Genomic DNA, 138,510 nt, shown 5'->3' with positions numbered 1-138,510 from the left:
TCGCTTTGCACAGTGCAGCGCCTCTAATTGATTAAGTGTGTGTATTTGTGCAGGTAGAGCGCCCACCATCTCCGGTATCTCAGCTGCCTCCGGTGCCCCCCCGACTGGACCTCCTGCAGCAGAGACCCTGCAGCTCCCACAGCACACAGGCTCAGGGAGCCACAGCGAAGGTAAGCGTGCATGAGGGCGCACTTCAGAGTTCAAACGAAGCTTCAGAGTTGAACAAATCGGCGGGTACCTTCCTGAAGGTTTAAACTTCCACCTTGATGGTTGATGGTTCCCCCAGATGGCAGCCACACACAGGGACAAGCCTCTACCTCTGCCTCCAGCCCTGAGAGAGCTTCCCCCTCCTCCCCCTCCGGAGCGCCCCTCCCTGGTTGGCCAGGACTCCAGACTCCAGAGGAGACCCCTGCCCTCCACCCCCGACCAGCCCGCCTGGGCTTCCAACTACATGGTCCCACGCCCGGTAACCAAGGCCGTGTCAGCACTGTCCTCCAGTCCTCAGAGCAATGGAACCAGTGGAGAGGGAAGCAAACCCCAGGCAGCTACTAACGCCGTCTACTGCCTGGCTGCAAGGTACGGAGCTCTGCTATTGGCTTCTCATCTTAATGCTTAAGGAAATACTTTAATAATGCTTTGAGGAAATAAAGTGTGTAACGTTCAGTGTTTTCTGTTTCCGGTCAGATCCCTACCAGCTGCCGCAGGGTCGAGCGGGGAGAGGCCATCGTCTGACTGTGAGGAGAATGAGTACATGAGTCCCACCTCTCTGCCAGCCTCTGGTGCCCCCTGGGTCATAACAGGCTCCTTGGTGCCCCCACCACCGCCCCAGGCGAACCACCACAATGACATCGGGTAAGCAGGTGGCAATGCAAGGACTCCCATTGTCCTCAGTGAACATAGGACTAAATTAAGATGCCCAAGCTCTCATTAGAATTTGAGATGGCCTGAGTCTGAGGTTAGAGGCCAAAATGTTCACCAGAAGGTCTGTCAGCATCTGCATTAAACACACAGGCAACCACGGCAGGGAACTTATTAAAAGGACTAAACAAGATTAGAGAAGGATCACAGTATGTGCAGTGGAGCAAACGGAAAAACAGTGATGTGCTTTGATGAGTGTGTGATGCCATTTTGGGCTACTGTCCAGCCTGTGGCAGCCCCAGCACTGTCCTGGATTCAGCGCTGACATGAAAGGAAAATCAATCAAAGTATTAGAGCTACTTCTTTCAGCGTTGTCTGTTCCACAGCTGCTTACTTCAAGGAGAGCTCCACAGATTCAGCTTTGCATTCCTGAACGATTGTCATGCTCAGAACCTGAGCCTGCATTACCCACGCTGCAGCTCAGACACTTCACTTGGTCAGAGATTCGGGCGCGTTATGCCAGCAGCAGCTAATGTGATCTCATACGAAACCCACACATTGTTTTTCCTTTTCAAACTTGTGGTCTTCAGCCCCAACAGATGTTTACTCAAGCGAGGTGATTCAATCAAGCATAGCTTAGCTTAGCACACAGCAGCAGGACTCTGCAAGACCTGTCAACAGACTTTGATGTGTTAAATCATCAGAGTTCCCCTTTCATGTGCCTGTCAAACACCCTGAAAAAATGATGTAGGTGGTTTCAGTGAGGCCTTTTCATGCTGTATATCCAAAATGTCCTTGTTATAAAATACAGTGAAAATGCAAAAAGTACCAAAGGCCTGCCATGTCCTGAAAGGTTCAGGTTCACTGGGAGCTCCTTTTGAGGGGTTCACTGAGCACTGATAACTGGACACTGTTGTCCAAACAGTAATTCGGCACCAACTGTTGCAGGAATGTATCTGGAGCAGTTGTTCTCATGTCCATCAGGGGGCTCCAGAACCTCAGTTTTGTTTCCCTGTGGACATCCCATTCCTAAACCCACAGAGTCATTGAATACAGGACCATAAAGGAACATTGAACCATTGGAACCATTAATATCCACTGTCATTAGTGATATTTTTAAGGCAGAGTCTGAAACATGCAGATTGAAAAGGTTTCATCATCAGAAGATGTTACTTTGTATTTTATTATACTGCATACATATATGTGTGTGTGTTCAGACATGTTCATCAGTTTCCAATTAAAAATTATTTACTTTTGGGAACTTGCTCTGGACACAATGAATGACAAACATTACTCCAAATCTTTGACTCTTTTGTTGTCCCAGCAGCGAGGTGGCTGACAGTGACTCTGAGGACCCCCAAGTCTATGAGTCCATGTGTAACATCCAGGCCCAGGCTGGTTCCTCTGAGGCAGCTCAGGCCTCTGACCCGGGTAACATTCACACCTAATTATCACTTTACTGGGGGAAGTAAAGGGGAATGTTTTCCCCCGATACAAAGACTTAAATACATACCAAATTCACAATACTGCGAAAGTTTCTTGAAGAAGCACATTAATATTTGTGGACATCAAAGCGTCGTTCAGGTGTTGTACCTTGACTACAGGTAGTCACCACTCTGATGTTTGTTTTCCAGACTACCCTCAACATTCAGCCGTCGCTTCCCAGGACAAGAAGGAGGAGACCAGTGAGGAGGATATTTACGAGTATGACTGTCCCAGACCGGTCGCCCCTCCCGCCCCCACCAGAAGAACCCTATCAGATATGAGCGGTCCCTCCGCCGCCTTCAGCACCCTCAGCATAGACGGTGCAGTAGAAGCCAGTATGTATGTCTACTGATGGTTGTGTGTCTGCTGTCTTAAATCATGGTTGCTCTCAGGCTGATAAAACAAGCATAAAACATGTACAGGCCCACAGCACATACGTGTAAAGTCCTCCACTCAAAGTCCACTTACTTGTTTTTTCTGGAGCTTTCGACTCTATGACAGTCGTACCTCATCTGGATGAGAAGTCCTGAAGGTGTCTTCAGTTCACATGTCAAAGATGAGACCAAAGGAGCTTCTGTCCACCATCTGTGTTGCTCACAAACATTCCAGTAAAACCATGTGAAGGTCTAACCAGGGACAGTGCACTGTATTTACAATGTTAGAATTATTTGGCATTAACTGTCACTCCTCTGTATTTAGCACATTTCCCACTCTCACTGACTGTTGTCATCTCACCTGTGTGTCCAGGTTTGTTTGCAGCAGGTGTCGATCCTGAACGTCCCCCTAAACCTCTCCCACGGCGAGCCAACTCCGACCGGCGGCCTCGGCCCGTAAACCGCGAATTTTCTGCTCCATTGCCAGACCTCCCTGGTCCCTCCTCCTCCTCCTCCGCCTCCCCTCCACCTCCTCCTGCAGGCCCAGGAAGCCTGGCCCTAAACGGGGAGATTGAATGCCTGATGTCCCAAGGCTACTCTATCCAGGACATCCAGAAAGCCCTGATGATCGCCCAGAACAACCTGGAGACGGCCAAGAACATCCTGCGCGAGTTTGTCTCCATCCCCTCCACGGCACACATCGCCACATAGTCACTCCAGGCACGCCCATCCTCTCTGTCTGTCTCTGTCTCCACTCTGTGCCATTACCATGGATAGCATTTACCAAGCACTTTCCTGCAGGGCCACAAGTACTTGCCAAAAGGTTTAACTCTGAGGAGCAATGCTGCGTTCACGTCATATCGGAAGACGCAGACGAGCCAGGTGACAACTATCATCATCTGCAGGTTCCAGTCATTGAAATGTCATCCCCAGTCATTTGTAAGAAACTGCAGAAGGTATGACTTGCTTTTCTAAGTGGAGTTTTAGTGTGAAACGATGTTTTGTTGGACTGCTGTTACACCAATGCAAAGTGGCCTCAAAACCTCTTGTTTACTCGCCTCTTGAAGATTGAGGTTTTCGGCCCAGAAGGTGCACGGGGTTCCTAATAATTGGCGCATCCATTGGCTGGTCAGTTCATGCTCCAGTTCATTTAGAGGAGCAGCTCAGTGGAAACAGATAAGTCCCATATGACCTGAACGCAGCATGCACGGAGAGAGGAAGCCTTTAAATGTGAGCTCTCTGTAGCCAAGCTTTGACCGTGTTGTACTCTGCTGAGGTCCACTTGTGCTGTGGAAGTGTTTCCCCTCAGTCTGAGCACCTTTTCTCTCATTAAGCTAAGTGTTGAAGCAACAGTGACTTTGATCAGTAGAGGGACCCTGCAGATCCTTGTTTTCGACTCAGTGTCCCGCTGCTGGCAGCCGTTAAGTTTGGTGCTTTTCGGGCTTCTTGGCAAATTGTGGCGTACGAATACGTAGCGACACGAGTTCGGTCGGAAACTTAGTGATTAACTCTGTGGTGTGTGTGCTCATGCTGATGAATGTGAATGTTCAGTCGCAGTATTGCAGGGCTTCATGTCGTACGCGTCACTGTGGCTCGCTCTGTTTTGATGGTATTTGACAAGTTGACTCCATATTTCCTCTCAGCTCCCGGCTCAGTGATGGGTCTATAAGGAAATAACAAGTTTAATGTGTAAGTACTCTCATGAGTTGCCGTGCTGTGTGTAGTACTAACAATGGCTGAAGTTTATTTTGTCATTTAATTCCATGATTGCCTGCCACCGTTCAGGTGGTCTGACGCCGAGGGCAGGCTTATTTACTCAAAGCTTCTCTATACTCTTGTAGTTCCTTACTAAAAAGCAAACAGACTTTAACACGTGCTGTTGGGCTTCTGCCCACATGATGAAATGATTAAGCCCGGCGTCACATTTGTACCCAGAACAGCTTCAGGAGGGTCTGAGAGATCAGACTTGCTTTACATTGAGCTGTAAAGCAACAAACTGAAGGTTGTCATGTGGACTCAGGTACTCTGTCATGAGCCAGGTGTGAATGTAATGAATGAGCAGATGCTAAAGGACACACAAACGTGATGATAGACTGTTGGCAGCGTTGAGTACGAACACAAAATCTCGACTCAGTCCTCCAAGGATTGGATGTTCCTCCTTTTTTCACCTGTATTACATTTACATACAACCACTTTAAATATTTAATATTGCAGTTGTTTTTCAGAGCCTCCTGAGGCCCAATCTCTTCCTCCTATTTCAAGCTCTGAAGAAACCTAATGTGGTTTCAGTAATGCGTCAGTCACACTACATATCACATGCAACTTGAACATTTCAGTCACTCAGCAGTTCATAAATTTTTTTGTGGGATGAATGTTGAAAATACTAATTCACCAGCTGGTACGCAACCATCTGAGCAACGTATGAGATATGAGACCTGAAATGATTCATCAATTAGTTGATCGGCAGAAAAACATTCTGCAGCTCTTCAACTATCAGCTCACTGTGGCTCCATCTTGTTCCATTACTCCTGCAATACGCTACTAATTCTATTAATCCGCTGTCCAAAAATGACGCGACTGATCGTTGATGAACGACAGCAGTCAGCACTAATCTCACTGACAAGCACATTGCATTTCCTGTGACCACTTCATAATAAGTTAATTTATGTTTCACCATTTAAATGCCTTTAATGTGAAGCTGCAGCCGCAGGAAATTCTGTGTTAGCAGTAACCGTATACATCATTTATTCTGGGATCATCGCCACAAACACCCAGTTAGATTTAGCATTTCTTCGTCATTCATATGGCTGAAATATACCGTCGCTGTAATATCTGACACTATATGATGATTGCCTTGAACTTTGGTGCAGAGATCCATGTTTCCACAGGTTGAATTACACTAACTTTGATGATCCCCTGACTTTTAATCCAGCGTTTTAAAATTTCAGTGTATACAAGATTTTATGGCTAAATACCCTGAAAAGGAATCACTTTCCCATCAGCCTCAGCTGTACTTTGCGTTCAGTGCGAATTAGCCAATTTTAGCATGCTAACATGCCCGACTAAAATGGTAACATGGTAAATACACCGTCTTCATTATGATCATGTTAGCATGCTGACGTTAGCATTTAGCTCAAAGCACCACTGTGTCTAAATACAGCCTCACAGAGCTGCTAGCATGGCTGCAGACGCGTCGTCTTCTTTAGTGTCTTAGTCTTTTGACTGTCTGGTGAGTTCTTGACATCAACAAGCTTCCCATAAATAATTCTATGAAATCAATGACTGAAATGTCAAGAGTATAAGTAGACGGCGATCAGCTGGACATCGTTCATGTCCACTCTCCAACAAAACACTCAAATTAACATAAAACTGAACTTAAACTAAATAGTCGTGGGTTTCACTCAGGTTTGCAGATTTTTCCAGTGGACCAATAACGAGCTGCTGTCACTCCCTATCTTTCATGGTATCTCACCCCGACAGTGGCATTTTGATGTCATATCGACATGAGGGCCTGTACATTAACCCAACCACGAGATCAAGGGCTCATTTAGAGCAAAGATGAAAAGATGTCTGGCTCATCAAAGCTGGGTGTCTGATCTGAGTCCAGGTCTACATCAGTGCAGAATACAAATACATTGTTAGAGAAGCTGCACCTCTTTAAGATGACTGTTCCTTATTAATGCACACATTTAGGAGCAGCGCCAGAACAAGACAGGACCGAGTGTCTCATTTCCACTTTCACATGATAAATATGTCTCAAGCCTCCTCTTTAACAAAGATAGCAACTTCTCCTTTTCCAAAACAGATGCTCAACCGTCACTTTTAACCTCTGCAGCAACATGTAAATGTGCCTTCTGTCCATCACAGCCTGCACATACCAGCAGACGAACCAAACCAAAACAGTTCCTCCACGTTTGCTGCGTCAACAAAATGCAAAACTGCACAGTTCCTGTTTTTAATTGGTGCCCTTTTCTGGCAGAGTTAGCCTCAGATATTCACTTTCAGTAACATACATCAAGAGTTTGGAGCTGGTTTTCCACATGAGGTCATCTGAGTCGCACACTGTGTCGCAGGAGACGTCAAAAACTGATCATTAGAGTTCAATAAATACTGGATTTTTCTTTTAGGCCAAAAATATTTTGAGATTTAATAAAACAATTGTTATGGACAGTTTTCATAAGGTCCCATGAGTTTGGTTGATAAAGATTGAGACTAGGATATGTACAAAACTGGACGCTTAACAATGAGAAAAATAAACTCACCAGTGCTCCCTGGTGGACAAACTGTGTAATGACACAGTTTGTAAACATGATTGTTAAGAGTTGTACACTGCATTCACCAAGAGAAAAAAAAAATCAGGCTTTATCTTAAAAGTATTAGTTTTCTTGCAGTTCAGACACACTATTTACTAATTATAATATACTACAATTTCACGATAACAAGTTAGTCTCCATTGTTTTAATTTAGTGACTGCAAATTTTATGTGCAGGCATGTTTGAGCATTTCTGTACGACAGTTTGTTGCTACTTACTAGCTGATGTAAACGTTGATAAGAGGGGTGGGCGGATCGATCCCCAAAGCATCAATACGACCGATATGAAATCTGGTTTTGAGTATTGATGCAAAAAGAAAAGAATCCATGTTAGACCACATCCTGGACTCATGAACTCTCCTCTTCCTGCTGCAGTTTTTGCATCTCTGCTGTTACGTGCATGCGTGAATTCACATGATGAATATTTGTGATGTACCATTACAAACATGCATGTGATGGAGGCATTAACAGAGAATAGCCAAATGAAATGCTTCAAGATTGAACTGTATTCATACATCATGACGTACTGAGGTAACGCCCACCCCTTATTGATACTGGCTTTGATTAAAAAAAAAAGGTTTTAATTTGATAGATTTTTCTTTTAAACACATGTTTGAACCGTGTCCACATGCCTGTAGAATCTGTCTCCATCCTCTTGAAAGTGGAAAACCGAAGTAGTGCCCAATGTGATTAAAGCAGTAAGGACTCGTACTGTACACTGATGTCAACGATGAGGAAGATTGATCAGATTGATTACGTCCCTGCTGACAGGACTGAGGTTTGGTGAATCTGCGGCGGTTCCATTGAAATCTTGCAGCTTTAATGACCCTGAACCAAACGTGTTTTAAAGCGTCGCGTTGCCCTTTCGCCTCGTGTCGTCAGCCGTCGGCTTTGTGCTCGCTCGCTCGCTCTCGGTGTTTGAACGCTCTAACTGGGATTAACTCTCAACCACGAAAAGTGCCGCTGCGCGAGGATCCGCTCGAGGCTGACCATCATGTCGAATCACTGCCAGAGGCTCCGCTGTTTCCCTCAGAGTCGCTCAGCTGGCGTGTTGGTTCAGACCCACTGTGGCGTCATTACTAGCCTTCTCAACAAGAACTTGCCTACTAAAAAGTTGTCATTGCTTTGTTGTTGCTTGTGTAAATATGATTTTATTTATTGTCTTTTTAATATCCTCAGCATTCGTTTTGTTGCCATGTTTTCATGCCTAAGCCATTAAGATTTTTAATTAAACAGTATTTTCTTTAACATCTGATCTGTGTGGTTTGTCCATAATGGCCATGAGATGTTAAACGTTGCAGAATTTCACTGTTGACAAGTTATCTTACTCTTCTCAGAATGAAAACAATACTTTTCATTTAGTCAACGGTTTGTCTGCAAGTCTAAAGCTACCTACGCATTTTAGTATTAGCACTGCAGGTCCCAGGTTAGCCGAATTTCAAAATCCCTGCTCGTAACTGCATTTTGAGGTTTTTGACAGGTATTAAAAAGTGTAAAGGTACAGTATAACCATACATATTTAAGTGAATTCAGCAAGCGTAATTCTGGTCACAGGTGCTCTCCAGTTTTCAGTCTAAATAAGTAAACACAGGAACACAAACAATTATTAGCCGCCATGCTAACGAGACGCTCCAGTCACGCTACAGTTCAGAAGCACAACAATGGACAAAACACTCCTCTAAACTCACTTAAATGACCTCACAAATGCTTTTGAATGTTTTTACATACAATTGTTTTTTTTTTTTGCATCCTTAAATATGACACTGACCTGATAAAAGGGCTAAAGGCGCAGACACTGTGACGGTAGGAAGCTGCTGCGGTGACTCCGCGACAAGAAAGTCAACAAGAGCGCGAACAAGAGAGTTCCGGTCCGCTGCACGACTTCCTGCTGCCACCTACCGGCGCCGATGGGCATTACATCAAAATATCAAGCCCACAGAGGCTGAAAGTCTCAAGAGTTTTAATAATAGTTTCTCAGCAAGAGCTGGAATGGATGTAATTATGATCTCTTGAGGTAGGTAGGCATTAACACAGCACACACACACACCATGGCTTTTGTGTGTGTGTCACATTAGCTTCAATTAATAAAGTTAGTAGTGGTTGGTTGCTTGTAATGCAAACTGTTACGTTTCCAACAGAGAAAACGGCTTTCCAAAATGTGAGTGCAGGGGATGGACGAGTGCTTTGACTCATTTCAGCTTTTTCTGTCAATATAACACAAACTGAGGAACTTTTTGCTTCAGTTGACTACATTTACAACCAATACTGATTAGACATCAACATAAAATGTGGTGAAATTTCCCTTTAAATGAATCTTGAGATTTCTGGAGTCTCTTTCCAGGAACTGCCTCGGTTACTCTTGATAATCCACAGATCGGCTTTTTTTGTAGGAAAAAGTTTTATAGCATCATAAGAGAAAATGCCCTTTGATAAGTTGAAGCCAAATCTAGTTAAAAGTAAAAGTTTATCTGTGACAGGCAGCAAAGCATTTGAGCAGAGCGAATGCAAAGAGAGAAGAAACACACTGTCACCACCTCAGCTGCAGAGGATTTTGTCAAACTGCTCTCCTTTATCTCAGGGATAAACATGTTGTCGTCGCCTGCAGTCGTACGCTTCACAGTAAATAACGAGGGGGAAGCTGATTGGTTTTGCAGTGAGCAGGGCGGCCGTGAGGTGCCTCAATTCACTGCAGATGTGAGCTGTTTTCTGTCCTTCGTCCTTCCAGACTCCAGCGAGAAATCTGAGCTACTGTTGGAGTGGTTTCCAGGCCGTGCTGACAGCGGTTTGGAGGCTCCGCTCCTTCCTGTCTCCTCACTGTGGGACTGTGCAGCGCTGACACAAAGCACACTGAACTCTGCTGCTCTGGTTCACGTTGAGCCCTAAAGCCCAGCAGTGATCACATTCCAACACTGAGCGCTCCTTCAAATCTCTGCAAAAATAACAGCACAAAAACACGCTTTCTCTTTAAATGAAACTTTTTATTTGGCATTGTTTTCTTGCAAAAAATATATAAAAAAAAACAACAAAACAAACCAAAAACGCAAGCATCAAAGAATCACATGTACAGTACTTAATTTACACACATTTAGAAAAAAGAACATCATTAAAGTTCGGTTTCAAGCTTGTTTTCCCACTGGTGAAAAGTCCAGAACAATAAACAGAAACTCGTGTTTAAATTCGTACTGAACTGAAGAGACGAGGTGCAGATTTACGCGTCATATCAGAAACGCTTGCTGTTATGGCTTTGTGCAATTTTTCCGACCCATAGTGACAGCGTCCCATCGCACACGAGGACTTCTGTTGCCTGAGGACGTCCCGCACCTGAACTTTAACACCTCGACTCAGTGGAAAAGAAGAAATCAGAGAACATAGCACGACTTCGTTAATGCTGCAAGTCATCTGGGCAAAAAGGAGCAACAAAAAGTCTTTCACAAGAACCTACACAGTGAGCGATCAGAACGTCATATTCACAACAAGGCCCCTAAAGGAGCGAACCAGCGCTGCTGCACGTTTCCACTGATTCACCACAAACCTGACACACGGACCAGCTGCTAGCTCCGGTTTTTACATCCAAATATTCATTTTCCTGAAAAATGAAACCCAGAAGCTCATTTAAAAGCACTTGTTTTCGCTCTGAAGGTGTTTGAAGAATCTTCAAGACTCTTTTAAAAAACATTGTTAATCTTTTCGTCCAAGATTATTTTGGTGAAAATACATTTCGTTTTTGTCGCGGCCTCATGCCTCGTCTGCACGTACGAGTGTTTTTCAAAACTTTTTCTGTGAATTTTGGTCTTTTGTCCACACAAACACAGTTTAAGGTCACTGAAAACAGAGCTCAGTCTGTTCCGGTGTTGACTGAGGGAAAACTGACTTTTTGATGGTGGGCGAAGCTAAACTAGCGTCCAGTTGCAGGAAATATTTTGGATTTTATTTCCTTAATTGTTTTCTGTCTATTTTTTCATACAAAATAGAAGATTTGTCAATTTTAGGCTGCATCAGGATTCTGGGAACACCTTCAAGCAAGTGCCGGTAAACAGCTCTCTGGGTTTGTTCAAAGATCATCGCGGATTCTCCCGATGCTTTGCTCCGTCATGTGACTGGAGTGATAATACTCGACAGACTGGAGAGCTGAAACTAGACGTTTAATGTGGTCCAACCTTCCAGGGTCACTGAATTGAAAAAAAAAAACTCAATGTGAAACTTGCTGCAGCTGAAGTTGCTCCATGCAGAGCAGACTTGGATCAACCCTGGAAGGATCATCTAACTTTGAACAGAAAGCTAAAAGTGAACTGAACAGCAGCACAAACTTACAGCTGCCTGGATGTTGAAAAATCAATCTAAAAACCTCCAGCCTGCTTCGCTCAGCAGTCCCGTATGTGTGATCTGTAGCAAACATGCTAAACATGCACCAGCACTGGAGCATCTCTGCAGGCCAAACTAGCTCTCGGTGGAAACAAAGAAAACACACAGAGCAAACCCAAGAAACTAAACAAATTCAGTGTATGATGCATTCTCAAAACAGGCACAGCAGATCGCTAAACTCTGACCTTTTCCCCGTCAGTAACAGTCCAAGGCCTCCACTAGCAGGTCTGTACACTACACGTATTTACAAAGAGCACAAGAGCCGGACAGCAGTTTGCAGAAGGAGGCTGCCAGTGTGTGTGACTGACACCTGACATCATATCCTGTCCTGAAACTCACCTGGACCCATGAACACGGATCAACATGCACATGACCCAGACGCTACCGTGAAATGAACATCTGCGTGCCAAAATATCTTTAATAACAAAATATATATAATATATACACTTTCATAAAAAAACACACTGAACAACACGGTTTGAGGAAAAAAGTACAAAACCAGCGGAGGAAGTGAAAAGCAAACATTCACTCAAACGAAAATACACATCTGTACATAACATGAGCGTGTGTGTGTGTGTGTGTGTGTGTGTGTGTGTGTGTGTGTGAATACGCTGAATACTGCCGAGAACAAAGCATGATGGGGAATGTCTGAACTGTGAGGTGGTGTTACTCTGCAGGCCTCAGATCAGCCTACACACTGACTGCCGGCTCCACGCCTCCCGCCTCCTGCTGCACGCCGCATCTGGACCGTCGGCGCCGTTTTACTGCAGGGACAGTGAAGGAGGACGTCAGCGTGAACAGCAGCTTCACGTCTACACACTCAGAAAACACAGCTTGTGATTTTAGTTTGTAGTTTTGGCTTCATTTCTATGAGAAATACAAACACTGCAGGCACCACTTTCATTGGTTTAGATAATCTGGCTGAACTGTTCGACTGTTTACGACTTGTCCAATCGTCTGTCTTCTTGTGTTTTATTGACTCTTTACAGCCAAGTTCCCACATCTCAACAAGTACTTAACAGACAGAGACGAAAACAGAGCTGTACTAGAGGCTGACATGCTGAGCTAACTGGCACCTTGAGGCGAACAAATTTACAAAAATGTCCAACTATTCATTAGCTTGAAGCTCAACGTGGGCAATTTAAAATTTTCCACTTTGGCGCCCCCAGTGGTAGAAGAGGAGAAGTCACTAAAGATGCTAAAAGCTCATCACATTTCTGCACAAACTGACTTAAGTTCAGTGCAAAAAGTCGCTGAAAAACATTCTCACATGAATCCTGCTAACTGCTAACTGTTAGCCTCTGATAGCAGCCGTTCAGCCGTATTTCACAGCCAGCAAACTGCATTAAAGAGGAAAACATGAGGAGTCAAAAACACGTTTGAACGCAGCTCCTCGTGTCATCACGTTTTATTTCCTGTTCGCAGCTGATAACCGACAGGAAGCTGCTGAAGCATCTCTGCTGCGAGCTCGAACCAACACCGAAGGCCCTTTTCTCTCCACGTCCGTTCACATCAGTTACCTGCTCATTTGGGCCCTTTTTGTCTCCGTTGACGGCCTTCAGGAGGACGGCGCCCTCGTTGGTCGTGTTGGTCTTCATCTCCACGACGATGTCATCTTTGGTGGTCTTCTCTTTGGTGCTGCGGACGGAAACGAGAGCTGACTCGTGTGGAATTAAGATTTATGGGATCTACTGACAGGAGATGGCAGACATGTAGGAGGGCTGCAATGTGCAACCTCACCACTAGATGCCACTAAATCCTGCGCACACGGCTGCTTTAATTAAGCCCAGATTTAAGCTTTTCTTAAATTAGTTTCTGCATCAACACACTGCGAGAAAAAGCAATATGTTCAAACATTACTTCATTATTTCAAAGTCTGGGATTCAGCTAAGAACTTCATTAAAGATAAGACTTCAATATTCTACAATTATGTCCAACAAATCTAGTGAAAAGACAAAATCTACCACGTTTGCGTCCGTCTATGTTTTCTTTCCCCATTCAAATCTTTACAAACAGAAATACAAATACATGCTTTTATTTTTGAAAAAGATCAGTAACGTCCTGAATCAGCTGAGTGGCTTCAGCAAACACCACTCAGGAGTTAACAGGGTGCTGGGGACTATTTTCAGCTGCGGATTAACACACATCTGGTGTTCTCGTGGTGTTTGTTGAACATCTGCAGACTTTGTCTCGCGGTCTGTGGACCTCGGCGTCCTCACCATCAGGTTCAGGACAGACAGTACTCACATCTCCTGCTTCCCTGAGCGTCCACACGGGATCTTCCCCTTCTTATGCAGGAAGTAGAGGACGCTGCCGAGGACGGCCAGCAGCAGCAGACACAGTATGATGACCACGATGATCACGCCGCTCCCCTCCGCTACACAACACAGAGGGCGACCAATCACACGTTAGCGTCAGAAATGAGCAGAGAAGCCTTTAAAGAAGGATAAAGATGCTCCAAACTGTTTTATTTCCACTGTTTTCTTTCCTTAAGTGGCTTATTTAAGTCTTTGTGCATAATAAATAATTAGCTAAGCGTGAAATTACGTCTGTTATGTTTTAGTCTCATTAAAGCTGCACGACGGCAGAGAAATGTCATTTATTTTGTGCAGCATCTGTGACTTTAATAACTGACTTTATTCAGAAGGAAAAGAGTCAGCTTTTCTTTTTCCTCTTCTTGAAAAACACATGACGGTCTGCAGGTTCAGTTTGAAACAACATCAGCACGAAACACAAGAAAAACCGAACGTTCACTCGGCTCTGATGTGCTTTTGTGGCTCAAATCTCCAACTTTATTTGATATTTAAATGCATCATATCAAACAGTCAGAGAGTCGGTTTGTTTTATCGGCTCAGTGTTTCCACCGGCAGCCTGTGTGTCAGTGATGATGATGATGATGATGATGATGATGCAGCTCTAAAGGAGGCTCCTGAACCTCCATCTCACTGTCCAGCTCCTGACGTGAACCAGCTTGTTCAAAGCAGCAGATAAAGATGGAACAAAGAGCCTGTTTGAATTTTTCTGTCACACAAAGCAGCAAAGTTTCTCCTCTAAAAGCAGAAAATCGCTGAAGTTAATTAGTGACGAGCTTTCGAGAGCCTGTGGACGTTCTTTGATAGAATAAATCAACTTCAGCTCAGCCGGGACTTCTTTTACGTTTGATTTTGATCTTTCTAATTAGAAGGAGTCACGACAGGATGAAAAGACGGAGAACAGAAGAAATCAGATCTGACAACAGCTCCGTGATTTCTACCCTGAAATTTAGCTTGTTTAAACGTTCCCCCCGCTGAACTGTGGCTCATAACTGAGCTCGTTATCAGCGTTAGTCTGAATAATTACTGTAACACAGGCACAAAAGAGAGAGAGCGACGTGTGTGCACCATCCACTCATACAGCATCAACAACAGCCTGAAACTGAAGCAGCTAAATGGAACTCAGCCTTCATTCGTTTCTTTATTCTGAACTTTTTCCTAAACTGTGTCGTGTGAAAAAGGCCTCGATGTGACCAAACCTGGTGTTTCTTCTACGGATTCATTTAATTAAATTATCATTTAATTATCCGAACATGATATTTGGACAAAACACTGTGATCTCCAGATCTCCAGACTTCATACGAGAATATTTATCACATCTGTGCAACTGATCTTGTGCATAATTCAATATTTTCACTGTGCAGAGACACTGTGTTCCATTATTCATAGTGTGCTCATGTGCACGGCCTCTTCAGCTGATTCTATTTTGTATGTTTTTGCTGCGTATTTATTCTCTTTTCAGCCTCTCTGTTTTAATCATGCTGCTGGAACAAGTGGGATCAGGTCAGTCTTCTTGTCTGGTCTGAACCTGCTCGAGACGACAGCACACCTGACTCTGATTCGCCGTCTGTTACCTGACTGTTGAATTTCAGGTCGGTGCTGCTGCTCCCACAGCAGACTCACAGTCCGGGCCAAAATCATCCTAAACCTTGTGTGGGTGAATCTGTTTTCTGGGTTTTATTTTTCCAGATCGGCCGTGTGAATATGCTGAATCCACAGACAGACCAAGACGGCGTCGCTCGTTTTACAGCGTCATAAAACAGCGATGGAGCTCATTCTCGTAGCAGATCTTCCACTTCCTGTCGAGCGTGCGTAGGAAGCTCCTGCTCTCAGGAAAGTGTTGAAACCGGCCTGCAATGACCTCAGCAAACGCAGACGAGCGCGCTCTCCTCCAGACACCTCTGACAGACTTTATTTGAGCTGTTTTAATGGACGTGCTGCTCTCTGAAATGCTCTTTATTTGCCTGTTTTTTCCCCACAGGCCAGTGAAGATTTTAATGGCGTGAAGCGACGGCTCAGATAATAATGCCTCTCTTCACGCTGATGTAAAAATCCACCATAAAACACGAGCCTGTCTGGAAAAGTCAGTAAACGCGAGACGCTGTTTTCTGATTTATTTGTTTAAAAATCCTGATGCACAAATAAGGTTTTTAGCTCTGCAGAGCCTTTTTCTGTTATCACTGCTGGTGTGCTTGAATTTGCTGGTGTTATGATTTTTCTCTCTGGATCAAACAGAATATTTAAAACGCCCGCAGGCCGTCCGAAGATCTGCCGGCAAACCAAAGACAGTCCTGGTGCAGAGTCCTGGTGTGAAAGCCATGAATAATGCATGCAGTCCTCCAAGCCTTCACTGTCACACTGAGCTCAGACAGAAGAGAGTGTAGAAGAAGAAACTGAAGGACGGTAATCTTACCGGGAGAGAAGGGAGCAGCTGAAGTGATGCTGGGAACTGCGAACAAGCAGAACAACACTCAGAGCGGGACATTCACACACACTTCTCAGATTTAATGTGGCTGCATCTGGTTTAGCTATCACACACATGTTCCGGGGGAGGAGGGAAGCTGAAGGAACAATCACACTTTGGTTAATGGCTGCGCTGCAGAGTGTGATGAGGGGTCAAAGGTCATGAGGCAGAGAGGGCTAAAAAGGCTGGAACGGCTGCATTAGAGTGATGGCTTTTGGTCATTTAGGTGTGAGCGTCCAGGCTGCTGAAGACGTTACGGTCCACGGCTCTGTCACCATGAAACTCACTTAAATCATTTTTTACTTAGTTTTCTGAAACGTTATGTTTAAATATGCATTCAGTTGCACACGTCCAGAACAGAAATCTGACCTAAAATAAACACCTAAATGTGTATTTGGACATTTTCTTTCCATTTTATCTACTGTGCAACTTCATTATCCGTATTTTACCATGTGCAATTCTAAAAAAACTGTTTTCCATTAGCGAAATCATTTTTTTTAGACTCCTTTTGTATAAATGTACATGCCTATAGTTGATTTTGTATTTATTTTCTTCTACATCTCCTTTTCAGTCCTGCTTGCTGTCTGTAACACCCTCATTGTCCCCCCACTAAAAACTGAATGGACCCTGGTCTGGATCCACTCACACAGCGAGACTCTTACTGGCTTTGATGCTGAAGACCTTGACCTCGGTGCCCATGTCGTTGGAGGCGTTGCACAGAGCACTGATGTCCGAGGTGACTTTGACGGACACCACGCTGCGGGTCATGTTATCGTCGGCCTTGTTCACCACCTCGTGCCAGTTCTGTGGAGGCAAACAGCTCGATGATGAGGAACCATCTTCGTCAGTGAGTTTTTCAACTGTTAGCAAAACGAAGCTCGCTGGACGAAGAGTACTCCTGAAGTACTGCTGATCCTTCAACATCCTCCAGTACTGCGGCGGCACCTGACCTTCACTCCGTCACCTGAAGCCTGTTTCCTGGCTGAAAGTTCAATTTTAACACTTCAGGTGTTTCAGATTTTCACAAAATGACGCATTTTATTTGACTGCAAAGATATAAATGTACTGCAAGTGTGTTTTGAATGCATCCTGGCTTTCACAGGTACTTCAGTACACTTCAAGTATACTCAAGTATTACTCAGTACTCTACGTGAAGGCGACAAAATCATCATAATTTTATGAGAGTTTGATCACTCTGATATAAACATAAAGAAATATCTGTGCCAGCGCCGCACTGGCAGGACTTGAGTTCACAGTTCTGCTCGTCATCCTCACATGTCGGCTGTCAGCATCACGACAAACCAAACCAGCATAAACACGATGAAGAGCGTCTGATAACGAACACAGTGACGAGTCGCTGTCACTGCTCACCTGGCTGCCGATGACGCTCCAGGTGATGCTGGGCAGCGGATGACCCTGAGCCTCACAGCTCAGGTTCACCATCTTGCCTGCTGCCTCCTCCAGCTGCACCTCCTGCTCCACTCCCTCCAGCTGTGGACCACCTGCAGAAACGCGCGCGCACACACACACACACACACACACACACACACACACACACACACAATTTCAGTATATTGTTCCATATCAGGTCAAACTCTGCTGCTCTGAGTTCCTCTTTTACACAGAAATACTGCGTAAAAACCTTCATCCATGATTAACTTCAGCCACTTCTACTTTTCCTTTGACGGTAAGCTGCTGTCAGTTGAACTCAACGCTTCCTGCACAGATGTTTCACATTAAAAGCCCTCCAGCGGCTTTCCTGGTCAAATAGCTGCACACTCATAACTCTTTATTTCAAGTTCTAAAATTTGATGTTTCAGCACATTGAAATCCAAACTTCACTTCACAGTAACAGAAGCAGGTGATTGACATCAGAGCTCTGAGGCTGATCAGATGGATGGAACCAGCAGGACCAAGCTGCTGAGGGGACGACTGACCTTGGACGATGATGTGAACGGAGCCGCTGGTGTGCAGGGCGGGCAGGGAGGGGACGGTCACCTTACATATGTACTCTCCTGACGTTTCATAGGTGGCGTCCTTCAGGTGCAGCGTGTTCCCCTTACCCACCTGATGCCCATTCTGCACACACACACACACACACACACACACACAATTGTTAAAATTGTTACAACTCTGGTGAAATTTGTCCAATACTTTGATTTATGATCAAAAACCATCAAATGTTAGCACGCTAACATGCTAAACTAATCTGGTGAACATGGTAAACACTACAACTGCTAAACATTAGCATGTTAGCACTGTCCTTATGAGCGTGCATGCTAACGTTAGCATTTAGCTCAAAGTGCAGCTTCACAGAGCTGCTAACATGGCTGCAGACTCTAGTTTCAGACAGATGATGATGATGATGATGGTGATGATGATGGTGATGATGCTCCTGTTCTGCACGTCATGTATTCACATTATTAACTGTAATACAGAGTGTTTGACAGCCTGTATTTATTGATGACAAGTATTTTATTCTCTATATTGAAAAAAGCGACCAATTAAATGCCGAGGCCCTGTTCTGAAACGTGTGGCTGAATAAAGTCAGTCTGTGCCAACAGTATGAGCATTATAACAGACTGATTTCAGTGAGTCTAAACATTTTCTTTCCCGTATCCTTTTCCTTCCTGCTGATGTTAATCTAATCTCGTCGTGCACGCACCTTTAACCAGACGGTGGAGGTTTTCAGGGAGGACAGAGCGTTGCAGGTCGCAGTCAGATCTTCTCCTTTGAGCATGACCTCTGAGTCTTTAGGCACCACCACAGCCGGATCCAAGTCTGAGCACAGCAGACAGACACAGGAAACACATGATCACCAGGTCGGATGGAATCACTTCAAAGGAGCAGTGATTTTACTCTGAGACGCAATGAGCAACATTAATACTGTGTGTGTGCGCATCAAGAACAGAGCTAGAGTCAGGTCTGGTTAGCATAGCTTAGCATGAAGAAACAGCTAGCCTCTGCAAAGTGAAAAAATGCACCTTCCACCAGCTCTGAAGCTCAATAAGCAGCATGTTGTTGTGTTTGCATGCACGTGTTTCTGTGTGTGTGACGGCTGCTCACAGTGCACAGTGAGCTGCATTTCTCCTTTGACCTCCGTGTAGCCGTCCGACTCCAGAGGGCGGCACTGGTAGATGCCGCTGTCTTTCCGTGATACCGACGACAGCATCAGCACGTCGCCGCGGCTCTCCAGGTCCACATCCAGCTCCTGCAACAAAGACTCTCATCCGTGATCCAAATCCACAGTGTGATCACGTGAAAGGTGCAACAGAAGCTCAGGTGTGCACTTTCAGCTTGACTTATTAAAAAGCTGCTGACGTCTGAGGCTTGTTGTCAGAGGTTTTCATCTGTTTTGACAGTCTGGACCTTCTTTTCACAGTTTCAGCCATCATGGCGCCCGTTCTCTTTACAGTTTACAGTGGAGTCCATCAGCGAAACAGAGGAAGCGGTGAGGTGCAGACAGGATTTAAACACATCCTCAACGTTTAACTTCAAAGCTCACTTACTTAAAGTAAACCTCATGTCGACTGGTGCGCCAGTTTGACTCTTTCTCAGCTGCTCGTTCGTCCAATAACAGTGTTTTCTGCGTGTAATGATCTTAACATGTCAAGCTCTCCATAACGGAGGGCGATGGGGATTTCCTTTACTGTCGGTCACAACAACCGCTAACCAAACAGCCTCGTTAGGAAAAGCTTAAAGGCAGTCAGCTGAGTTTTTTGTCCACATACACACACACACACAGTGAAGGGGTGTGTGATGGGAACGCGTCCCGTCAGTGAGGCCTCTGGTCTCAGACCCCAGCCTGGACCTGCAGGGTCAGAGCTGACAGAGCCTTCACAGATCTCGCACACTCATGTCTACATGGGGCCCTGCGAGCTCTGCATATCAAAAACATTCCCTCCATGTCTCCCGTGTGTCACCCTTTCTCTCTCGGGGGCTTTTCGGGTGAGAAAATGCCGTCCATTCTTACTTGTTCTCTATTGAAAATGAAGGGCGGCGGGGGGTTGCCGTCACCCTGGCAACGCAGCTCCACAGTGTCCCCCTCTTTGACTAAGCCCTGGGGCGACTCCTTCCACAGCTCCACCATGGTGGTGGGGTCTGCACACACACACACACACACACACACACACACACACACACACACACACACACACACACACACACACACAGAGGATCAAATTAAACAGGCTTATTCAGCTAAAGTCACTTTACGAGGCCATTTCCATAACGCTGACAGCGCCGGCTGTGTTTGGCTCTGTCTGCCACAGAATCACTACGAAACTGTGGACCAACAGGAAACCTCATTAAATAAAGAGTAAATCTGAAATAACACTGCGTTATTGACAGTAACGAGGTTTAAAGGAGTATTTCCAGAACGTCGGCAGCTGAAATATTCTGACTTTTGGCTCCTGGATTGAGTTAAACTCTGAAAATGCTGCAAAGTTCACATCATCGCTTCACTTTTTCAAACTCTGTAAAGTTTCCTCCACCGTTAAAGAAGTCTATAAATCTTTTAGCAGCGCCTCATGACACCTAAACTGAATTTCATGAGGAAAATTGGTGCAAAGGCCCTTTAAATAAGAAAGGGAGCAACATTTTCTGATCATTTCTGATCAGATACGAGACACTGGCCTCAAGTTTGCATTAAACATAAAAATACTTTGTGCTGTCGACTAAATAATCTGAACCTTCAGCCTCAGCCTGACGCTGCGTTTTACACAGCCACAAACGCATCATCAGTCACCTCCATGGACGCTTTCTTTAGCGTCTGTTACAGCCAAAAATATCTTCAAATATCCAAAAATATGTCAAATAAAATGCAGTAAAAACAGGAGGCTCTGCTTCAACACAAATCAACGACCAGATAGAGAAAAATAATGTAATATAATGAAAACAAATATAATGAGAGACAGAAATCAAGTATTAACACACATCTCACGTAAGAGAGAGAAATATCTCCATCTGCCTCCGTGTTTCACTTCAGACTCGATCTGAGCTGTTTTTTTTTATTCGACTGGTGAAAAAATGTTTCTTAAAAAAGTCAGAGTGGCAGAAAATGTGTTGGTGTTGAGCCGAGGAGGCTTCTGCTGGTCTTAAACCTTCACCTCAGTGTAAAGAAAATGAAAGTGAAGCCCTGAGTGGCAGCTGGAACTTTCTGCGGTCCGCTTGGCTTCACAGCAGAGGAAACGCTGAACCCAACGAGTCGAGGTGCCAGAGATGGAGGCGCTTAGCTGCAACGATTTTATCTCCATTCTGGGACAATTACTGTCAACAGCCGACATGATGCAAACATCAGCTGCTGTCGGCGGGTGACTCGATCTACAGCACGAAGATAAAAACTCACAGTGAACGGTGACGTTGATGCTGCTGGACTCCACCGTCCTGATGGCCGCCGGGACAAAGAAGCTGACCTCACAGGAGAAATGGGCGTCCTTGTCCTCCTTCGCCACCCTGTACTCCAGCGTGCTCTGGACCGAGAAGAAGCCGCTGGACTCCCGGGTCACCAGGGTCAACACGTTCACGTCTGGAGGATGAACGAGACGGCACAGGTATGCAACGCTGGACCACAGCCAATATCAGATCAGAGCTGTTTTCAACGCTCCAGATACAGACTGAGAGACAAACGCTCAGGTGGAGTCTACCTGTGTGGTCCCTCAGTGGTTTTGTTCATCACTTTGGACAAAAGTCAAATAAATGAAATGACTGAAAGTAAGAAGAGTCGACCACGTTCACGGCTGTGCTCGAGGAGCCCCACAGGATGCTGACGATAGCATGCTAACATGCTAACACGCTGGTCTTCACCAGGCGATGCATACCCTGGTGGCCAATTTAGGTTAGCATGTTAGCATGCTAACATCAGTCGAGGCTGATGGTTTGCAGATATTTGGTGATAAAGCAAAGTGTTTGAGGTTAATTACAGTTCATCCTCTGGGGGACAGAAACAGAAACTCTCGGTGTTAGACAGCAGACAGACGCAGAGGTTCGTCTACAGTTCACACTTACATCCTAGTGCCGGCATCAGCGGTGTGTTGTTCTTGTACCAGGTGATGTTGGGTTTCGGAAAGCCGTTCCGAGCCTCACATGACGCAACCTGGATGAGTCACATTGACAAATCTTAATCATAGTGAAGCTCATCATTGCAGCAGTAAATGACAAACAGATCGAGTGGACTCACCTTAGATGGCCCGTCGCTGGTCACAGATATTCCAGTGAGGACCCCCTCGATCACTGGAGCCTCTGGAGGAGCTGAAGGAGGAAAATAATCACTTATAATAAATAACTGGAGGCCGTCTGAAGACCCTGAATCGTCCTGCTTCATCGGCTTCCTTACCAAACACTCTGAGGTGGGTCTTGCCCTCGGCGTTGCCGGCGGCCAGCCCGTTCACCTGGCAGAAGAACTCCCTCTCGTCGGAGAGCTGGACGTCCTGGATGATGAGTCGAGTCCCCTGCTGGTCTGAAGTCACCTCGATGCGGCCGCTGTAGTCTGTGTTGTTGTCCGCCATCTGCTCAGTGTCATCACTGTAGAAGATCCGCATCCGTGAGCCGCTACCAACGGCCGTCTGCAGGGGGACACACAGTCAGGACGCACCTCAACCTTCAGCCAACTCTGACTGGATTTACAGGATTTTACGGTCAAATCAGTGGAAACTCATGTGTTTCACTGACTTTTGCCAGTTTTGTTTGCACATGCGATGATGAAAACGTGTCGAGCTGATCACAAACTAACTGAGTCAGACAGATCCTGGTGTTAGCCAGTGACTCATTTGTGCAAATTTCTTCCATCTGTTTTGTTTTCCAGAGCCTGATACGCTCGTCATTCCAGATCCTGTCATTCTCAGTCACATCAGTTACACCTGCTCTCTGTCCATCGAGCCATTCCCACCAGAGCTTTCTAACCTGCCTCCTGTTTTCTTCTCGCCCTGTTTTTGGATTTCTGCCTGCTGGTTTTGCCTGTTTGGACCTCTTTTCCAGGTGTGCCTGCTTACCTGTTGCCTGAGTACTCTTTGTTTTTACTCCCTCTGCTGAGCCATCACAGTCGTTATTAGTTGACAGTTGGAACAAGCTCATTAATATGTGGCCTTTAGCAGCACGGTGGCTCAGTGGGTTTGAATTCTCCAGATGCTCCAGCTTCCCCCCCCCATCAAATGCATGCATGTTAATTCCTTCCTTAATTCCTGTCAGCTCCCTTGTTGGTCGCCCGGCGCTGCACAGCCGCTGCCTGCTGCTCCTCATCTTCAGGACGGGTCAAATGCAGAGAATGAATTTCCTTCAGGGATCTGCATGACGTAATGCCTCTGCTTGTTTTCCCTGGAGCTCAACATTATATTTCATAAACATGTCTTTATTTCACATGAGTCAGCAGCACTGTAATCCTCTGCTGGAGACTCTGGCACTGTTCAAATAAGTGGAATCAGGAATATACATAAAAGATGCTGAAGCACTGAAATTACTGTTAGTGTTCTGTCCGTCTGACATGTGAGATCCTGCATGAATAATAATAATAATAACGGCATTTGTAATATTAGCTTTAACTTTCTAACATTTAACTGCGAATAAGCAACAGGAGCACATTGCTATCATGCATCATGATCGTAGAGATCATTAATCAGATTTTATTGATTGTGCTGTACAGACAATCTAACTAGAAACTCAGATCAGCTGATCAGCCACGTTCTGTATCCATTGTTGATGATTAACGGCCCGATACAATCGAAGGCATCTCTTATTTTTATCCCTCACAGATTTTTAATCATTTTATCGTCTCCTTTGATGCATTTTGACACGTATTTATTTAACCTGATTTTTCTGTGGATGATAATAAAAAACCCTTGAAACTGAGCTCGGGGCTCCCTGGCCACGATTCAAGCCACCGACTTTCAGGGGGTAGCCCTGCTCCGCACACTCTCGGCTGGGTAGTTCCAGACAGGCAGAGTCAGCTTTCGCAGCGGGTCCAGCAGTACTCACCACAAACCACTGGATCATGACGAAGCTGGGCTCGCTGCTGGCATCGGTGAAGCTGTACTGGCAGGGGATCTGAGCCGAGTCATCCAGGTAGACCTCGACGCTCTCATGCATAGTCAGCTCCACTTTGGCCCACGCTGAAAAACACACACATGCACATAAATCATCTCCATGCTTTGTGCAGGTCCTGTGCTGTGGCCACACATTATTCCCGAAGCGTTCAGAGACATAAAACAGCATCAAACTCAACATAAAAACCTCATTTCGTTGTGAGCCCGCGCGTCCTCACCTACGTCTAATTCTACCCCCTCGACCTTCATCTCATTCTGAACGGCATTGTCTTTGGCTGACGGCTCGCTGTCTTCCCAGGCCAAGCTGGAGCCAGTCTGTCATGTTCAGAGAACAAAGAAGAAAAGGCTTCTTGTCCACATGGCATAATTTTCATCTCCCTTCTGCCTGGCTGACTGCAACCACAAAACCACATTTTGGCCAGAAAATCAGTTCCCTAGGCATCATCGGGGGAATGCAGGCATGGAAAGGCTAGCCAGTCTGACACTGGGCTGTTGATTCAGAGAGCCAAGTCCTTTTTCAGCCATGTTGGACTTGGCTGCTGCTGCAGAGAGGCCAGCTCACACAGTGACAAAGACAAACAAGATGGCACAAAAAGTCTATTTTCTCTGTTTAATCTGGTTTGGAGTTGTTATGCAAGATGGTAAAGGATACCCCCCCCTTCACTGCCAGGTGTCACCGTGCGATGTTGGGTGGATTTACTCCCTCAGTGGCTACTTTGGGGTGATTCTTCTCCTGAACTCGCCCGCCGCTGCTTTTCAGAACAACACGAGACCTCTGCCTCGTCCATCACTGATCTCTGCTCACCAGCTCTGCTAGAAGGAGGTCAGCGTTCTTAGATTCAGGACTATGAACACCTGGGTCTGTTTTCCGGACAGAAGGACGATGCACTTGTTATCGTTTTCAATGATTTTGGTCGTAAAGTGCTGCAGACCAGCAGGAAATGGAGATACTACATAAATACTTCTTTTTATTTCACTGTTGATCCTGAGAGCTACAGGAGTGCAACGCAAACAGGTGGAGTTCTCTTTAAGTTCAGTCCGTGAGTGTAAAACATGATGGAAATCATAAAAAGCTTTATGTCTCGGGGCTCAATCGCTCATCACTCCCAGTATTTGTTGATGGTTTTTAGAGATGAAGAGAAACAATGAGGCTGGACCTCAGTGTCCTCGTCTGTGTTTTCAGCGTTGGTTGAAACAGACCAAGCATGAAAAGAGCTTTAAGGGTCCAGTTGCCACCCTGCTGCCCCCATTCAGCCGGCTGCCCCCCCATCGCCACCCGTCCCCTCCCCACCTCAGCACCAATCATTTTCACAACTCAGTTTTTCCCTCCGTCCCTCCCTCCTCCGCCTCGCTCCGTGCGCAGCCAACCATTTCTTTCAAGACAACGGGCGCGCCATTGTTCCCCCACCTGGGTGGACCAGAGCCCCCCACCCTCCACACACACACACACCCATCAGCCGGCCAAAGATGCTTTTCCATCCCCAAAGCAAAGGTTACAACCAGTTCATCGCACACTGGAGCTGCTGTTTGCTGCGATGGAGCTGATGTGAGACGACCTCCAGACCAGAAGCAGCTTATGGAGGCCGGAGAGCGAAACATGTCGCAGAAGTCAGCGAACGAAATGTTGTGTCTCTTTGGGGCCGTGCTGCTAACTTTTCAGCTAATCCGATTAGCACCGGGGGGTTGCTGGGGATTTGGCTTCCAAAGCCAACCTGGGACCGTCTTATCTGTTCCTGTTGTGACTTTATGCTGCACCGACTGCAGCGCACACACAAACACACATCTATGCACCCTGTGTGTGTGTGTGTGTGTGTGTGTGTGTGTCTGCATACACTCGCGGCTGTCTGCTGTCTGTGTCTGGTTGATACAGAGCTAATTCATTCAGAAAAAACACACCACACCACAATATTTGGATGTGTTGACAGGATCAGGCCTGTGACTGGAAAACAGGAGCCCAAACGGGCGGCAGGTCACAGAGATGAACGCCAGCCGGTGAGACTTGTCCAGTTCAACAACAAACACGAGTACAGTTCAAACAGCAGGTCAGCGTCTGCACTAAGATCATCAGATCGTTAACTATTATGTCATTGTTAAAGTCGCAGTACGGCTACGATTAAAGAAAACCTCCCCCGGTGAAAAATATTGGACTTAAACTCTACTTTGTGCTATTTCTGTCACCTTCAGGTACACCTAAGTGTACTTGAGTTGTCCTTGAGTCACACTTGAGTACACGTGATGTGGAAACAGTCTGCTAAACAACTTTTTACACACTTTAATTGTACTGAAATACACCTCAAAATCAAGACTTCATTTCCCATGAGCACCGGCGGCTCCACAGAGGAGCACAGACAGACCTTCATGTTGTTCATGTTCGCTTCCTTCGCGGCGCCACAATGATCTCATTTGTTTACAGTGATTACTGCTAAGTCTTTAAATTAATCCGCTAATGATCTGAGCCATTACGCCTCGTTTTTAACTCCTGTAAAACATTTATAGAGGACTCGGAGCGTGTTAGAGGGATACAGACAGAATTAAGAGCACAAAGAGAGACGACAAATGAATTTTCTGTCCCTCCATTCAAGGCAAATAGAGACAGACTCACACAATACTCTCACAACACAAATGAGACAACAAGAGACATAATGAGGGGCAGACTTCCAGGACGGCCTCTGCATACAGTCGCTCATTATGCGCCTAACACACAGACAATAGCCTCAGACGCTAACTAACCATTATTGGCTTTCCCATTCGATTAAGGCTGTCAGCTTAGGCCTCCAGTAGATCTGCAGCTCCACCACTGATAAGAGTCCAAATCACCTCTGACACAACAAACCGGCCTCCTTCACTCACGCTAATCCCTCGCATGCCTGCTGAGCCATGAAATGAGACCGAGGGCGGCTAAGAACATAATAAATGATCTATTAACCCTAAAGGACGTCAGGCTGATTTTTGGGGAGATTAGTATAAAATAATGGAGAGACTGCTGTAACCAGAGGAAACATGGAGCCTGAACGTTAAAACATGAGGTTTGTTCAGCTTCAAAGACACACTGGAACTAACATATATTCTGCATGTGTAATGTCACACATTTTATCCCTCATACACTTTCTGGGGAAGCTATTTCTGAAGCTACTGTTGAGGAAATGTGAGAGCGGATCAGCGTCGAGCCCGATTCGGGACCTGCAGACTCCCTGAATGACAGTTCAGTGTGGACGCCGAGGGTCCCTCAGAGAGCGCAGGGCGTAAAAAGCTACCATGTAAGTGTGGATGACAGGGAGGAGGGTTTCTCAGTACGCAACCCCGGTGTGGTGTCGAACACCTGGGGGACACTGCGTACCGCCTGACATCAAAGAGCCTCACACACACACACGCACACACACAGTGGAAACACACAGCCCTACAGTGGAGACGAGAGCTCCTTGTCCTGCTGATGCCACTGCGCTTTCAGACGCAGCATCTGGCACAAATCTCCCCACAGCCTGTTCCCTGGGCGACAGTCAGCGGCAGTGAAGGGTCCAGGCTTTAGTCTTTCACATAGAGAGATAAGGAAGTGCTGCAAATCTCCTCAAAGGCACCTCTTTATGCGCCCCTGATCCCCCCTTTCATGCAGCAGAGCACATCACAGCTCCAGCTCGGGCTCGCTGTTGAGGTGGACTCGCTCAGGTTGAAACTGTTGGAAATGTCGAGGTGATGCTGACTTTTCATTCACACTGAGCAAACTTTATCACTTCATGCACTTCCACCTGTTTTGTCATTTCCAGCCTCTAAACAATCCAACATGCACAAAGGTTTATGCAGATCAGGTGCCGCAGTGCACGTTTGGTCCGATTACACTCGAGTTTTCTGCGTGCACAGATCGCCTCTCCCTGCCAATGTAAGTGCAAACTTTCCTTGGTTTTAGTCTCAGAGTGCAAACACACAAAGCCTCGATCCAGATGAGTCCAGTAAGTCTGAGGTGGAGCTCACTGACGCCTGTTTCTGCTGCAGAAACAACTGACCAATCAGAGCTTTCTTTGGAGCGAAGGGTCGATCCAGCTTACGGAAATAATAACTCCTCAGTCAAAAATGTGTGATTTGGGGTTAAATAAATAAAACTGACTTAACTAAATGGTCATAATCTTTTATTCTCCTGCTTTCTGTTCTCTGTGCTTATATGTAACTTTGCATTAATTATGTCAACAAAATGGAATCTGTGTTTCTGGGATGAGGCTCATTTTGGGACCGTCCTGCCATCTTAAGGCTCAACAACCCGCCTGCAGACCCGAACACGTCTTATAGAAACACGTCGTCAGTCTGGGAATGTTCCTCCACTTGTTTTATGGCCTTCACTGCATCTTCCAACCTCTAACAACGCTGGCTTTTAAAGAATTGCTAATCATTCCCGCTGGTTAGCAACTTCTTCAGCAGCTGCATTAATTTTTCATCATCGCACCCGATGGGTGAGACTTCATTAAAGGAGCAACATGAATGTTTTATTTATGCTTGTATCTGATGTTCAGCAGTGAGCGTGGCTTGTTCCTCTGCATCCACTACCCATCAATAGACCCCCTCCAGAGCTGCTGGGCTCTGGCATGCAGGTTGCGCTGCAGCCACAGGATGGCTAATTAAAGGTCAACAGGCTAAACACTGTGTCTACATCAAGGGGGGCTCCTTTAGCTATCAGCAGAGCAAAAACAAATTTGGAGAGTAAGCCGGCGGTAACGAATTTTCCTAAAAACTCATTTAGCAGTCGACCCCAGAGCTACAAACAGGAAAGTGCAAAGTTAAATTTATTATCTAGTCCTTCCGTTTGCCAAAAACAGACCCGATGCAACGACAACAAGCACCTTAACCATTATTTAGTGCCTGAATACAATCACACAGCTAACAAAGCTAATGTTGGACCTGGGAACAATCCAGAACCGCCCCCCCCCCCCCCCCCCCCCCGACCACAACGCTGCAGAAACACTGAGAATAATTCTGTTTGGTTTCCATTTCAAACATAAATATCAATTCAAGGATGCATGATTGGATTGCCTTGCCCTAAATGGATTGGCGTGTTTGGACCAAATACAAACCACAGTTATGGAGGACGTCCTGGCCAATCAGGAGACGCACACATGAAAACAACCAAACATACAGTATGAAGCTCTGGAAGCATCCCCGCTGATCAATCACGCAACATGTGGAGTGATCTCGAGACATTTGCAGATTGAATCTGGAAGCGACGGAGATTCCTTTGGTCTCATATTAAAATGTGTGAAAGACGAGACATTCAGGCGAGAGGGGCCAGGTATGAGCTGTTATTCTAACACTATAAATAGGAGACCTTTTTCCAATCAAACCTGTGACGACAGCACGCCGACCTGCTGCTGTACTCCAACAAAGGCCTTCTTATCCAGCCCCTGTGGCCATCATCGCGCTGCTGCACATCCTTCAAAGCTCCAAACCGGGTGCCAACTAAATCAGCCTTCCCTCAGCCGTCCAGCAGAAAGGGCCGCGCCGAGCTCTGCCAGCTCCGGCTGAAAAAAACTCACCGCTATAACAGCATCAGACGTATTCAGCTCGACTTTTTGGCACGTTTGCTTTCATTGGCCAGTTGACAGCTTATAGAGAGACCAGCAGACCAGCATGATGCACTGTGCTTGCAGGGTTTTGATCAATGCAGAAGAATCTAACGTACAGAACACAAGGAGAGCTGCTGCAGCTGTTTGATCCACAGCGACCTGACTGAGGGCAGCTAATCATGACCCAAAGGATGCTGGGAAGCAAGAACTTTGCTAATAAAGGTCCATGGTTTACAGACACTCCACAGCCGCTCACTGAGGGTTTCTTCTGTTCTCTCGTGTCTGGAGTTTAAAGGGGTAAAAGCCCTGAAAGTGTGAACTTCAAGAAGCTTCAATGAAGGACGACCTTTTCATCTTTGCTCTCACGTTTGGCCCTTAGTCCTCTTACATTCACAGCTCTGATGTCAGTCCTCGGCCTCTGTTGCTTGAATATCATTGTGGTTGTGTCATTTGGTCTTTCTGGGATCTGAGAGTTCAGCTGCTGGCGGCAGTCGGTCCAGTCTTCCCTCCGCTGGACGAATGTGCTTCACACTGACCGACTCGCTCAACAAACATCATTACAATCCTCATCATCTCTCGAGAAGCTGCCATACACAGCAAGAAAAGTCTAGAAAATGAAAGGATGGACGATGAACTCCTCTGCTCTTCACATCCGACATCATCATCATCATCATCCTCCTCATTTCTGCAAACTGAATCTGATCATCTGCTGCAGCCTCACTGTGTGCTTGATGAGTCGGCCGGTTTTTACATAAAAATCTTAACCAATCAGCTTTAATGATGATTGTGAGCTGCACCTCGATCACACACACTCGCTGTGAGTGTGTGTGCTCGCGCTCGTTTGAACTTCTTTACGTTGTTTTGTCTGTTTGGGTCTGACTGTATTAGCATTCGAGCTGCGCCCGTCCCACAACAAAGGCCTGTTTGTGCGCTCCCTCTCCTTTTATCCCATCCGGCAGACATGAGGCGAGCTGTCGGGCGGGCACGCCACACCTAATTCACCGGGATCAAAATGGCGACCCCCCCCCCCACACACACACCCCACACAACCCCCCCTCAACTCCCGCTGAGAACCTTAATGCTCTCAAAGAGAATATCAGAGTGATCACAGGTGCACTGCTGTGTTAATGAGGAGAGGCTACTCCCTGTGCCCAGGCCGGTCCTGCAACACCCCCCAACACACACACACACACACACACACACACACACACACACACACACACACACACAATATGCTTCAACAACATTGTTGCTTGGACGATATTGAATATTAACCTGAATTCCAGCCCCACATTCAAACCTACAGTCTTATAAACACACCTGCCAGGTGTGAAAACGAGCTCCAATCAGCTCACAAACTGTCGTCTCCACATCCACGTTTCTACGACCGACCACCCTCACAGCAGAGCGACAATCATCCCGCTGCGCCGGCTGTCAGAGGAGAAGACTGTGACAGAAACCTGGACCAGGTCCAGCTGGAGGAGGCAAGTGTTCAGGTAGAAGAATGATGTTCATCCCTCCAGAATCAAGTCAAGGACATTTACGCTGCCGACTGCGATGCTGCGCAGCTGCAGCAGACACTCTGCATCACGACTTCAGCACGGAGCTTCGTTCCATAAAGCTCTCAGTAAATCAGCTAACTCTCCAAAGGTGCTTTCTAACATCCTGTGCAGGAAGGCCAAGAAACGACGTTTAACCACATGAAGCAGGAATCTAACTGAGATCCATCTAGACCAGGGGTGTCAAACTCAAACACACAGTGCGCCAAAATTAAATAAACTGTTCCAAGTCGAGGGCCGACTGGTTCAACGTTTATTGAAAACTGATTGAAATGACCTTGCTGCACATATTGAACCTGGAACTAACAGCCTATAATTTATTGCCTATACATTTTCCTGCAGGCAACAACAGCCAAAAAATAATTTCCTTCAAAGAAAAAGCAAACAGGCCCAGTGGCAGCAAGAAAAGAGCGCCAAAACAAACATAACATCAACATATACTGAACCTGAGTGTGCTGCTCTCTGATGCACACTAGTCTCAGCCAGATCCTTCAACGCAGCTTATAAGACGTTTTTATCTATAAACAACAACATTAAACATTAAATACAAGACAAATCAGTTGCATTAATTTCTTCTGGCCCTTCATGCAGCTTTTCCAGAGTCATTTACCTGCCATGGTGTTTCGTTTCATTGTGTCTTCTCACGTTAGGCCGACGTATATGTGTGCATGTGCATGTGTGGGTCAGCGAATGTGTTCCTGCGCTGGAATCTTATCAGCTAAAATCAGTAAAACGCAGCTCGCAGCCCCTCTCCAGCTGCTGCACTGCAGCAGGGCGGCACATCCACATGAAACCAAAAAAAAACAGAGATTTTAAGATGAGATTATCGTTTGTGATGTCAGTGTTTTGTCTGGTTCATCAGTAAACCGCTTGTTTGGTGGGCTCTGTAGATGTTTATGGCTGGGTGAAGGTGAATGACTTCAGGGGAGTGCAGCCCACACGGCGGCAGAGGGTGGAGGAGGGCGAGGATGAGGAGCAAACAAAGCACATGAGGGCTCTAAGTCTGGAAAGTCTTCATGGCAGCAGTCACTTTACAAATCCGGCGCTCGCATTAGATTTGCCAACACAGCGCAGTGCCAGATGACTTCGCAGTCAAAGTTGAGGCAGGTTGAAACTTCTGCTGCGAGGAGCCTTCATCTTTTGCTCTATGCTGCTGCGTCAAAGCAGCGAAGTTAAAGAGAAGGCTGAAAAGCCCACAGACAGACAGTCCCGTCCTCATTTAGCAGGGACGGTATATGCGTGTGCATGCTTTCTGCCTTCTGAGTTACTGTGTGCATGTCAACACAGCCAAAGGTTGAACACACGCTCACCTTCACAGCAGCCTCACTGACACGTCTCACACATCTAAAACTTGTGTATTTCCACAACAAACTTGGCCTGTATTTCACTTCCAAACACAGAGCTCGCCTGCAGGACGTAGTAAACACTTTCTCCTCTGACGGCGGTCACATGCCTGCAGCCGGTCAGACCCAATGTCAGACACAATGATATATCTGTGCTCAGGACTCATAACCAGTAGCATTGTTTGATAGGAGAGCTCCAACGCCTCCTTTATCTTGATCTCTAGACTGGGAGGCTCCGGTTCTCAGGGGACGGCAGACAATATCCTCCACTTGTTTGATTCGCTCGGCCCCGGCGTGCCAAGACCTTGAGCCGGGGCTGCGGTTATGACTGGATTCCCAGCCGTCGGGTGGCACTGAGTCCTGCTGGGCCGGGCGGATGGAGGAGGTGGGGTTCACGTTGACACAAGCAGTTGTAAACAATAGTAATGCTGCCCCCATTCCCATGGTGTGGAGGCGGGGGGCAGCTGGGGAGGGGGGCGCCCCAGCAACACCTGTGGGCAGCCCATTTGTCAAGTGATTTGTGGGAAGGAGTGTGTGTGGAGGGGGGGGGGATGGGGGGGTAACTTAGAGGAGTATTATCACAGGACCACACACAATGAAATGCCTGTTGATTTCCCTCTCACACACACACACACACACACACACACGCACACACACACACGCACACACACACACACACACACACACACACACACACACACGCGCACGCACACACACACACACACACACACACACACTCACACACACACACACCTGTGCATCTATAAAAAAGCTTGCACTTCCTCTAACCCTCTCGTGCTATGTTCAAGTACCGTCAGAAAATTAGACACTCCTGTATTTTTATTGTTTTCATTCATGCTTAAAAGCTGCAGAACAGAAACTGAATCTTCCAACCAGAGACCACAGACAGACCTGTCAATCAAATCAATGAACCTACCTACTGTATATCTGTACACACATAAACAAATATAAAATAACGTAAACATTCAAACTGTCTGCGCTCAACGTTTGACTGCTTCAGTCACAGTAAATCGTCCTCATAGTTCAACATGAGTTTAATGGAAGATTCTCTTTATCACAACATTAGAGCTGCACTAATCAATACTTTTATATTAACAGCTGACCAGCTGACTATGAATCATTCATACTGATGAACCCACACAGATTTATCACCCCACTCTTCTTCTTCAGAGCCTTTTAGTGTCTTCCGGCTCATTATTTTAGTTTCTCATCAGCCTCATTTCCAGCAGATTCCCCGTTAGCGCCCAGCAAGCGACACACAGCTGATCACAGCGCAGCGTTTAGCAGCTAAAGGGCCAGATGTTTCCCTCTGGAGTGGGTGGAGGCCAAACACGGAGCTAAACTGTTGTGTTTGTTTTCTATGCTGATAGAAATGAATAATCGTGCTACATCACGAGTTAGCACAAACCATAGCAAACATTATAGCGGCTAGCTAGATCAGCGATCTGCTTCCTCCCTCCCCGACGGGCTAAAAAGGATATGTCGGCATTGACAGGTGACTAAATCAAGCGCACCATTATCTTGAGTAAAATCCGATTTTTGTTTCTGATAACGTGAGTACACGACAACAAAATCTGAAACAGGTCAGTCGTTTTTAGACATCTAACGTGGAAACGCTGCATGTTAGGCCTTTAATGTTGCTCTAATTTTCATACTTTTAATCATAACTTTCATGTTGTGATAACACTGTACTCACTGAGAACGACAGCTTCCAGTCAATCAGCGTGTAAACAAAGCAACAATTAGCCAAATTTAACCATTTTATTTGCTGCTGCTGCAGAACTACAGTATGATGATTAAAAAATCTTCTCTGCTTCATAACTTTGTCTCCGTCTGATCGCTCGCGTTTCTTCACCCGCTCTCAGATCTTAGGAGTGAACTCGCTGAGCACAATACCACCACTGAGGGGATGATACAACACTGCAAAAATGTAATACGCAATGCGACCGTGATGGAGACGGAAAGTGCTGTTCAGAGGGGCTTACCACGACGCCCCTGAGCGTTCCCAACAATACCACACTTGTCTTCTCACCAAACATCTTCCAAACAGAACAAGATGAATATTAGTCAAAACAGCAGGAAGAGGCTCCATACAAACAAGCCCTCATGAGAGCGAAGTTAGATAAGCCAGATTTATGCTGAAACATGTATAAATTAACTTCCACAGACGGGCACACGGGGAAAATCCTCCGCTCGGAACGCTCCTCTTTGATTAGGCGGTTGATCTTTTAACAGCGTCCAATATCAGGGCTGAGGGAGCGGGGGAGGATTTGATATTTAAGCATCTCTTTATCCCCTCCCTTTTGAAATGTCAAGTTCAAAGATCCAGACCAGCGGCCTTGATCTGTGAGCTAAGACGACCTGAAGAATTAGGCAGCGAGTCCTAACCGTCATCGCGCGGCGGAGTCGACCGAGTCGCGAGACGCTGCACATGCAGAGTTATCAGCTCTGATCGCATTAAAGTCTGCAAACGGGCTTTTGATGTTCGCTCCTCGTGCATCTGACGCGCTTAATCGAGTCAAAGCTGTGTTTTCTCGGGAGTGAGATGCTCATTGTGTGTTAGTGTCTGATGTAACGCTCACATCCCGCAGAGCGCTGAGATGCTTCACTCCAGTTTTTAAAGTCAAATACAAAAAGGTTTTGGTGTGTGTAATGAAGACGAGTGATGGATGTGCTGTTCTCCAGTTCTGAGCTGAATGCCAGTGTCAGTGAATGAAGTGCTGCCAGTTCGTTTAGAGCCAAACGGAGCCTGATGTCCCGCTGAGCAGCAGCCAGACTGAAAATAACACTAATAAGCCAAAGATAGAGCGGAGCCCAAATTCTGTCTTTCACCTCAGAGCGACGCCACGCTGCTTCAACGTTTGGGAAACACCACCTCCACCCTCCTCCTTTACACTGCTTAGAAGCAGAATAAAAACACAGGTCAAAGCAAATTATAAACTATACTTAAGTGTTCTTATTTATACTATTAGCATGCTTAGTAAAGTGTACTTTAACGTCACTTCATTTGAAGTATAGTTAAGTATATTTCACACATTGGTGATATAACACAACTGTACTGCAAGTGTGTCTTGAATACTCATGAATCCTGATGTTCACAGCTGCACTTAAAGTTTGGAAAAAGCATCTTTTTACACTTCAAGTATACTCAAATATTACTCAAGTACAATATGAATACACTTCAGTATACTTTAAGGTGCCAAAAATATCACCAAGTGTACTTATTACATTCTTCAAAAAGTAATATTTAGTTGTAATATTTATCACACTGTAATATAAGCAGTGTAAGCAGTATAAGCATACTGCACTGTTCATATATTTTTGATTATTTTGATTGGATTATACTTCATTGGCCTAAAACAGTTCTTATCAGCACAACATGCTGCTGCAGCTTTGCCCTCAGCAGCCACTTTTTCACTGAAACACTGAAGAATCACAGCTCGGTGAGACACGTACGGGAGCGGTCAGCTAGCATTTACATGCTAAGGTGATCAAATGCTTGCAAAAACCGCTTGTGGCAGATTGAGTCCAGAGAACGACGGAGCTGCCTGTGCAGGAAAACACGAGGGGATGAAGAGGAGAACGTGTGAAAACGCTGCATCAGAGCTGAATAAATTTCAATTCAGTGAAGTTTAAAAGTTGTAAAGTAGGTTAAAGTTAATTCAGGTTCGGAAGCGTCGGCTCATTTTCGGTCACCTCCGCGAACACGTCAGCACCTTTGACAGCACAACCGGCTCTTATTAAAGGGGCACTCGGCTGATTTTCCACCTGAGGATCAGTCTCCTCACTGTGGACAGAAGTCCTCAGTCTGTGAAACACTTTTATGATGTTTCCTGCGGCTCTGCAGGACCTGAGAAAACCCGGACAAAGTCAGTGAGGTTATCTCAGCTCGGGCTCGGAGACTTTCTAAAAACCAGTCCAGCGCGGGCATTATGGGAAGTGTAGGATTGAGGGTTTTTGGAGCTTGACCGTCTTCTGCTGCTTCAATTTTGACCGTGCTTTTTTAAATCTGCCTCTCCCAACTTCAGGAAAGTTCAAAAGCAGATCACTGCAGCACCAATTTAAGGCCAAATATGAAAGAGACACGGAGCCAGTGAAGGGAAAATCTGGTGATATTCAATATTTTTCTTATTGTCAGTTCATCTAAAAGGCCAAACACTGATTTGATCCTGCTAACGAGCTCTGTCTGTGCATCATAAGCCTGATATCTCTCAACAGAGTCAGGAAGACTTTTCATGAGATTTCCAGGGAATAACTAAACTACAGAGCAGCCTCAACCTTTGAGAACACAGGGCCTGAGAAATGTGAGTTTCAACTAATCTGCAGGATTAAGGCGACATATTGTAATCTGAAACCTGATTTTGTTCCTTTAGCCGGCGGCTAATCTCTCTCAGCCCGTGCTGCTCGCTCTTCTACAGCTGCGGGTCAGAGTTAGAGATGGAAACTCAAAATCTGTCCGGATTCACAAACACCATCCATCATCCGGCCTCGTGCAGCCTGCTCGCAGACGGGGGTGTGGAGGTGAGGCTGGAGATGCATGTTGTTGTCATCATGTCTTTGCCGCTGGGTGAGAAGCGCCGCGTGGTTGTGGACTAGTCGTTAAGATCGCTGATCTGAACGACAATCCCAGCAGGTGGTGAGATATAAAGCATTAGTCTGACTGAATTATCTGCAGCCATCTTTGAACGTTACACGCCTGAAGCGTGTCTTACTCCTCCAGCATCACCTCCACCATGTTATGTACCCTTTAACGTGAACAAATGTTTTTTCAGGCCTGTCGATATCAGTGTTCCTGCTCTCTGCTGGGCAGCAGATGCCAAGCTAGCTGGAGGTGGAGGAAGCCCACGGCGTCATGACTTCTCCGGCCCTGCAGGGGGCTTTGCAGAGATCTCTGCACCACGTGTGCTGCTCGTCAGCCACGCTTTGGATTTCTGGACGTGGTTTCCGAAAAACTCTCTGAATTTACTTCACGTTCTTGAGCGAACATGTGCAGCAAGCCGACATGCTGAAAACAATATGGAATCTTAAGAAAAACAATCAACCCGCAGACGACTGTGCAGCTCTTCAGGAGACATCACTTATTAAATGGGATTCCGGAGGGGGTCTGTTATATCGATATGACTGCATATTAGATAAATGTGACATATGGTGCAACTTAAACAAGGGGCTTATCCCTCCTCCACCGGGGTCTTAAAGCTGAACAACACACTTTATGCAGCAGTGACTGGCATCTTAGAGGCAGCTTGTATGTTCTTCCAGGAAGAGTAAACTGGAGAGAAATGAAGGCGATGACTGCAAATTCATAATGTATGTTATTAAAATAGGAGTTAAAATAGTAAAAACCCTAAAAACTCCGCCCCTGACAGCCTATTTGTACCACCTGCACCCTCACATACCTGCATGAGGCAGCGACTCTGGCGTGGTTTACCTGACTGCCTGCAGGAAAATGAGTGATGAGCTATTTTTTAAATATTTTATCAAACACTGTGTTTCATGGCATCGTTTGTGTGTATGCTATGCTAACAGCGGGATCAACAGCAAACTCTATTCAATCCATCTTCAGTCACTTATCCAGGTCAGGGTCACTTTCACAACAGGGCGGGCAGAACAGCTCAGACGTCTGTTTCCTCATCCAGGTCCTCCAGTCTCCACGGGGGGGCTACCCCGCCAGATGCCCGACCCACCTCGAATGATTCCTCTCAGTGTGAGGAGGCTGCAGTCTGGCACCAGGGCCTGCTTCTGTCACCCACTCAGGATGTCAGAGGAACTACGGGGAGACCGGCTAAGATAAGATTCATGTTTTCATTTCCACCTCCGGGGATGCTGAGAGGTTTCGCTGCTGTTCTGCTGTCACAGCTGAGAAATGCATTTAGGCACAGCAAAGAAATCACTTCCCAGAGCAGAGAGACAGTCAGAGAGTCAAGAGTCCCAAAAGCAAACCCGACTTTGACTGCTGTGTCATTCTTGTCCAACAGTGTGTGTCTGCTGTGTCGTTCATGCAGCGATTCAGAGCTCATGCAAGTCAAATGTGACACCTCGACATGAAGGTGACGCGAGAGGAAGGTGTCCAAGCCGAAGGTGTTCATCCTTGAACGTCCACCGCAAACTTCAAGACACCTCGTCGGGACCAGAGCGAGAGAACATCAAAATCATGAGAAATCATCCCATATTTTGTCCAGCTGCTGGTGGATGGACAAACGGACGGACTGAAAGCATGAAGTGATGAGTCACCGCAGAGATTTCGACAAAATCTGTTAACAACGAAACCCAAATGTGTCGGGCTTTATTTTGGTCACGTACCATTCTGCCTGTAATAACATGCACCAGTTTTAATTTGTTTGGAGCGTCGTGCCGGCTGCCACGGAGCCAGATAATCCACCACAGTAAGCGCGATGTCTTTATTTGGTTTTGAGTCAAGCTTTTAATTATGTTGAGTGTTTTCCAACGACGAAACTCCCACAAACATGGTTTTGTTTCATCTTTATCTCGTTTCAAACTGTCAGCAGAGACTTTCAGGTACGTCTGACACTGTATTTTGCTTTCTGATGGCTTTGAGACTCAACTCTGGAAGGTGTTTGCCAACAGCTTCCCACAGCCTTTATCTTTCTCATCCGGAACCAGATGGTAATTCAGAGAGTCTTCAATCCAGCGAATGGGACGGCGTTAGTCTGGAGCCTTGACACGTCTTTATTCTAAAATTGCAGTTGCAGAAGAATCCCCGCGGGGCAGATTCCAGACCCCAAACTCGAGCTGCAGAGGTGGATCACATTACAGCTTTCATCAGACACGTCTTCAAAAGGCCTGGCAGCCACTACATTTCCCCAAAAGTCAACTGTGCACCGAGTCTCCTTAATAAATCCTGTCTGCTGCTTGGACATCAGCCCTCAGTGTCTGATTCTTATCTGTGAACAAAGCCTGTTATCGCGGCTCCTGTCAGGTGGCATTTCACAACAAAAGCCCCCCACAAAAGTCCCCCCGCAAGCTCTGTTTCAACAAACAACTTCTCCAGAAAGCTCACGTTACTCCATCTGCATGCTGAGGAAAATGTGTGAAGACATTCAGAGAAGGACGCGTTTGTTTGATCTTTTCCAGTTCAAATTCAGCTCATCTCACTTCAAACTGCCTCCGCGGCCTCTGGATGGAGAGTGACAACATGCATACAGGGTTTCCAACAACTCAAAGTTTTTAAAAAATTCATGTTTTCAGCTGAAGTGTGAATATTTTCTGCTTTTCTTTCTCTTTCATGACAATAAACTGAATATCTTTCGGTCACGTTGAGCTAAAAAACAAAACTATGAAGGCCGTTTTTCACTAAATTCTGCCTTTAATTGACCAAGCGATCCGTCACTGAATCCAGAAAATAATCTACAGTTGAATCCACGATGGGAAAAGAAAGTTGTTTTGGTCCTGATTGTGTCACGATGACACAGAGAAACAGACCGAGCGGAAATATTCCAGAGAAATTCCTCCGTTCGATCAACAGTTGCTGCTGGTTTCCCTCCACCGGCTCATTTTCTGCCTCTCTTGGTTCTCCTGAGGGACACTTAAACAAAGAGATGAGCCCTCTGGGGAATGTGCCAAACAAACGCCCTGCAACCATCAACTGAACAACAGAAAAGGACAAAAATAATTAGGCCTGCGCTATGAATCAGCTGAGGCGGAGAGTCCCACACAAAGCATGAAATGTGAGTTCAATCCGGGCCTGTGCTGATCGCTGAGCCTCAGGGGTTGGGATAACATTTACAGCTCTGACACAAGACTCCGTAATCCTGCATAATATCATCCACAGACATCCTCCGCTGCCTCTTACAAACTTTACTTTAAAAAGCACATAATGCCGCGGCTGTTTCCTGTGTTTATTAAGGAGCTCCACATCGAGAGCTGCTTGCTTAGTTTCTAGTGCTAATCAGAAAAAACAGTGCCAGATGCATGCCAGATCCGTGGCATGGCACAGCCCATTAGCGCATGAGGCGAACGCCATGAAAGACGCTCTGGTTGGCCCCGAGGTCGTCATGAATATTCATATGCACATGTACACCCGAACACAGAGATGTCTCCTCACCATCAAAGTCAGCCTGGATTTCTAAGTGACTTCGTTTTAATTTGACACCAGATGTGAACGTGGCATCGCGAGCTTTACAGCTCGATCTGGACCGACAGAGAAAGAGAAATGATAACGTGATGAGGAGGTGAAAGTCCTCCATAAAATCTTGTTTATGTACAAGTTCGTTTTCAGTAGCCGTGCTGGCAGCGAGGATGACGATGTCGGCTGGTCCACAGACTGACTGACAGCCACCGGACGGATTATCGAGAAATCTGCTTCAGATACATGGTTTCCAGGTTTTTCTCTAGCGCCACCATGAGGCTGACATTTGTGGTTTTGAGTGAAATATCTTGACTATAATTGAACATTCATGTCCACCAAAGAAAGGAAACTCCCATCAGCCTCAGATGTACATCATATAACCATCATCCATAAACAGCAGCACGTTAGCATTGACATTATGAGCATGTTAGCATGCTGCTGTTAGCATTTAGCTCAAAGAGTGCATATGTACAGCTTCACAGAGCTGCTGGTAATGTCAGATAGGACGCTACATTATAAATATGATGCTAAAAACAGCTAACAGCCTTCTGAATTAGCTGACAGATTAAAAATGTGGCCTCTCCTCACATTTCTTTGTCTCTGGACTCTGGTCTCAAGTGTCTTTGGTTGACATCAATACGGACCCTGAAGCATAAATGACTTATTTTTGGTGGCTGTCGTGATAAATCACTTGTGTAAAATAACACAACATGGCCTCTTTGACTCTCAAATGTCGGGAAAACTACACACTCTACCTGTTGTATTTCCTATTCTGTTACTTTCGTCATCTGAACTCACGATATCACTTTGCAACTTAATCCTGGGGATGAGCTGAATATGTTTTACAGGCTGCAGGTGACTCTGACACAGCGGCAGTCCGACATTAACCATAAGAGAAATCAGAGGACATTCCTGAGGACAATGACGCGGTCTTCCGGGGAAGCCTCGAGCAGATGCTGAAGACACGTTCATTGTCCCAAAGAGAAACATTTCTCATATCCATTACAGGAGAGGACACAGAAAGTTACAGGTGAGACATGCAGCCAATGACATAGTGCTGTGGTCACCTTACAAACACACCTGAACGCCTCAGGACTTAAGGGGAGTCTGTGCTGCCCATCCACCTGCAGTAATACCAGATCATCATGGAGCCTTTTATTGTGGACAGCCTTGGCTCATATGACAGGAAACTGACATTTTTAATGTTGTTTGGTTCATAAATAAGATAAAAAAAAAAAAAAATTATAAAAAGTACGAAAACTATTGTAATTTCTATATAACCCAGCTCCATTTCATATACATGTCAGCCAATAAGTATCAATACTAGCAGCAGAAAAGATAGAAGAAATGTTTCAGGTTCAGTGTTTTATTTTTACCTTCACATCACCACTCTTTCAGGACATTGATGATCACCAGTCTACTGTCAGTACAGAGTAAACGAGGCTTCGTTTTTTGTGCAGATACAACAGGTTGATCAGTGAGCTTTAGAGGTGCTGGCAGGTGGATTCTGTTATCTTTGGACTGTTTCCTCTTGTTTTCTATCTTTTTAACTAACCTAAACTCACCAGCTGCTGGCAGCATTTTCATATTTAACGTTGAGGCTGAAAACTGTGCTGTCGATCTTCTCATGTAGCGCTCAGCGAGACAGAGAAGAAGCTTATTACCCAAATTAAAGAACTATTCCCTGAATGGGCGAATTACAGGAGATGATCATCAGACACCCGCCTCTGAAGTCCAGGATCTTAATATTTTCAGCATCTTTTAAAATCAATATCGCTCTTTAAATGTGCGCGTCACATCAGCTTTTAGAAGAAAAACACCTTCAGAGCCAAACTGGAACAGTTCTGAAATGAAACTGGTTTTGTTTGGCATCACGATGTCTTGTCTCTGCTGGTTTGGACACTTTGGTAGAAGATACTGTTAGTACTTTCCATGTGGGTGGTGTGTGTGCACTGCCAGCTTTGTGTGCAAAGCTTGATTAACTACCAGACATTAACTTCAATTCCACATCAAGATTCTTATTAATGCCCTCAAAGAATGACGATGTGAGCTCATATCTCGCGTTTATTAAGCTAATCCCGCCCTTTATTTGCCTGCAACCCTCTCCTGCTGTTTCCGTCAGAACTGTTGACAACAACACGACTAAAGTAAATATTCCCAGGCTCCAGTCAAACACAAAGAAAGGAGGGGGCATGAGAGAGGTGTGAGAGGAGACGCAGGAAGGGGGACGCGGCTCGGAAAAGGCGGGAAGGAGCCGAAGACCATTGTGGTGTTCAATTTCTCCGTAACATGAGCCCCCGCTTGTCGCCCCCCAGCAGAATGCGGCTCGTCCGACGGATGGGGCGTCAGGTGTGTGCAGCTGCTGGTTAAGCTCTGTTTGCAGAGCGGAGAGCCAGAGGAGCGGGAAAAGGAGGAAGGAAGGGCTTCTCAATGAAGGCGATACTGGAGGTTTTTTGTCTCTCCCTCTGGCACTGATGGGACCGCTGCCAAGACTTGGATTGTGGCCCAAGAGAGTGCCATGTGTCCCACAGATGGGCCTTCTAAATATGAAGGGACGTCATGTACAGATGGCCAGTTTCGCCTGTGCAGAGTTCAGAGACAAATGGGCAAATCTGCCAGAGCCTGAAATATGACTAACGAATGTTTTATCTTAAAATGAAGCAAACAGGACTGAGCCGTTCAACGTGCTTCTCTGCCTGCATGTAACTGCAGTTTATTTGGCCTAAACAACGAGGGACAATATGGAAAGAGGGACAAAAGATGTTCATTAGTGCGACAAAGGAAACAAACTAAATTTGAATTGTCTCAGTTTGTGATCATTTCACCAGCAGGTCACTTCTTTCTTTACATTTTTTGCTTTGTTTTTGCTTTAATTTGAAACTTTGCATACTTATTATTCATGATAACAGCAGTAAAAATCTTAATGTGATTAAAAAAATGTCTTATATTGATAATATTACCTGATAATTATGTTATGAGACGGCAGCAACACACACATCTGACAGCACTGCAGAAGCTGAGGAGGAGCAGAGGAGCTCCGCCACTCCTCGAACGCCACATCGCCGCCATGACATCACTGAACTGATCAGACTCATCAGACTGATTGATCACATGGTTCGCTCGCTTCCTGGTCATTAATCTGCTGCTTTTAGTGCAGATATCACTGGTTTAAACTGCTGCGTGTGTTTTAGTAGAGTTACTACAGTATATTTGAAGTTTGAGGTACATTTTGCTGATAATCCTCACAAACTTCAGTAACTGTTGAATGTTGGACTTTAACCATATTGAAGTATTTTGATTTCACGGCAGCTTTTACACATCCGAGCACTTCTTCCATCGCTGCCTTCAGTCTATTGAACACCTGCGTAAACCCACTGTGGACACACCGCTGCATGCAAACACTGTCCGAGTGGTCCTCTGAGCAGGAAAACGCTGATCAGCGACAGCTTGGCCTGCAGGACAGACCGAGCGTCCACATTACAAGCTGTGTACAGACAGATAATACGCTCTAACTCCTGAAGTCAATAATCATGCAGATGACGCTGACAGCCGACGATCTAACCCAGCGAAATCACACCTCCACATTCATCACGCTGCTCTTACATTACCGTCTACAAATAATCAATCCAGCGCGGCCGTGCAGCCAAATCCAATAGATTCAGAGAGGCTTTTAAGAAACAGCCCTTTCAGCAGCCTCCCACCACAGTGAGGAACCCTGCAGCACTCCTTTAAAAATACACACAGAAACCCCTCAGTGCGGTTCAGGAGACGCTTCATGTTTCTGACACAGACTGTGATAAAAGTTCAGCGCTCTGGCACGACTCCACGACGAGTTCCTCACCCCCCGAGTGCACACGGATCTTCCTCCCGCTCCCTCCTCTTCTTGATTGAGTTTGCTTAAAACAAACTCCTAAAGCAGCTCCTGCCTTCTGGAGGGCGGATTGTTCACTCTATAGATTTTTTCACCGTGTTGAATGAAGGGCTTTGAATAACACACGAGTCAGGGATGTTTTGGAGAGTTCTTCAGCACCAGAAAGGTAGTCAATACAGGAGAAACTCCCTCCCAGAAGGCCAGGGATCACGGAGGCAGCTGCTGGATATAAAATCCCACTCAGACATCAACCCTCCACTGGCTCTTGAAGCCCCTTCACTTTAGGCTTAAGGGTGGATGTCGGCTCCGCGGCTACGCCTCTGATTTTCTGAAACATGCCACGGATCTTCAAAGCATGCACGGGCTTTAAACCAAAGTCTGAAACAACAAACACCAAAAAACTGCACTTTTACAACAAAGCAACGTCAAACAAAAGCTTTTCGACAGTTTCGGTCAACTGGCAGCAGACACGTTTTACAGGTTTATGGAAATTTTCTTCCCTGTTCTTAGAAATCAATGTCTGCTTTCACTCCTGTCACTGTTCATAACTAAAGTAATCACGCCTGCTGTGTCGGTGAAGCCTTCAGTCCACTCTGCCTCTGTCTCGCTGTTTGGTAGGAAAAACAAAGTGCAACATAATCCACCTGATTTTCTCTTTCTATCAACAAACTGAAACCTTTATACTGAACAGATCTGCAAAAAAGGAAATAACAGCACTTGGATGAGAGGAAGATGGCGGTCTTGGTTAAGTGTTGTGGAGCTCACGACTGACTTGACCTGAAACATTGATTGAAACTGCAGACAAAAGCTGTGAAAGTTGAATTTCTCAGCCTGTAAACAGACGGCAGACAATGACATCGGCTGTTTAATCACCTGTCTGCAGGTGCTCTATGACAACATGTTTGTTTTAAAAAGACAAAACCAGAGCTTTTGCTCCACGTGCTCCATTGCTCTGGTGCCCACACTGAAAGCGATGAGGATCTGTCCCAATAGGACGTAAGGTATCCGATTGTCCCTCATGCTGACATACATGTTAGCTGAATTATCTTACATACGCCCATCGAGCAGGGCACCATTACAATACCACAGGGATCAAACGGCGCACTCTCTTTAATGAAAACAATGAGCCAATACATTAGATTATACGGCTGTCATGCCTGACTATCACTCAGGCAAAGGCACTAATCCCACATGAACAACTGCTGCCAACAGCTGCACACTTCCTGCTGCATTCAGACGAGCCCAGCAGCAGCGTGAAGGCACGAAGAGGAGGTCAGGGAGACCAGCCATTATTTACAGGAGGAGACGGCCTCCCCGGGACGCCTCATGACTCACTTCTAGATATCTCACTACTACAACACATTCTCTGATCCAGCTAATAATGAAGGATGACTCACCCAACACTCACACAAACAAGAGCTTTTCCTTAATGTAATAACAAATATAATCATCATCTGATCAAAAGAACGAGGAAACGGGACCAAACATTCAAAGCTTGACAGTATCTGGGCTGCAAACTATTGTTGTGGTTCAATACCCAGCAGTGTTACAGCTCCACAAACGTCTTCTCTCATTGAAATGAATGTAGTTTCTTCTTGATGCAGTCTGACCTTGTGGTCAAGAACAATTTGAATATCTCAATTCTAAAAGTGGAAGTCTGAGTAATATGATTAAATGTATCTTTCTTTATTTCATTTTAGAATATCAATAAATCTATATATAAATCACAATGAATAATATGCTGAACCACCAGTGTAAAACAAACATATGAGGTTTAACATAATGTTTATTCTCTTAGTTGATTAATCTGGCCGTAAATTCAACTGATCAAACACTCAAATGTCAAAAAATAATGTAAAATGTCTTTAAAGTTAACGAGACCAAGCTCACATCTTCGAATTAGTTTTTTTAGTTTGATTAAATGTGCAAACACACTAAACTGATAATCAGAAAACCAAGAAATATTAACATTTGAGAGGCTGAAACAAAGATGATTTGGTCTTATTGCTTCATAAACTACGTGACATCATTTCACTTCACTTCTGAATATCTCCCTAAAACAGGCTGCTAAATATCCAAGTTAAAGTACTTCATTTGTGTATTAATCCTGTCAACAGGTAGAAGAAATGTGTAGCTTCCAGCCAATAACAGCACAGGTGAGGTCGGGACAGGACAAGAGGAAGCAAGAACAACGGTGGACAGGCACACATGACACATGTTTTCTGTTGGACAGGTCGGTAGCAGCAGTTAGCTTAGCGAGCTCGCTAAAGCGTCAGCTGCTTGGTACAGCCTTCGCCCAACAGTCTGTTTCTGTGGACCAAGCCTGGAGCTCGTTCACACACTTTACTCCATCGAGAAGGAAGTCGAGTCGTTTCTCAGAAGCTTCGCTGAACAAAGCCACGACATCCCCCGGCTCTAAAGAGCTTGCGGTCGTCCATTAATGAAAGCTGCTGAAACATTTGCTGCACAAATGAGTGCCGAAGCCGTTTTAATGGTTTCACTCCAAACACCATTAAAATGTCGACCTGCCTCTACATCATCACAGTCAGGGTCTACATCAGTCACTAGCAGAGCTCGCGGCCTCCATTCACCAGGAGGGAGTATCCTGGTCTGGACACTGTATTTTCACCGGAGGGGCAAAGATTAATCGCTACGAATCCTAAAGAAAGTGATGCAAGAGTCAGAGATTCGGCTGCAAGTCAAAATTCAAGTTTGCTCTGTGTGTTTAATGTTTGGGTGACACTGATGTATGCTCCTAATTTTCATTACATCCAGATAATAAAACCTCCCGTCTTGTAATTTGATTAAATTTACACAACAAAAAAAAATGGCTCTGAGGATAAAATTAAGGATAAAACCTTGTTTGCTTAAAAGTATTCAATAATGGCATGAACAGCAGAGGCACGTCGTGCTTCCAGATCAGTAAACGTCTTTGTAAAAGCTCTGCACCAACCTCTGATTTACTGCTGGACCTTTCCAGTAACACAACATGACCATCGTACTGATGAACGCTGCGCTGTGAAATCAATACAGGCCTCATGTTTGGGTTTCTTCTGGTGCTCAGGATGAGTTCATTTCCATGACAGGAGAAATGCTTTCAGCCACAAATTGCATTTGAGTAAGTGCCCTTCAGGGCTCATCAGGAAGGAGGTCAGTTTTGACAGAAGCTGGTTTAGAAGCTCTTTAGAGGGACGGGGTCTCTATCAGGAACCCACGACCTAATCCAAAAACAGACAGATTTACTCCGTCTCCAGAGGAGGTGGAGGGGAGATGAGGATTAGACAGACGTAACCCAATTAAGACAAGGCTGATGGGGTAAAAAACAGGGATTTGAGAGAAAAAGAGGTTTAAGGTCAAGACAGAGTGAGTGTTGTCCCGTTGTGAGAGGCTGCGAGGAGAAGAAGGAAGCTTTACATTTAACTCTGAACACCGAAGCTCGTCTGAGTCGATCATCAGCGAACATGAAGTCTGCAGGTTCACGTGAGAACCGCCCTTCGTCTGCTATCCCCAATCGATCAGTTCAAAAATCCATTTCTGTACGCACACTCAGAGCTCAACTTCAGCCCAATCTGGTCAGACAAAGAAAACAACCCGCTGATTAGTTCACTGACAAACGAGCGGCGGCGGCGAACGATGGATCTCGTTGGTACGTCGCCCTGCAGCACAGAGAGCGTCCACAGCTGCAGGTTCATCTGCCTGCAGCTAAAATCATGTTAATGCTGGCCGTGCCCACGTACCGCTGGGCTCTTCTGATTTTGGTTGATTAACTCCTTCAAACTACTGTTAGGAAGCACGCTGTACATCTGTACCACCACACTTCGATCATTTCCTTGAGGAATTACATGAATATGAATGTTTGTTCCTTAAAATGTCCTCAGATGGCTTTTTAATCCATCCAAAAACCCAAAGATATTCAGTTTACAGCAAAGTTAAACAGAAGAAGCAACTCGCCATGTTTGCAAAGCTGGAACCAGTTAATGCAATCTGCTGTCTTTCCTGAACGATTAATGCTTATTAATATCAAACTGGTCAATGAACTGATCTGTTTTGTGATTGTTTCAGCTCGTAGTCGCTGTCGGTGTTTCATGGATCGCCTCAATCTTTAACCTAATGTTCCAGCTCCTTCACTGAGTCTAACTAGATTTACAGTTAGTTCATTAGTTCAACAACAGGAAAGAGAAGATTTCCTGCAAACTGAGAGTCTTTGGATCTCAGCTCAACGTCTGAGGTCGTGACCTTGAACTCTGCAAACTATGAAGGACATTTTTCACATCGATCGACGCAGAAATATTCAGACAAACCAGATTCAGAACTGTTAGTTTCGACTCTTCAAGCAACTGTTGACCCTGAACACTCCTTCAGGAAAACACCCACAGTCTGAGGGTGAAGACTGGCTGTCATAATGATACACACACACACACACACACACACACACACACACACTGCTGCGTGTTAAACCAGCCTCCTCCATCACACTCCAGCTCTTGTCCGCTTTCAAAGTGCAGCTTTCACACGCCTTTCTAAGTGTGCTCGTCCTCACGTGCTTACAGCAGCCTTATTAAACCTTTAATAACTTGTGCAGACAGTTTGGGAGCGAGCACACGGTCACATGTCCTCCGTGTCTGCTCGCGCGCACACTGCTTAATTGGTCTGTTCACTGCACCAATTAGCCTGCGCAGTAATTAAATACGCCTTTAAACATTTTACTGCGGCCGAAAACTACTGAAAACACAAGCCCAAAAAAGTGTCAGCAGTTCGACAATTCATGCAAATTAGCTTGAAGTTCATCAGCGAAGCGAACATAATTAAAAGTAGGACCGAGCAGAAACTGTTTTCCAGCAGGAAACTCGTCCTGTTCGTGTCACAGCATCATCCATTCAAAGTGCTCGGATCTGCTCCTTCACTGAACTTCTGCTGCTGAAAACGCACAAAAAGACGAAATTCATGTGAACTCACCGCCGCAGCTCAGGAGGCAAACATGAAGAAAGAGCGGCGCAAAAGCTCCGAGCAGGAAAGCCATGACTGTCCGATCAGGAGCCGAACACGCTGAACTGAAGCAGCCCGGAGGAGACTGGGGAGGAGGAGGAGGAGGGGGGGGGGGGGGGGAGGGGAGGGGAGGGGGCTCAATTAAGTCTCAGGCTGGCGGGGTCCTCCTCCTCCTCCTCCTCCTCCTCTCATTGTGTGCGGTAGAAGCAGCTTGTCGGTGTTTTCTTCTGCTACAAACTGAGATTTCTTCTTGGTGGAAATGTGTTCCATCCATACAGAAACTCCTCAAGGTCACGACAATAAGCCCACCTTATCAGGTCTGCACACCTTTTGGCCTCAGTCACGTGACCTGTTGGCTGAATGAAGCTAAACTTTATTTGCATGTCCATGGTGTCAGATGGTGACCGGCGCTCACACACAGCCTGAAGTTTAATGTAGAGCCACAGAAACATGAGTATTTGTATTTGTCTGTGGTGGAAGCTGCTGGAGTTTGCTGGAGTCTCAGGTGAGGTGATTAGCTTCATAATCATAATGTTTTTTTAAGCATCTTAAAACTGAACCCGGTCCTGAGCTCAAAGGGAACTGATTATTTACTTTTATACGCATCGAAACTGCTTTTAGACTCACTTTTTTGACTTATTCACCGACTTGTGGCCCCGTTCGGAGCCTGCATGGTCCGTCAGGCACCTGCTTTGGGAACCGCTGCGGCTCTATAGCATCAGTTGATCTCTAATCTTCTGACCAAGGGATTTCTGCTCGTTCCTCCCCCGGCTTAAAACCAAAGGAGACTGTTCCTTTGAAGTTGTGCTTTCTACTCTTTGGTGCTTTGGACTCCACATCTATGGACACTGCAGACATGTTTAAGCAGCAGCTCGAGAATCTCTTGCAGACAACGTGAAATAGATGAAAGTTTACTTTTTTAATGAACAAACATGTTACAGCTGAGTTCTTCTATAAACCACAAACCACTTCAGTCATCTTAGAAAGTTATAAATCAGCAAGAAACCAGCGAACACCACAGGAACCGCTTTTGATCATCCAGCAGTAATAAAGACCTTAACTACAGTTTAAGTGTTTCCAGCTTTCTCTTTCTTCAGGAAATGGTCTAATTAATATTCTTCACATTAAAATCAGGCAGGACAATGTTGATATTAACACATCTTTCAACACAGGAATAAACGAAGAGTGAAACTGATTAAAATAAACATCCATCACGCTCAAAATGCAGCGTTCTGGCTGAGGGTGACGCAAAGGGGCGATACTTCCTGCAGCTTCTGGAGTTTTCATCACCGACTGAGGAGTCACCTCAGATCAGGAGCTGCAGGAGAAAAGCCTCCTGGAGGTGGTGGTCACCCGGCTGTCCAGCCCTCGTCACACATGAGCCCACAGCCGTGGACGCGGCACAGGTTTACTGTGAAGGGCACTTTCTGACACATTAAGCATCAGTCTGAAAACACTCCTATCTTGAATGTGGTAAATTCGGTGTGTTTCTGTGGAAAAACGCTGCGTTCAGAATGAATTTTGTCCGAAGTGAAATCTCTTCTGTGTCACGGTGTCTGGTTTTAACTCGGCGGTTCTCGGCCTGTGACCCTGTGACATGAAGCAGCCATTGCTAATGATCCCTAATCACAGGTGAACATGGAAAACCAGGCTGTGGACCCAAAAACCACACAACTGTGTGAAATGCTGCTGAGAGCTCTGACAAAGCACCTGCATGAATCATGACTCAATCAGCCGCTGGCAACTCAAAATAAACCGAAAATGAGCTTCATGCTGAAAAGAGTCCGGCAGCAGCTGCACACATGTGTGAAAGCATCTTGCACCTCATATCAGGGAGTATTTGGTTTGGATTGGAGCCAAGTTCTCTGAAGGAAACCATCTCTCACGTGAAATCCATCCACCCTTACTCAGGAGACACGATTCTGACCAGGCTTCTTCTAAATCAGGGTTTTTCCAACTTTTCGCCCACGTATTGTCTCCTTTGTTAACACCAGTAGCTCACCGTCCACCTCAGCCTGAAGCATGTCTGGATACAGCACTGCTGCAGAATCTGACAAAGAAAACCAAAGATTTCTCTTACATTCATTTTTGTATGTAGCCTAGTATGTATTTAATATACAGGCAGCTGTTCGTTAAAGCATTAATGATCCTTTTCAAACACAAAAACTGAGCTTTGAAAAGTTCTCCAGAGTGGACGAATCTGAAAAAACAGTGAGCAGAAGAACAACAGTTTTTCGAACTGATGACACATGCCTCATCAGGGGTCTGGGAGCAGTGATGCTAAGAAGCCACTTCTCTAGTGTTTTAGTCCAGATTTAGTGGTTTTCTGTTAAATTGTGGTTGGAGAACGTTTCCAAAAGTGTGGACACACTTTATCCATATTTTGGTTAAAATGCTTCATTAAGTTCAGGGGACCATGTCGTCATGGCTAAAAGAGAAACTACTTGCTAAAGCTTTGGGAACAATCGTGGTCACGGTTAAAGAGGCCAGCGTTGACAGCTGGTTGGAAACAGGAAGTGAACAGCGGCCTCTGTGTGAAAGTCTGACATTTTTTGATCCCATCTGTCCATTTCAGCCATCGAGGATCGGCTCGTCCTGAATCTTCTTTGCAGTCTCGCTCATCGTTTGAGAGTCGCGGCTGCAGCAGGAGGCTTCCCAGTCATCTCACTGCTGGGTGGGGTGTGGACAGGCATGTGCTACATCCATGACAGATGGAGCAGCCAACCACGTCTCTCTCCTCACCTGCTGCAACCGAGGAGCTTCAAGGGCCTAACATGCCGGAGGTTCATGCCACGCCCGGGATCGCACCCCCGACCAGCCATGAACTGTCATAACTCAGCTTTGACTGGACCTTTTCAGCCACAGCGCCTGGTTCAAGCATTAGTGTGAGAATGGGAGGCGTAGCATCTGCTGATCAGTGTGAAATCAGTGTGAGCGTGTTGAAAACCGCACACGTTATAACTAAAATATACAGAAAACAAAACATGTAGCAGAATGAATGAATGTGATTCATGTTTGTAGATGCTCCTCAGTCAAAATCTGTTTTTCTCTTTAATTCTTCTGCTGGGAAACACAGATATCAGCGGCCTTTTGAGATGAACTCTGTTTTCTGTGAGAGCGGAAAGAAGCTCGTGTGAAAACGACTTTGAAGAGGCAGAAATCCCAAACCGTCTCAAATCCTTCTTTTCTCCCGTAATGGAGGAGAGGCAGAGGAAGGGATGAGTCCCGCCTGCCCAATCTTTCTCCTCCTGTATTTTTAAATCAGCTGAGCCTCTTCATCAGCCCCTCATCTTCATCCTGCTTCTTCTTTCTCTTCCCTGCGGCCGTCTCTGCTGCCGTGAAAGCGAAAAGAGAGGAGAGGTGTCAAAGTGAAGATTTAAGGGTTAAAATACTCACATGTTGTGTTCGTGTAATCAGACATGACGTGTTCAAACGTGTGTAAAAGCTGATATGTAAATTATCTGACATGCACAGATTATCTGCAGGACAAAACTTCGTTGTTTTGCTCCTTTTAATGTGTAAATGACCTCAGTCCGTTCACCATTTTACTAAAAGTATGTTCATTTAGAATTTAACCTAAACCTGAAGATCATGAGACCAGGCGGCTTTGTTCATGGAGTTTCAGCGTTATTTTCTTCTTCAGTGACTTATTTATTATTTTATCACAGCAGCACTTTAACATCTATTCTTAATCAATGAAAAGATGTAAGAACAGCAGTAACGAGCTCGGTTCTCGCGGTTCTCATTAGAACGAGCTGAGGCTGAAGACCAGATGAGGGACCTTTGGGAAGAAAGCGAGAGCTGTCTGCGGTTTCTATCGAAGTTTGAGTTTGAGGCTGAAATGAGTTTTTTTTGTTAAATTGGTCTTATTTGATGATGATGATGATGATGATGTGTTGAAGATGGAGATTCAAGCTTTCGCTCCTCGATGGGTCAAGATGTTTTATTTCTTTAACTATTCATCGTGCATGTTGCATTTTGTAAAAACTTTGCATTCTGTAGAGTTTTTTTGATGGAGTTATGAATATAAAATATACTTTTTCATCATCTTTATCTTCAATATTTTAAAGATGTTACCGTTCAAAGTATTTACATTCTGTTATAACTTCACCGTATGGTCGATTTCATTATTGTTTTCTGGTTTCATTGTGACGTATTTGCCACCAACCTTCGTGCCGACGCCGCTCGTTCATCAAAAATCCATCTACAAAGCAAGACGTGCTCGTGTCTGCCTTTGTTTCCTGACAGCAGATCAGTTTAACGTTCTGCGGGGACAAATTGAACAAGACGGAGCTGTTAGATGATGCACACCTCCACACTTCAAACGGCAACCTGGCACGACGGGAAAAAGGCCAAGTGTTGACATAGTTTATTAAAATAACGTGAGCCCGTTTGGCTGCATAAGAAAAAGATTCACTCAGCAAAACAAGCAGCACTGAGAGGAGAGAAGACGTGAGACTGCACACAGTCGGAAAGGGCTTTCTCTTCAGGGTTTTATGATTGCACCTCCATAAAGTTTGGAGACTTATGGGAGACAGTTAAAAATAATAATGGCCTAAATGGTTGCAGCAGAGATATCCTGACTTTTAGGACCTTGTGTGGATCAAACTCCAAAGACCCCACAGCTCCCATTGTGCAGCCTGTTAGTGGAGCAGTTCAAAGCAGACATGAAGTCAGGCCACATAGTGTTTTCATCCAATGGCATAAAAGAATCTTTGAAGTAGTCAGGATACTGGACTCATCACCATCACCATCATCATCATCATCCTCATGCCTGTGTAGCCTGAAGTGAGCCCACACACTGGCTGCTCTGCTCACACAGATTGTTTTTCACCACGGGGGTGCCAGACGAAGTCAAGGACCGAGGGCTGGAACAGACTCTGTCAGAGGAAGGGGAGTCGACGTGAGAAAGGACGCCATTCACCACAGAGTGCCGGGGGGCTTCAAGGGCACGCTCCTCAACCGGCGAATCGGATTTTAGTAACTTGTTTATGCTGAAGGAGGAAAAAGAGATTTATGTCTGTAACGTCTTCAGGAAAATTACAGCAATCACACTAACAAGCCTCCTAATGGGACCTGGAGGGTTCCTCTGCCAGAGACGCCGTCACTGGACGGATTCTTGTGTGTTTCTGTAACTGTTTTCACTGCCTGAGTTAAGTATTCAGACTCAAAATAGCACTGCACAAATAAAAAAAAGGAAGCAAAGGGCAGCACTGGTCCAGCTCCGTGAGTATTAATGTGCCCCAGTGGCCAAAGGCGGTACTGCAGCTAACAAAGTCAAAGGTGACCCTGAAAGTACATTTCCTGCAGACTATCATCAGAAAAATGACGTTTAACCGCGGACGTCCTGCGGCATGAAGACATTTTACACTGCAGCGATAAGGACAGCATTATATTCATAACCTTTATGCAGATTGCAGAGTCAAGAAGTGTTATCGCTCCGCCAGCTGTATTAAAATGCTCCGATTAAACTCCACAATGTTTCACTGAGGCCGCGATTCCAAAATGTGCAAGCAAAGCTCATCATGCGGCATCACAGTGAATCACCGGGAGGACGATAAAAGTTTGGCCAGAAGAAGAGAGCAGCGATAAAAATCTGCCGTCTGGGCCTTTAATTATATATTTCCATATAGGGTTAACCCTTTCATCTCCTCCTGCTCATTGGAGCAGTACACTCATGTTTATCAATTCAATTAATATGGAGGACAAAACATTAGAAACACCTCTCAGTGTGATGTAGTTCAGAGCAACACCACCTTTAATTAAGGCCTAATTAAGTCATACACTGACTGTTAACTTCATAAAAGTAGAATTCATTGAATCATACAAGCTTTTGTTAAGTGTCCATCGAGGGTATATTTGTGCACTAGAGCTTCTCCTGCTGGAATAATGTGACACTTATTCAACGGAACCAGTCTGCACGCTCAGATTAAGAGATTTAAGGTTGAAATAACTTAATCATTATCAGGATAAACATCTCTAAATACCACATCAGCCTCCGTATTTCTCTAACTCTGCTCTTGTTTGGTTTAAGAATCAGGTTTCTCTCCACCGTCCAGGTCTGTTCTACGTTCTGTCAGAGCTTTATTTCACTCTATAATCACCAGAAGCTGTTTTTCAAATCCACGTGGGCACATATGATGGCAGCAACTGACCAGAAATTAACATGAGGGTTTTGTTTGTCTGTAAGTACGTTTACAAATGAAAGACAACATAGATTTCATGTTATAGTGGAAAATTTGGTTGTTGCATTAACTCGTGAAAACATGTGATGTGTCTAAGGTAAAAACAAACATGATGTTCCATTTCTAAAACAATAATTCAGTTGTTTTTCACGTCAGTCTTGACAGACTGAGTCCTCGTCCAGCTCCGGCAGACACTGAATAAACGGAATCTGTCCTGGAGACGAGAAGGAAACCATGTGCCTCCACCTCCCGTCAGCTGGAGGCTTACTGGAACCACAATCATCAGATATTCTACCCACGGCTTCTGATTAGATTACGGGTGGAGCGTTGTGTGTTGTGGAGGTGTGTGTTTGTGCACATGGGTGTGTGTTTTTGGGAGGCGGGGGGCATAAATGGGTTATGGGACCTCTGGATGTTTTGGGGGAGGGGTGACTGATGGTCCCTCCTGCCATTGCTCAGATCTTGTGACAGCGTTCGCCCTGAAGGGGACCGTCATGCTACCGCTGACCCCGTGGAAGGATGGTTGCCATGGCCACAAGACGCCTTAATGAGCTAATGAATCACCGCGGCACACCTCGGCTCAGACGCATCAGTGTCTCGTTGAGGGCGCGGGGCGGGGGGGCCGGCTGGGGCGGGGCCGGGGCGCCATGTACAACACGGGGTTGGGTTGAAGCGGTCAGGGACCCAGGTGGCCAATTGCTCCCAAATGTGGTGAATCAAAATTTGGTCAGGGCAGCTCTTCATCACCAGCAGACAGAACACTTCACCTTCACTCGGCTCTGATCACGTTAACAAGACGTCACGTAACGGAGAAACGGTGGAAGACTTGTTTGACATTTTGCCCCAAATTCCATCTATCATACAAACGATTCAGTCCTGCAGCTGTAATCACATCCCACGTTTAAGGAGAAGCTCAGCATGAACGTGTTTTCCTTCTCTTCAGGAGTGAGATGAGAAGGTTGATACCAGTCAGCGTGTGGTTAGCCTAGCTTAGCATACAGACAGGAAGCACAGAAATGTGGACATGACGGTTTGTGCTGTGCTCTGGGTCTATTTGTTGCCGAGCTGAAGAGACTTTGCATCCTGGAGTTTTGGCATCGCAGTGAGGTTGCCAGGTTTGGTGCCTTTACAGAGACATATACCAAAGCCTGTGCTCAAAAAGCGTATCTGGCAACCCAGGCGAGAGCTAGAGGAGTTGCAAAGAAGTACTTGTGGAGGAGTAAACGGTTGTTCATCAATAAACATAATCACATAATTAAAATACGTCTCAAATCATAAAATGTTGTTTTTGTGTGTGTGTGTGTGTGTGTGTGTGTGTGCACTGATGTCGAGGTGTGGCCTAGTTAGCAAGGCTACAGAAAAGTAGCCTACTGGTGCCTTTGTGCTGGTGTCAACTAGCCCCGCCCATCTCATTTGCATTTTGGCATTGTTTTGATATTGGTAAATCAAGGCAGAATCAATTTTCCGAAGTGTCTCTGGGTCCATGTATTAAACTTCTTCATACCAATTCATTACCAGTCAACCTGTTTACCTGTGGAATGTTCCAAACAGGTGTTTTTGGAGCGTTCCACAACTTTCCCGGTTTTTGAAACATGTTGCTGCATCAGATTCACAATAAGCAAAATAATGAGCTAAAAAAGGCTAAAAATGGCATCGGCTGCAGAGTTGGACGTTAACTCTCAGTGGGATCAGACCTGCAGATGCAGGTTTAATGCTTATTTCAGTTAACACACAGTAGATTTACAGGACAGGTGGAGGGTTTTTTTTCTCAGATTTATGAATATGAAGGACGTGTCGCTCACTCCCATAATGCAGTTACAGCTCAAATCTCTCTGACAATAAGCAGAGCTGCTTTAATGATGCGCCTCCTGAATGTTTACGTGTGCAGTAATCCTGGTGAAACTTAATTCAGAAAAACGGCGGAGCTGCAGCCTTCGGGCGGCTCTGATAAGGCGGCGTTAACCTCCCCCTCCTCCGCCGCACTAAGACAGCAGCAGCAGCCCTTTCAGCTGTTTGTGCTCCGAGAGGCCGACGGCTTCTTTCTGACGCTTTCTCACGAGCTGAAAACCTAAAATTAGAGTTTAAAATGTAAGCAGCAGCGTCGACAGAGACCTTTTAACTTCTTACATGCTAACGTCAGATACTGTGTCTTGTTTATGCATTGAAAGGTATGTTAAAGAGGGTCAAGACGGGCCCCTGGGACGCGGCCCCCTGTAACTTGACTGACAACTCCAAGTGCAGGCGCTAACGCTATTAACCTTCGGCCATTCAATCATCCAATCACATTAAAAAGTCAAGTGTGTGATTTTCCCAAAGGTGTTAACTGTTCATTGTGTTCACGGCTGCAACATTTTAAAATCAGGGCGTCGATTTCAGGGTTCAGTTTCCCCTGAAAGAGCAGATCCGACCTGGACGTGTGATTGATGGCCTGACTTTAATGGACCTGATGTGTTTTTCTTCGTGGAACCTAAACACGGTCATTTTATTCTGTATATTCTTTATATTCCTGCTGCAAACACTCTCTCTGTAACGTCTCTCTGGGTGACTTTCTTGTGCTGGTTTATTGTCGTCCAGCGTCGTTCTGCCACCCCGCCCGTGCACCGCAGACAGCCGTGACGCAGCAGCAGCCTTCATGGTTTATTGTCCGCCGTGGTTTTTATGGTGTGACTCCTCTTGCAGCTGTCAGCGTCATGTTTGCACTGTTCTGCTGCCTTCAGTGTCATGAGGCTGCTTTTGTTGTGACGTGGTGCCGAAGAAATAGAACTGGACTGAGGAGAACTGAGAAGTGCTGCAATGTCGGTGTTGTGGTTCACATGTGGGAGACGCTTACTGAGCTTCACCCGTGAAGTCTGGAGACCCGACAGGACCTGCATGACAAAAATACAACCAAACTTTCCCTGCTGGAAATCCTATGATTCAGCAAAATGATAATTATAGAACTTTACAGGCTGTTTAAGTCTATTTCTGTGGTCGTTTCCTTGAAATCGTAGCAGTCTGAGCTGCTTTTCGCCACATTTTTCTTCTGTCACGACCCCAAAAATTCACTGATGTGGGTCATCAGTGTATGAGATAACCTGTCAATCATCTCCAGCTTTCAGCATCAGCATCTCAGCGAGGTTGCTCTGTTAAAATGCAGCTATGTTTCAGCTGATGTCCTGATTTTGTCCGACAGGATCAGTCGGTCCTCGTCTGCAAGGTGAACACAGGCAACGAAAGAACCTGAAGCATCATTCGGGTTTATTTAGAGCCTTTGGTGCAAACGTGTGCATACTCACTGCTGCTTTGTTTGATTTGCTTGTTCGCACCTCAGCTCAGTGTGGGGGCGCCAGGTGATTTCAAAGGGAAATGGTAACCAGGGGAAACTGGAAGCAGCAGAGATCCCCAACAATGGCTGCAGTGAAAGCAACAATGGCAGCTGAAGCAAATGGAGGCTTTTTTACTGCGTTTTGTGCTGAAAAGATGGAAACAAAGGCAATAAACCGGATGCTGGAGAGAAAAGCTTTTCAGCACGGCGGCACAAGCAGCGATGTGATATTTTAAAGCCGTCACAGTGGGAGCTTGTGTCTGAACATGGAGTGTTTCAGCCCCACGGCCTGTGCGGCGCCTGCAGCCTCTCGTTCTCAGCACTTTAAACTACCTGCTCAGGTTTGTTTATGCAGCAGGTGAATGAACAACGTCTGAGCGTGTCAGCTTCAGTCCGCTGGAGAGCGTCATGTGCTGTAAGCCTGCAGGCTCATGTGTTCTTTCCGGGAATTTAACGACCTCAGGACGACTTTACATTAGACATAAAAGATTTTTCTGACTTTGTTTTTTCACAACGTCTTCAAATTTCACTGCCTGCAGGCAAAGACCATTAAATTGAATTGAATTTTAATAAAGTGATTCAGAAGCTCGCTGTCACGGTTAAATTCTGGCTTTGAACAAGCATTTAGAAATGAAAATGAAATGTACAGAACACACAACTGAACAAACACAATGAGAGAAACACTGCAGCAGACAGACAATAGTAAATTAGGCCTCACGACCGACAGCGAGAGCGTTTCGTCCGATGCTTCGCCGTCGACCGCCGAGCATGTTCAGTGAAAGTGCTGCAGGTGACTGAGCGCTGCAGGAGGCTGCAGGCTGTTTGTTCTGCAGGGTGATTGTATTCAATCAGACGGGACACAAAATGTGTTGTGATTAATTTTCTCTTGGCTCAGACCAAATTGGCCATCTGGTTTACAAGAACACTCAGAGTGTGTGGGAGTGGGCCTCCTGACCCACTTCATTGTTCGTTCTTTGGCCCCCCAGGGCTGAAAATTCCCTGTATGTGGGTCAAGGACGCAGTGGGACGCAGGTGTGAAGGACGGTGGACGTAAATATGGACTCTGTATATTTATAGTATTTATCTATATGCCTGCAGCGTGTTTTGAATTGTGTGTATTTGCTCTGAAATACTGATTTGTTGTTGTTTTCGGTCTTTTCAATTTGGAAAATGTGATTTTTGAGGAAGTCACGTGAAAAACTTGAACCAATTTTAATGATTTTCAGGCAAGTTCCTCTGTGGTTTTGGAACAAAGAAGCGTCTCGCAGTCCTTCAGAAAATGTGCGACATTCACTGTCATTCTGGTCTTTAAAGGTTTATTCTTTTCTCTGTGAGGAATTGTTCAACGTTTGGGACAAAAACGCTCTTTGCTTTCTTGTTTTGCAGAGAAACAATCTGCACTTAAACTGACGTCTGGAAATTTGTGCTTTTATGGGGAGTTATGCGGTTTTACTATTTCCTGTCTAACATCAGCCGGGCACAGTGACTGCATGCAGCATCCCTTTTTCATCACAGCGAGGTTGCCAGGTTTGGTGTCATTGTGCCTTTGCAGAAACCCAAACCAACCCTGTCCTGACTGAAGCTTAACAAACTTGTTGAACTTTGAGTTTCATGGCCGACGTCCTTTGGTTTACATTTGGATCACTGATCGGCATTTTGGTTTAATCTCTGATTCACATCTCATTTTAAGAAGTTCTCCAGAAACGTGACGCTTTCTTCAGAACCTGCTGAACCAGATTGTGCTTGCCCTTCAGTGACGTGGAAACGGCCGTGGAGGTGTGTGGCCTCGCAGGTGCTTTTTAGCTTTAGCCCTGAAACAGTTCGGTCCAGGTTCTTGGTTCAGTCCAGTGGAAACATTCATGTTCCCCAGAGGAAGAACCCTGACTTTGGTAATACTCTAACTTATCATCTAGCGCCTTCATCAGGTTAAAGATGTCATTGTCTTATAACCACATACCTGCAAAACTAATGACATTCCCATCAGCCTCTGCTGCACTTTGTGTTTACTGCTAATTAGCAAACGTTAGCATGCTAACGCACCAAACTAAGATTCTAAGCATTACATCTGCTAAACATCAGAATGCTAGCATTCTGTGCACATGTTAGCATCAGATTTAATCTACACAATCTATTTAATCAAGACACACATGCACCCATGCACAGATGTGCGCACACACACACACACACACACACACACACACACACACACACACACACACACACACTCTGTACTGTATACTGCCATGTGCGATATACAGTAAAAGGTCTGACTGCAGTCTGACAAAGACTCTTCGAGCAGCAGAAGACACTTGACAGCTGTTCCAAAATGCTGTTTGATGGTTCAGGAGGTAAAAATGTTAAAACGCGAGGCAAGTCTGCTTCTGGTAGTTGCTATAGAAACCCGCAGTGCAAACCGCCACAAAGCCAGTATGTGTGTAATCAGCTCTGCAGCGTGGGGGAAGTCCTGCTAGGGTTACTCCCAAAGAGCCGTGTTAAAATAAAGATGAATTCTCTTTTTTCTCTCACACTCTGCAGGCCATGAAGCTCTCACTCACTCTCTCAGATTTCCTCATTCCTCATGCTCTCATTTAACAAGTGGATGTAATCATGTTCCCCTCTTATTAAATATGCATATTTAATTTGCCACTCGGTTCATTTTTCAGGAGGTGAAGGAGTTGCTGTCGTGGGAGTTAATTTACTAACGAGGAGGGGAAAGATCTGAAAGCTGCGCAGAGCTGTGTTTTCAATGCAACCTTTATTTTATTCAATCAGTGACTTAAAGTACATGCATGCACTTCACTTCCTCTCTGCTGATTGGCTGCATGCTCCGCCGGACGGTCTGGGTTGTGACTCCGGCTGCTCTGCAGAGAGACGGCAGCACATGTGCTACAGTTGGGGGGTCAGAGTAAAGCTTGCTTCAGTTTCACGGTCAGATCCTCAGGACACGTTCACACCTGCCTGGATCCATCCAGACCTCTTCAGGATCAGGAACCTTCAGGTTTTATCATTCTGGCAGATGGCGACGCTGTCAGTCAAAGTCAAGTACACACCAGCATAGCGAATAGCAGTTAAATAGCTAGCTGATTAATGTTGTTGCTCATCTCAGTGTGCTGCCGGGTATCTTAACATATACTACTGCATCATGATTTATGTAAGTTAAAGTACGTTTTGCATTAACAAAACAACTAAAGCTGCAACGTAACTGTACAGAAGTAACAAGTCGAATATTTGAGATGTGGAGAAGAAGAAGAAGTATAACGCATCAATAAGTGGAAGCGAAAGTCAAGTACCTCAAAATTGTACTTCAGCGCAGTACTTGAGTAAATGTTATTTCTACCACTGGTATCGAGAGAGAAGCTTCAAGTGGTTTCTAACTTCGAAAATACTTTGGTGTCAGCACGTTGTGGTGGAAAAACTAATTCAACCTGAAGAATTTTGATTTCTTGAGAAAAATACTCGACTTTCAAGATGTTGGACAGTAAAGTTTAACATTAGAACAATAAGAAAAACCCATAAATCAAAGGCTTCAGTGGAACGTTGAGCTCTCCAGACAAAGACCTCCATGTCTCCCTCCTGGCTCTGCCTCCTTCTTCACAATCACCTCCTCCATCATAAGCAGCTTCCTCCACTCGCCTCCTTTTTAATCGGCCTGTCTCAGATGGAGGCTCATCAGCGCTGCCCTCCTCCCTCATGATGCCCTCTGACAGACAGCTTGTGTGTTTTGGAGCTGCTCGACCAGAGACGCCCTCCCCAGGCCGGCAGAGAAGGTGAGCACTGATAAGAGGTCTTTATCTGACTCCCAGGAGGAGGTGGGCTAAGTTTAAGGTGAAGGTTTGACATGGCAGCCCGTCTGCTCGCTCCTGCCGCTCCCTCCCTCCTTCTCCACCTCCTGATGGGAGGCTCAGGCTCAGTCCCCGATCCCCATGTCCTTGGGCTCATTCTTGACGGCCCCCGCTGCTGCGGCTTTAATGAGAAAGATGAAAGAGGTGCAGGCTGGGAGAAAACCCAGCCCTCCTCCTTCATTCACTCTGCTCCTCAGCCCGTTTGAGGAGCCCGGCCTCGCGCTCACTGGCCTCCAGCGTTAACTCCTCCAAGACTTTCTGCTGCGGTGGGGGAAGTTCTGCTGGGATAAATGGGGACTGAGGCTGGTTTCCATTTTAAATTTTTCAGGTATTATTCCCTCTGATCTCATGTGCAAATTTCTTCCCATCCTTTATTTCTTTGTGGCTCGGCTGAGATGTTTAAATCATAAAGCAGGAATGAATGCAGCCTTTTTGAAATCCTCTTTTCTTCAAGGATCCAGTGTTTAAGCCACGATTTTAATGATGAGGTACGTGAAGTTTTTGGGTCATGGTTGTCCACATGTGCTTACACAACACCACAGATCAATTGAAGTGATCACCTGGCTCACTTTTCTTATTGAAATAAAATAACACATTGAAACTGTATTTCATGTTTCTTCCTCAGTTGCTTCATTAAAAGCACCAGTTCCAGATCAAAAAAATACATCTTGTTCTGGATTTAAGGTCATAAATTTCTTTGGCAGGATATAAAAAGCGTCAGGTTTGTCTTCTTTCATTTTGCATGCTGTGGTCTTCTTCAGGTAAAGGTGAGTGTGTGAGCACACCTGTGCATGTGCAGGAGATGAGCTGTGATGACGCGTCACACATCACCTGTGAGTGAAGTAAATGGTGACACACACCTGTGAACTTGGGCTGGTCAACATGACGATAGAACATTTTATCTGTGCCTTTACTGTCTGTCGGTGTTCTGGGACGCATGTGTGGTCGTACTGGAGTCGTACATGATTTTTGCATCAACGCTTTGATGATTTTTCAGATATTCAATGTGCTGAATTTGACAAAAACACGTCCTGGTAGAAGAACAGTTCAGATGAATGACATTTAACCGCACAGCATGCAGTTTTGTTCCAGCTGAGAGCCTTTGTTGCATGTTCTCCCTCTTTTGACCACCAACAAATAAAAACATAAATATATAAATAACACACAGGTGCACACATAAGTGCTATATTCATAGATTCATACACTTTGAGTTCACCAAATACTTCAAAGGCAAACATGCAAAAAACAGATACATATCACAAAAAACGATGAAAGAAGAAGAAGAAGAAGAAGAAGAAGAAGAAGAAGAAGAAGAAGAAGAAAGTGTCCACGAGTGTCTTCTGTCCTCACTGAAGACAGTTCACTTGGCTGTGGTTTCACTGGAGTTCAGGTGGGAACTGAGCGTCGCTGATTAGCAGTTTAGGAGTCTGGTTCCCTTTAAAATTACAGTACATGTTGGCACTGACAGCAAAGCCAGACAATCTACAGAAAAAACCCAGAAATAAACTCTTCCTTCCATCTGTTGTCGCTGCCTGGCAGCTAATGTACTCAACATAAAGAAGGCGGGTTTCCCAGTCCTGATTCTGGACTTGGTCTTTGAGTCCTGAGTCCAGCCTTCCCGCTGAGACCTGATTAAGGTCTCGTTAAATCTGCAGCAATGATTCTGAACCACTCTCCCATGAGTATCAGTCACTGAGTGAAACTGAAGATTGACCTCAGCAGTTCAACACCTCCTCATCGCCCCGAGTCCTGCAGCACCAGATGGCGGACTGTGACGGCGCTCAGGGGACGTGATCCATCTGGACGAACGAGCCCCGAGACTTCAGATGAAGACAAGTGTGATGATGTTTGTCTAAAAAGAAAGAAACGATGGAAGAAATCTGCTCAGTGTTACTCAAATACACAGCAGGACCTGGACCGTGTTCACGCTCAGCTGCTACAGTGCTGCCACCTTGTGGTCATTTTACTGTAATGCAGTAAGTAACTAACTTTTCAATCAGTCATGAAGCAAAGAGTGTAGATTAGTCCACCATCACTTATACTGGAAGCAGGAAGGGATGAAGAGGAGGATGACTACAGCAAGAAAAAACAGCTTCAGTGTTCATACAGACAGGGTCGGGCCCCTCACTCTGAGGGGTCGTGAGATGTTTAACGCGGCAGAGAAGAAGAAAAACCTCGACCTCCTCTTTAATCTTTGCTTTTTCGTACAATACTGAAGATTCAAACGATTATTTAAAGAAACCGTGTGAGGAGTTTGGAGAGAAAACAGTGAACTCAAACACAGCGGGGAGTTTGGTGGAGTGTTTTATTCAGAGTTAAACTACAGCTGCTGAGTAACAAACCAAAGATTTCCTCCAGTACGATGCAAATCTTTCAGTAACACGTTCTTATCGGAGATGTGCGATTGTGACCGAGACAGAAAATCCAGCTGAAACAGACGGACAGTGTTCCAGGTCAGAGCGAGAACGTCTCGACCCAAAACATGCTGCTTTGACACAGATATAAAATCAAGAGGACGTCGGTTCTAGAAGCAGTAAACGGCCCACGAGGACGACGTGGATGAGGAGCTCTGAGGAGAAGCTTAGAGATGCTGTAACTTTGCTCGTTTTACATTCATAAAGAGGATTTCTGGGGACTCTGTCCCGCTTGCGGTTCCAGTCTTATAAGCTCTTGGACTTCTCCTGGTTGTTGATGTATTTCTGGTAAACGACGCCCAGCGTGGTGAGGAAGTTCCCCATGAAGAGCACCATGTAGGAGCAGCCGCACATCAGGACCTAGACCACGAAGACAAAGGTTAACGACAAAAACCTGAAAAGTTCATGAGGCACTTTGAAGACGGTCCCTAACTTTGTCTCCTCTTTGTCCACCGTCAGGTCCTGAATGGTGATGTGTGTTTTTTAGCCTGGACCTTTATTTATTCATGTCTAGTAGTTTACATGTTTGGATCATTGGATTATCTTTAACTCACGAGCCAAGATCTAAACTCACAAAACCTTTTTTATGATTTCTGAACGTGTTTCTGGACGTTTACCCTCACTGGACATCATGCATCTACCCACTTAGCTCAGACAGTGAAGTCATCAGTGAGCTGTGTTTAGTGTGAAAACATTTCCAGCGTACGAACCTGCCACTCTTTGCACTCCGGGAGCTGAAACATCTTGAAGAGCGTTAAGCTGTTGTAGAGCTGCCAGAACTGTGAAGACGAGAAACAGCCGACAGTCAGAAATTATCCTAACTTACATTAACGAGCCCCGGGTGTACGAACAGGAGGATACTCACGTGGCCAAAGAACAAGAACGGGAGGAGGAAGGTCAAACCTCTCCACATCCAGGACTGGAAACCCTCTGAACCACCAGGAGAGGAGGAAACATTTTGTTAGAAAATCCCTCAAAATAAATAAAAAGAAGCGAACAGTTTGCAGTGAGAGAAACACTGAACAAGAGCCCTGCTAGCTGCTGCTAACTACATGCTAACATGCTCACTATGTCAATGCTAGGTAAGTAAGTGCACTAGCATGCTAACATTTGCTAATTAGCAGTAAACACAAAGTTCAGCTGAGGCTGATGGGAATGTAGTTTTTTTAGATGAAAAGTCATTGAAGACATCAGAGTTTATCCTCTGGGGACAATGAAAGTCCGTAAGATCAACGGCTGTTCAGTCTGGAACAAAGCGATGGACCCTGCTGCTAGTGTAGCCACAATTAAACCACTCAGATATCCCACAATGATGATGATGAAAACGTCAATGGTCCAACACATCATCCCTATAAACTAACCACTAGATTTCACACAAGCTAGACGCTACAGATTGGTGCCGGCTGTCTGAGCACCTTCTGATTGTCTTATTATTTCGGACTCTGAACAGAAACCGGCTGCGCTCACCGACTGTCAGGTCCATGTTGTGTCTTTCTCCCAGCGCTCGGAGTCTGTACAAACAGCCGCTCTGGTAGTAATACTGCAGAAACTGGACGAAGCCTTCGAGACAGAGCAGAGGACAAAGGACGAGTCGTCACTGTGGGTTCTTACCGAAAACAAACTGTCTCCACAAACAGAGTCTCTTACTTTGGTACAGACAGTACGTGAGGAACTGGTTCCTGAACATCTGGTAGAGAGCGCCTTCAGGCCTGACAACAAACACAACACGTGGTTAGGGTGGAGCACAAACGCAGAGCGGTCGGGTGGTGCTGTGACGTCCTGCTGAGGTGAAACCACTCACCAGGTGAGCATGACTCCAGACAGGAAGGTGGACACGTAGTGATGGAAAACCCACCAACCTTTGATCCTGAAACAACACGGAGGACAGACGGTGACGGAGGCGCAGAGTTTGAGGTGCTATGAGACTCATGAGAGCAGTTTCTGGCTCTAATCAAACGGAGGCAGCGCAGACCTGGAGCCGTTGCTGATGAGGATGCTCTCCCGGATGGTGAGCGTGCAGTAATACCACACCAGCAGGAAGTTGAACAGCGCATCGAGGACTCTGGAACAACAACACAAAACCTCACTCGCACATATGATGACGTCCGTCTGCTCCGGACCTGATCGGCCTCGAGTCTTCAGAGCCAGATTCAAAGGTTCATGATGAAAAAGTTGTGTTTATGTAAAGTGCACATGGACAGAACATGAAACCAGGATATTGTTTCTGGATTTTTAACTCATAAATGCAGCATCAGGTTCTTCATTCTGATCACACTCTTCAACATACCATTACATCCAGGCGGCATCTTGTACACCCTAACTTCCCCTACAGGAGATTAATAAAGTCTTATCTTATCAGTCCAGCTGTTGGCGTTTGAACTGAACTGAATCAGGCTGTGAATCAACATTTCGGCTGCATGTCTGAACGTGGATGAATCCATGAAAACAGCTGAACGTGATGCACTTCAGTCGTGCAAAGGTTAACGCGGTGATTTTACCTGTAGCTGAACAGAATGCAGGTGAAGGAGAAGACGAAGAGGATGACCGTGAGGACCAGCTTAAACTTCTCGTACTCGTCTTTGTAGGCGAATCTGTTCGGTGAAGCAAACAGAGGTGATGCTGACACGACTTCACTCTCACAGACGTTTTTGGGCTGAAAGTAAAACAAACCTGATGTTGACTCACTTGGACTGTTTGTCGAGGAGCGTCACGTTGACGTTTCCTAGAACGAGAGTGAGGTATAACCTGAAGAGGAAGAGGAGAAGCAGTTCATAACGCAGACGCGTTTTCGTCATGTCAAACAGTGACGATGAACCGTGAGAGAGACTCAAACCCGTTCTTCTTTGGCAGAAACGCTTCCATCTCGGAGAAACTGTCCGCTCGGTCTTTCACGGAGTCCTCGATGTCAGCGATGGCGTCCGTCTCCTCCGGACTTAATTTGGCCGTTGGATGATTTTCTTTGCATCTAATCACAGAAAGAAACATCACGGCATGTTTATGGCTCACATACGGAAACACTGACATCTTTAATTCTACAGCTCTGCAGCTCCTCTGAGGACAGGATGCCTCACCGGCGTCCCACCCAGGAAGAGTGAGAGGCTCTGATCCAGTGTGGATCCAGGTCCTGGTCAGCAAAATACCCACATTCAAGAGACTGGGACTAACTAACATTAACTCCATCATGGCTAAAATTATCAAATTTTAACGCTGCACATGAATCCTTCACACTGAAAACTCAACATTTCCACAGTCAAACACATATTTTAAACCTTTTACGGTAAATTTCTATGATCTCTTCATGATTGTTGAACTCGTTTTTCCTTTTTCTCTCACTGCGTTCATTGTCAGCAGAATTCCAGAGAAGATTCCTCGAGTGAAAAGCTCGACGGCGTTAAACCTGATCGTGTCTGCGATGAAGACTTTGGCTGTTCTCTGGTCAGTCAGCTGACGCCTTCATTCAGCAGGGACCAACAGAGAGGAGACTCTTCTCTGGAGAAACCGTCAGCTGATCGGCTCACTTCAGTTTGAGGATCTCCTCGTTACACTCGAACATTTTATTCTACACTGTAATCAGAGTCCAGGTTGGAGGTGCAGGTCCTGTAAAAACTGTTATTTTTGCTTCCTCGGTCAACAGAAGGTGATCAGACGTGTTCCAGCTGTCGTATTTTGGGCTATAATTACTCACAAATGTTGAAAAGTGAACCTAATAAAATCCAATCAGAGATCAAAGGACTTAATGGACTCGAGCTCAATAAAATGCTTCTGAACTTCAGGAGTCTAAAGAAGCACGTCAGATACATGAGCTTGAGCTGGATTTTCATTGCACCACTACACGCTGCGTTCAAGCATTTTCTCAGCGAAGCTGCTGATGGATACTGACTCTCTCAGCGAGCCGGTGAGCTCCTTCAGTTTCCTCCTCTGGCGAGATATCGCAGCCGAGCAGCTGTCCTGCAGTTTGGTCACTTCCTCCAGTTTCTGTTTGTATAGACGGTGGGTGTCCTGCAGGTGAGAACAGCAACATGTCACATCGTTTTATCTTTTTTTTTTTTTTTATGAAGAAATGTGAGACGCTTGATGGGACAAAACGCTTCGTTAAAGGTTTGGAAAAACATGCTGAACCACTGGTGTCATATTCTGTATCTGATTAATGGCCTTTCATGAAGAGTTTATAAAATATGATGTTTTGTTCTAAATGAAACTAGTTGATAGAAGCAGTGCTGAAATTAAGAGCAGATTAATCGATTGTTCACTGGAAGAAAATTAACTGGCATTTAAAATTAATTTTTCAAGGAGAAGAGCTCATGACTCCAGCTTCAAAATTGTGCTGCTTTTCTTTTTTATTCTTGTAATAATTTTGATTTTCTTCAGTTTTTTTCGTGAGGGAGTCACTTTGGATAACTGTGGAAATTTTATCACCACAAACCAAAAAATAAATGTACTGATTACGAATATACAAGATAGGTATCAGTAAAATCCTGCTTTTATATGAATATGAGTAATAATATACTATAATAATATAATAATATTTAGAATAACAGTCACAGGACCCATTTTTCTTTTGCTTAAATGACATTTTCAATGCAGAACTGTTACTTGTAACAGAGTGTTTGTACAATGTAGTATTAGTACTTTTTACTAAAGGACATGAGTACTTCTCCATCTCTGTGTATAAACGACTGAATGACAGCACGCCAAAGTCCCGGTACAGTCCCGTCACATACGGTCCACATGACTGTGCGTATGACAGGTTTATGAATTTAGCTGGGTGCTTCCTCAAAACAGTGCCGTGCTGGGACAACGTGACAACGGTTCCGGGGTCACCTGAACACAGTCCCGTCGTCTAACTTCGCCTGAGGTTTACTTTGTCTCTCAGTTTGTCGCAGTAAAACGATCTGTAGCTGCTGCTGAAGGACCCCAGCGCCGACTGAGAGCTCGGCGAGTCCGACTGTTCGCTTCTCCTCCCCGGACTGGGCACATTTCCCGGGGCGGACCGCAGCTGACACAGCAGACACGCCGCTTCACTCACCTGAATTTGTTGGTAGTTCTTCTCTAAATCCTCCCATTCCCGCAAACATTCCGTTAAACCCGTCGGACTGAACAACATGTTCTACTCTGACATCAGGAAGCCTCTTGATGGAGTTGTGTTCAGGTTCCGCTGTGCAACAGTTGGATCGCTGTCAAGACTACGCGAAGAAACAAGCCTGACTTCCTGTCAAGCCTTCATAATAAAAGCATTAGATCCTTCATTGAACCAAGTAAAAAGTGCAGTCTTCTTTCAATTATTTTTGGAAACTCTTCCTCTTACATGCTGAATTATATGCTTACCTGTAGACAAATTGTCCATTTTCACATGTCTGGCTGACCTGGTGCAGAAAGTGCACCAGCTGAACTGTGAGCCTTACCTATTACCTACAGTCCAATTTAAAAAATAAAGATTACAACTTTGTGCTTTTATTCTGAAGCTCAAGCATAACATCCGGTTATGTCACAGTTAACGATGGCTCTCGCTCTTGACGACAATTCCTGTATGTGTCTGCTCCTTCAGCTAACTAATTTGCATATGCTTGACCCAATCAAATGTCCAGCTGGTGATTTCTACAGTTTTGGCTCCTCCTTTCAGCCAATCAGCACCAGGACCTTTAAAAAAAACACTTGTGGAATCTCAAAATATGAAGCCTGAGTTAAAGGTGCTTCAGTTTCACCCTGAGTTTGGTCTCTCAGGCAACAGTACAACTCATAAGCAGGGTTTGACCAGATGACCGATGGAGGTATTAGGGCTCCAAACTTTGGTCCTGACCAATCTATAACAGAAAAACAGACTTTTTAATCACACAGGCCAGTCGGTCACTTCTCTGCAAGCAAGGTGCTCTTTCCCCTGCAAGGTAAATGAGAGGGCAACACATCTGAACCACTTGGGCCTGCTTTTTTAGAACTGATGTTGTGTAACTGCATTCAGGGGAAAGTGTCATCTGCAATACTGTTAGCACCTCGGGCAGAGCCGTGTGTGGACTGAGCTTCATGAATAAACTGCTTATGAGTCCAAAACAAGAGAACAAGAACCCAAATGATGTTCAAGAGTCACTGCTTGTGATTTGTTTCCTTCATTTTGTGACTACGTCCATTTACATCCTTGAAGAGTCATTTTGATGTCTGTCTAACGTTTCTCACCTCCACATACAGACATAACAGAACATAATGGTCACTGGTGCTGATGCCTTTGTTAAAAACACAGTTTAGAGATTTCGGTCACTTTTGTTCCCGAGGTGTGAAGCTCCCAGTCAGACAGCTGCTGGAGGAACCCCGCGTTTGGCCTCATGTTGGGTTTGCATTTGAGCAGGCACCTCCAGGCCTCCTGAAAAAAGTCAAACCAACAGCATTGTGTCCTGTAAGTGTCGTGTTTCACATTCATGTGTTTTCTCTCCACGATCAATAAAGCATTAAAACAATAATCAAAACACGGACTGTCTTTAAAAACTCCTGATCTGACTCTGACGTGGAACAAAGACGCTTCAGAGCTTCAGTTCGATTCTGCAGCCGAACACCAAACTGCATGAACCCCACTTGCCTCCAGTGTGTATTTGAGGTGGTGCATGAGAAAGGCGGCAGTTGCAGCGCTGCAGCGGCTTCTGCCCCACCTGGAAACTATCAGGACCCGAGAGCCAGCGCTGATGTGTGAAGCTGAAAGTACAAGAGAGATGATTTCAGTGAAGGCCGGACTGCACAGGACGTCATCTCTGCTCCGCTACTATTTGACCAGCTGTAAAACTTATTGCATGAAATTCAAATCTCTTCTTCTTTAAATGAGAGTATATTTGCAAGGGTTTAAAACAGCTTGTTGAGTAACGTCTGTGGACGACTTACCAATAAAACCACAAATTCTTTCAAAACTTGAATATAAATCAGACACTGCAGAGTCGGCCGCAGGGATGTGGAGGACGGTCTCGTGCCCCCTCGTGGATCTACATCAGACAGAATCCAAAAAACACCACCATGACACACGACCTCCATAATTTACGGGGATGATATTTGAGACATCCAGTCCCGCCTCACCCCAGAGTGTCACTCTGTGAGATGCTGATGACGGAGCTGATTTTCAGGTCTCTGAGGATGTTGTAGTCCTCTGCTTGGTCCCGGTCACCCATATACAGCAGCCCTGCCATGACCTCCACTGGGTAAGTCTTCAGGTTTTCCAGCTCCTGAGATTCTCCAGAAATATATTAAAAAGCGGTTAAATCATCTGACTTTTTAAGTAATGATAAGTTCAGTCCAGCCCAGTGATTTAGGCTCCACCTGGAGGACTGAGATGAAGCTTAAATATGAGCGAATGAGGCTTCAGCTCAGGTGTGTGTATGTCTTACCATGATGGTGTACATGAGTTTCTCCGTCCTTAAAAACGGGTACAGAGCTGAGAACTTCTGGAAGCCTCCTCTCACTATGTGCACTGGGTAGAGGCTCTGTTCAGCGAGGGCCTGGGCGTATTCAGCTGCTCTGCCTGCAACCACATTGAGAAACCAGCTGAAAAACAGCAGTGATACTAACAGTGTGCAGACATCTGCAGCTGAACGACACACTGGGAGCATCGACGACAGGACACTTGGTGCAATGCAGGGAAAACTGTCTCCTCAGTATCACTTTGTGATGATGAGTCAGAGAATCACCTCGCTCCTGTAAACAGCTCGTGTTGCTGTCGTAGACCACCACGTGCTGCATGCTGTCCACCTCCACGGCCTCTGGAGGGAGGAACGAACCCTCTGAATCCTGAAAGAGTCACCAAGAAACATGTCTGAAGCACACAATGGTCCCAGAAATGCATTAAAGCTGAATTCAGCTCTGTAGTGAACTTGTTCTAAATGGCAGAAGTTAAAAATGACTCTCAGATGACTGTAAACCACTCCCAAAGCCAAAGCTCCTCAGATGTCTCAGGACCAGTTTTCTTCCTGAGGAGGAGGCCTGTTTAAAGGTAGCTACAAATCAGGGTTTTACATGTTTTGAAGGATCTTGAAGTGCCACACGAGCTGCTTCCTGAGTCTATTTAAAGGACTTCCTGTTGTCTGGGTGTGATGGGACAGATGGATATAAAACTGACCACACAATGGTATCTATACCTTTTTGACATTTTTTGCTGTTATGATGTGACTCGTTCTGTAATCCTGCGTCTCGCGAGCATCTAGAAAATGCAAAGTAAAACTGAATCAGAGCAGAGCGGTAACGCAGATCCAGCTCACATCCAGCGGTCACACAGCCGAGCTCGATCCCGTCGCTCACCAATCAGACAGAGGTAGTTGATCTCTGCCAGCCTGGACGCTCGGCTGCGCTGGTTGAGGAGATTGTAGAGCTCAAACGGCTCGAGCATCACGATGTCAGCCATCGCAGAACAAAATGACAGCAAGAAAACAACAAACTAGAAAAATAAATCAAAACTGCACCAAGATCCGAATTAACATGAGCAGAAAGGAGAAGCATCTACAGACCAGCAGCTCGTCTCATGAAGCTGTTTTCAAAGAGCACACTTGTTGTTTGTGTGGTTTCTGTTGCTAAGCAACTCAGCGTCTTCCCTTATTGGTGGCTGGTGATGATGCAGAGCCTTAAAGTCACAGCGACATGTTTCCTCAGCATATAAATAACACGTTTATTAAAATGATGTGATTTGAATGTCAGGTCTCTTAGCAGGAGTGAAATCTGTACCAGTCTGCACCTGTTGTTTTAAGACTGACATCAAACATTTGAGAAATGATCCTTTAGGGTGAAAAACTCAAAACTCTAACTTCTTTAGCTGCTGCGGATCAAGACCAAAGGGGACTGGGCTTTAGCTGTCAGGGCCCCCCAGTTTACACTCTCAATCTTAATTCACCTCAAAAACCTCTTAAAGCTTCAAAGAGAGATCATTTCTGACGCAACCAAACGCCATTCTGCTGTTTTTCTCCTTTAATGACTGAGCTCATGGTGAATTAGCAACAACTTTGCACAGTTTTATAATCTATATAGCACATTAGCCTGTTTATTGTTTAGTATTTTTGTGGTGTATTAGCATATTCTTTGTTGCGTATTCCACATATATTCTATAGAAATTAGATTTTTTATGTGAGATATCGCACTATAATAGTTATTATTTCAACATAAATATAAGTAAACACATAAAAAGGACACACACACACACACACACACACACACACACACACACACACACGTCCAGTTCGGCTTTGGCTTGTGAGAACAACATGTACTCAGTCCAGCAGAGTCTGAATGAATGACTGTTCTCCGTCCTGCCCAGAGTCACAAATCATGCTGGTTGTCTGGGACGAAAACAAAGCTTCAGACCCAAAATGAAGGAAGAGGACGCTCCTTCAAAAGCCAAAATAACTTCACAGATCTTATTGCTCCTCTGTTTTGGTTCCTTCACTTCAGGTAAGTCGCATCTTCTACTTTACAGTTTGCTTTAAAATTTGCTGATCACATAGTTTTACCAAAGAATGATTTGATGTTTCGCCTGCGTGTTTATGCTCATGCATAATTTACACTGCTGCAAATAATTAACAGCTGATTCATTACGTATGATTTTTGTCAATTTTGGTTGTTGTTGTTTTGATGATAAAACCATCAGAGGCTGCTCTGCGTAGCTCATTGGATCGTGATTTCAGAGTTGCATCCTTAATATAAATACAGTTGGAACTGCAGTTCGACACAAAATGAAATGAGGTTTATGGTTATTTTTGTAGTTTTATAAAATGTGATGTTGAAACATGGTCAATGTCGCCACAAACAATGGTGTCAGGAAACCCAGAGTTAAATCGACATCACCCTGTACACTGAACTTTACATCCATCACAAAGGTAGTATTTGTTGTCGGGGTATTGGATTACATCAGACTGTGTGGGTGCTGTTACAGTCTTGTGCCCACCCTTTGTAAGTAATACAGTAATTGTGCCTACAGGCTGCAGCAGAAGCAGCATTTTCAGATGTTCAGTTATTTTCAGTTGGGCCTCCTCACTGTCCGGCCATTGTTGTGGCGAGCAGCAGCGTCACTGAGCCGCTCTGTTTCTGCAGAGCTAGCATGGCATCTGGATTGCTCCCAGTGCTCTTTTCATGAACTGCCAAGAAGGAAATTTGAACAAACAATCCCCACTTTTGTTGGCTCATGCTGGATGTGGATCTGCCCTGCAGACTGGCTCCAGTGCACAGCAGTGATGGGGCATGATGGCCACACCAGCCTTCAGCTAACTGCTGTATCGCTCACAGTCGTAGAAAAACCAATAAAACCAGTAAGAACAGTGACTGGTGAATACTAGTTACATCTTCCCTGTCTGCAAGAAACGTCAATAATTATAGTTGAAGCTTTTACAGACAGCCCAACACCCCCACACACTGCATTCATATCCGATGATTCAACAGTGTATGTGTGTCCAATGCCAATGCTGAGTGTGGAGGTCACGGTGGTGAACAGGCAAGTAGTTTATCTGAATTTCATGCAGTAGACTGAGTTTGTGTATTTGTCTGCAGGTGGGGTACTGGCAGTGAATATGACTATCCCCAACACTCTCATCAGAGGTACATTAGGAGGGGAGGCCCTTCTGTCTGTCCGCTACAGCAGCTTCAGCCTCGACCTGCCGGTCATCAAGTGGCAGCTCGAGAGGGAAAAGTCTGTCACTGTTGTCCAGTCGATTGGAACGGACATCATTGGGACCCTGAGGCCTGAATATCGAGACCGCATCCTGGTCTTTGAGAATGGGACTCTGCTTCTCCACAACCTCAGACTCTCTGATGACGGAACGTATGACGTGGAGATCTCCATCACAGATGACACCTTCACAGGGGAGGGCAGCATCACTCTCACTGTGGATGGTAGGAGGACAAAGCTTATTGTACGATTCCAAAATTAGTGTATTCACAGCTATTTCTCTTTGGTCTGTCACAGAAAACAAATGCCTGTCATTGACTGGGACTCAGGTAAACTTTAAAAAATACTGCCTGATACATTCACACACAGTCACCTACACAGGTGTATTCACTTTGGCTGATTGGATTCAGGTTGTAGGTAGAAGGTGTCATGCTAGGAATAACGAGGTAACAGGGGTCTATTTGTCCATGCCAGAGTGCTGCTTATGTTATGTAGCATCATGAAAACCGGGTAAAATGAAGCGTAAAGGCGGGAGATATAACAACGATCTGCTAATGGACCAAATGGGGAACCCAAGTGCAGACACAGACACACAGGGACAGGTATGATATTTAAGGGATTTTCATTATGGGGGCAAATTTGTGGGTATATTGATGAGGGGTATGTGTCCTCTGGGAAGCACTTCTCGACAACCTGTCAGCAGTTGTGGATGTGCATGTGACAGTGGAAGAATCAGCCCTGCCCACAGAGGCCTGTGTGAAGGTCATCTGTATCCTGAAGAAGAGGAAGGAGCAGCAATGTCTTCCTACTCTGCTGCTGAGAATGCAGTCCTCTGCCAACTGATCCCTGAAGCTTTCCATCAGCCAAATGTCATGAATTCTCCAAAATCTATGATGCCATAACATAACAATTGTCCTCAATCTCCACAACACTGTGCTACAGTTTCAGTTGTACTTTCAGACTTGGGACTTGACCATCAAGACTTGTTAATGCAGGTTTAAATAAGTCAGTTAGGAAACAGACAAACTGAATATGGAACCACAACCGGCAGAATCATCACCCTGTTAGAATTAAGAATTACAAATTAGGAAGATAAGTTAAGGTTTGTGAAGTGCTACTGTTAATGAAATGTTTTGTTTTAGACCTCAGGGTCAGCGTACAAATCAAACACGACAACTAATATATCCACTGTCGTTTATCCAGAGTCTATATCCCGGCCCTACATCCACATGGAGTCTTCATCAGTGCTGGAGCTCAGCGAAAACGTCATCCTCAACTGCTCCCATGAGAACGGAACCAGGACTACATACAGGTGGTTCAAAGGTGGGAAGCCACTGACCAATGTGACGAGGTTCATGTTGTCACCTGACCAGAAGCTCCTGACCATCACGCGGGTGTTGATGGCAGATGACGACATCTACACCTGCACAGTGGAGAATCCTGTTGGTAGTATGACGAGCCTGCCGATCAGACTGACGGTCTACAGTAAGTGATGCTGTGATGCTGAATGTGTGTACCAATTTACCCAATAGTTGAGATCTTTGACTTAAAATGATCAACCTCATGGTGGCACCAGAGGAAAAGTCTGAGGATCATTAAAGTCATGAGGATTCATCCTCTCAGAACCAACATGTGAATATTTATCCAACAATCATATACTGTCAAACACTTTCTTGTTATTCTGTTCACGGTGTACTTTATCAAATTAATTGGAATTTTGCATATCCAACCAGGAAGAAGTTCCCTCTACATCATCCTTTCCACTGGAGGCATCTTCCTCCTCATCACATTGGTAACAATATGTGCCTGCTGGACGCCTTCCAAAAAGTAGGAATGGCTAAATGGCTTTTAAATCAACCCTAAACAGCACAAGAATAGCAAGACAGGTTTTAGATTTTAGAGAGGAAATAAACTAAGATTCTAAAATAAAATGAACATTTTTGTCTTTGTTAGGCCGAAACATATAGCTAGAAAGCCTCTCTCCAGGTTTTATGGCCGCTCTCGTCGCTCACCAATCAACTACACAGGTATGGCATTGTTGTACTGAATTAATAATCCACTGTGACGTCATTTAATACAAACAGTCATCAGATAATCTGAGATTAAATTGGAATCTCTATGGAAAAATCTATATGAAAGACAGCCTGATCTTTGTCCTTTGCCACAGATGATGTGCTTCCAAAAATGACTGAGCATAATGGAGTAAACGCAGTAACTTCACTTTACATCCTGCAGCAAAAGGTATTTATCTTGTTATTTCTATGATTTCATCACTCTGTGACTCTCAAAGGGAAACAAGGCTCAGAATCTGAAGCAACACCAGCATCCCCTGGAGGCTCTTTCAGTTATTGAGCAATGTTTCTGATGAAATGTGGTTGGAAGTTTGCCCTGCATATCGCCTCTCAGGCTACATAAATGGTGGACTACATCGACTCCCTAAAAACTTATTATTTCATCTGAAGGTGGTGCCTTACATTATCACTGGAATTTGTAGCAGCCATGAGGGAATACCTTGCCAAAGAATAATAATAATACCAAAGACATAAACCCATAATAAGGAAAACTACACAATTGCTATATTAACATTACTTGTATCAAATCAACAGCTTAAATCTACAGTATGATTTTGCAATATACACAATTTATTGTCACTTTTCCCACCTCTCTGTCCCTCTGTTCCTTTATAAGCAGAAATGAAAGATATCAACCACAACAAAGAAAAAATGTCACATCAATTAAACTTTACTTTTGGCTGATTATCTGGACTGATTAAAATACTCTCTGCAGGATCCCTCTATGGATGACTCGTCCAGCAACAGCATTGGATCTCCTTCTGAACTCGACAACCCGCCGTGCTACACCAGTTCCCCCACCTTCACCGATCCTCTTACCCGGTCTATGGGGTCACCTGCCCGCTCCTCCCACAGGTATACCTGAAGGCCCATCACTTAAAACTCAACACACTTTGGCAAGTGGCTCAGACCGTCCTGCTGTTTACTGCTGTCTCAGCAACTTCCCGCACAGCCGCCTGCAGTCTGTGAGAGCTCCTAAAACCATTTTCTCTGGTTTTACACTTGGTCTGTTTTTATTAAACTGTAACTTAGAGGGTAAGTTGCTTTTAAGTGTAGGGGCGCAGCCTGTAGAGAAATGTGAAGGCATGAAGCTGAGGTCAGTCAGCCATGTCAGTCATGTGATAAAGATATGTTTCTTTATGCTTTACCGTCAATTCAAGATCCTCACTGCACAAGATGAAGTTTGTTAATGTAAAATGTTCAAAAAAAATATTAAGTTTGTCAAAAAAATTCACGTTCGTAAATGTGATTCTGTTACATTGTTGTGTGTGATGTGTTCAGAAGTAGTTTGTCATATTTTGTTACTTTAGTTCTTTAGGTCCATACAGTGGCTGAGAGAGCTCGACACTGCAGCTTGAGAAAACACAAGGAAACAGACAGAACTTAAGAAATCACCTTCATATCATTTGTCATCTGCGCTCTTGCAGCGTGTTTCTCTATTTGGTTGTGTTGTGGTGTGTTGTTGCAGTCCATGTGCTGTTACACTGAATTTCTTGTTGTCAGTTTGTTTTCTTGAGCTGCAGTGCGCTGAGCTCTGCTGGCCACCGTACAAAGAATTACAAGAATTTCAGAGAACAGAGACAAAGTCATGTTGGCAAAGGGGGGCCGTGGTATTTACATTTTATACAAACTTTAATAAAATGTGAAATTCTTAAAACTCATAGTTTCTCGAGTGTGTTGAAGTGTTTCTGCTCCTTCAGTCTTCATGTCCTTAAAGTTGTGCCTCTTGGCTCATATTCAAATATTTTTCTTCTTAAAATCTAAGTGGCAAACTCCTGCTTCTCAAAATCCTCTCAGTTAAATGTTTTAATCATAAAGGTTATAAAGGTAAGCTCAGAATATGAATATATCTCCTCATGGTCTGCTCACTGTCCAATCTGTGTGTTTGTACACAGCCTAGACTGTAAATGGGAACAAATAGCAGTATTCCAGCAACAGGTGACATTTGTGCTTATGCACAGGACATGCTAACATCATAACACTGACAGGCATGTTGACAGATGTGGAGGCTGCTCTGCCAGTTGAAGTGAACCACATCACTCTTATACAGTGGCACCACAAATGCCTGAACGCTCAACAGGCTACTCTTTTGCTCAAATACATGCATCTTCTGCATCTTCTTTCTGAGGCGTGGCCAGTGGCAGTGGAGCCCCTATCATCATCACCATCAGCTGCATTACCAATGTCCAATGCCAAGCTGCTCACATTGAGAAGGAGGCTGAAGATGGAGCTGCCAGCAAGAGGAAAAGAGGAAGGCGGTGGGATTCAATCCTTGGATTTTTTTTTTCTTCCATTTTCCTTAATGTTTCTGGCTCTTCCTCCCTCTATGCACCATCTTTAACAGACTTTTATTCCCCAGCTTTGGTTCTAAGGCTGTTTCCACCAGATGACTATTTGTGACTTTCAAGTCCCTTTCTCTCTGTGTATTGTGCAATTGGTTGCTCCCTTCGATAGCTCAGTTGGTAGAGCGGAGGACTGTAGGTTAATAATAACAGTGATCCTTAGGTCGCTGGTTCAATTCCGGCTCGAAGGATGTCCTTTTGGTTACTGTCGAACGTGTGTGTCAATATGTTCAGAGCCATGGATTTCATTGTTTAGGCTAAACAAAAGTTGTTGCTTAATTATTTTGGATATAATAAAAGCCTTTTGTAAGTTACGTATCATCAGACAGGTGACTGCCATGCTCACGTCCCTTTGACTCTCTGTAATCCCTGGTTGCTTGTTCCCTTCGATAGCTCAGTTGGTAGAGCGGAGGACTGTAGGTTGATGATAGCAGTAATCCTTAGGTCGCTGGTTCAATTCCGGCTCGAAGGATGTGCTTTTAGTTGATGTCCACTGTGTGCATCTGTTTCAGTTGTCCAGATGGAAAACAGGTTGTTCTCACAATTGAGGATTTCGTTTCTTGAGTTGGACATTAAGTCACAGAAATTGACTTTGGCATGTATACAGAGTAGCCTAAGAGACATGATTGTTATTTTTAGGTTTTTTGAAATCACTTTCAGCAGGTGTTTACTGTGTTTATCAACTGAGTTTAAGCATCTGCTTACTCAGATTTTTATTTAGCATCTGAATCAGATGACCTTAATCTTTAGTAAGTTTGTCATGAATGTACCAGTGTTGAATGAGCAGGTATGTAGCGGAGGACAGGTGACTGTCATGTTCACGTCCGTTTGTCTATCTGTAATGTTAGACTATTTGCTCCCTTCGATAGCTCAGCTGGTAGAGCGGAGGACTGTAGGTTGATAATAACAGTTATCCTTAGGTCGCTGGTTCAATTCCGGCTCGAAGGATGTGCTTTTTGTTGTTGTACAATGTGTGTCTGTTTTAACTGGAGAGAGGGAAAATAAGTTGTTTTCAGAGCCGAAGATTTCCTTCCTTGCCCATGTAGAGCATTGAAACTGGACCTTTATTTGTAGCTTCAAGGAAAACAGACACCCCCTAATTTTTAATGAATCTTAATTTTTTTGATTAATTATTTTGATTAAAAATCCTGTGAGGTGAGGGAGGACAACTTCTCCGTTGATGATCTATGATTACAATTTCAACGTTCCTTTAAAAATATTTTCTCCCTCACCAGCGACAATTTTTCTAATGAATTTTCGATTTAAAACGTGAACATGAATGTACATAAATGTATACACCATATTTACAAGAAAAAAATAAATTATCAATTAAATCGAAACAAATTTACATAAAACAAAGAGGGAGGTTACATACCTGTGGGGAACACATATATCATGTACAGCAAACTTCATGTGATGGCTTCTCAATACACACTTTCACTGGGGAAAAGGGGGAGATCCACAGACTGCATTAGAAACCATTCCCTGTTAGCCCAACTCTACGTCGGCTAGCTAGCATATTACACGACGGTGCTGTACACGATACTAAACACATATACACCCTTCAATAACATTGCAACAACAATACACAATATTTGTGGCCTATACACAGTAATAATATCACTTTTGTTGTGCGTTTCACTTTTTGTTTTTTTTACCTAAATGACAAGTGTTCGTACAACTTCAACTCCTCTCAGCGAGTCCTACTGACGAGTGACGACTGAGGAGAAGGGCGCGAATACAGAGGAAGTGACGACATCGAAGTGTAAAAGGTCACTCATCAAAATAAAGTTAATTAACAAAACAAAGCTCCGCAAAATACACGCACAAAAATATTCGTACACATTGAAAAACGATTAAATGTGAACAGAAATGGGTTTTGGTGAAAAATAAATCTGTTAAATATATACATCTGTTACATATATACTGTAAATTGCTTTTTTTAATTCTCTAGCAAAAAGGTCAGACATCACACCACCTGAACAGCAGGCAGCACTGTAGGCATGGACAACGAGGAAAACTCAGGTGCGCTCTCGCTTACTTCAGGAGGATAACTCTGCTGCTATCTGTCAACAGGAGTTTCCTGCGCTTCTTCCTTCACTGCTCCACAGGTACGCAAATGTGTCCAAAAATGATTTATTCATCATCCAGCTATCACCAGTTAGTCATGTGAAATGTTGAAGAAATGCTTTATGACAGTTGTATGTGATCAGAGTGTTTGTAAGATGTTTCGTTGAGTGAAGCCAGAGTTAGCTAGTACGGTTAGCTAAGCTAATGCTAACGGCGGAGCTGGCTCCACTTCACTAATTGTAAAATTTACTTTGCGCAGCTTCGATATCCAGGTTCCATAAAGCAATCAAAAGCAGTCACAGGAAGTCAGTGATGTTTGAATGTGCTCCCTTCGATAGCTCAGTTGGTAGAGCGGAGGACTGTAGGTTGTTAATAACAGTTATCCTTAGGTCGCTGGTTCAATTCCGGCTCGAAGGATGTGCTTTTAGTTGGTGTCCACTGTGTGTCTCACTATATTGGAGACCTGCAAATGCAATTCTTTTCAGAGCCATGGATTTCATCGTTTGCTTTCGTTGTACACGAAAAGTTTGTCCACATGTCGTGGTACATTAAGTGACTGATGTCAATGTTGGGCTAAATGAAAGTTGTTGCTGAATTTTTTTGGATAAAATAAAAGCCTTTTGTCAGTTATGTATCATCAGACAGGTGGCTGCCATGTTCACGTCCCTTCGACTCTCTGTGATTCTTGGCTCTTTGTTCCCTTCGATAGCTCAGTTGGTAGAGCGGAGGACTGTAGGTTGATGATAACAGTTATCCTTAGGTCGCTGGTTCAACTCCGGCTCGAAGGATGTGCTTTTAGTTGTTGTTCAGTGGTGCGTTTCATTGTATTAGAGACCTGCAAATGCAATCCTTTTCAGAGCCGTGGATTTCATCGTTTGCTTTGCTCGTACGCTATAGTTTGTCCACATCATGGTACATTAAGTGGACCATGTAAACGTTGGAGCGTTGACAGAGGAGCTTAATAGAGGTTGTGACTGGTGTTTGAAGCTGATCTGAATTTACTTTTGTCAGATACTTAATACATTTATTAATCAAGCATCTCTGGCTTGAAGGTGATAGCTTTCGTCTGTCTTTTTGGTGTCTGTCCAGATTGGACAGATGTGAAGGCAATTATTTTCAGAGCTGGGGCTTCCATTACTTACTTTGTTTGGGTAAAATAAAAGTTTTTTACATAAGTTATGTATGGTCAGACAGGTGACTGTTTGTCATATTCACGTCCCTTCCACTCTCTGTAATTATTGGATGGTTGTTCCCTTTGATAGCTCAGTTGGTAGAGCGGAGGACTGTAGGTTGATAAAAACAGTGATCCTTAGGTCGCTGGTTCAATTCCGGCTCGAAGGATGTGCTTTTTGTTGGTGTCCACTGTGTGTGTCTGTTTCAATTGTCCAGATGAAAAACAAGTTGTTTTCAGAGCCGAGGATTTCACTGCTTGATTTATTCTTACAGAATAAGATTTCCACATCCAGTGGTACGTGAAGTCAGTTGTCAATCGACGTTGGTGTGTATACAGAGTAGCTAAAGAGAGGTTGTGGTTGTTATTTTTAGGTATTTCCTGGGTTTAAGCGATGACTTCCACTGCTTGCTGTTTTCAGGCAAACATGAAAGTTTGTCCACATTTAATGGTCCATGAATCAGATGACCCCAATCTTTAGTAAGTTTGTCATGAATGTACCAGTGTTGAACAAGTGTGTATGTAGAGGAGGACAGGTGACTGTCATGTTCACATCGCTTCAACTATCTGTAATTCTTAGCTTTTTGTCACCTTCGATAGCTCAGTTGGTAGAGCGGAGGACTGTAGGTTGATAATAACAGTTATCCTTAGGTCGCTGGTTCAACTCCGGCTCGAAGGATGTGCTTTTAGTTGTTGTTCAGTGGTGCGTTTCATTGTATTAGAGACCTGCAAATGCAATCCTTTTCAGAGCCGTGGATTTCATCGTTTGCTTTGCTCGTACGCTATAGTTTGTCCACGTCATGGTACATTAAGTGGACCATGTAAACATTGGAGCGTTGACAGAGGAGCTTAATAGAGGTTGTGACTGGTGTTTGTAGCTGATCTGAATTTACTTTTGTCAGATACTTAATACATTTATTAATCAAGCATCTCTGGCTTGAAGGTGATAGCTTTCGTCTGTCTTTTTGGTGTCTGTCCAGATTGGACAGATGTGAAGGCAATTATTTTCAGAGCTGGGGCTTCCATTACTTTGTTTGGGTAAAATAAAAGTTTTTTACATAAGTTATGTATGGTCAGACAGATGACTGTTTGTCATATTCACATCCTTTCGACTCTCTGTAATTATTGGCTGGTTGTTCCCTTCGATAGCTCAGCTGGTAGAGCGGAGGACTGTAGGTTGATGATAACAGTTATCCTTAGGTCGCTGGTTCAATTCCGGCTCGAAGGATGTGCTTTTTGTTGGTGTCGACGGTGTGTCATTATATTGGAGACCTGCAAATGCAATTGTTTGCTTTGTTCATACACAAAAAGTTTGTCCATATGTGGTGGTACATTAAGTGACTGACGTCAACATTGGGCTTAATAAAAGTTGTTGCTAAATTTTTTTGGGATAAAATAAAAACCTTTTGTAAGTTATGTATCGTCAGACAGGTGGCTGCCATGTTGACGTCCCTTCGACTCTGTAATTTTAGCCTGCGTACTCCCTTCAGTAGCTCAGTTGGTAGAGCGAAGGACTGTAGGTTGATAAAAACAGTTATCCTTAGGTTGGTGGTTCAACTCCGGCTCGAAGGATGTGCTTCTTGTTGGTGTGTATGCAGACTAATTAAAGAGAGTTTGTCATTGTTTTTTTTTAGGTGTTGTGAAATCACTTTCAGCAGGTGTTTACCATCAGTTTAAGCATCTGCTTACTCAGATTTTTATTCAGGCATCTCCAGTGTGAACGTTGTTCCTTTCAGCTGAGTCCTTTTGGTTACTGTTCATTGGACAGATATGAAGACAGTCTTTTTCAGAGCAGTGATGTCCACTGCTTGCTGTTTTCAGGCAAACATGAAAGTTTGTCCATATTTGTGGTCGATGAATCAGATGACCTCAATCTGTACTGAGTTTGTCATGAATGTACCAGTGTTGAATGAGCAGGTATGTAGAGGAGGACAGGTGACCGTTTGTCATGTTCACGTCCCTTTGACTCTCTGTAATTCTTGGCTGTTTGTTCCCTTCGATAGCTCAGTTGGTAGAGCGGAGGACTGTAGGTTGATGATAGCAGTAATCCTTAGGTCGCTGGTTCAATTCCGGCTCGAAGGATGTGCTTTTTGTTGGTGTCCACTGTGTGTGTCTGTTTCAATTGTCCAGATGTAAAACAAATTGTTTTCAGAGCCGAGGATTTCACAGCTTGATTTATTCTTACAGAATAAGATTTCCACATCGTGTAGTACATGAAGTCTCTTGTCAATCGATGCTGGTGTGTATACAGAGTATCTAAAAAGAGTTTGTTATTGTTATTTTTACCTATCCTGAAATCACTTTCAGCAGGTATTTGCTGTGTTTAAGCATCTACTTACTCGGAGTTTTACTCAGGCATCTCGTCGTGCCTTTCAACTGAATTCTTTGGTTACTGTTAGAGTGGACACGTATATTTGGCCAATTTATGTGGGTTACACGTCTTGTGGTACATGAATCGGATGAGCTCAATCTTTGTCAGGAATGTACCAGTGTTGAATGAGCATGTATGTGGAGGAGGACAGGCGACCATTTGTCATGTTCACGTCCCTTTGACTCCCTGTAATTCCTGGCTGTTTGTTCCCTTCGATAGCTCAGTTGGTAGAGCGGAGGACTGTAGGTTCATGATAGCAGTGATCCTTAGGTCGCTGGTTCAATTCCGGCTCGAAGGATGTGCTTTTTGTTGGTGTCCACTGTGTGTGTCTATTTCAATTGTCCAGATGTAAAACAAATTGTTTTCAGAGCCGAGGATTTCACTGCTCGATTTATTCTTACAGAATAAGATTTCCACATCCAGTGGTACATGAAGTCAGTTGTCAATCGACGTTGGTGTGTATACAGAGTAGATAAAGAGAGGTTGTGGTTGTTTTTTCAGGTGTTCTGAAATCATTTTCAGCAGGTGTTTCCTGGGTTTAAGCAATGACGTCCACTGCTTGCTGTTTTCAGGCAAACATGAAAGTTTGTCCACATCTTGTATTACATGAATCAGATGACCTCAATCTTTAGTAAGTTTGTCATGAACGTACCAGTGTTGAATGAAAAGTATCGTCAGACAGGTGGCTGCCATGTTCACGTCCCTTTGACTCTCTGTAATTCCTGGCTGTTCGTTCCCTTCGATAGCTCAGTTGGTAGAGCGGAGGACTGTAGGTTGATGATAGCAGTAATCCTTAGGTCGCTGGTTCAACTCCGGCTCGAAGGATGTGCTTTTAGTTGGTGTCCACTGTGTGTGTCTGTTTCAGTTGTCCAGATGTGAAACAAGTTGTTCTCAGAGCTGAAGATTTCACTGCTTGATTTGGACATTAAGTCACAGAAATTGACTTTGGCTTGTATACAGAGTGGCCTTAGAGACATGATTGTTAGGTTTTTTTTAGGTTTTTTGAAATCACTTTCAGCAGGTGTTTACTGTGTTTATCATGTGAGTTTAAGCATCTGCTTACTCAGATTTTTATTTAGGCATCTCCAGTTCGAACGTCGTTCCTTTCAGCTGTGTCCTGTGTCCTTGAAGACAGTCTTTTTCAGAGCAATGACGTCCACTACTTGCTGTTTTCAGGCAAACTTAAAAGTTTGTCCACAACTCGTGGTGCATGAGTCAGATGACCTCAGTCTGTATGTGGAGGACAGGTGACCATTTGTCATGTCCACGTCCCTTTAACTCTCTGTAAATTTAAGCTGCTTGTTCCCTTCGATAGCTCAGTTGGTAGAGCGGAGGACTGTAGGTTGATGATAACAGTGATCCTTAGGTCGCTGGTTCAATTCCGGCTCGAAGGATGTGCTTTTTGTTGGTGTCCACTGTGTGTGTCTGTTTCAATTGTCCAGATATGAAACTAGTTCATTTCAGAGCCGAGGATTTTGTTGCTTGATTCATTCTTACGGAAATAGGTTTTCCACATCGTGTAGTACATTAAATTGACTTTGGCATGTATGCAAACTAAAGAGAGTTTGTCATTGTTTTTTTTTAGGTGTTTTGAAATCACTTTTAGCAGGTCTTTACTGTGTTTACCATCTGAATTTAAGCATCTGCTTACTCAGATTTTTATTGAGGCATGTCTGGCAGGAACGTCGTGCCTTTCAGCTGTGTCCTTTTATTTACTGTTCATTGGACAGATACGAAAACATTCACGTCACTGTGCTTGTTGCTGTGCCTTTTGCCCGTTATTGTGCAGGAATGAGTCCCTTCGCAGTATACGGGGCTGGATTTACCTGTTAGGGGCCCCCTATTGACCACTGTCAGCTCCCACCGCCTTTGCATTGTGTATGGACCCTGTTGCCTCCAAGGCTCCACTCTGCGCCGGTGTACACAGTACAGTTTGGTAATATGCACCATGTGTATGTGTCATGAGATAACATGACGTATCAAGGCTGGCATTTTTGTTATTGTCGAAAAATCGCATGAAAATGCCAATATCGGGACTGTTAGTCTGTCTCTCAGCTCCATGTCAATGTGGGCAGGAATATTTACAAACTTTCCATGAAAACCAGATGCTTAAATTTCCACAGAAATTTTTCTCTGAAGTCTGCTTAGCTTTGCACACACAGTGATGCTTCATGTGTTTAACAATTTATTGACATGTGGTACTGTGACAATAACAACTCATTTACAACAAGGTTACAGCAAAGATGCTTGAAATGTTCCATTTCATAAGATGCTATGTTAGCTCTCTCCATACATTCTGTACTTCTGGCACCTGCTTTGTCTCTATTTGTGGGACTGCTGCTTGAAAAGCATGAGATCTACATATAACAGAGATGTGAAGTTGGGAGATTTTGAATGGAACAAATCCACAGCCTAAATGACAAAGGATTAATGGGCTCATGCAGGCACATATATATATATATTTTTACATTACCATGTAGGAAAGTAGTGTCACCAACACAACTTACTCAGTGAAAAGGCCTTTTCTGTTGAACAGATTGAGTTTCATTTTATTTTCAGGGTAATACCAAACATTTTTAATTTATTAGCTACACAAACTACACCATCACTGGACTAGACTGTACTGGAGCAACTCTGGGCCTTAGGGCGTATGCACTCTAATGTTCTATAGGACAAGTAACGCCATCATTAGAAGATTACATTGACACTGAACATAAGCTTGGCATTAAATTGGAGTGGATGCTTGGTCCTGTGAGACTGGCTTGACAACAATGGCATGAAAGATTACAAAAACATCATCAAAAGAAAAGGTGGAAGCATTTAAAGCACATTAAAGAACTGAAGCTACTGCAACAATGTAGCCAGTTAAAAGAGAAGCACACAGAGGTAGATGCACAATAAATAGGAATGAAAATATAGGTGTATCAAGCCGTGTACAACTATGTGGTTACAGCAAACGGGGCTGTTACAAAAAGAATTGCATGTGACGTGAGTCAGCATTTCTCATTCTTACAACGGAGTGGCACTGGTGTGTTAGCATCATCAGTCGCTGCTGTGGTTTGTGTTAGTGGTTTCAAGCTAATGAGCAAAGACTTGATGTTGAAAATAATGGAGAATTTAAACACATGTATGTTATTTTCCACTTAGCATCCCTCCACTTCCTCAGCCTGCAGGCGCCTCACTGCACTGAATGTGTTTTCCGTCTTCTCTTTGCATTTAAAATTCTCTAATGCATCCATATCATCTGTTTTTTCACGTGTTTTTTTTGACCATTAAAAGACCTCAAAGAAAATGCTTTAAAAGAGCCAAAATGCTGAAGACTGAGGTGAAACAGGTGGAGAGCCAGTAAAGACAAAAACAAACAGGGTTCACAGGTGTGGAGCTGCAATGAGAAGCCAGGACTTAGGAGCTACATTAGAGTTTACTTATGTAACCTCTGGTCTTTGTCCAACTTTTTGGAATTTCACTTTTTCAATTACTGTACAAAGTTTCATAGTTATGGAGGAAAAAGTAATGTTTCCATCTAAATGCTGCACAAATTCTAAGTAATCCTATTAAATACAAGCTGTGTTTAAGTCGTGACAAGATAAACAGCAACACGTGTGCCGGTCAATGTGATGTATGTTTGTCCGTTTAGGATGTCTCAAACAGTAATTGTAAGCAATGACCTCCAGGAGACAAAACCGCTGTGGACACCACGAGCAGCTAATGACAAACACGTTGGATTCGACTCTTCGCACGTTAATGGCAAAAGGAACAGATCAACACTGGTATTATTCTGTAGGTACAACTGAAGCAAATATCAAAAATAAATCAAAACCAGACGGCGTGAGCCACACAGTACAAAGTAAAACACATTTCTTTCCACTCAGCACAGCTTCACCATCAGTTACACCTTTACAACATGAAGACACTAAGTTAAGGATGGAATGGTGACATGTTCTCACTGGCAGGTAAAAATCAAAAATGGAGCGTTAATAAGAGGAATGAACAACGTTTCAACTGCCAAAATAAAGGAAACATCAACAGTGTTTGTGCTGTTTCACTTCAGTACAAATCACAGAACTACAGTGTGGTGATCACCCACAATACTCTGATATTAACTGACAATTACCTCATCGATCTCTCAGAGGAACAATACGCCTCGTATTCCAAATGATTTCATGTCCATCAGTTACTGTTAGGATTCCCTTGTTTTGGCAGCTGCAGGCGGCAGAAAATGATAAAACACTGCTGTATGTTGTCAGGATGAAGCAGCGTTGGCGAGCGTTCGAGCCGGTCAGTTCTTCAGCACGGAGTCGTACATCTGGTAGACGTACTGAGAAACCTCAGGGGCCCGACATTTGAGGGACAGCTGTGGGGACGGAGAAGACGGAGAAGACGGAGACTTTAACCACACAATCTGAAAGGTGCTGCTTAAAGAGGACGAGACGTTACAGGAGGACGGATTCTCAAACAAAACTGGTTTTGGATGATTATCTACTGCTCAGGGTACAATTATTACAGGCAAACAGCTGATGAGTAGTGGTTACCATGTTCTTACCCTCTTTAGGTCTTAAATTCTATTTGCTGACATCTTCTAAAGGTCTTAAATAAACACACTGACAGCACAACCCTAAAAGCTGCTTTCAGACCGTTGAGAACTCTACCGTGTAGTTGGGGTTGCCGGGTTGAATGCGGAGCTCAGCCAAGATCCAGATGCCGTTGGTTAGCTTGAGGGACTGGTAGAGCATGTCCTGGCCTTCTACGTTTCTCTTGGCAATGGTGTAGATGTTGTTATTCTGCAGCTTCCCTGATACTGTGTCTGAAAGACCAAATCCAGATTAAGTCATTAACACCACACCACACTGAACAAAGAGAAACACACACACAAGGCTGTAATCACTACTGGAGCTGTAATGACGACAGGTACTAACCCTAATGGACACCTGAGCTACGCAAACTACTGGCCCATCTGGGAACTGATGGAAAATGAGCTCTATGAAGACTTTAATAAACTGTGACTGGCAACCTTCAGACCAGCTCATCTACAACACCGGGCCCAGCTAAGAACATGATAGGATGATAGTGGTACAGCTTCTAAAAACAAAGAAGATGGACGTGTCCTTCAGGTGCAGAGGAAGAAGAAAAGCTGAAGTATCCAAAGACAGACATGTGGGTGGAGAAAGAAAACAGACAGAGGCGTAAGGTTGAGCTGTGGCTGGAAGAACAGCTGGGAGGTTTCAGGAGTCCAGTACTGATACTGGGGCCAGTACTGGTATGAGCGTACACGTCTTCAGTGTCAGGCCTGCAGACTCCTCAGGCAGGTCAGGAGGCTTCAATCAATCTACTGTCTCTGTTTTGCAAGTGAGGAACTTTCCATTCCTTTTTGTTGCCTCTCGCTGTCTTTAGAGCATCATATGTTTCTGAACAGAACGAGTTAAAACAGATCAGCTGGAAAAAAAAACTGGCAAGTAAATGAGCAGTGAAGGCATCTGTTCAGCTCTACATCAGGAAGAAAATCATGTTCTAATCGATCTTTCATTTGACCAATTTGACACAGAAGAAAAACGCCCAGAGAGTCTCCAGTAGCATTAAATACAAGCACAGTCACAGACAATAACATACAAATAAATAATCATCATTTACAGCTGAGGCCAACCTTGCCTACCTGCATTTAGGTGGCACTCCTTAATCTGGTACTGGAGCTCGTTCTCATTGGGGATGTCTTTCCAGGTAGCCAGGAACACCTGTCGCTCTGAGGGAGGAAAACAAACAAACGTTTCTGATGTGGAAGCACATTATTGGATGGTTGATACGTACAGAAACAAACAATGGAAGGTCTGATGTTCAAGTCTCAATTTAGTATCTTGAATTTCAGAGTCTGAATTTGACTGAGTTGGTTTCAGCAACCTGATTTCCAGACGAGCAGGTTGAATTTGAGCAACTTTTTGAAAATTGGGCACTTGAATCTTAAATTTGTGAATTTAGTTTGTACAAGTTGGTACAGACCATTGAAAACATTAAAACGGAGATATGGACAGATGGATTTCAAACAAAAGAAATTACATTTTTCCAAACAGGATTTCATTGCAGTGTCAACAGTTGTGGATGTTTTGTTTTTTTTGCTGATGTGATGGTGTGATAGTGAGGGTGTAGAGAGATGTGAGGCTGTTTTATAAAGCTAGAACACTCATACCCATTTTTCCATCCTCAACAAAGAATATATTGAGAGGGATGAGTACGCTGAAGTAGAAGACGTCAATGTTGTTTTTCACAGCGACCTGTGAACGAGAAACACAAGACAACGGAGGTTTGACATTGGACAACAAGTGTAAAATATTTGGTGCCTGTTCAAACGTCTTATGAGTGACTGCTTCTGTACCTGCAGGTTGTTCAGTGGGTCCATCTTCATGACTGGCCCGATGGTGTTGATGGGCAAAGAGACCTCGATGCTCTGGCTGGGCATCAGTGGAGTGTGAATGGGCAGAGGACTGGTGGGGATCACTCCGAAACTACATGACGGGAACAAACAAACCAAAAATCACACATTGGTGGTACTCAGTACCTGCGATAGACAACCATGATTCAATCATGTACAGACGAGCTGTGTTCACTGACAACAGTTCTACAAAGTGTCTCTGAGTCCATGTGTTAATCTCCTTTATCCAATCATGTGTTCAAAAAAGTGGTGAACCTCGCTGCATCCTCACTATGAACGACTGGGCCTTTCCAGGACGCCCCTTTCATACCCAATCCTGATACTCTCACCTGTTACCAATGAACCTGTTCACCTGTGGAATGTTCCAAAAAGGTGTTTTTGGAGCATTTCAGAACTTTCTCAAGTTTTTATTGCTCCTGTTCCAGCACATATTTCCACAGATCAATAAAGGTGTCTCATGCAGCAGCTCTACTGTTTTGAAGAGATGATAATTCAGCGTGAAGGCGGGTTCTGCTGTAGTTGAACTTTTCCTGTGAGTCATCTCACCGACCTGTTCTTGTTGAACTGGACAGCGAAGTCGGTCATGTGTTGCAGAGCCTTGTTGGTGAAGGTCATGTCCATGTACATGTGGCCCTGGCGGCGAGAGAAGGTGCCAGAGATCTCCAGTCCTTTAGCTTTCACCGCAGGCAGCCACACCTGTCAAAAAGCGCCACTGTAATCAATTCTGCATGTAAGCATAAACCACATGTTCAGTCGATGAAGAAGTGTACATACACCTCAGACAAACACACTGCTACTCCACATTTCACTCACTGCATTTCTATACTTGGGTGTAAACAACACAAAGCTTTCTGTTTAGACCAAGCTTCATTTCTCAGTGCGGTACCGCCTTCACTGTGAGCGGTGTGCAGACTGAATGTGTCATCCATTATTCAAGGGAAGCCCGGCCCACTTGCTGAGACGGAAGCTGTGTGAACTCACTGCTTTTGCGGCAGCGTAGCCTCCAGTGGTGATGGCCATGCCCGTGGAAAGCTCAAACAAGTCGTTCAGGCCACTGCTGACGGCTGGAGGTGCTGGCGTAGGTGACGGAGCAAAAGTACTGGGGACGGATGAGGGGATGAAGTTCTGTCCCACCTAAAGCAATCACAACACACACACACACAAAACACACTGAGTAGTTGTAACTTTGCTAAGCATCACTGGCAACTTGACTTTGCTATGAACCTACAAAGAGAATCACACAGACAGTCTGAGGCCAAAGGAAGAAACAATAAAACACTTCAGTGATAATGAGGAAAAACAACATTTCAACTACAGCAAGCTCATGTGATTAGCCAAAGCGCTGACGACAGAGAGAGAGTGAACGAGCTGAAAGGTGACGTGAACTTAAAGGACCTGACCGGGAGGTTCTGTGTGTTTTAGCCCATTAATTATAAAGACATCAGGGTCATTCGAGTGGCTTTAAAATTTTGAAGGTTTTGACTTTTCAGACCCGTCACAGACAAAATAACAATAAAAGCTCATGAAGCTCAATGTATTGAGTATATATATTAATTTTTCTCAAATAAAGCAACTGTTTATGGATAAAACAACCAGATTTGAATGTCTGTTTTTCACTTATCTTAGTGACAAAATCTCATATTTCCATAAAGCAGTCCTTCTGATTGATGTGCAGTATTACCCACACTGTCCTACAACACCAAGAGAAATTAAAGGGTGGTTACCACATTTTAGAGTGCACTAAAATGTCTGAACATAGCCAAATCTATATCGTCTTACAGCACATTATCATATATTGACCGTCCCTGTGATGGACCGACCAACAAATGTTTCTATGAGATTTTATATTCTGCAGCTTAAAAGAATACACTTTAGGATTCTGGGTAAATTTTGGATAAATTCAGCCACAGCAGCACTGTGTGTCACTGACTGCACTGATGAAGCACTTTTAATTTGCTGCCGCTCTGATTCACACCTCTCACCTCTCTATGACGGAGCCGCATGGGTAGTGGAGTCTTAAGGACCATCAGCCATGCCAAGCTGACGGAAGCAAACAATGCTTAAAACCGGTAGCCACAACATAAACCTACTGTGGAGAACTGTTAAATTATCCAGCTGGAAGTTGGTGGTGCCAGCTTTTCCCGGCCAGAAAATGGGCTAAAACAAGCCAAACACCCGTCTGGTCTTCTAGCTGACAGTATGTGAGCGCACAGAGACAGAAACAGGTTTAAAGACTTGGCGAAAACTGAAGAAGCTGGTTTGAGAGCGCGGCGGGTTAAATTGAGCGAGCATGCAGCATGCAGACTGCCAAACAGAGGGGCTTGACTTACTGCTGGACTTCCCCCAACACCTCCGCCCAGGTCTCCCCCCAGCTACAGGAGAGAAGAGAGGCCCCCAAAGACAGACAGACAGACCAAACACACAAAACACAGACAGAGACAGAGGCTTCCTTAGCAACCGCAGCCCATCTGGGAAAACAGCAACTCCACATGGTTAAAATAAGACTTTAAAATCTTATTGAGAAGTCTGATTATTCCAGCGGCTTGGAAAAGTGGAAAAGTGACCATTAAAAGAGGAAAAATACAGCAAAGCTTACCGACGCTCGATGTGGATAAAACACTTGTTTACATATTAAAAGTTCACTATGCAGGAAAGAAACAATGAACAGACTCAAAGGAAGTAATCTTCACTTCTAAAGTGTGTATTCTGCAGTGGGTGTGCAGCCTCCAGCCAATAAGAGCACTCCGCTGAGGTCAGGACTAATTAACTGATGTTGCGGCTTGTTGACTGCTGTCTGGAACTCGACAGATTACTTGCCGTTGTAGTTACTGTCATGACAGGTTGTCTACTGCTCTGCCTTTTAGCGAGCTACACTGAAGACGGCTAATTAGATAGTTATTGGCTCATTAACGCACGGTAAACACAGACACCTTGGCAGATACCTCTGCACCAGCGCGCCTGGTGATGGTAAATGTGTCCTGCATAGTGAACCTTTAAGACATTTCAAAACCCGCAAGTGATACACAAATAGATATAAAGTCATTTTTATGTTGCGTTAAACAGATACTTATTAATTATAAATATACTTGCATCACAACCTGAGAAAAAAATCTTTACTGTTGTACTTTTAGAAGATAAAAGCGTTCTTTCCCTTCATACCAAAGGATCAGTTGTTATTTCTGTATTCAACAGTAAGAACAAGAGGAAGGAAGTCAACATTTCAGCTTTCTTCTGGAGAAAACAGGAACTTTTGACAAAATGCTGAATCATAGATTTTTTTAAACCAGGCTGATAATCAGCCCCAAAGCCAACAGGACAATCCTAGTAGGGGGATAAAACATGTAAAAAATCTTTAAAAATGGGTCACAGATTTATACTTTGATTTTAAAAAATGGAGATTTAGAAATGCTGTGTGTGTCAGATGATAGATGTGTTTAATTTCAGCTCTAGAGATTTTGTGCCAAACCATCGTCCAGATCAGCGGTTCGTTTGGACTGATCGGGTCTTTTCCACTCCACAGCAAATTAATGTGTGTGTGTCAAGCTCACCAAACTGTCCAGGCCTCCTCCCAGAAGGTCCACCGCCCCCATCTGCATGGAGGAGACCTGGGGCACGTTGACTGGAGGTCCCAGGTCCAGGTTCAGCAGGTCGCCCAGCAGGTCGCCCTGGCTGGGGATCACATGTGGCTGGTCCATGGCGGCCGCCGGCCCGCCGCTCACCGGGCTCTCACCTGTATCGATGCTGTCACAGGAGAAAGCAGGAGCACAGTAAGAAACAAAAAAGTCTGTTACCAACAGAAATGTGCCGACACTCAAGCTCAGACTTCCTGCGTTTAGGATGAAGCTGCTCGTCACAGCAGAGTCCGCTGGATCATTTAGTCACCTCGAGCTACGTTACTGTGCTTGGACTAAAATATATAAAACTGTCGCTAATCATTTCACATGATCAAAGTTCTATTTGGTGTGAACAAAAACTTCTTATTAAACAAGTGCAGTTCAGTCAGGCTATGCTTAGAAAGAGTGGGCAATATGGATTAAAGCATCATTTATGTAATTTCAAATGGTGACACTGACACATAATGATGAAGTAAAAATCAACTGGAAAACTACCAAAATCATAAAAATCCAACATTGCCATAACTCAGTGATTTCCCACAGTACAAGCAGAGATATCGCAGGGAAACAGCTGTTAAATACATTTAAGCTAATTTGAAGTTTTTATATCCTTTAAACAAATATTTGGATGTTTCAGTGCAAAGAGAGGCGAGGTGGCCGAAGGCAGTCGTAGCCATGTGAGTTAATCAAACAGAGAAGAGCTGAAGTGTGGGTCTGACCTGCTGTGCTGCACAGGAAGGTGCTTCCGGTGGATTCCATGGCTGCCCTCCACAAAGGCGCTGGGAGGTTTGTGATACACCGACGCCAGAGAGCCGATGTGGCAGATGAGCTCGTCCAGCAGGGTGGGCTCGATCAGGTCTGTCTCCTCTGAGATCAGGGGCTTCTCTGACAGCACCACCTCCTTGGCCGTCACGGGGTCAGTGGACAACAGGCGCCAGTAGATGTAGCCTCTGTCGCGCAGGTCGGGGTTGTCAGAGTCCTGCAGAGCAACACGAGAGAACACACTCACAATTATATTTCTTTGTTTCCTGTTGCATTGATTCAGTGTAGGAATTAGATGTGGAGGACCACCACAGACGAGCTGCCGAATGTCTTCGAAGTAAAAGCAGCCACTCACCTGCGTGGCCAGACTGAGGACCTGCTGCACCAGCTCCTGAGTCTCTGACGGCTTCTTGAGGAACAGCTTGACAATGGCCGTCAGCAGAGTGAGCTGGACCTGTCAATCAAAGCACACAGTTATATTAGTACACCTTCAGAGTACAAAGCCTCACATTCTTCATCCTTGCTGTGGGAGGTGGAAACAGGCAAAGTATGGAACCAAGCTGTTATGGCTGCCCTGTTGGCAGGTAAAAACCAGCTGTGTGCTTTTTCTGATGGACCCACCTGGGTGCTCTCATCATGGAAGCCCTCCAGGAAGCTCTCCAGCAGCTCGTCGGCGTTGTCGATCCTCTCGGCGTATTCGCCAACAATCCAGATCATGGCAGCACGGGCGTCAGGCTCATCCAGAGAGTCCAGATTCTCGCACAGTGTGGCGATAATGCTTTCATACCTGAAGAATACCAGGATCTCATTGGTCAGAGTGGAACTTGTGACGTGACAGATTGACGAGTTATCCAGCACGAGAGCATGTTAGAGCGGTTAGTTAATCATAATGTGCTGAGCTGTTCTCGGGTTCAGAGGGAAACATACTTGTTGGGGTACTTGCGGAAGATGTCCCTGATGACCACAATAGCCTCCTGCACCACGTAGTTGACCTTGGTCTGGATCAGGTCCAGCAGGGTGCTGACACAGCGCTCAGCTGATTGCTGGAGAGGAACAGGCAGAGGCACCGTGTCACCATCACTTTGTTTTCAGTGGTTTTTCCACATACAGAAGACTTTAAATTGAAAGGTAGAATCAACTGTTCAGTAACCACACAGGGATGAGACGGGCAAGGCTATCGGCACCAAGGAGACACTTCAAGAATTCGTCACTGAATCAAGACTTTTAGTTTTAATCTTTCTCTGTGGAGTTAAATTCAGTGGTCGCCTCTGCTGTCATAGTTGCTGTGAAGATGCTCTGCTGACAAGTCTGAAGTGAACTCAGATACTCGTGCTGCGATGCGCACGAGGAGCCATCAGTGCAGAGATCAGTGACGAGAGCATTTCTTACCTCCACCTTGATGGCGCAGCGTCCGATGGCTCGCACAGCCTTACGCACAAAGTCAACATCCACCTCTGTGGCGTATTCCTTCAGCTCAGCCAACACCTGGAAGGACAGAGCAGCACTGACTTACACTGACTGACTGTCTGTGTACACAACACCACACACATACACTGAACCCAACTTTATATTCATATATCATATTCGGTACCTGGGCAATGTTGGCCTGAGAGGCCAGGCGGATCATGATGTCCAGTTTCTCCAGTTTCACGTAGATTGGGTCATTGTACTTCACAAAGAACACTTTGATCTCCTGCTTCAGGATCTCAGGCCTGAACACGAGCAACACATTACACATCAGACAGCAGGAAGACCTGATCCAAAAGACTCACAGAAGAAGTCATGAGTGGTTGAGTTCAAGAAGGCGAATGCATCAAATATGTGACAGTGGTTTTTATGTCACAATTACATTTGAAAAAGAGGAAGTTCTATTGGAGGACTATACATTTACACATTCACTCTTAAGAGTAAGAGTAAGAGTGTTTTGTTTTGAGAGTGTGTAATATTATGGGTTGTACTGCAGTGAGGGAGTCAATCCAACCTCCTGCTGTTTCTGATCACGCACCTTTTCTGAACAATGAGGTTGATGTTCCTCAGAGCCACATACTGGACCTCAGGCTCTCCAGAGAGTAAGGTGACGAGCGGTGGGGATAACTTCTTCAGCAAGGTGTTGTAGTAGTCGGAGTCCTTGGGCAGCAGCTCCAAGAACTTCATCAGCACCTTGACGGCTGACAGCACCACAGCCGAGTTGGCGTGAGACAGCCGGGGAGTGACGCGCTCACAGATGCTTCGAAAGTGACGGAGATAAAGGTGAGAGTCAGTGAGGGACGTTAACACTAAGTACGAGGATCATTCATTTAAAAAAGGACGGCGGTGGAGTGACTGCGTTGGGCTTGTGTCTGCTCTTACATGTTTAAGCTGTTAGCATTCTTCTTTAGCATCACAAATTAACTAGCTAAACTACAAAAGTGAGAACTGCAACGTCGCTGGTTCAAGTCCAGCTCAGGAGGCCAGGTCTCTCTACTGGCTCTAGCTAATGTCATAAAATCCCTAAAAACTAATCGAACCAATGAATGGAATGTGTAGTGGCCGATTGCTACCTTTGGGCCTCGCGCTCGTCCTTGGGGTTGTAGTTGGACAAGCAGTCCAGGATGAAGATCTGCCCCCACTCTGTGCACTCATTGAGGGCTGTCAGCAGCTTGTTGATGTTCTGGGGATTGAGGTCCAGCAGGTTGCTGTTGGGGTGCGACTCACTGATCTCAGACAGGGCAGCGACTGCATTGGCCACAACCTGAAGGATGGAGGTTTGTCAAACTTTGAATCAAACCATTTCCATTATGTCGCGGCATGAAATCGAAAAGACCTGACACCCACCATGGGATTTGAATCAGCAATGAGATCTCTCAGAGAATCCAGGAAGCCCTGGTCCTCCACCATCTGAGCATTGATGTCATGAAGTTTAGCCACGCAAACAGCCGCCGTCTTCCTCACATACGGGTCTTCATCCTTCAGGCACTTCCTCAGTGGCTCACACAGGTACTCGGTGATCTTGTCCACCCGGATGCAGCCCATGGTGCGGACAGCCAGAGCCCGGATCAGGGGGTTGGGGTCCTCACAGTCCTGGAGGGAAAGACAATCAGCATATATGTTGAGAAAAGATTACATAACAACAATTTTGTTTTTAGATTTATCTCCTGAGTGTAGATGTAGTTACAGTTGGGCAGCATTAAACACAGGTGAAAAGTTCATTTAGGGCCTTACCTTGACAAAGCTGTTGACGGCCATGATGGCCATGTCAGGCTGACTCTTGGCGTAGTTCATCAGGTAGAGGTAGACCAGCTTCTTCAGCTCCAGGTTGTCGGTCTGCATGCAGTTCACCACATCTGGGAATAACGAACTGAAAGCGAACAGGGAGACTTGGTCAGACTTAACAATGAGATCAATGTGAGAACCAAATCACCCTTAAGACCAACGTGTGCGAGGGCTGTCAAAACTAGACAACAATAAGGTTCAAATATTCAAAATATGTATATCAAATATATAGGTTCAAACCATTTGAAGATGTATTACTGATACTTTTTACACTTCATTCAAATGTGGAAAAAAAACTACATAAGACTCACCAAAACCTTCTTGGTTCATCTTAACACTGTTCCAACAATCATCAATAACTCTGTATTTTGTCACATCATCAAGAATACGATTATCTCAGATATTCGTATGAAATACTGTGATATGATTTTAGGACAGTATCACCCTCCTCTACCAGACGCACCACCGTCGGTTAATATTTTATAGAATGGTTTGGTTTATTTGAGAGGTTAAATTTTCTGGTGTACCTGACATCCTTGCCGACAGTCATGGCAGCGATGACCTTCTTCACTGCCTCTTTTCTCTTCTCCTTCTTCTCATTGTTCAGCTCTGCCTTCAGTTCAAAGATCTCCCCTGTAAGAAAAATCACAGTTTCAATATACTGTCAGCGTGAAATAAGAGGATTTTTCAAACCTTAAAGCTACTTGAAGCGAATGTTTAAGGGTTAATTCACTTCTTCATGAGGCAGATAACCGCACAGTGTAACAGTTCATCACTTCCTGTCTTCCTCACCTTTTTTGTTTGTTGTGAAATATTTGGAGTCCGTCATGATTGTGGTCCTTTGCGTCTGTACAGAAGAAAAGAAGAAGGTCTTATCAGCATGAGATCACAATGCGCAGTGCTCAGTGTCTGATGTAGTGGTATAAAACACAACCACTGGACTGAAATCGTCGTGTCTGGAGTGATGAACTATACGACAGTCTGATGGAGGGTTTGTGTTTGGCAGATGTCAGCAGATTCCCATGCGGCTGAAAGCTCAGTGACAGCTGTAAAGTTAGATGAAATGGAACAGTGGATGGGGCTGATTTTTGTAGTTTAAGCTACATCCCCCAGGTCCCTACATAAAGAGGCATTTTAGGCCAGACTGTGCTTCCAACTTTCAACAGTTTGGGAGGGTCCTTTCCTGTTTGAACACGACTGCCCTTTGCACAATCCAGGATCTATAAAGAAATGGTTTCCAGACTGATGCAGATGAGCCTGACTGGCCTGCACAGAGGCCTGACTTCAACCTCGAGACCACTGGGATGAATAGGCACCAGACCCTCACCCCAAATACCAGTTCTGACCTCACTGGTGCTGCTGTGGCTGCAGGGAGCCGTGAATCTGTAACAGCTGTTTGTTAAAGGAGTCCCAGCAGGGTGGAGGCTGATGGAGCAGCGTGGAACTGACCATGGGTTTGGAGTGGCATTCACCAATCACATACAGGTGAAATGTTCAGGTATATTCATGTGGCCATGGACTTCATATCAACATCAGATTGTTTAAGGGTGCCATTTCATCAACAAAGACAACACAAACAGTGATCACACAGATTAAAGCATGAAGTGGATTCAGCCTCTTGACTGCAGTCTCTCTGAGGAGCTGAGATTTTCTTCTAAATCCAACAGGCCGGTTGTTTTGTACAGTTTGAAAGATGCTGTTAATGTTAAATACTTAAACAGCCCCACAGAGATGTGTGGAATGACCATCTGGTTATGTGTTTCAAGCTTATTAACTACAGATGCTAACTACAAAACACATTCCAGTGAACGGAAGTTAGCTAACGTTAACGTAACTTACATCTGCAAGTAACATCTACGTACATAAAACTGAACTTTAACTCGCTAACGTTACATCTCAAACAATTCCATGACTTTAACATCAACTACAGCTGCTGCTCATCTCATCCATTCCCTCGTTAAATCATAGCTGAGTCTTTATTAGTCGTGACATTCCCGGTGACGAGCTGGGTGTGATGTTCAGTTAGCTTTGCTAACGTTAGCTTACTGCATGCTAACGTTACATGCAGTTCATTGACTGGCGCTAACGCTACCTCTGGACGAGCGATGCTAGCTAGCGAATAACGACAAACTAGCATAACGCTACCCAAGCAACTGTGAGGTAACCGGCTCAGCAAGCGTTTCCAGTCCGCTGTGATTTGTAGCGTTGTGGCATTAACGTAAATCTGATATCAGAACAGAAAAGTGATCAGCGGCCCAGTTGCAGTTGCTGCTGACAGGAGCGACGCTAACCTTAATGTAACGCTACGTGATGAGCTGGCCAGGTCACTGATCGACACGAAATCAGAAAAAATGCCAATAACGTAGAAACTTTAAAACGGTCAAATATTTCAGATACCTGGCTTCGTGTATGTCAGCGGGCAATGTTACAGTGGGTGGAAGACGCAGGTTGGTCCCTTTCCTAGTTGGAGGAAGATGGAGAATATGGAGTGTAATGGGACGTTCAATTACATCGGAAACTGTAAAGCTTCCCGCATGAGCTCAGACTGTAGAAATAATGCAATCCAGAATATGTTGTTCCGCAGACGAATTCAACCGATCCAGTGCTGCATAGGTGACTATGGATCGAGTTCATATGATTTGCATGTGTTAATAATGAAGAAGACACTATACGCAGTAGAGGGGCACACATACAAGGTCATCTGATGCAGTGATACTACCCGTAATTTACTGCATGCGGATGATGTGAACAAGCAATCGGCTCTGTTGTCGTTTATGCTAACAGCTAAACTGAATCAGTGCAAGCACTGTGTCTAAATTCAGACTGAGCTTTCCATTTAAAAACAACACCCCATCGTGACTGCTTGCGCACCGGAATTCCTATAGCTTTGAATGTAACACGAGAGGAAAGTCTTGGCTGTGATTTGAGTTCTGTCCTCAATGTTTGAGCCTCAGTGAACCGCCTGTTTGAGCCTCATGGCCTTATGATATTCATTACATTTAACTAATTGTTTGCAGTGAGAAGCACTCAGACTGTTTACTTTAGTAAACATGTGAACAAACTATATATGCTATGATACAAAATCAAGAATCTGAGCCATAAATATACAACTGTATATAAATTAGTTCAAACTAGCAGTGCCTTGATTGATGCATTGATGCATCAGTCTTAACAATCTAATAGTTCAATAATGATATACTGAATCTGCACAATGAGTTCTTTTACTATTGATGCTTTTTGTTTTAGCCTGAAAGAAACCAGGAGCTCAGATGCACGCCTGACGTTACTGCGCCCTGGTGGCAGCATGGCAAGCGAACTTCACTCCGTCAAAGTTAAAGTGAAATATTTCTGTTGTGTAGTATTTTATATTGAGAAAATCGAGCAAATTAAGTAAAATTTATCAATACAAATGCAAATCAAACTCACACCACAGACATATATATTCAATCAAATAATGAAAACAATGAAATAAGTAGTTTATAGAGTCCTTTTTATGTCTTAACTTTATCAATTCAGTTAATTTCTGTTGTAAACATGACTTCAGCTCAAGGTCCGTTTATTTAATTTGTACCAAATTTTGAATGGATTGCTTTCTGATTTTGCCACTGTAAATCGAATTAACATTCATATTTCATGCATAATATGAAACACAAAGCAGTAACTTACGCAGTTACTAATAATGCACATTTACTTTGTTTAAGTAGTCTTAGCAGAGTATTTGTATTCAGAGACATTTGTATTTGTATTGATCATTTCAGAGGTGAATACTGTACTTTTTATTGCTTGTAGATTAATATTTTACATCCTAAACCAGAGTTACTTGCATTGTCCTGCTGCACTGAGCAAACTTTATTCTGGTGTTTATTATCATATGTATTTACATTTCTCTCACAGTGTTGATGTGACGAACAGATAATAATATTTTAAATTTGGGTCAGCAAATCACTAAATTGTGTATTTGGCCCATTATGTCTTAATTACTTTCTGTGCTCTGGTTTTAGAAATTGTACCTTAAAGAAGACGGAAAAAAACAAGACTTTTAAACTACGTCACTTCCGGGAGAGGGGGCGTGTCTTAAACTGACAACTAACCGAAGAACAACAAAAACAAACGCGACATCGAGGGGGTTCCGGGGACGGTGAGTGAAAATACACGACATGAGTGAGAGAAATTCGGTGTGAGTCGTTCATGTGTCGTCAGGTGAGAGTTCAGGACGACGAGCCGCTGAAATCTGCGCACCTTTCCTCCGTGAAGGTAAAGGTGACTACGCGGCTCGCACTTCAAACGTGTTGCACCCTGTTTCGAGGTTGAACCGCGGTGGGGTGAGCTTGTGTGGTCGTGAAATGTCCAATGTGCTGCCGTGAAAATGTCCATTTTCAGTTTGATGTTTAGGTCAATCGACCATTAAGCAGCCAGGCCTCGGTCATAAGCAGCCCCCCCCCCCCCCCCCCCCCCAACCTGCCGTGCTCCACGGCTTCAAGAATGTTCACCGAACCCGGTTAAGAAACCGCGTAGTTGAATGTTGCTTTGCTAATTTGCGGATGTATGTAACAGGTACAGTCATATTTTGAACCTTTTGCGAATCGTCATGGGTCGCCCTTCAATTCGGCATAAACGTATAAATGAATGCTGTTTGCTATGTTCTGTTAAACGGTAAAACTTGAAAACACTTTGGTGGTGTTGCCACTGAACCAAACCGCGGAGGGCGGTGGTGAGTAGCTCTAAGTTTTAATTTAGGGAAGGTGCTTGCTAATTGCTCCGTGCCGAGTTGAAGAAAGACTAAAGAAGAAACAGCCATTTTCTATAAAAAAAAAACAATACCCAGGAATTAAAACTGAACACCAGAGAAAGACGACTTGGCCATGTTTTAAAATGGGTGGTTTCCTCCTTGTAATGTAGAATGTAGAATATCTTGTAGAATATCTCTTCCAGGAGTCCAGCTGTCATTCTGCCTACCTTTTGTCAGCCTTATAATACCTACCACCCCACCCCCCCACCCCACCCCCCCGCCATGGAGTGAAAGCTGTCTTCCTCTCATATGACCACAGAGACGTTTTTTATTTGCATGCATGGAAATGAGTTTTCTCTGATTCCCAAGCTCAGTTTAGCTCCTTTTCAGACGCTCTTCTTCTTGTTTCATCAAAGTGCTCATCGTCGTTTCCTCTGAGCATGAGAGGAGTCAGGTGATGTGACGTGTTGTTGAAAACAGGCTTTGCTTTGGTCTCTGCCACATCAGAGCTGTGAATCAGGAGATCTGTGAAACCAGAGACCGTCCACGACAGAAACATCTGACATCAGTCGTTTTACGAGCACGCCACCTCAGGTGGGCTGAGGTTAAGATGATCAGACCCCGTTCGTCTGAAACTGATAGTCCTGATCAGAGTTGAAGAGGGCCGGTGAGTCCTGGACACCTGGACTCTGTGTGGACTCACCAGGTCCAGGTTTTATGTTCTGATGTGGATGATGTCTTCACAGAATCATACTACTACAAACATAAACACCATTTTTGTACTAACTGATGAATACAATAAGCATTAAAGCTGTAAAATGACTTGAGCGGGCATTGATGAGATACTACTGATACTACTGCTGTTACTGCTGGTACCTGTTAGTAATGATACTGTTGCTGCACTTCTACCAGCTTCTTATGGCATTTCTTCCACTGCTGCTGTTTCCAAACTGACAGGATGGTTTCTGTATTTTAATTATTTATAACTGGACTGATTCCAGTCCTGTGTTTTTATGCTTGAATGAAGTAGTTAAACACAGAAACTGTACTCTGATTTTCTCTGTTTCTGTGTGAAACACACATTTGGGGCTACAACTGTCTATTTGGTATCAATTAATCGATCAGTAATTGTTTAAATCAATTATTTTCTGTGTCTAAAATGTCCAAAGAGATAAAAACTTCCCATCACAGCGTCCTAGATCCCAAGGTGACATCTTTAAACTGTTTCTTTTATCCACTTAACTGTAGAAAACTCAAAGATATTCATGTCACAGTGACATAAAATACAGAAAGCTGCAGATCCAGACATTGGAAAAGTATTGTTCACAGCTAATTGTTCTGTTAAAGGACTTGCTGGTTAGTACCTGCAGTACTTGTACGACGCAGTACTGCATAAATGCAAACGGCTGTGAGGAAGAACAGGTGGTTCAGCCTGAAGTGTGTCGGCACTGCTTCGCCTCTCACGTTTCTGCTGCTCCGTCCTGTCGGTTGTTCGGAGATGTCGAGTTATTTTTAGACCTTTTTATCTCAGACGAACGCAGAAAAACAGACTGAAGGAAAATATCTGCAGTAAGAAGAACAGCGGGAAGTAAAATGTACAGTCTGTGTTCGCCTAAACTGACGTTCTGAGTCCGTTTTATATCCGTGATTTTTAACTGCTTTTGTATTGATTTAAAAGCTTATTTGGGGAGGGGTCTGCACATCAGCTTCAGGCAGACGTCCTGCATGTCTGCTGTACTTTGGTCCTCTGGAACTGAGCCGACCATGTTGTCTCTGTTAAATACACGAAAAAGACGTAAATACATCCTGTTGCTCATGCTTTGAATACTCCTACTACTGCAGTTTCTGCCTCTTCACCCCTGTATTCTTTACTGGTTTATTTACTGTGTTAAACGACATTTAACACAGTGTCAGTGTGAATATTCAAACAGCTGATTTCACCAGTTTACTTCTGTTTTTACTATTATTATTTCTACTATTTTAAAGGACCTTTTTCTATTATTACTACTAATTCTAATCATAACGACGTAATCCAAACATCTTGTGATAATTCAAGTGAAGCTGAGGATTTTTTGGAAAAAAAAAATATTTAAGAAAAGTGTTTAAGCCCTGCAGTAACGTCATGTTTGACGTGTCAGTTTCAAGAGCAGACGTTCATACGAGAGGTTCAACTTCACTCTGACAGCAGTCTGATAAGTGTGTGTGTGTGTGTGTGTAAATATGATAACAAACAGAAGACAGATGAATGTTTTTAGAGCAGAAAACTACAGCTGAGCTCGTCTGTGTTTCTGGTGTTTGTCTGATTTAAGTCAGTGAAACATGAAACTGTGACTTAAACATCAAAAATGCACTGATGTCGTCCCGTTATCAGCAGCCATACTCAGTCTCAGGTGAGGACACGGGGTCAGGAGGTTACGTTCCCCGTCAGGGCGGAAAAACAAGATGAACGACTTCTTTCTTTTCTTCTTTAATGAATATTGTGAACAATATTCTCCGATTATAGAATTTGTTTTAACAGAACACTCTGAAAAACAGCATTTTTCATTCATTTTCTATCTAAAAATGTTCAGAAAAATGATTCTAAACTGACCCAAAGGCCTGAATACACCCCCAAACGGACGCGAACAGCTGTGGACTGTAAAGTCTGCTGTATTCACCATGTGACCTCGAGTGACCAAACACGTGTTGCTTCATGTGTGGGCCTTCAAACTCCAGGTGTGTAGGTCTAACGCAGTAGATATCACACTGTCACATGGTTCAGGTCGGTAAATCTTCACCCTATATGATGGTCACACTACGTCGTCTTTTACGGCTGCTGTTTATTGAAGTTCTGCCATTTGGGGCTTTAAACATGCAGGGTTGCATATAGTCTGTTGGCCATAAAGTGATCAGTCTCAGTGAGTGTATGTTTGCCTTGATGTAAGCGTCATTTAATCAGTTGATCCTGTTGTGTTGTCTCTGAGCCGTTGAGCTCCACTGTCGTTCAGAAACCATTAAAAACGCATCAATGAGACGTTCTGTTGTCTGCCTCACCGTGGTTGATCTTGTCTTGATCCTCGTGTCGTTCCTGGTTGCTATAAATACTCACGACGGCTCTGCAGCCAAAAATAGTCCCAAACAAATAAAGTGCGCTTGCTAAAAACTAAAGATCCCAGCTGTTGTGTAAAACTGCTGAACCCTAGAATGAAACATGCAGCTGTGACCATTTTTTAAAGACTTCTTTAATGGGAACATCTGGGTTTGGGGTCGGAGGTCGAAAAGACAGTTTGGGTCTTTTTGTTGTAATTGTCAACAATAACGAGTCGTAGAGTTCATGATAATACCCGACCCACTGATCCTGATCCTGATAGCAGAGGTCCTGTTGATCATTATTATTCATCAATCACATCAAAAACTGACGGTTTTGTTTGCACCCTGTGTCTTCGCCGCAGATCCCTCCTCAGGCCTGGAAACATGGAGTCGTCATCCGATGAAGAGGAGGGACGCACCTTCATCCAGGCCATCAGTGAGAAGTACAATCCAGAGAACTTCCCCTACGGCCAAGGAGTGGTGGTTCTGTCCAGCCCGCCAGGATCCCCCGTCAAAGGTGAGTGAGAGTTATTGATGATTGATTCCACTGGTCGTGCTCAGTGAGCGCTGACATCACCTGTGAGAAGAGCGTCATGTTCACGTCGAAATCTCAGGAGCTCAAAGTGAAGTTTGTTTGCAGATCGCCTGTTCCTGCCCAGCGCGCTGGTTCTGAATCACTGTGGAATCACCAAAGCTGGCGACAGGTCAGACATCGCGGTGTTCTGCGCCCACGTGGTGGAGCTGGACCTGTCCCACAATCAGCTGAGCGACTGGGTGGAGGTGGGTGTCGGTCAAAGGCGTGGTGCTCAGAAATCTGACAGAGTGGAGTTCTGCTGACGGTGATGTTTCCCTGAAGCTTTGAGTTTTTCAGACGGCTTTGCTTGATGCTTGTTACTAAAAAACAGAAGATAACTGAGCCTTTACTTTCATGTTGGGATGTTCCTTTGGTTGCAATCTGCAACTTCACCACTAGATGTCACTAAATCCTTCACACTGCTCCTTTAATGTGTTCGTCACATCAAGATGAACAAGGTTTCTTTTTGCTTCTTTTTTTATGTCAATGCTTGTGGGTTGCCAGATCTGCACCATAGTTTCAAACGTCCCCCACCTGGACTTCCTCAACCTGAGCACGAACCCTCTGAGCGGCGTGGAGCTGGAGCCCAGCATGGCCGAGGTTTTCTCCAGGGTCCGACAGCTGGTCCTCATCAACACACACATCAGCTGGGACACCGTGCACACGCTCACACGCCACACGCCAGAGTGAGTGATGAAGCATGTGAATGAGCGGTTCATGGAGTCATTGTGCAGTGAAGTGATCAAAGAGCAGGATACTCTGCAGATTCTGTCGACCGTAGAGATCATGTCAAAGATAGAAATACACAGTAGCTGGAAGCAACATGTAAGACGTCTGAGTACACTTTGATAAAATCAGTTTGCTGTCCACAAATCCAATGAATAACAATGCAGAATAACATTATTTTAAAGCAGATTCAGACACAAAGAGCCAACAGATGAAGCAGATTCAGCCTGAAAATGTTTCGCTGGTCCTCGTTTCTCAAGCTGAGCTAATTCCTCTCATGGTCCAGGCTGGAGGAGCTTTTCCTGTGCCTGAACGGCTACAACACCGTGTCAGAATCCCAGACGTCCTGTCCGTCGCTACGCCTGCTGCAGATTACAGACAACCATCTGCAGGAATGGGCAGAAGTGAGGAAATTCGGGGTGATGTACCCGAGCCTGAGCGCGCTGGTTCTGGCCAATAATAGTGTGGACTCTGTGGGTGACACTCAGGAAACACTGCAGCGCCTCTTCCCCACCCTGCACAGCATCAACCTCAACAACACAGGTCTGAGACGGATGATTAAGGCTGTCCATGTCCAACATTCAGTGCATGCTGTAAACAGATACTCGGTTTGGCCCTAAAACTCTGTGATGTTGTGTTATTCAGGGCTCAGTAAATGGGAGGACGTTGAACGGCTGAATTTCCTCCCTAAGCTGCAGGAAGTCAAAGCAAAGGGGATTCCTTTATTGGAGCCTTACACCACCCACGAGAGACGCTGCCTCCTCTTAGCACAGTGAGTCAGCGCACACATCGCGTCCTTTACATGCTGGACAGCATGTTTTCTTATGAACCGTCTCACCGTCATGCTTCCCTGCCTGCAGGCTGCCGTCTGTCAGGGTGCTGAATGGAGGTGCGGTGTCGGATGGAGAGAGAGAAGACGCTGAGAGGTTTTTCATCCGGTACTACCAGGACTGTCCGGAGCAGGAGCTTCCTCAGAGGTACTCAGACACACTGGATGCATCTATTCTACACTCACACCTGTTTATCACTTTATTTCACCAATGGATGAGCTGTTTTTCATATAAATAAAACAGGCTACATTCATATTAAGATGTAAATAAACTTGCAGTAAGATTCATTAAAACCATTCAGATTCTTTGGCTTTAGCTGCTGCCTGTTAGCTGAGTTAGCCGTGCAGCTATTAGCCGACTGGAGTCTTCCTCAGCTGAGAGCTCGGAGCAGCGGGCGGCTGTTGGTGTTGAAAGTTGAATTCAGAAGGTGTATTTTAAAACAGGTGTAGGAATATTTCCTTTCTTGACATTTTGTGAGTTTATTTTGTTTCTTCATGAGACTGAGAAAGCTTGTGAAACTCGCTGCTCCCAGAGTACACTATCGCCTCTTTAGGTACAAAGTGGTATTACGACACTGGACGGGCCAGGGCTGCCTGGTTAGCATGCTAACTTCAGTAGATATCTGCAACACAATACACAGAACTGTCATTTCTTCACAGCTTGTTGATGTTTTTCTTAATGTTTAAACTAAAATTTTGTCCACGTCCTCCACATTTCTTCTTCTAAAACAAGATTAAATTCAAAGATGTGAAGTATGATCATTTACAATTTGGCCTCTAACGTTATGTATTTGTATCTACCGCCACGACATTTGACATTAGCAGACTTCAGTTGTTTCTTTTGAAGGAGAGATTTAGAGTTCATAAGTATTTCTGTCCGTCTTCGGTCACTCGTACCAATCAGAAGCCTGAATGTGAAGTGTCGACAGTGCTTCCACAGGTGTTCACCTGTACAGTCGTAACAATGGCAGCAGCCCGCTCTTCCTCAACAGCCTGTCCTCAACACGTTCACAGTATGTCATATAACATTGTGAAAAGCCCTCGTCGGGGCCGACAGCGGTCAAATAATTGCTCGCGCTCCTCACCGACTGCATTCCACTTAACCTCAGCAGAATGCTGGAGAGGGATTTGTGAAGGAAGGTGTAGTCCCTGACTGGGGGAAACTAACCTTTGGGAGACAATGCCACCAGTCTCTCCCTGCTCAATGCGTCCTTTGTGCTGCGAATTCTCTGATTGGAAAAGTGATACACGAGGTAGCAGGTTGATTTTTTTTTATATGTATACACCCACTCTGTCAGCCTCAGCCTGAAGCTGAGAGATTGATTTGTTTTCTGATGTCACTGGAGCTGGAAAAGCACTTCAGCCTGTGATCGTCGGACTGATTGTGGCAAAGGAAAAGTGGTGTTTTGCACGTGAGGTTCAGGATGTGTTTGGTCATTTTACTGCTTATTTTCACACATTTTACCAAAACTCAGCTCCACGAGTCCATTTCTGCCCTTCCTCGTCGTATCGTGGAGACTCCAAGCCGAGAGGTGTGGAGTCTCAGTGTAGGTCCGAGGTTCAGGGTTGTCGTGGCCTCATGTGGGTGTTATGGGGTGTCGGACACGCTCAGTAAGCAGTGAACACACCGCTATCCCCTTTCCTTTCGGATGGGGCCGTGGTCCCGCTACCCTGAGAGATCAGAGCCCTGCAGGGAGGGTCACAGCCTCTCAGGTGAACACACCTGACAAGGCCTGGCTTTGAGTAACTGTAAACGCAGCTCAAACCATAAATCAGACTGATAGGCACTGATACAGTACCTCAGTGATCTCTAAAAAAGATGGACAGAGAATTGTGGGTAATCCGGGAAAGGGGGTTTGGGACTGTGGGACGAGGAAGCAGAAAGGTGGTATAAGAAGAGACGTCCTGGCTGGACAGGAAGGATGCAAGGAAAGAGTGAAAGAGAGGACTGGGTTGAAAAAGAAATCTGAGTCCGAGTTCCCGGCAGAAAACGTAGAGAGGGACTGAAAGGGGTCTGGACCTGGAACAGTGGATTTGAGGTCCAGCCTGGAGGGAAAGTCAAAATCAACATGTTAACTTTTTAAGCATCTTTCAACCAGAAGAAAATGAGATAATGAGGTCGACTGAAACGCCAGAGAGAAGTCAGCTAAGATCTGGGCCCGATAGCGTCCGCGTTAGCTCCAAAAGTCGTTATGTTACTATAAAGCTGCCACTTAACTGTCCATTATGGAAGAATGCTGCAAGAGACAATCGGAATGCTGACTTGTTATCACCTGCAGCACTGTTTGCCCCATTAGACCGTGCTTACCACCTTAAATGAAGCCTTTTAGCTAAATGGCTTCTCTTAGAATGGCACTTTGTGCACTGTGGCCTTAGAGGAGAATTCCCAGGGTGGACCACAAGTTCTGGCCAGAAACCCCCGGCCAGGGGATTGGCTTTGTGGGGGAGTTTTGGGGAGGGAAGGGAAATTGCTTTGATTGGCCCAGCTGTTACAGTAGCTTTGAAAGCACAGGCCTTTTCTCCTGGATTTTATTTAATCGTTCCTCAGTCCTTATCTCGAACCCGCGTTCCCCTGAGGAGGCTGAGAGCTTTCTCACGGCAGGTAAGAGGCAGAGAACTCAGTGTTTCCCTGAAAACACAAGCTACGTTTCCATCTGCCTGTTCGTACCATCCTTTTAATGTGCTCATAAAACCGAGTGGAAACAGGTGGAAAAGAGAAGATGCAATAATGGCTGATGGAAATCCTTTTTTTTTAATTAATAAACCTTGACGATGCTTCTTTTGCCTTTAAAACTTGTGCAGGATTGGAGTGGAAACATAACTACACCTGTATACAAACACTTCACTCCAATGAGCAGGTTCTTGTTGTCACACGATAAAATAAAATACACATCGCATATAAAAGCTGCCTTTACTGCTCAAAGTGGATTACCTGTGACTGTCGTAGCAGCTGGTGTGTCTGGTTTTAAAAGCAGAGCGCTGGCTGACTGTAACAGCAGCTGCTGAAGGCGTTAGCAAGCCTAATGTATGGAGAGACAAGAACTAGATTTCTTCCTCGTCAGTAGCAGTAAACACGACACATTGGCCGACCAGCAACTGCGTTATATTTAGAGCTTAACAAGATGTTTAGGGCTGACGAACAGTAACGTCAGCCATGACAAGAGCCGAGCTGTGGCGATGTGCCAACGCTCCTCAGACATAGCGGAGCACTAGCCGAGGTACAACACCGGTACCAACACAGCCTTCAGTGTCCTGACATGAGCCCTGCTTTCTCCCAGGTACCACATCCTAGTATCCAAGTATGGCCACCTGGCCCCGCTGGCGGACGTGGACCTGAGCCCCCGCAGCACCATGGTGGACGTCCGCTTGGGCGACAGGGTGGAGGCCGTCAGCCTCCGTCTGGAGCAGACTGTGGGCGACCTGAAGAAACACCTGAAAGCTCTGCTGCAGCTGCCCACCAACGGGATCCGGCTCTTCTACATCAACCGGGAGATGTGCTCGGTGCTGGGGCCTGAGGAGCTGAAGTGCGGCAGCCGGGCCCTTCATTCCTACAGCATTCGAGACGGGGACGAGATCCTGGTGGTGCCCAAAGCGAAAAGCCGCTGCAGCTCCTCACACCTTTGAGTCGGGAGGCTTTCTGGTTTTCGATGAAAGGGACAGAATTTTAGATCATGAACACTGACTGGATACTAAGCTTTGACTTGAGCCTTTTTTTAGATTTAAAGAGAGAGGTGATGGTTTTCAACCATGAATGTAAAGATGTTTGCTGCCCACCGTACTGAACAAATTTCTATGATATATTGTTTGCACACAGTTCCACATTCACAAAGATTGTACGATGAGTTGCTCGAGCTAGGACTGCAGTTTACATCTCATTTAGTGAAAAACGTTATGCAAACACAGACGTGGTGCAAAGTGAATGCACAAATTGCACATTGATTTAAAAACTAAAAGCATTTTATAATCAGAGTGTTTGATTAGATCTGAGATTTTAGCCTGAAAACTTTCCCCTTACCTCCCCGACACGCTGGTGGCGCTGCTGCCCCACGCATGGCCCTTAAAAGTATTTATTTTAGCGTTGAAAATGTTGAAATTGGGTGAAATGAGAGCATAAATGACACACCAGTTCAAATGGAAATTAGATTTTAGACATGCCAGCTGCTGAAGCTCTGTGTTCACGCTGTGTTTGGAGGCTCTTCTGTTCACACTCTGCTGATCTGTGACCAGCGTCCTGCAGCAGTGAGCCGTGCAACCTTTTATGCCTCGGAGTTTAAAGTTTGGGTGAAAATCATCGTAAACTGACCTGCTCCTTAAAAGCCAACACAGCGGCAATAAACGATGGTTTACATTTTAACGTGGCTCAAAGACACGTTGACCTTTATCTAAGCAGAGCAGGTTTGCTGGTGTCCTTTGTGGGAACATGAGCGTTTGTGTAAGTGACGCCGATCTTTTCCTGCTTCTTCCTGCCGCTCAGATCACTCTTTCCTCATGACTCTTGTTAGCAGTGAAATATCCTGGGATAACCCCCGAGCCGCTGACGCCCTGTGTCGGGATAACAGCACATGGATGGCTGCCGCTCAGTCAGGACGCCCTGGCGGAAAGACGAGACTCGTCTGAGGTGAGCTCGGGTCTGGGACGGAGAAAAGACGGAGCGCTGGTGCTCAGGTTACTGCTGGTCTTCTGGCTGTGACGGCCATGAATGGAGCGGCTCTCTGTCCCTGCAGAGGCAGCTGAGAGACGCTGAGGCCCGGTCTGTACGGTAACCACACACCGACCGCCGTGTCACCGACACTTCCGCCACTTTTAGGTTAGAACGGGTTCATGCAACTGACCCTCGCCCCTCGCCCACCACCCTCCAAACCTGACACTTCTAGCGGCCATTGTCACACAGGATGTGGGCTCGTGACATTGTGCGTTGGCTCACACTGGCGCTGATTGTTTTCAAAATTAAAGAAGAGACAGAACGGCACATTCCCACCGACTCACCTGGCTTTTAAAGGGAACAGGAGGTGACGCTCTGATTGGTTTAGGTCTTGAACAGGCCAATGATTAATGAATTTTAAGTATTTTAACCAGTAGAAGTGGAGTTGGAAACTCCCTGAATGCACATGTGCCACAAGCTTCAGTTCATGTGCTGTAGATCGTTTAACTGGCCTGCATGTCTTCAAACTACGGGAGGAAGTCGTGGCGTTCAGAGGAACCTCGCGCAGACACGACAAACAACCCTGTTAACCCGTCGTGGTTGATGTTTCTCGGCCTTTTTGCTCAGTGCATGCTGGGATATGTTCCAGCCTGCCTGATCCTGAATAGCTCAAACATTTCACAGAATGTGAATTGCGTGCATGTGATGTAAATAGGGTCCAAAATCAAGCATGCGTTTGTTGATGAGACGACGATGAGATGGTCACACACACAGACGTTTCTCTTAAATGTTGGAGTGCTGTGAGGGCAAATCGGGAGTTTATGTTTGAAGATGTTTCTCTTGAGCGCATTCAAACCAAATGAAGTTCAGCCTGCTGAACGTGTGTTGAGGTGGATCGCTCCCCGTCACAAACTTAGCGTAGTAGATAACTGGAGATTTTTTTTCGGACTCGCCTTCATTGTTACACTATATGATGACCGAGGCTTACCTGGGAGGTCGTGGGATGAGCGTGAAGCTGTTTCTGGTGTGGACTGTGGTAAACTGGTGATTTGCATGTTCTGATATTTCGTGGTTTAAAGTGTGTATGATGTGTCATTTCAGGGAAACAACGTTGTTTATGGGCATTTGTGATGTTGACACTTCTAAAATATTATCTGTGCTCCTCTCACCCTCACCTTCATCCCTCAGTTGAACCAAATACAAAGATTATTGACAGAAAATATAAGATAGTTGCTTATCTGTGATACAGTTTGCCTTGTGCTTTAATTTATCTCACGTTTGCTTTCTGTAGTTTCTTAATGTATCTTGATATTTTCGGTGGTGAATTCTTGTTTTCTTTGCTCAGATCATGATGCCATTTCTCAACCTGTACTGTATTATGGTGCTTTCACTTCTCATAAAGAAATAAATTCTAATTATTATTTCAGCTTGTTCCTGTGTTACATTTTTATACATGAGGTGAAATCTGTGAGCGAGTTCAGGCAGACAGCTTGAATCAGCCGCTGCAGCCACCTGCAGCCTGTCACATCGGCTCATTTCAGGAAGAATTCATCGTTTGCAGCTCGTTCGTCACGGTCCATTTTCTTTCGGACATTATTATGGAAGCCCATTGGAGACTTAATTAAAATGGTAATGCAAACTTGAAAATGCAAGAGCATTATAATTTTCTCTTTATGTTGTGTTATTTGGGTCAAAATTAAAGTGAAAATGCATTTTCATTTTTACATACTTGCATGGATGTTCGATAACCACATTATAATTAAAATTAATTTGAATTTTCAAAGACTGAACCTGCTCTGAAGTGGACAATATATGAACAAATGCAATACAAGTTTGCATTGTCATTTAATTAAGTCCTCTACGAGCTTCCATACTTGTGTTGTTTTTATGTTTTGGTGAAATATGGATTCTCATGTTGGAGTGTTTTTCTCCCTCTGTTAGTTTTATCTGCTGCTGCAGAAATGAGAGCGGTGCACCCTGGCAGCTTGGCAGCACCTCAGCATCACTGGTTTGATTCCAGCGGTGAGCATTGTTGCATGTCATACCTTCTGCCCTGCTTCCTGTCTGACACCAGATTCACTTCAGTCATTGTAATTACTGCTCTGCAGATCACGGATGTCCACACCAGAGTTCCTCTGGACCAGTTAGCCAGACTGATGAACCAGTATCTTTATACATAATTGTCACAGGAACATAAACCATTAAAAAAGTGGAAAATAAAATTCAGATGAAGGCAGTACAGTAATAAAACAAGTTGTGGAAAAGAACTGGCTTGCTTCCACGTGAACTACTGTTGACCACCTCACAGTCTGGATGGGGCATCGCCGTGTTACGGGCAGAACGTGCACATGCTCAGTGTGCACAGCTCCGTTTCACATCCTGAACACTTGGCCGTGGAGGAGCCGGGATTCTGCAGATCTTCTCTCATTCTGGCAGGCGTGTTTTGGTCCATTCCATACGTGTCAGGCGGTGTTGTGTTTCTGGGGCATTCCCTCTATTTTCCCCCTCCTCCTCTTCCAGAATCATGGCTCTTAATCCTGTGTGGGATATCTATGCCACCCACCGCCCGACACACCGTCACCAGCAGGACCCCCTTCTCAAGGTTTGTAGGCCGTTCAGTCACGTGGGTGCTCTTCACATTATACTGGTTATACTGTGGTTTGGTAATCTCGAAGAACGAAAATCCTCCTCAAGTTTCGTCAGTTTTTAGTAGGTTTAATGAGCGTCTTCACTCAGTATCTCCATATTTGTGAATGCTTTGACTGTCACTGATAAGATGAATGAATCCCTTTGCTTCCTGCCTCCTGACTTTCGTTGGTGATCTGCTGATTCCCGAACATCTAGCGCTACCGTATCAAGTGTTAGCATGCTAATGTGCTAAACTGAGATAGTGAGCCTTGTAAACATAATACCTACTAAACATCAGCTTTGTCATTGTTAAAGTTAGCAAGTACAGACCTGCAGGTCTGTAGTTTTGTTCTGAGGGGGCTCCACATGGAAATCGCCAAAGTGGATACTGAATTTCTCGATATGCTTAAATTTATATTCAATTTTTTCACCGTTGAGATCAAGAAAGTTCATGTGTGAAGTGAAACAGAGCCTTTCTCAAAGGTCACTGCTGTTTTTGTGTAGACCTAATCTAATTTCACAAACGGTGCATCGTTCCTGGAACATGGCTGTAACCAAACTGCTGTCAATGAGCCTGGAAGTGTTCACGACTGCGAAGTCAGACTAAGGTTGGAGGATGGATGCGGTTGTATTGTATCAATCACACCAAACACCTTGATGTGTAAACAGGACCTGGAAGTGTGGTTGTTATTCTGATCTCCCCCTGATCTGCCCCATTGCATTATGAAGTGGGATTGAGGGCAGGAGGGCTGAACAGGGCCTATTGTGTGCTGAGGTGAAGGAGTCATTGGGGTAAGAAGGTTTAGGTTACTGGAAGGAGGTTCGCCATTGTGAATGGAAAGGAAGGAGAGGAGGGCAGGGCAGAGCCAACCGCTGGGCATAAGGGTTGAATTAGAGTGGCCCACTCCACGGATTAGGTGACCGCCGAACAGAGCTCAGCGGGTATCCAGTCCAGGACCTTCTTTGTGAAGGTCAGGCTTGATGGATTCTCCAGAACCTGTGATGCTGGATACTTTGACCCTGTTCCCACACAGTACCTTCCATCTGCATTGATGCAATTTCTGTCTTCTGCAAGCAAGTTTAACAGTGGTGTGAGAAAGAATTTTATTGCCTGTTATGGATGTCGTTCAACAACAAGGCTCAGTGATTCCTGGCTTCACAAACACTTGGAGACAGAGCTGGACCACCCACCCACATCACTGATAGTCTCAGCCACTCCCATGTCTAACAAGGGAGGACGGTGCTATTAAAATCAATACTGCAACACTTGTTCATCTACAAAGACTTGATTTTTAATATTTGGTTATGACTTCTGGTGCTGTTGCCTCTTCTTCAGGGATCAAAGCCTTTGAGGAAACTCTGTTTGGAGTTGAGTTCTTGAACACTGCAGCATCATTGACATCCCTCTGCCTCTTCATTGAACTTCTTGCTGTTGAACTCTAAAGTTAATGCTCTCATCTCTGCTTGGGTCAGTCATTCAGCATCAAAAGAGACAGGACTTGCTCTTGTTAAGAGCTGTTTTGTCCCATCCAAATCTATTTCATACCTCTGCACAGCTGGCCAATCGCTGTGTAAAGTGGGCATGATTGTCTGAGTTGTCTTTTTTAGAAAGTTTCCAAAATGTTCAGATGTACTAGTTAGCTAGTTGCTAACATTTTAATGAGAACAGCTGCTGGAATGGTGTTGGTGAGAGCGGTGAGACTGAACCGAACAGAGTTTAAAGCTGTAAAACCAAAACAATGAGCTGAAAGACACTGAAAAACTCTGTTACTGCAGTGTCAGCTGACAGTTCTCTGTGGGTTTACCCTTCACATAAGCATCTGATGCTAACTTACAAATATTGATTGGTGCAGCTTTAAGTTGACCACCCCAGTAGAGAGAAGAGAAACCAGGTGTATCAGCCCATCTCGACCTTTCCCACTTCCCTGTCTTCAACATTTCCCAAACCGCAGATCGGGAAGCTGCCCCGGCCCAGTAGGTCGTCTGTAACTGCTGATTTTTTTGTCCGTCTTTGTGCGACACTGTCTTTCACAGGTTGCTTAAGAGTATGTGTCCATTTACACAACAAGATGTGGGAGGTATAAAAGAAGCCTCCATAGAGATCCTCGGTGCTGCTTAATGGGAGCCCGGGGCCTGCCCTCAGTCCTGGAGTCTTTCACACATCTTGCTCCCTGCCTCTCCAGTTACGTCCACTGTCCTCCTGCAACAAAGACCCAACTGACTGCCCTCTCCTTCCCAGACCCTATCAGTGTGGATCCACCTGAGATTTCCCCTCGTTATCTCTCCAGCATCTATGGAAATGAAGTGTCTTGTATAACCTTGTAAATGAGGCTGTTCCTAATTAAAAAAGGGGGTACACAGAGTATCCAAAGTGACTCATGTTAATTCTGTAACTCTACCTACCACAGAGCCTGAAAAGCAAGGTTTCAGACTGTGTGTGCGTTTCTGGTTTTTGTCCATAAATGCCCCAGAGTGAGACTGTACGACTTTGGTGAGTTTGTGTGCTCAGGTGCCCTGAGCCTTAACTGCACTGAGTGAACCCTGGCAAAGTCTTCACCACAATTGAGGCCTAATCCAAAGGCAGGGTCTAATGTCAGGCTCACTTTACACCTGCCAAGGACTCGTCAGACAAATAACTGAGCAGGAGAGAAATATTTCCTGTCCATTTTCACAAAAAAAAAAAATTTTTAAATGCTGCTACAATGCTGAGGAAAACATTAAAAAAGGCTGTCATTGTTCCAAAGAGATAAAGGCCGCAGTGTTTCCTCCAGGTTTTCCACCAAACACATATTCTATCATCATTTGGCACTTTGCAGGTGTAAATGACGGATCCTGGCCAAAAGGCTCGACACTCGTCCTGTATGAGAGTCTTTCTTTGTTCAAAACTTTCATTTTTCCTGTGTTTAAAACGTCTGTGAAGCAGTAATTCTCTTTGGTTTTTCCACTTCCCTCCATCCTTTCCACATCTCTGACCTCCCCTCTCCCCCTCTTACATATTGCTCTGTTTCCACTCCCTCTCTTCCTCAGATTCCTATGCTGTCCCTCCCCTCAACTTCCCTCCCCTCCCCACCTACCCCCCTTGCCCAAACACTGATCTCAGATTAAGTTGAACACTATCCCAGGTAAAGTTTGCACCTGCTTCTTTAGGCAAAGCTCCTTCCACAGCTCCAACAGGTGCTTTTCAATCTCCATTACTCTCCTCTAAGGACATCACCGCTTAAACACTCAACACAAACCTTTGGATTGTTGCTTCTGCTCGTAATCCTGTGGATCTGGACTTGGACAAGAGGTTCTCTTCTGTGTGGCCGTCCAGGTCCTCTACAGACCCTCATTCAACACATCAGCTACTATCACCTGTGCCTCGTTTTACTCCCTCCATCACCACCAGCACTCTCTGGATGGTCCTCTGCTGGATGAGACACTGCTGTGAGGAGGTTGCCAGGTTAGACTAGTGAGGTGCTAGATGTGCATCTTCTGAAGGCAGGTGAGTGCATCATTTCCTCCTCCACCGCATTTCATCAGTTTCCTTATTATTAATCAGACTGTGTGCAGAAAGTAAGCTGAACTTCCTGGCTTGTCACTTTCTGATCCTGCAAACATGGACTGTGTGTGTCTCAGATATTTGGGGTCTATTTAGGAAAGATTTTTAGGAAACAGTTCTCTGCTGCTAATGGTCACTATCGCTTCATGGTCTAATACAGTCGCTGACATGTAATACAGGTGTTTCCAACCTTTTTTACTTCAATTTAAGGGCTTCAAACCCCTTTAAAACTCATATTCTGACCTCATCACAGGGTATGGTGATGGTGTAAGTGTGGATATCAGCTCAACCAAATAATGATTGTTCTGTCTCACATACTTTTATTTTTAGAAAAGTCATAAAACTAAATATATCTTTGTGTAACAATAATAGATCAGTTTGTTCCTTTCCACTTCAATCGTCCTCTGAACCCTCAGATTTATTTTGGGACCAAACTCGAATTTCATCAAATTTCCGCTAATGTTCATATTAAGACTGTCAACAAAACAATTCATGTCATTCCTCAACTTTTAACATTGCGATTGTAATTATTTCATCAAAGCATGAATTCACAGCTGAATGTCAGTCTGACTTCACCTCATTTTCAAGCCTCACATAAAAAAAAGTAAATCAATGTGCTTCAGGTGTGAATTAGCTTTAGATAAAGCATGCCTGCCTTCATACAGTACGAGTTGTCTGAGTGTGACCCTGCAGATAAACATGTCTTTTCATGTCTTTATCTAAATGGCCTGCTAAAAGGCATGGAGTTAAACAGCAGGCAGATAAGATGGTGAGCTACAAGAGTCAAAAGAGCAATTGTGGTAATCTTTGTGCTGACAATGTGTGATGAGGGGCCGATGACACTGGAGCAGACCTCTCTCAGCAGTGCTCACTAACTTTGGCACACCTGAACACAATTTACCATCAAGCTGAGTAGAATTCACAGCTTACGGAGGTTTAGGTGGAGGCCTCATGAGTGATCATGATCAATAGCCTTCAGGACAGTTAATGTTTAGGTTTTGGCTGTTTTGATGTAGATTGTGATGTGTGATGTGTAGAGATAATAAAAATGATGATAACATCATGCATCACACTGCTTCTGATCATTCTCATCACAAAGACGGCACTATTGTACAATGAACAATAAAAACATGAACCTTCATTATGGTTAAAGAAACGTCAGTGCTTCTGCTAAATTACCAAGGGACTCTGAGATGACGCTGACTGGCTGGTAGCTAGCAAACCGGCTAGCTGGTCGTCAACCCATCTCCAAATTTTCAAGTAGGCACGAAACTTTTATGGTTAAAAATCACCAAACTAAATCTGGTGATAAATCTAAATTTTTAGCACAAACTTTCTAACAGTTGTGTGCTCATGTCGTCCTCCATTACTGCTGGTTGATGGACAATGCATGATGGGATACTGGTATGGACTTCAAATCATTTTACAAGTCCAAACATCAAAAACAATAAAAGATGAGAATGGCAGAATGCCTCATAAGTTTGATGATGTCCAGAAGGGTCTTTATGAGTAAAGAAAGCACAAACAATACTTTTTGAAGTTTCATTCTATTTCACTGAACAGTTTAAATGCTATATGGTGAAGGTAACATCTGCCAACTTGGCTGTATGCTCTACTTTGCCAATGGGAAGAATGCCAAGCCAGGTACTGAACAGCCCCAAAGGGCCACTGCAAGGACCTTGGCAATTCAAACCTGCTCACTTAAAGCCATTAGTGCCCCAGTGTTTATGCTCCTCTCCCTCTAGCCAACAAGGCATGGATTGCTCCCAAACAGAAGTGGTAATGAGGTCCTAAGCAGCCTTGCGGCTTCAGACACAGAGACGCTGGAGCACAGCGAGCCAGTTTGGTCAGCTGCAGGGAGCCGGGCCACAGAGAGGCCCGTAGTCCACTGTTGCCGGCTCACATGGGACCGTAAGGCAAATGTGATCCTGACACATTGTTCTGGCATGCATAATGGGGCCTTTTCAGGGCTCCTCAGGGGAGACCTGGGAGCCTGGTCTTAAAGAAGTAACGTGACGTTGGTTTGATGGTTCTCCCTCCTCTCTACTTTTGTCTAACCACCTTGTTTATGAGAAGCTGTCCTATGACTCACGTCTGCCTGCATTTCCATCAGCTTTAGCCAAGATGCTACACAGATAATGTAACAGATTCCCAGACAGGGTTAAGGAGGAGGTAACATAACGGGCAAATTAATCACACTGCCGGTATCTCGTGCTCTTTCTCTGTTTGTTGTAGAATGGTCAGGCCAGGCTGTCCAGTCATTCTGCTCCACCTCTTCAGCATCTTTGTACAGACGGGAGGTATGACGCACTTGGAACATGTTGAAGTCATCCTCCACATCAATTCCTTCATTTTTTAGTATTTCAAAGTCACTTTAATGAGCTTTTTTACAATGTTCTCCTTTTAGCTCGTACTCAGGATATCTTGTATCCGTATGGACCCGGCCACAGGGATCTAGAGACCCCCAAGATGGATGATGGGAGTTCTCCTGAAATTTCTTTGCTCATTCACTTCATTTTCTTCAATGTCCCCTACCGTTCCATCTATGTAAGCCTTGACCAAAACTCTCAAACTCTTGTCATTGTGCAAAAAGTTGTAATTCATCAATCTTAAAATAAGTTTTTGATGATGCTCAAAATACAACCCTGTCTGTTCTGCTCACAGGTCAACAACAATGGAGTGGTCTCCTTCAACGTGCAGGTTAGCCAGTTTACACCAGAGGCTTTTCCCCTGAGTGACAGCAGATCATTCATTGCTCCACTTTGGGCAGATGTGCACAACGGCATCCGCGGAGACGTGTACTACCGAGAGTCCACCGCACCGGAAATACTGGAAAGGGCGACGCAAGATGTCCGGAAATACTTCAAAAACATGCCCACCTTCACAGCCTCCTGGGTCTTTATTGCAACGTGGCACCAAGTCACCTTCTATGGAGGAAGCCAGACGACCCCGGTAAAGTCCAAATACACAAAATAATGTTGAGCAACTGCAGCTCAGCAGCAGTTATTGAAGAGACACTCGTATACATACATCTGTTTACAGACTAACCCAGTGTCAAATGAGAAGGCAGGTTCTAATTACACTGAGATAGAGACAAGCATAAAAACCTCATCGTGCAGCTTTGTTTTGTCCCATGTGGACATGTTGTGATCTACAAATCACCGAAATCATGCTTAGTGAGGGAGACTAAACTGACCCCTTCTTCTGGTTTTATGTGTATGTCTGTTTTTGTCTTTGTAAAACTATTTTAATCCTCTCGTTTGATTTAAAGGTGAACACATTCCAAACTGTACTAATCTCAGATGGTGTAGCATCCTTCTGTATGTTCAACTATGGAGAAATCACATGGAGCACAGGAACTGCCAGTGGTGGAGATCCTTTAACAGGACTCGGTGGGACAACGGCTCAGGTATTCTCACAATGTCCTCAAATAGACCTTTTCTCTTATGGTAATGATGTGATGAACATTTCACCTCACGACCCTCACACCTTTCCCCTTTTCAGTCAGGTTTTAATGGTGGAGACATTGGTCACTTCTTCAACCTGCCAGGATCACGGTCAAATGATGTGGTGAACATCGAACAGACTACCAATGTAAATACGCCTGGGCGCTGGTTCTTCCGTGTAGACACTGAACTGATAGATCCTGCCAATGGCTGCAGCTACAATGGCAAGTTCAAATGTCAAACCCTGGTACCCACGTCCACGCAGGTTTCTCCTTTCCACAAGAGCTTGAGCATCTTTAGTTCTGCAAACACTAAGAGCAGCCAGTGACATTTTGATATCAAATCCTTCAGCTGTGTCCAGAGCTGTTCTTGTAAATCCTCTTTTGTCTTTCCTACGTCCCCTCCAGGGCGTTTTTACAGACGAGGGGAAATCTTCTGGCTGTCGGACCAGTGTTCACAACGATGCCGCTGCCTTGACATTGACAATGAGGTGCAGTGCCAAGAGGCTCCATGCGGGCAGCTGGAGACGTGCGAGCAGCAGGAAGGGGCCTTTTACTGCCAGCCGACCCGCACCAGCACTTGCGTGGTATTTGGCGACCCTCATTACCACACCTTCGACGGCTTCCTCTATCACTTCCAGGGAACCTGCTCCTACCTGCTGGCTCGGCCCTGCTGGGAGGTTGCGGGGTTGCCCTTCTTCAGTGTGGAGGCCAAAAATGAGAACCGAGGAGGTGCTTCTGTTTCTTGGCTTAGAGATGTCACAGTGGAGGTGTATGGTCACAGAGTCCTGTTACCCAAAGGCAGTTTTGGAACAGTCCAGGTGAGAATCTGTGGACCGGTTTAAAATTGGGATTGACCACAATATTTTCATTGTCTGTGCTTCTTGGCACATGCTTGTGTTTGCATTTACACTTTAGAGAGTGGTTCAAGGATGCCCCTTTCATACCCGATCATGATACTATCGCCTGTTACCAATTAACCTGTTAACCTGGATCCAAACAGGTGTTTTTAAAGCATCAAACTCAGAATAAGCATATATTTGCAAAAATCAATGAAGCTGATGAGGTCAAACATTAAATATATTCTCTTTGTGCTGTTTTCAGTTGAGTTTATGTGAGAAAAGATTAGCAAGTTATCACATTTAGTTTTTTTTCCCATAATATCCAAGTTCAATCTGATGATACAGGATGCACATTTTGAGAGTTTTGTCATAGGCAGACAGTTGCACTTTTTTTTTTTTACCATCGTCATTGTTCCTTATCTGATTTGTCCTCTGTCCCTCTCTCTAGGTGGATGGCTTGATGAAGACTTTACCGGTTCAACTCCAGCTTGGTGCTGTCAGGGTATATCAGTCTGGCGTTGCCGTTGCTTTAGAAACAGACTTTGGACTCTTGGTAACCTATGACGGCCAACATTATGCATCCATCTCTCTACCCAGCTCCTACTTCAACAACACTTGTGGCCTTTGTGGTAACTATAACGATGACCCTGCTGATGATCCTGTGCTTCCTGATGGCTCTCTGGCAGAAAGTGTTGTGGAGTTGGGGGGCAGCTGGCGAGCAGAGGACACTGACTGGAGGTGTACAGATGGCTGTGCCCAGAACTGCAGCGTTTGTGACCCCTATACAGAAGCCTTCTACTTTCGCTCAGACTACTGTGGGCTCATCAACAAAACCGATGGACCTTTTAGGGACTGCAGAGCTGTAGTGGACCCTACAGCCTTTGTGTATAGCTGTGTATATGACATGTGCAGCAACAGGGATAATATCACCACGCTCTGCCAAGCCATCCAGGCCTATGCTCTGGCCTGTCAGGCCCTTGGGGTCACGATACGACCCTGGAGATCTCGCACCTTCTGCGGTGAGATTCAGTTTGATTCAGTTTAAGCAGATTCTTCCGCTCACATTTATTTACTTGCATCATCTTACACAATTTCTTCTCTCTTGCTGGCTCTCAGCTTTGTCCTGTCCGGAGTTCAGCCATTACCAAGTGTGCACAAGTGCCTGCCCGGCCTCCTGCTCGGACCTCACCGCCCCCCTGTACTGTGCTCACCCTTGCACTGAGGGTTGCCAATGTGACCAAGGCTACGTCCTCAGCGGCAGTCGTTGTGTCCAGCGTGAAGATTGTGGCTGTGAGCATAACGGCCTCTATTACCCACTTAATAACACTTTCTGGGCTGGCCTCGGTGGTGAAGAAGGTGAATGTACCCTCCGCTGCAACTGCGGGCTTGCAGGGGAAGTCTCCTGTTTCAACGAGTCCTGTAAGGAGGGTGAGGTGTGTGTGGCGGAAGTGGGCTTGCTGGGCTGCTACCCTCGGAGGGAGGGAGTGTGCTCAATCACCCAGAACTCAGTGACATCCTCCTTTGATGGCACCTTCCTGCTGTTCCCAGATGACAGCTCCTACTACCTGCTGAAGCTGTGTGGTGCAGTGCCAGCTAATGGCTCAGTGGTGGAGGTGAAGATGGGCCGGCGGCTGGTGAACAAAGGCCCCTCTTGGAAAAGACCGGTGGTCGTTACAGTGGCTAATGTGGAAGCTCAGATGGGAGGGATTGATTTTGATACAGTAAAGGTTAGTATTGTCTCTGCAGTGCAAAAACATTGTTGTTACCTGTTTCCAGCCGCTGAGGACTGATGGGTTTGACACCTCTTTGTCTTCCAGGTGAATGGTGAACCAGTGGGGCTCCCATACGTCCATCCGACGGAGTTGATGATGATCTACAGAGCACCGGGCAATGCTACAGTGGTGGAGTCCCGCGGTCTGCTTCGTGTGCACTACACACGGCAGGGATTCCTCAACATCTCCCTTTCCACCCTCTTCTACAATGTTACTTGTGGTCTATGTGGTGTCTTCAACAGCAATTCCACTGATGACCTTCGCCTTCCAAATGGACGCCTGGCGGAGTCTACAGAACAGTTCACAGAGGGCTGGCGGTCCATTGCTGATGACCTCACCTGTAACGGTGACTGTGATGACCTGTATCGCATGTGCACAGACTTGCGACTCTACCAGAGTCCTTGGATGTGTGGCAACATCAATGACCCGGGGAATAGCTCATTTCTGGCTTGTCATGCGGTGGTCAACCCCTCACCTTTCTTCAGGAACTGCTTGTATAACATGTGTGTGAAGGAAGGGAATCGCTCAGCCCTGTGTTCTTCACTGCAGGCTTATGCCACCGCCTGTCAGGATGCTCAAGTAGGCCTCACTTCCTGGAGGAGTGCCACCAACTGCCGTGAGTAGATTTATCTTTACTTTAAAGGAACAGCTTGATGGTTTGGTTGTTTGGCATCAAACTCATAATAAGATGAATAAATCATCTCTGTGTGTCCAGAACAGAGAACAGGTAACAGACAGGCAACATCTACCTTCAAACAACAAAGTGAAACATTTTTTTCCTTTTATTGACATATAACCAAAGTAAAATATAGTTACAACATGTAACAAGACTTGGTGAGAGGGACATTTTAATATCAGAAAACTTGGTTTCATCTGACACAGCTGATCATGCTAGCAACAAAGATAAGCTTTGTAGTTAGTCCTATTTTAACAAAAATAAGATATAAATAGGTTCTAAACAACATACTGAGTGTATGGGTGGCCACTTGAGTGGTGTATTATCCAGGAACGTTTTTGGTGGAGTATTCTTGTCATCTTGATTTGGTCTTGTCTCTTGCTGTCTCTGACCTCGTTCTTCTGTCCCAGCTCTTCCCTGTCCAGAGAACAGTCATTTTGATGAGTGTACCAGCGCCTGCCCTCTGACCTGCACCAACCTGGATGAACCTGAAGAGCCATGCCCGCTGCCATGCCAGGAGGGGTGCCAGTGCGAGGAAGGCTTCGTGCTCCGTGATGGCCTCTGCGTGGCACGCAGTGATTGTGGCTGCATGAGCCACGGCCGCCAGCTGGCCACTAATCAGACTTTCTGGACAGACTGGGAGTGCCAGGAGCGATGCTACTGCAATGGCTCTGACAACAGTGTATACTGTCAGATTGCACCCTGTCACCTTGAGGAGTACTGCCAGGAGAATGACGGCCTGTATTTCTGCCAGCCGCGCACCGAGGCCCTGTGTGTGGCGGCTGGTTATGGACATTTTCTGCCGTTTGGGGGCGTACCATTTGAGCTGCAGAGCTCTTGCACTCTCAGGATGGCCACCACCAACTGTGGGAGGGACAGCAGGGACCCTGCAACCATCAGTGGAACTTTCCCTCAGTTTAAATTGGCAGCTCGGAATGAGGAAAGGGACACAAGCCAGGCAATTTGGGTGAGGGGGTTTGTGCTGGAGGTCTACAACTATGAGATTGAAGTGTCTCGAAGCTATAAAAACACTGTCACGGTGAGTGCATGAATAGGCATAACAGTGAATGAACCAAGGGCTGTGATTATGAGAAGAACACCTGAAATAAGGCTCATAATATGAATATTAAACAATTATCTCATCATCAGTGTTATGCATGACCCGTGAAGGTCGTAGTTGTTGTATTTGTGAGGATGTTATTTCTAATCAAGCCGATAGAATAACCAGGCAGAGGGTGAATTCCTTTTGATTGGCTTAAGGTGGATCTAATTTCAATGGGCATCTTTTATCAGGCTGGATTTGGCTCAGTCAAAACCCTGACCCTGAGCGACATTTGGACCGGGTTCACAAACCGACTAAAAGATCTGAGGAGGAACAGAAATGACACACATAACCCAACAGACCGCCCCACACACACACATGCACACACACACACACACAGTTAATTTCATTCTCTCTGTTTCTGTCTGTCTTATACAATTAGATTATATGAGAAACACATAGAGGCTCTTTCATTGAGTCTTCATGTTATCCATTCATCACCTGGGTTTCCCCACATACTTTGAAAACATGCAGGTCGGTTAGATTAGAAACTATGACTTGGTGATAAAAGTGCTTCTGTTGTGTGTGTATGTGTGTGTGTGTGTGTGTGTGTGTGTGTGTGTGTGTGTCAGATGGTGGTGATCCTATAATAAGAGTTAAACCTGTTCAAAGTAGAACCAGTTTCACTGAATCTCTCTTTGCTCAGGTGAATAAGGAGCGTCTGTACCTTCCTCTGAAGCTGGGTCCAGGGAAGGTCAACGTCTTCACCTTGGGCATGCAGCTCATTCTGGAGACGGATTTTGGCCTGAAGGTGGCCTTTGACTGGAACACTCTCCTCCTGCTGACTTTGCCCCGTGACCTCTACAACACGACCTGCGGCCTCTGCCAGGGCATGCCCTTATCCCCGCCCACCCTCACCACGACCGACTGGGGCATGGCCTGGGCGGAGAGGGACACCTTCTGCCAGGTGGGCTGTGGAGACTCCTGCCCTCGCTGTGGCCTGGCAGAGAAAAGCATGTCAAACGATGCCCCTCTTATGGTGGCTGATGGCAACACAAACAACGGTGACGACGAAGGAAACAAAGTCAACACGGGCATACGCTTCCACATTGGAGATGGACTGTATGTGTTTGTGGAGCCTGAGGCCGTGAGACTGTGTGGGCTGATTGTGGATCGAGGAGGCGTGTTTGCGCGTTGTCACAGTAAGGTGGCGCCAGCGTTCTTTTATCAGAGCTGCCTGCAGGACACCTGTTTGGACCAGGGAGCCCAGGATACAATCTGTAACTGGCTGCAGATATACGCCAGCACCTGTCAGACCCAAGGAGTGCCGGTTACCGGCTGGAGGAGTGACACATCGTGTGGTGAGTGCAAGTGTGTGAGCAGTGATGCAAAGGTCTGCCCTTGAGTTAAAACATGTATTTTCACTGGTTTCTGTTCACGTAGATAGTTTTAGATTTATTCGTCCAGGCTTTGAGACATCTGAGATTTCTGCCTCCACCACAAATGTTTACCACAAATTGTCATTTTTACATTTTTACATTTCGGTTTGTATCAGGATAAACAAATCCGATAAACTATGTTAATTAGGTTGCTTCACATGTGTTGGAAGAAGTATTCTTCAGTTCATGGTGGAGGCTAAGTGTACCCCCTGCTTTCAGTCTTTATGCTAAGCTAGGCTAACCATGCCCTGTCTCTAGCTCCATACTTTGCAGGCAAGTATTCAATTGATTTTGATCTTTTCATCTCTATATCTAAAAGAAACAGAATAAGCATGTTCCCCAAAATGTTGCATGTCTCCTGTTTTTACCCCTGAAAAATCACCACCAATCATCGTGGCTGCACAATGCAATGCAATCGTTTGCTAATATCTTTGCTGACCTGCCTGCTCCCAGTCCAGAGTTGTCCACCGAACAGCCATTACTCCAGCTGCACGTCGGTGTGCCCGCCGCAGTGCGCCCCAGCCCGCGGCCAGAGAGACTGCAGCCAGGACTGTGTGGAGGGCTGCCAGTGCGACCAGGGCTACGTGCTCAACGGCAAGAGCTGCATCCTGCCTCAGAACTGCGGCTGCTACACGGACGGCAAGTATTATGAGGTCAGTCCAACATCCAGCACCACACGGAATAAACTCAGTGACCTGCAGCCAAAACTAGCTCATTATTCAATGCCCTCATTGGTCTGATTTTAGCACAAATCTTTCTTTATCTCAGCCCAAGCAGCTGTTTTGGAACAGCGACTGCACCAAACGCTGTCAGTGCATCGGGCGGAACCTGATCCAGTGCGACCCGCGGCGCTGTAAGGCGGAGGAAGAGTGCACCCTACGGTATGGTGTGCGCGGCTGCTTTGCACGCCGTTCGCAGCACTGCGTGGCCTCTGGCGGCGGCGTCTTCAGGACCTTCGACGGGGCATCGCTGCGGCTCCCGGCCTCCTGCTCCTTCGTCTTGTCCACGAACTGCCACAAGCTGCCTGACCTCTCCTTCCAGCTCATCGCTAACTTTGATAAATGGAGCACTCCCAACCTCACGACCATCTCTCATGTCTACCTTTACCTCAACGAGGAGAACATACTCATATCTGGCAGCACCGTCAAGGTGAGGTTGTTGGTTTGTCAGTATATCGTCCAATTGTTGGACATTACTGACCAACCTGGTTATGACTCTGCAGTTTGATTTCACTTCAACTTTACAAACCACAAGCTTTGACCCCCTTTAACAACACGATCACCTGGTAATAGTTTAGCTTGAATTACTCATAGTGAAGAACCCACAAAGATCAATCCTCTCTAAAGAGCATGTTAGTGTCTTTCAGCTCATTGTTTTGGTTTTATGGGCCACAGCTTTAGTTAGTCTCACTGCTCTCTGTGCTATCAGCTGCAGCAGGCAGCAAAACATTCTGATAAACTCGCTGTACGCTACCTGCCTAGCAGCGTACAGCAGCCAGATAAAGACACAGGCAAACGAGTGAACATATGGAGTCTTTAGCAGCTGAAGCAGCTGTTTTCTGTCCGTGCAAATGTTGTTGTCTGTGTTTGCTTTAAAGTGAAATTAGTAGGTTTGCTAACATTAGCCACCATGAGCTACTGGTCACTGCAAACCCCTCACATCCCTTTGTTATACTGTAGCATTGAGAAAAAGATGTTTTGTTGTTTATGAATTCAAAGTGTCTTTTGTAAGAGGACGTTTGTGTGATGTCTTCGTCCCAATGCTCCTTAGTCTCACTTTAATAGACCTATCATCTCTATTTGCCCTCTTTCTTCAAAGACGCCTTTATTAAACCTCTCCTCAAGAAACTAAACAAACATCCAATTCAGATCTCCCTTTTCTTGCCAGAACACTTGAAAGAGTCTCAGTCCAATTTACCAATTACCACTAACAGCCCAGTGGAGCTCCTCCAGGTCATATCATTCCACTCAAAGTGGAAGTGGTTAATGGCTCACTGATTGCCTTGAACTCTGGCTCTCGATGAGTCATCAGTCAGTGTTCGTATCAGTGGTGATGCATTCAAGTGGCTCAGGTCAGGTTCTCCAGGGGCCAGAATAATTACTGTCTCCTCTCTGTTTGTTCCATGCTCCTCCTCAGTGTTGTCTTTTGTGAATATGAAATAATTTTATGCAGATGATACCCAGATCTACATTCCTGTTCCAGGTGATGGAGCTTACATGTTGAAGCTCAAACTCTAATAATCTAATACATAATAATATAATCTAATATAATTAGGGCACTATGTTGTAGCAATGTAGCCATCTGAAAACGACTGAATGTGGTCAAACCTCAGGTGAGGGCACAGAAATTGACCTTCTGCGGGTCAATGAAGTGACTGTGTGTCTTAAATATGTAAAGATTTCTGTCTCTTGTGTCTCCACAGGTCAATGGTACACCAGTATCAGTACCGTTTCTAACTGGGCTGATGACACGTCTGTCCACATCCGAAGGTTTCATCGTCATTGACACACCGCAGGACATCCAGATCCGATACAACCACTTCAACACCCTCAGCATCACGATGGGCCAGCGGCTTCAGAACAAGGTGTGTGGCCTCTGTGGGAATTTCAACGGAGACCCCAGTGACGACTACATCACCTCCAGGGGCAAGCCAGCGGTCAGCGCCCTGGAGCTGGCCCAGAGCTGGAAGACCAACGGTATGCAGAACAGGTGGGTGAGGCTCACAGGCACGGTGGAATATTTAAGTTATGCCAAAAATGAACATTAAAACTCCACTAAATAAGTCTTCCCTCCCAGTGTATATAAGTCTGTCCAGTATTTGCAGACAGAAAGTAAATTCAATACTGATGAATAATAAAATGAAGCAATAACTTTGACAGTTGGATGCTGGTCTTTCTCCTGTAGTTGTGATGAAACCCAGTACGTGGCTCTGGCTCAGTCCTGTGACAACACGGCAGTGGTGGCGCTTCAAGGTGAAGACGCCTGTCTGAAGCTCACCCAGCTGAAGGGTTTCTTCCAGCCGTGCCACGGTCTGCTGGATCCCCGTCCCTTCTACCAGTCCTGCTACCTGGACGGCTGCTACAATCACCGTAAGGCTCAGGTCTGTGGCTCACTGGCTGCCTACGCAGAGGCCTGCCGCTCCCTGGGCACCCTCACCACCAAGTGGATCACCCAAGAAAACTGCTGTAAGGGCACCGTGAGGCACCAGCGTCTGTCCGTGCATGTCCGTGCTGTCGGCCGCAGTTTTAAAAAACGTAGACATTTTGATGCCCACTGTAATGCAATAAGGTACAAACAGATGAGACAATAGAAGAAGACACACCTTTTTAGTAGTGGCATCACTGAAATGAAGCATCAATTAGCTCTATTTGAGAACTGAATGAATAATATGCCAATACGAGGCGTTTAGCAGCTAAAGAGCTAAAGAGTCAGGAACTGGTGGAGACCAAAACATGAATATCGGACTCAGGTGATGAACTTTAACGCTGCTCGGTGTCTGCTAGCGTTGTGCGTGACAGCTGACGTTGTGTGTGGACCTGTCTTTAGCAGAATGGATCTACGACCCCTGTGCAGGAGAGATCTGCACAAACTTCACCTGCGAGCTGGAGAACGGAGGTGACCTGTGTGGCTGTCCAGAGCTACCCACCAGCACCGGAGGTGAGCGCTTCGGGTGGTGATACCAGTTTTAATCCTGTCCCTGTACGCTGTCATCACGCTATGATATAAACAAACGAAAAAGACGACAGCTCCCTAAAAACATCTCATAACCAGATATTGATCAGTTTTCATTTGTTGCACACACACATCAAATTTGTTTATTTGTTTAGATGTGCAACTAAGATATGTACTGAACAGGACATTTTACAAAAATACAATAATCTGTAGTACAATCTGTTCATACTTATCAATCGACAGACACTAATACTAATATATCTATGATAAGCTAAACCAATAACACCCGCTGTCAGCTGTTTCTATTGGTAAAATCATCCTGCAGTCCTTATTTTTATTAGTATGTCGTCCAAGTAAGATGTCATAAAACATGTCTCCTCATTTAACTGTCACTCCTCTTTATTATCATAATAATAATAATAATAATAATAACTTTGGTGTCCGGTCCTGGATGTGCGTCTGGCAGCAGATGATGACATTATCCAGGCGGAGGTGACCTGTAAACACGCTCAGATGGAGGTCTCCATCTCCAAGTGTAAACTCTTCCAGCTGGGCTTTGAGCGGGAGGACGTCAGGATCAACGACGAGCACTGCGCCGGCATCGAGGGGGAGGACTTCATCTCCTTCCACATCAACAACACGAAGGGACACTGCGGCTCCATCGTCCAGGTCAGTTCAGTCCTTTCTGAGCATCATCACACCCGTGTCTGTACCTTTACGCTGTCTGTTTGTATGATGTGTAACCCTAATTTCTTTCTAATGATCTCCTCATGTGACTTTCTACAATAAGCAAGATGTTAAACTTTGCCTTTAATATAGAAAACAGGTTTATCCTCAAAATGTCAGACTACATCTGTGCTTCTGTTTCCTGATGAATCTTCTAAATGTCTCTGCGACAGTCGAACGGCACACACATCATGTACAAAAACACCGTGTGGATCGAGAGCGTGAACAACACCGGCAACGTCATCACCAGAGATAAAACCATCAACGTGGAGTTTTCCTGCGCCTACGAGCTGGACCTGAAGATCTCTCTGGAGACCGTCCTGAAGCCCATGCTCAGGTCAGAGGGAGCAGACGCTGTAGAATAACATGCTGTGGCTGCAAACAACAGCAGGCTACATGTCTCCCCTTTCTCCTCCCTCCTCCAGTGTGATAAACCTCACCTTACCGACCCAGGAGGGAAACTTCATCACCAAGATGGCGCTGTACAAGAACTCCTCGTACCGCCATCCGTACAGGGAGGGGGAGGTGGTGCTCAGCACGCGGGACATCCTCTTTGTGGGTGTGTTTGTGGAGGGGGCGGATGAAAACCAGCTCATCCTCATAGTGAACATGTGCTGGGCCACGCCGTCCCGCTACAGCAGCGACCGCCTCCGCTATATCATCATAGAGAGAGGGTAAGCTGGAGGAGCACCACGCACACCGGCTCACAACCACTAAACTGTCACTGTCAGGTTTAAAAACGTACATCCAAACCTGCTGCTTTAACATCTGCTCCCTCCAGGTGTCCCAACATAAAGGACAACACCATCGGCATGGCGGAGAACGGCGTGTCGCTCACCTGTCGCTTCCACGTCACCGTCTTCAAGTTCATCGGTGATTACGACGAGGTCCACCTCCACTGCGACGTTTCCCTGTGCGACTCCGAGACGAACGCCTGCAAAGTGGTGAGAAAAATCTTCATCTTTAATGAGACTGAATGAACCAGAGTCCGCCGGATTAATGTGTGTGTGCTGTGCATCCAGAACTGTCCACACAAGAGACGAATGTACTCCGAGGACAGCGACCATAAAGAGCACATCCTGACTGTTGGACCTATAAGAAGAAGAGGTGAGTACGACCTCAGTCCGGGTGTAACGAGCTCGCCTTCTGCTCTTCTCTGATTGTATCAGAGTCCTCAGTTGACTGCAAACAGAAATCCCAAAGTCTTCTCTCCGTAGAGTCAGACTGGTGCGAGGACAACAATGGAGGCTGCGAACAGATCTGCACCAGTAAGACGACTGGACCGGTCTGCAGCTGTGTGACTGGGATGCTGCAGCGAGATGGGAAAAGCTGCCGGAGTAAGGACCCACACACACACACACACACACACACACACACACACACACACACACACAGGTGCACAGACGAAACATTTAAGATTTAAGCTATCTCTAAATGTTTACCTCTTTGAGCAAAGTCACCACAGTTGAGCTACTTTTCAGGTCTCTCACTGCTCTCTTAATGTTTGCAGCAGTGAAAAAGCTCTAAAAACTGCAAACAGACGCAGTTAGCAGGTGAAAATAGTGCAGCTAAAAAGCCAGAAACAGTCAATATTAGATTTATAATCACTAGAATATGAGGCCAGTGTCAGACGCCTCATTTCCTGCAGGCTGCATGTTTCTACAGTAGCCCAGAGTGGACAAACACTGGCTCCAGAGAGTCATGTCTTTAGCTGCCATCATCTCTTACACACTTGGTGTTCAGCTGGTTGCACTCTGCAACCTCACCACTAGATGTCCCTAAACCCTGCACACTTAAAGCTTCCTTCTGTTTCATTTGTGCCGCTCATCGGCCTGATCGTCTCAGCCTCTTCCACATCCTCTGCTGTGGACGCTTGACAGGACCAGGACGTACCAGGCGTCTGCTGGTTAATAAGTAACACAGCTGAATATCTGATGTTAGGGCATTAATCTTTGTGGTCATTGTGTACATTGTGCTGGCTGAGCGAGTGATGCTGAGAGAGTTTCAAATAAAACTCTGCATGAACAGCTCAACCACGTTATTCATATGTAGTACTATGTGCAGTTACAATTTGGATTGAAGTAATTGTACCACAGCTTAATTTGCACGTACACATTATCTTATCAAACCAAGAACATTACAATCACACTCACACAATAATAAAACATAAAAGCAATAAACAAAAATCCACACACTCACAAACACGTACAGACAAAGTACCTGAGAGCTTCTTTTATAATCAATGTTTCCTTCTTTTCCAGCGGTGAGCTCGAGCTGTAAGCTAACACCGGTGGTTTCTCTGCTGAGCGTCTGCGCCGTCATCTTCATCCTCCTGGCTCGTACTCATCCTCTCCTCTCCTAACAGCCCGCGAGCAACAGAAGGAAACACGTGAAAAAGATAAAAACCCAGAAAAGACTTGAAGATGCACAAAGTATCAGCGTTGATTAGCCAGTAGATCAGCCGTCACAGATACTAGACAGAATCCAGTGTGTGAGTCCACATATTCCTGCAGCACCTGAAGGCAACTGAACCAGAAAAGTCAGTCAGTTTTTGGCCACGTGGATGACCGATGCTGCCGTTTCACCTCCTACATTATGATCAGCACACCTCGAAGCCAAGATGAGCGTTTTTTTCATTGTTTATAACAAAATTATGATGATGGTTTTTGTTTGCAGAGAAATGATGCATTAGTCGGCCATGTTGTGTTTTTTTTTGCACTACCACCAGATGGCGCTAAAGTCGGAAATGTTCTAATCGTACACATGTTGGATTTAAGGTATTTTTCATGTTGGAGACGCCCTAACTTTACACTCCTGTGAGCAGACCTTATAGATTCTCCCAAACTGATGTTGGTCTCTGCTGAAGGCAGGGCTCAGACGTACAGATTGCATGGCGGGTGGGTTGGTGGGCTGTCAATCCGGATCCTCCTGACTGTCTATCGGACAGTTGATCTACTGCCTAACTTTAACCAGCTGATCCATTTACTTCCTATTTGACCTCTAGACCAGCGACTGACATGACTTTATCGTTCTGACCCAACAAAATCGACATCAGCTCGCAGCGAAAAGGCGACGGATTGTGTGAGGATAAAACTGGGTGATATTTTTCATAATGGAAGCAGTGGGAGAGTACAATCTAAAAACATGGCCGACGTCAAAGTGGAGTTTATGAATGAAGTATTTATGTGTGAGCAGAGCGCCTTGTGGAACGAAGACTCGGATATTTTTACGGCACACTTTGGCATCATAGGCTGGTGCCCAGGTTGTGTTCAGCTTTGAGATCCTGTATGCAATCAGCCATTAAAATATTCATTTCTGTCTTAATCAGTTGTAAAGCTATAAAACTCCTGCCATAAATATTGCCCGATTATTCATTCTGAACAGATGGTATCACTGTTAATAGAGTAAAGTGCGGTCCCTGGTCAATGTTTTCTATTTGGCACCTTATGCGTCATGTCAATAAATGTCACCACCTGTTATGTAACGCTTCAGTGTTCACGACTGAAGTTTGGATTAGTTCTGCAGTGAGTAGCAGTGTTTCATAGGTCGACCTGTTTTGCTACCTTCTGTGTACAAATGTACAGTCCTTGTCAGTTTGGTGGTTTATGTCATGACTTTTTTTTTTTAAATAATCAGTTTCTTTTTTGCTGTGTAAGAACAGAAGATGGTTTATTCTTTGAGAGCAGCACCAACACGGCCTTTAATAAATGAAGAAGTTCTCAAAGTCAGCGTGAGTCATGTTTGTTTGATGCAAAGCAGGAAGTCAGCTCCGTTCAGGAGACAAGACCACGTTAGTCCAGCAGGTTCACCATGCACCGTTCCTTTATGTCACTTAGAAAACCATAAACATTTAAACACAGTAAGTCCTCTGACAGTTTCAGTAGCTGAAAGGAAGTCATCAATGCAGCTGTCTCATAGCAACGTAGTATCAATGAAATGATCCGTCATTCGGTCCACGCCTCGCGGTCGTCTTCAGTTACTTCAAAGTTACAAAATCAAATTCTTTCCGCGGTGAAACATGCAGTGACTGTGTGCCTGTGAGGCGTTCAAGTGTTCTGTCATCATCCATCAGGTATCAGTGACATTAGATGGCAGCTGAAGGCGAGGT

The 138,510-nt window shown here is 45.0% G+C and overlaps 8 protein-coding genes and 12 non-coding genes across 26 annotated transcripts in view; 16 read left to right on the top strand and 4 right to left on the bottom strand.

Annotated features, from left to right (window-relative positions):
• LOC143332657 (E3 ubiquitin-protein ligase CBL-like) overlaps positions 1-7,057 on the top strand; it is a 14,236-nt gene extending 7,179 nt beyond the window's left edge. The window contains exons 10-15 of one of the 2 annotated variants that reach the window (XM_076750353.1): positions 54-170; positions 287-576; positions 685-852; positions 2,186-2,289; positions 2,493-2,678; positions 3,091-7,057. In XM_076750353.1, the coding sequence (XP_076606468.1) occupies positions 54-170; positions 287-576; positions 685-852; positions 2,186-2,289; positions 2,493-2,678; positions 3,091-3,428 (1,203 nt within the window). In that variant the 3' untranslated portion in view covers positions 3,429-7,057. Of the gene's footprint in view, positions 1-53; positions 171-286; positions 577-684; positions 853-2,182; positions 2,290-2,492; positions 2,679-3,090 lie in introns of both variants that reach the window. The other variant, XM_076750352.1, reaches the window with a different exon arrangement.
• Positions 7,058-9,994: 2,937 nt separating this feature from the next.
• mcama (melanoma cell adhesion molecule a) lies at positions 9,995-49,696 on the bottom strand. 2 transcript variants are annotated; one of them, XM_076750602.1, is made up of 16 exons: positions 49,586-49,696; positions 24,136-24,269; positions 22,502-22,730; positions 22,346-22,416; positions 22,174-22,261; positions 21,515-21,694; positions 20,141-20,268; positions 19,234-19,378; positions 18,833-18,948; positions 18,105-18,246; positions 17,539-17,669; positions 16,830-16,971; positions 16,117-16,152; positions 13,639-13,768; positions 12,912-13,029; positions 9,995-12,155 (listed from the first exon to the last, which is right to left on the bottom strand). In XM_076750602.1, exons 1-16 carry the CDS (start codon positions 49,647-49,649, stop codon positions 12,153-12,155), a joined length of 1,857 nt encoding a protein of 618 aa, XP_076606717.1. In that variant the 5' UTR covers positions 49,650-49,696; the 3' UTR covers positions 9,995-12,152. The 2 variants fall into 2 exon arrangements, with proteins under 2 accessions (XP_076606717.1, XP_076606718.1); XM_076750603.1 differs by lacking the exon at positions 16,117-16,152 and having other exon boundaries at positions 9,996-12,155; positions 49,586-49,690.
• A 15,541-nt stretch (positions 49,697-65,237) lies between these two features.
• Positions 65,238-71,179, bottom strand: LOC143333276 (transmembrane protein 120A-A-like). The gene is made up of 12 exons (XM_076751303.1): positions 70,387-71,179; positions 69,241-69,359; positions 68,194-68,325; positions 68,046-68,105; positions 67,859-67,951; positions 67,333-67,422; positions 67,162-67,227; positions 67,008-67,069; positions 66,828-66,920; positions 66,226-66,290; positions 66,071-66,139; positions 65,238-65,720 (listed from the first exon to the last, which is right to left on the bottom strand). The coding sequence occupies exons 1-12, from the start codon at positions 70,462-70,464 to the stop codon at positions 65,607-65,609; spliced, it is 1,041 nt and encodes a 346-aa protein (XP_076607418.1). The 5' UTR covers positions 70,465-71,179; the 3' UTR covers positions 65,238-65,606.
• Positions 71,180-71,189: 10 nt separating this feature from the next.
• Positions 71,190-73,852, bottom strand: styxl1 (serine/threonine/tyrosine interacting-like 1). Its single transcript, XM_076751305.1, has 8 exons — positions 73,626-73,852; positions 73,466-73,527; positions 73,019-73,118; positions 72,719-72,852; positions 72,411-72,556; positions 72,222-72,319; positions 71,926-72,038; positions 71,190-71,712 (listed from the first exon to the last, which is right to left on the bottom strand). The coding sequence occupies exons 1-8, from the start codon at positions 73,726-73,728 to the stop codon at positions 71,581-71,583; spliced, it is 888 nt and encodes a 295-aa protein (XP_076607420.1). The 5' UTR covers positions 73,729-73,852; the 3' UTR covers positions 71,190-71,580.
• A 699-nt stretch (positions 73,853-74,551) lies between these two features.
• On the top strand, positions 74,552-79,704 carry LOC143332369 (hepatic and glial cell adhesion molecule-like). The gene is made up of 7 exons (XM_076749734.1): positions 74,552-74,765; positions 75,858-76,199; positions 77,179-77,460; positions 77,709-77,802; positions 77,929-78,002; positions 78,143-78,216; positions 78,763-79,704. The coding sequence occupies exons 1-7, from the start codon at positions 74,684-74,686 to the stop codon at positions 78,910-78,912; spliced, it is 1,098 nt and encodes a 365-aa protein (XP_076605849.1). The 5' UTR covers positions 74,552-74,683; the 3' UTR covers positions 78,913-79,704.
• Positions 79,705-80,491: 787 nt separating this feature from the next.
• On the top strand, positions 80,492-80,580 carry trnay-gua (transfer RNA tyrosine (anticodon GUA)). Its single transcript is given in 2 exon segments — positions 80,492-80,528; positions 80,545-80,580. It is a non-coding gene; the product is annotated as a tRNA-Tyr (tRNA).
• Positions 80,581-80,772: 192 nt separating this feature from the next.
• Positions 80,773-80,861, top strand: trnay-gua (transfer RNA tyrosine (anticodon GUA)). The gene is given in 2 exon segments: positions 80,773-80,809; positions 80,826-80,861. It is a non-coding gene; the product is annotated as a tRNA-Tyr (tRNA).
• A 387-nt stretch (positions 80,862-81,248) lies between these two features.
• On the top strand, positions 81,249-81,337 carry trnay-gua (transfer RNA tyrosine (anticodon GUA)). Its single transcript is given in 2 exon segments — positions 81,249-81,285; positions 81,302-81,337. It is a non-coding gene; the product is annotated as a tRNA-Tyr (tRNA).
• Positions 81,338-82,787: 1,450 nt separating this feature from the next.
• trnay-gua (transfer RNA tyrosine (anticodon GUA)) lies at positions 82,788-82,876 on the top strand. Its single transcript is given in 2 exon segments — positions 82,788-82,824; positions 82,841-82,876. It is a non-coding gene; the product is annotated as a tRNA-Tyr (tRNA).
• Positions 82,877-83,158: 282 nt separating this feature from the next.
• trnay-gua (transfer RNA tyrosine (anticodon GUA)) lies at positions 83,159-83,247 on the top strand. The gene is given in 2 exon segments: positions 83,159-83,195; positions 83,212-83,247. It is a non-coding gene; the product is annotated as a tRNA-Tyr (tRNA).
• A 464-nt stretch (positions 83,248-83,711) lies between these two features.
• trnay-gua (transfer RNA tyrosine (anticodon GUA)) lies at positions 83,712-83,800 on the top strand. Its single transcript is given in 2 exon segments — positions 83,712-83,748; positions 83,765-83,800. It is a non-coding gene; the product is annotated as a tRNA-Tyr (tRNA).
• Positions 83,801-84,220: 420 nt separating this feature from the next.
• trnay-gua (transfer RNA tyrosine (anticodon GUA)) lies at positions 84,221-84,309 on the top strand. The gene is given in 2 exon segments: positions 84,221-84,257; positions 84,274-84,309. It is a non-coding gene; the product is annotated as a tRNA-Tyr (tRNA).
• Positions 84,310-84,769: 460 nt separating this feature from the next.
• trnay-gua (transfer RNA tyrosine (anticodon GUA)) lies at positions 84,770-84,858 on the top strand. The gene is given in 2 exon segments: positions 84,770-84,806; positions 84,823-84,858. It is a non-coding gene; the product is annotated as a tRNA-Tyr (tRNA).
• Positions 84,859-85,623: 765 nt separating this feature from the next.
• trnay-gua (transfer RNA tyrosine (anticodon GUA)) lies at positions 85,624-85,712 on the top strand. The gene is given in 2 exon segments: positions 85,624-85,660; positions 85,677-85,712. It is a non-coding gene; the product is annotated as a tRNA-Tyr (tRNA).
• A 498-nt stretch (positions 85,713-86,210) lies between these two features.
• trnay-gua (transfer RNA tyrosine (anticodon GUA)) lies at positions 86,211-86,299 on the top strand. Its single transcript is given in 2 exon segments — positions 86,211-86,247; positions 86,264-86,299. It is a non-coding gene; the product is annotated as a tRNA-Tyr (tRNA).
• Positions 86,300-86,737: 438 nt separating this feature from the next.
• trnay-gua (transfer RNA tyrosine (anticodon GUA)) lies at positions 86,738-86,826 on the top strand. Its single transcript is given in 2 exon segments — positions 86,738-86,774; positions 86,791-86,826. It is a non-coding gene; the product is annotated as a tRNA-Tyr (tRNA).
• Positions 86,827-87,306: 480 nt separating this feature from the next.
• Positions 87,307-87,395, top strand: trnay-gua (transfer RNA tyrosine (anticodon GUA)). The gene is given in 2 exon segments: positions 87,307-87,343; positions 87,360-87,395. It is a non-coding gene; the product is annotated as a tRNA-Tyr (tRNA).
• A 778-nt stretch (positions 87,396-88,173) lies between these two features.
• ap2b1 (adaptor related protein complex 2 subunit beta 1) lies at positions 88,174-102,551 on the bottom strand. Of its 2 annotated transcripts, XM_076749973.1 has the most exons (22): positions 102,448-102,551; positions 100,843-100,897; positions 100,578-100,683; positions 100,000-100,135; positions 99,613-99,858; positions 99,339-99,529; positions 98,804-99,025; positions 98,390-98,510; positions 98,188-98,283; positions 97,726-97,841; positions 97,420-97,585; positions 97,154-97,252; positions 96,756-97,015; positions 95,971-96,163; positions 94,753-94,794; positions 93,404-93,556; positions 92,973-93,118; positions 92,366-92,495; positions 92,180-92,264; positions 91,652-91,738; positions 90,651-90,805; positions 88,174-90,355 (listed from the first exon to the last, which is right to left on the bottom strand). In XM_076749973.1, exons 2-22 carry the CDS (start codon positions 100,877-100,879, stop codon positions 90,281-90,283), a joined length of 2,862 nt encoding a protein of 953 aa, XP_076606088.1. In that variant the 5' UTR covers positions 100,880-100,897; positions 102,448-102,551; the 3' UTR covers positions 88,174-90,280. The 2 variants fall into 2 exon arrangements, with proteins under 2 accessions (XP_076606088.1, XP_076606089.1); XM_076749974.1 differs by lacking the exon at positions 94,753-94,794.
• Positions 102,552-104,092: 1,541 nt separating this feature from the next.
• Positions 104,093-116,045, top strand: LOC143332857 (tubulin-specific chaperone cofactor E-like protein). 4 transcript variants are annotated; one of them, XM_076750674.1, is made up of 8 exons: positions 104,093-104,188; positions 108,223-108,365; positions 108,489-108,628; positions 108,927-109,108; positions 109,435-109,691; positions 109,794-109,920; positions 110,009-110,125; positions 113,256-116,045. In XM_076750674.1, exons 2-8 carry the CDS (start codon positions 108,233-108,235, stop codon positions 113,599-113,601), a joined length of 1,302 nt encoding a protein of 433 aa, XP_076606789.1. In that variant the 5' UTR covers positions 104,093-104,188; positions 108,223-108,232; the 3' UTR covers positions 113,602-116,045. The 4 variants fall into 4 exon arrangements, with proteins under 4 accessions (XP_076606789.1, XP_076606786.1, XP_076606788.1 ...); XM_076750671.1 differs by having other exon boundaries at positions 108,211-108,365; XM_076750673.1 differs by having other exon boundaries at positions 104,163-104,304; positions 108,211-108,365.
• A 6,979-nt stretch (positions 116,046-123,024) lies between these two features.
• Positions 123,025-137,972, top strand: tecta (tectorin alpha). Its single transcript, XM_076750670.1, has 23 exons — positions 123,025-123,088; positions 123,196-123,335; positions 123,453-123,740; positions 124,060-124,197; positions 124,293-124,458; positions 124,642-125,054; positions 125,524-126,094; positions 126,192-126,802; positions 126,893-127,463; positions 127,934-128,562; positions 129,272-129,926; positions 130,458-130,657; positions 130,773-131,153; positions 132,427-132,713; positions 132,909-133,189; positions 133,551-133,661; positions 134,143-134,345; positions 134,576-134,739; positions 134,828-135,076; positions 135,184-135,346; positions 135,425-135,509; positions 135,620-135,739; positions 136,664-137,972. Exons 1-23 carry the CDS (start codon positions 123,025-123,027, stop codon positions 136,762-136,764), a joined length of 6,591 nt encoding a protein of 2,196 aa, XP_076606785.1. The 3' UTR covers positions 136,765-137,972.
• Positions 137,973-138,510: the final 538 nt, after the last annotated feature.

This window comes from Chaetodon auriga, chromosome 15 (assembly GCF_051107435.1).
Source record: "Chaetodon auriga isolate fChaAug3 chromosome 15, fChaAug3.hap1, whole genome shotgun sequence".
NCBI lineage: Eukaryota > Metazoa > Chordata > Actinopteri > Chaetodontiformes > Chaetodontidae > Chaetodon > Chaetodon auriga.
Note: the sequence above shows the minus strand (reverse complement) of the source record. Positions and strands in the feature narration are given on the sequence as shown.

What these genes read in the sequence shown, in the direction of transcription:
- mcama (XM_076750602.1), bottom strand. Translation starts at nt 49,649, where the DNA reads ATGGCTTTCCTGCTCGGAGCTTTTGCGCCGCTCTTTCTTCATGTTTGC. An exon ending in TTGCCTCCTGAGCTGCGGCG is followed by an intron (nt 24,270 to 49,585) that starts GTGAGTTCACAT and finishes TGTGTTTTTCAG; the next exon opens with CGTGGGCCAAAGTGGAGCTG. An exon ending in TCATTTTCAATAGAGAACAA is followed by an intron (nt 19,379 to 20,140) that starts GTAAGAATGGAC and finishes TCTTTGTTGCAG; the next exon opens with GAGCTGGATGTGGACCTGGA.
- LOC143333276 (XM_076751303.1), bottom strand. Translation starts at nt 70,464, where the DNA reads ATGTTGTTCAGTCCGACGGGTTTAACGGAATGTTTGCGGGAATGGGAG. An exon ending in CTCATCAGCAACGGCTCCAG is followed by an intron (nt 67,228 to 67,332) that starts GTCTGCGCTGCC and finishes GTGTTGTTTCAG; the next exon opens with GATCAAAGGTTGGTGGGTTT. An exon ending in CGGAGTGCAAAGAGTGGCAG is followed by an intron (nt 65,721 to 66,070) that starts GTTCGTACGCTG and finishes TTCGTGGTCTAG; the next exon opens with GTCCTGATGTGCGGCTGCTC.
- styxl1 (XM_076751305.1), bottom strand. Translation starts at nt 73,728, where the DNA reads ATGGCTGACATCGTGATGCTCGAGCCGTTTGAGCTCTACAATCTCCTC. An exon ending in CAGCAAAAAATGTCAAAAAG is followed by an intron (nt 73,119 to 73,465) that starts GTATAGATACCA and finishes TGACTCTTTCAG; the next exon opens with GATTCAGAGGGTTCGTTCCT. An exon ending in AAGAATTTGTGGTTTTATTG is followed by an intron (nt 72,039 to 72,221) that starts GTAAGTCGTCCA and finishes TTGTACTTTCAG; the next exon opens with CTTCACACATCAGCGCTGGC.
- LOC143332369 (XM_076749734.1), top strand. Translation starts at nt 74,684, where the DNA reads ATGAAGGAAGAGGACGCTCCTTCAAAAGCCAAAATAACTTCACAGATC. An exon ending in CATCACTCTCACTGTGGATG is followed by an intron (nt 76,200 to 77,178) that starts GTAGGAGGACAA and finishes TCGTTTATCCAG; the next exon opens with AGTCTATATCCCGGCCCTAC. An exon ending in CTCACCAATCAACTACACAG is followed by an intron (nt 78,003 to 78,142) that starts GTATGGCATTGT and finishes CCTTTGCCACAG; the next exon opens with ATGATGTGCTTCCAAAAATG.
- ap2b1 (XM_076749973.1), bottom strand. Translation starts at nt 100,879, where the DNA reads ATGACGGACTCCAAATATTTCACAACAAACAAAAAAG. An exon ending in GTGTTGGGGGAAGTCCAGCA is followed by an intron (nt 93,557 to 94,752) that starts GTAAGTCAAGCC and finishes TGATTGCTTTAG; the next exon opens with GTGGGACAGAACTTCATCCC. An exon ending in CCGGCAACCCCAACTACACG is followed by an intron (nt 90,356 to 90,650) that starts GTAGAGTTCTCA and finishes CCGTCCCCACAG; the next exon opens with CTGTCCCTCAAATGTCGGGC.
- LOC143332857 (XM_076750674.1), top strand. Translation starts at nt 108,233, where the DNA reads ATGGAGTCGTCATCCGATGAAGAGGAGGGACGCACCTTCATCCAGGCC. An exon ending in CTCACACGCCACACGCCAGA is followed by an intron (nt 109,109 to 109,434) that starts GTGAGTGATGAA and finishes CTCATGGTCCAG; the next exon opens with GCTGGAGGAGCTTTTCCTGT. An exon ending in CGCTGCCTCCTCTTAGCACA is followed by an intron (nt 109,921 to 110,008) that starts GTGAGTCAGCGC and finishes CCCTGCCTGCAG; the next exon opens with GCTGCCGTCTGTCAGGGTGC.
- tecta (XM_076750670.1), top strand. Translation starts at nt 123,025, where the DNA reads ATGGTCAGGCCAGGCTGTCCAGTCATTCTGCTCCACCTCTTCAGCATC. An exon ending in ACCAACGGTATGCAGAACAG is followed by an intron (nt 132,714 to 132,908) that starts GTGGGTGAGGCT and finishes TTTCTCCTGTAG; the next exon opens with TTGTGATGAAACCCAGTACG. An exon ending in TGGACCTATAAGAAGAAGAG is followed by an intron (nt 135,510 to 135,619) that starts GTGAGTACGACC and finishes TTCTCTCCGTAG; the next exon opens with AGTCAGACTGGTGCGAGGAC.